The following is a 132925-nucleotide window of genomic DNA, read 5'->3' as shown; positions in this document are numbered from 1 at the left end:
GTGACTCCAGAATGGTAGCCAGACTCCACCCCCAACAGATACTGGGCAATCTCTTTTGTCACCTTGATAGCTATTGGAAACAGGCAGAGCAGTAGCTATAGGTGTAGGATTTGATTAGATTTAGCAATGGGCTATAGTTTGTATTTAAAGATGTTTTTCTCTCTCCTTTCTCACTAAGCACAGCTGAAACATTTACAAATTACATCTGTTCCTTTTTTTTAAGTACCATATGGCACTGTGCTCTTTTTTCTTCTGTGGGAGCTATAAAAGATATCAGGGTGGGGATGGGGTTGCTCAAGTCACCTTACACTCAGCCAGATTACTAGTTCCCAATCACTTGTAGAGATAGCCATCACCCACCCATTCACTCAGTCAGTCAGTTAGTGCTTAAGCCAACCTAAAACCATCTGTGGGGTTGGAGCTGCTTCCCTTACTTCCCTTACTTCTTTCTAGCCACTCTTTTTCTAACCCACATTTCCCTCTGGCCTGAAGAACACCCCACAGTAAAGCGGTGACTCCAGAATGGTAGCCAGACTCCACCCCCAACAGATACTGGGCAATCTCTTTTGTCACCTTGATAGCTATTGGAAACAGGCAGAGCAGTAGCTATAGGTGTAGGATTTGATTAGATTTAGCAATGGGCTATAGTTTGTATTTAAAGATGTTTTTCTCTCTCCTTTCTCACTAAGCACAGCTGAAACATTTACAAATTACATCTGTTCCTTTTTTTTAAGTACCATATGGCACTGTGCTCTTTTTTCTTCTGTGGGAGCTATAAAAGATATCAGGGTGGGGATGGGGTTGCTCAAGTCACCTTACACTCAGCCAGATTACTAGTTCCCAATCACTTGTAGAGATAGCCATCACCCACCCATTCACTCAGTCAGTCAGTTAGTTAGTCAATCAGTGCTTAAGCCAACCTAAAACCATCTGTGGGGTTGGAGTTGCTTCCCTTACTTCCCTTACCTCTTTCTAGCCACTCTTTTGCTAACCCACATTTCCCTCTGGCCTGAAGAACACCCCACAGTAAAGCGGTGACTCCAGAATGGTAGCCAGACTCCACCCCCAACAGATACTGGGCAATCTCTTTTGTCACCTTGATAGCTATTGGAAACAGTCAGAGCAGTAGCTATAGGTGTAGGATTTGATTAGATTTAGCAATGGGCTATAGTTTGTATTTAAAGATGTTTTTCTCTCTCCTTTCTCACTAAGCACAGCTGAAACATTTACAAATTACATCTGTTCCTTTTTTTTAAGTACCATATAGCACTGTGCTCTTTTTTCTTCTGTGGGAGCTATAAAAGATATCAGGGTGGGGATGGGGTTGCTCAAGTCACCTTACACTCAGCCAGATTACTAGTTCCCAATCACTTGTAGAGATAGCCATCACCCACCCATTCACTCAGTTAGTTAGTCAGTCAGTGCTTAAGCCAACCTAAAACCATCTGTGGGGTTGGAGTTGCTTCCCTTACTTCCCTTACTTCTTTCTAATAGGGTTGTGGGGTTCCCTAGCCCTAGCCCTAGCCCTAACCTATAAGGCTGGGGGCTGGGGGCTGGTGGTGTGGCTGGTGGTGTGGCTGGTGGTGGGGCTGCTCAAGTCACCTTAGTCTGAGCCAGATTACTAGTTCCCAATCACTTATAGAAATAGCCATCATCCACCCATTCACTCAGTCAGTCAGTTAGTCAGTCAGTGCTTAAGCCATCCTAAAACCGTCTGTGGGGTTGGAGTTGCTTCCCTTACTCAGCTGAAGCACTCAGTCAGTCAGTGTTTACGCAATGGGCTATAGTTTGTATTTAAGGATGTTTTTCTCTCTCCTTTCTCACTAAGCACAGCTGAAACATTTACAAATTACATCTGTTCCTTTGTTTTTAAGTACCATACGGCACTGTGCTCTTTTTTCTTCTGTGGGAGCTATAAAAGATATCAGGGTGGGTATGGGGTTGCTCAAGTCACCTTACACTCAGCCAGATTACTAGTTCCCAAGCACTTGTAGAGATAGCCATCACCCACCCATTCACTCAGTCAGTCAGTCAGTGTTTAAGCCATCCTAAAACCGTCTGTGGGGTTGGGGTTGCTTCCCTTACTTCCCTTACTTCTTTCTAGCCACTCGTTTGCTAACCCACATTTCCCTCTGGCCTGAAGAACACCCCACACTAAAGCGGTGACTCCAGAATGGTAGCCAGACTCCACCCCCAACAGATACTGGGCAATCTCTTTTGTCACCTTGATAGCTATTGGAAACAGGCAGAGCAGTAGCTATAGGTGTAGGATTTTATTAGATTTAGCAATGGGCTATAGTTTGTATTTAAAGATGTTTTTCTCTCTCCTTTCTCACTAAGCACAGCTGAAACATTTACAAATCACATCTGTTCCTTTTTTTTAAGTACCATATGGCACTGTGCTCTTTTTTCTTCTGTGGGAGCTATAAAAGATATCAGGGTGGGGATGGGGTTGCTCAAGTCACCTTACACTCAGCCAGATTACTAGTTCCCAATCACTTGTAGAGATAGCCATCACCCACCCATTCACTCAGTCAGTCAGTCAGCGTTTAAGCCATCCTAAAACCGTTTGTGGGGTGGGAGTTGCTTCCCTTACTTCCCTTACTTCTTTCCAGCCACTCTTTTTCTAACCCACATTTCCCTCTGGCCTGAAGAACACCCCACAGTAAAGCGGTGACTCCAGAATGGTAGCCAGACTCCACCCCCAACAGATACTGGGCAATCTCTTTTGTCACCTTGATAGCTATTGGAAACAGGCAGAGCAGTAGCTATAGGTGTAGGATTTGATTAGATTTAGCAATGGGCTATAGTTTGTATTTAAAGATGTTTTTCTCTCTCCTTTCTCACTAAGCACAGCTGAAACATTTACAAATTACATCTGTTCCTTTTTTTTAAGTACCATATAGCACTGTGCTCTTTTTTCTTCTGTGGGAGCTATAAAAGATATCAGGGTGGGGATGGGGTTGCTCAAGTCACCTTACACTCAGCCAGATTACTAGTTCCCAATCACTTGTAGAGATAGCCATCACCCACCCATTCACTCAGTCAGTCAGTGTTTAAGCCATCCTAAAAGCGTCTGTGGGGTTGCTTCCCTTACTTCCCTTACTTCTTTCTAACCACTCTTTTGCTAAACCACATTTCCCTCTGGCCTGAAGAACACCCCACAGTAAAGCGGTGACTCCAGAATGGTAGCCAGACTCCACCCCCAACAGATACTGGGCAATCTCTTTTGTCACCTTGATAGCTATTGGAAACAGGCAGAGCAGTAGCTATAGGTGTAGGATTTTATTAGATTTAGCAATGGGCTATAGTTTCTATTAAAAGCTGTTATTCTCCCTCCTTTCTCACTAAGCACATCTGAAATATTTACAAATTATATCTGTTCCTTTTTTTTTTTTTTTAAGTACAATATGGCACTCTGCTCTTTTTCTTCTGTGGGACCTATAAAATATATCAGGGTGTGGGTGGGGTTGTCCCTAGCCCTAGCCCTAGTCCTAGCCCTAACCTACCTAACCTATAAGGCTGGGGGCTGGGGGCTGGTGGTGGGGCTGCTCAAGTCACCTTAGTCTGAGCCAGATTACTAGTTCCCAATCACTTATAGAAATAGCCATCATCCACCCATTCACTCACTCAGTCAGTTAGTCAGTCAGTGCTTAAGCCATCCTAAAACCGTCTGTGGGGTTGGAGTTGCTTCCCTTACTCAGCTGAAGCACTCAGTCAGTCAGTGTTTACGCAATGGGCTATAGTTTGTATTTAAAGATGTTTTTCTCTCTCCTTTCTCACTAAGCACAGCTGAAACATTTACAAATTACATCTGTTCCTTTGTTTTTAAGTACCATACGGCACTGTGCTCTTTTTTCTTCTGTGGGAGCTATAAAAGACATCAGGGTGGGGATGGGGTTGCTCAAGTCACCTTATACTCAGCCAGATTACTAGTTCCCAATCACTTGTAGAGATAGCCATCACCCACCCATTCACTCAGTCAGTCAGTGTTTAAGCCATCCTAAAACCGTCTGTGGGGTTGGAGTTGCTTCCCTTACTTCCCTTACTTCTTTCTAGCCACTCGTTTGCTAACCCACATTTCCCTCTGGCCTGAAGAACACCCCACAGTAAAGCGGTGACTCCAGAATGGTAGCCAGACTCCACCCCCAACAGATACTGGGCAATCTCTTTTGTCACCTTGATAGCTATTGGAAACAGGCAGAGCAGTAGCTATAGGTGTAGGATTTGATTAGATTTAGCAATGGGCTATAGTTTGTATTTAAAGATGTTTTTCTCTCTCCTTTCTCACTAAGCACAGCTGAAACATTTACAAATTACATCTGTTCCTTTTTTTTAAGTACCATATGGCACTGTGCTCTTTTTTCTTCTGTGGGAGCTATAAATGATATCAGCGTGGGGATGGGGTTGCTCAAGTCACCTTACACTCAGCCAGATTACTAGTTCCCAATCACTTGTAGAGATAGCCATCACCCACCCATTCACTCAGTTAGTTAGTCAGTCAGTGCTTAAGCCAACCTAAAACCATCTGTGGGGTTGGAGTTGCTTCTCTTACTTCCCTTACTTCTTTCTAATAGGGTTGTGGGGTTGTCCCTAGCCCTAGCCCTAGCCCTAACCTATAAGGCTGGGGGCTGGGGGCTGGTGGTGTGGCTGGTGGTGGGGCTGCTCAAGTCACCTTAGTCTGAGCCAGATTACTAGTTCCCAATCACTTATAGAAATAGCCATCATCCACCCATTCACTCAGTCAGTCAGTTAGTCAGTCAGTGCTTAAGCCATCCTAAAACCGTCTGTGGGGTTGGAGTTGCTTCCCTTACTCAGCTGAAGCACTCAGTCAGTCAGTGTTTACGCAATGGGCTATAGTTTGTATTTAAGGATGTTTTTCTCTCTCCTTTCTCACTAAGCACAGCTGAAACATTTACAAATTACATCTGTTCCTTTTTTTTAAGTACCATATGGCACTGTGCTCTTTTTTCTTCTGTGGGAGCTATAAAAGATATCAGGGTGGGTATGGGGTTGCTCAAGTCACCTTACACTCAGCCAGATTACTAGTTCCCAATCACTTGTAGAGATAGCCATCACCCACCCATTCACTCAGTCAGTCAGTTAGTTAGTCAATCAGTGCTTAAGCCAACCTAAAACCATCTGTGGGGTTGGAGTTGCTTCCCTTACTTCCCTTACTTCTTTCTAGCCACTCTTTTTCTAACCCACATTTCCCTCTGGCCTGAAGAACACCCCACAGTAAAGCGGTGACTCCAGAATGGTAGCCAGACTCCACCCCCAACAGATACTGGGCAATCTCTTTTGTCACCTTGATAGCTATTGGAAACAGGCAGGGCAGTAGCTATAGGTGTAGGATTTGATTAGATTTAGCAATGGGCTATAGTTTGTATTTAAAGATGTTTTTCTCTCTCCTTTCTCACTAAGCACAGCTGAAACATTTACAAATTACATCTGTTCCTTTTTTTTAAGTACCATATGGCACTGTGCTCTTTTTTCTTCTGTGGGAGCTATAAAAGATATCAGGGTGGGGATGGGGTTGCTCAAGTCACCTTACACTCAGCCAGATTACTAGTTCCCAATCACTTGTAGAGATAGCCATCACCCACCCATTCACTCAGTCAGTCAGTTAGTCAATCAGCGCTTAAGCCATCCTAAAACCGTCTGTGGGGTTGGGGTTGCTTCCCTTACTTCCCTTACTTTGTTCAAGCCACTCTTTTGCTAACCCACATTTCCCTCTGGCCTGAAGAACACCCCACAGTAAAGCGGTGACTCCAGAATGGTAGCCAGACTCCACCCCCAACAGATACTGGGCAATCTCTTTTGTCACCTTGATAGCTATTGGAAACAGGCAGAGCAGTAGCTATAGGTGTAGGATTTGATTAGATTTAGCAATGGGCTATAGTTTGTATTTAAAGATGTTTTTCTCTCTCCTTTCTCGCTAAGCACAGCTGAAACATTTACAAATTACATCTGTTCCTTTTTTTTTTAAGTACCATATAGCAATGTGCTCTTTTTTCTTCTGTGGGAGCTATAAAAGATATCAGGGTGTGGATGGGGTTGCTCAAGTCACCTTACACTCAGCCAGATTACTAGTTCCCAAGCACTTGTAGAGATAGCCATCACCCACCCATTCACTCAGTCAGTCAGTCAGCATTTAAGCCATCCTAAAACCATTTGTGGGGTTGGAGTTGCTTCCTTTACTTCCCTTACTTCTTTCCAGCCACTCTTTTTCTAACCCACATTTCCCTCTGGCCTGAAGAACACCCCACAGTACAGCGGTGACTCCAGAATGGTAGCCAGACTCCACCCCCAACAGATACTGGGCAATCTCTTTTGTCACCTTGATAGCTATTGGAAACAGGCAGAGCAGTAGCTATAGGTGTAGGATTTGATTAGATTTAGCAATGGGCTATAGTTTGTATTTAAAGATGTTTTTCTCTCTCCTTTCTCACTAAGCACAGCTGAAACATTTACACATTACATCTGTTCCTTTTTTTTAAGTACCATATAGCACTGTGCTCTTTTTTCTTCTGTGGGAGCTATAAAAGATATCAGGGTGGGGATGGGGTTGCTCAAGTCACCTTACACTCAGCCAGATTACTAGTTCCCAATCACTTGTAGAGATAGCCATCACCCACCCATTCACTCAGTTAGATAGACAGTCAGTGCTTAAGCCAACCTAAAACCATCTGTGGGGTTGGAGTTGCTTCCCTTACTTCCCTTACTTCTTTCTAACCACTCTTTTTTTAACCCACATTTCCCTCTGGCCTGAAGAACACCCCACAGTAAAGCGGTGACTCCAGAATGGTAGCCAGACTCCACCCCCAACAGATACTGGGCAATCTCTTTTGTCACCTTGATAGCTATTGGAAACAGGCAGAGCAGTAGCTATAGGTGTAGGATTTGATTAGATTTAGCAATGGGCTATAGCTTGTATTTAAAGATGTTTTTCTCTCTCCTTTCTCACTAAGCACAGCTGAAACATTTACAAATTACATCTGTTCCTTTTTTTTAAGTACCATATGGCACTGTGCTCTTTTTTCTTCTGTGGGAGCTATAAAAGATATCAGGGTGGGGATGGGGTTGCTCAAGTCACCTTACACTCAGCCAGATTACTAGTTCCCAATCACTTGTAGAGATAGCCATCACCCACCCATTCACTCAGTCAGTCAGTTAGTTAGTCAATCAGTGCTTAAGCCAACCTAAAACCATCTGTGGGGTTGGAGTTGCTTCCCTTACTTCCCTTACTTCTTTCTAGCCACTCGTTTGCTAACCCACATTTCCCTCTGGCCTGAAGAACACCCCACAGTAAAGCGGTGACTCCAGAATGGTAGCCAGACTCCACCCCCAACAGATACTGGGCAATCTCTTTTGTCACCTTGATAGCTATTGGAAACAGGCAGAGCAGTAGCTATAGGTGTAGGATTTTATTAGATTTAGCAATGGGCTATAGTTTGTATTTAAAGATGTTTTTCTCTCTCCTTTCTCACTAAGCACAGCTGAAACATTTACAAATTACATCTGTTCCTTTTTTTTAAGTACCATATGGCACTGTGCTCTTTTTTTTTCTGTGGGAGCTATAAATGATATCAGCGTGGGGATCGGGTTGCTCAAGTCACCTTACACTCAGCCAATCAGTGCTTAAGCCAACCTAAAACCGTCTGTGGGGTTGGGGTTGGAGTTGCTTCGCTTACTTCCCTTCCTTCTTTCTAGCCACTCTTTTTCTAACCCACATTTCCCTCTTGCCTGAAGAACACCCCACAGTAAAGCGGTGACTCCAGAATGGTAGCCAGACTCCACCCCCAACAGATACTGGGCAATCTCTTTTGTCACCTTGATAGCTATTGGAAACAGGCAGAGCAGTAGCTATAGGTGTAGGATTTGATTAGATTTAGCAATGGGCTATAGTTTGTATTTAAAGATGTTTTTCTCTCTCCTTTCTCACTAAGCACAGCTGAAACATTTACAAATTACATCTGTTCCTTTTTTTTAAGTACCATATGGCACTGTGCTCTTTTTTCTTCTGTGGGAGCTATAAAAGATATCAGGGTGGGGATGGGGTTGCTCAAGTCACCTTACACTCAGCCAGATTACTAGTTCCCAATCACTTGTAGAGATAGCCATCACCCACCCATTCACTCAGTCAGTCAGTTAGTGCTTAAGCCAACCTAAAACCATCTGTGGGGTTGGAGCTGCTTCCCTTACTTCCCTTACTTCTTTCTAGCCACTCTTTTTCTAACCCACATTTCCCTCTGGCCTGAAGAACACCCCACAGTAAAGCGGTGACTCCAGAATGGTAGCCAGACTCCACCCCCAACAGATACTGGGCAATCTCTTTTGTCACCTTGATAGCTATTGGAAACAGGCAGAGCAGTAGCTATAGGTGTAGGATTTGATTAGATTTAGCAATGGGCTATAGTTTCTATTAAAAGCTGTTTTTCTCTCTCCTTTCTCACTAAGCACAGCTGAAACATTTACAAATTACATCTGTTCCTTTTTTTTAAGTACCATATGGCACTGTGCTCTTTTTTCTTCTGTGGGAGCTATAAAAGATATCAGGGTGGGGATGGGGTTGCTCAAGTCACCTTACACTCAGCCAGATTACTAGTTCCCAATCACTTGTAGAGATAGCCATCACCCACCCATTCACTCAGTCAGTCAGTTAGTTAGTCAATCAGTGCTTAAGCCAACCTAAAACCATCTGTGGGGTTGGAGTTGCTTCCCTTACTTCCCTTACCTCTTTCTAGCCACTCTTTTGCTAACCCACATTTCCCTCTGGCCTGAAGAACACCCCACAGTAAAGCGGTGACTCCAGAATGGTAGCCAGACTCCACCCCCAACAGATACTGGGCAATCTCTTTTGTCACCTTGATAGCTATTGGAAACAGTCAGAGCAGTAGCTATAGGTGTAGGATTTGATTAGATTTAGCAATGGGCTATAGTTTGTATTTAAAGATGTTTTTCTCTCTCCTTTCTCACTAAGCACAGCTGAAACATTTACAAATTACATCTGTTCCTTTTTTTTAAGTACCATATAGCACTGTGCTCTTTTTTCTTCTGTGGGAGCTATAAAAGATATCAGGGTGGGGATGGGGTTGCTCAAGTCACCTTACACTCAGCCAGATTACTAGTTCCCAATCACTTGTAGAGATAGCCATCACCCACCCATTCACTCAGTTAGTTAGTCAGTCAGTGCTTAAGCCAACCTAAAACCATCTGTGGGGTTGGAGTTGCTTCCCTTACTTCCCTTACTTCTTTCTAATAGGGTTGTGGGGTTCCCTAGCCCTAGCCCTAGCCCTAACCTATAAGGCTGGGGGCTGGGGGCTGGTGGTGTGGCTGGTGGTGTGGCTGGTGGTGGGGCTGCTCAAGTCACCTTAGTCTGAGCCAGATTACTAGTTCCCAATCACTTATAGAAATAGCCATCATCCACCCATTCACTCAGTCAGTCAGTTAGTCAGTCAGTGCTTAAGCCATCCTAAAACCGTCTGTGGGGTTGGAGTTGCTTCCCTTACTCAGCTGAAGCACTCAGTCAGTCAGTGTTTACGCAATGGGCTATAGTTTGTATTTAAGGATGTTTTTCTCTCTCCTTTCTCACTAAGCACAGCTGAAACATTTACAAATTACATCTGTTCCTTTTTTTTAACTACCATATGGCAATGTGCTCTTTTTTCTTCTGTGGGAGCTATAAAAGATATCAGGGTGGGTATGGGGTTGCTCAAGTCACCTTACACTCAGCCAGATTACTAGTTCCCAAGCACTTGTAGAGATAGCCATCACCCACCCATTCACTCAGTCAGTCAGTCAGTGTTTAAGCCATCCTAAAACCGTCTGTGGGGTTGGGGTTGCTTCCCTTACTTCCCTTACTTCTTTCTAGCCACTCGTTTGCTAACCCACATTTCCCTCTGGCCTGAAGAACACCCCACACTAAAGCGGTGACTCCAGAATGGTAGCCAGACTCCACCCCCAACAGATACTGGGCAATCTCTTTTGTCACCTTGATAGCTATTGGAAACAGGCAGAGCAGTAGCTATAGGTGTAGGATTTTATTAGATTTAGCAATGGGCTATAGTTTGTATTTAAAGATGTTTTTCTCTCTCCTTTCTCACTAAGCACAGCTGAAACATTTACAAATCACATCTGTTCCTTTTTTTTAAGTACCATATGGCACTGTGCTCTTTTTTCTTCTGTGGGAGCTATAAAAGATATCAGGGTGGGGATGGGGTTGCTCAAGTCACCTTACACTCAGCCAGATTACTAGTTCCCAATCACTTGTAGAGATAGCCATCACCCACCCATTCACTCAGTCAGTCAGTGTTTAAGCCATCCTAAAAGCGTCTGTGGGGTTGCTTCCCTTACTTCCCTTACTTCTTTCTAACCACTCTTTTGCTAAACCACATTTCCCTCTGGCCTGAAGAACACCCCACAGTAAAGCGGTGACTCCAGAATGGTAGCCAGACTCCACCCCCAACAGATACTGGGCAATCTCTTTTGTCACCTTGATAGCTATTGGAAACAGGCAGAGCAGTAGCTATAGGTGTAGGATTTTATTAGATTTAGCAATGGGCTATAGTTTCTATTAAAAGCTGTTATTCTCCCTCCTTTCTCACTAAGCACATCTGAAATATTTACAAATTATATCTGTTCCTTTTTTTTTTTTTTTTTAAGTACAATATGGCACTCTGCTCTTTTTCTTCTGTGGGACCTATAAAATATATCAGGGTGTGGGTGGGGTTGTCCCTAGCCCTAGCCCTAGTCCTAGCCCTAACCTACCTAACCTATAAGGCTGGGGGCTGGGGGCTGGTGGTGGGGCTGCTCAAGTCACCTTAGTCTGAGCCAGATTACTAGTTCCCAATCACTTATAGAAATAGCCATCATCCACCCATTCACTCACTCAGTCAGTTAGTCAGTCAGTGCTTAAGCCATCCTAAAACCGTCTGTGGGGTTGGAGTTGCTTCCCTTACTCAGCTGAAGCACTCAGTCAGTCAGTGTTTACGCAATGGGCTATAGTTTGTATTTAAAGATGTTTTTCTCTCTCCTTTCTCACTAAGCACAGCTGAAACATTTACAAATTACATCTGTTCCTTTGTTTTTAAGTACCATACGGCACTGTGCTCTTTTTTCTTCTGTGGGAGCTATAAAAGACATCAGGGTGGGGATGGGGTTGCTCAAGTCACCTTATACTCAGCCAGATTACTAGTTCCCAATCACTTGTAGAGATAGCCATCACCCACCCATTCACTCAGTCAGTCAGTCAGTCAGTGTTTAAGCCATCCTAAAACCGTCTGTGGGGTTGGAGTTGCTTCCCTTACTTCCCTTACTTCTTTCTAGCCACTCGTTTGCTAACCCACATTTCCCTCTGGCCTGAAGAACACCCCACAGTAAAGCGGTGACTCCAGAATGGTAGCCAGACTCCACCCCCAACAGATACTGGGCAATCTCTTTTGTCACCTTGATAGCTATTGGAAACAGGCAGAGCAGTAGCTATAGGTGTAGGATTTGATTAGATTTAGCAATGGGCTATAGTTTGTATTTAAAGATGTTTTTCTCTCTCCTTTCTCACTAAGCACAGCTGAAACATTTACAAATTACATCTGTTCCTTTTTTTTAAGTACCATATGGCACTGTGCTCTTTTTTCTTCTGTGGGAGCTATAAATGATATCAGCGTGGGGATGGGGTTGCTCAAGTCACCTTACACTCAGCCAGATTACTAGTTCCCAATCACTTGTAGAGATAGCCATCACCCACCCATTCACTCAGTTAGTTAGTCAGTCAGTGCTTAAGCCAACCTAAAACCATCTGTGGGGTTGGAGTTGCTTCTCTTACTTCCCTTACTTCTTTCTAATAGGGTTGTGGGGTTGTCCCTAGCCCTAGCCCTAGCCCTAACCTATAAGGCTGGGGGCTGGGGGCTGGTGGTGTGGCTGGTGGTGGGGCTGCTCAAGTCACCTTAGTCTGAGCCAGATTACTAGTTCCCAATCACTTATAGAAATAGCCATCATCCACCCATTCACTCAGTCAGTCAGTTAGTCAGTCAGTGCTTAAGCCATCCTAAAACCGTCTGTGGGGTTGGAGTTGCTTCCCTTACTCAGCTGAAGCACTCAGTCAGTCAGTGTTTACGCAATGGGCTATAGTTTGTATTTAAGGATGTTTTTCTCTCTCCTTTCTCACTAAGCACAGCTGAAACATTTACAAATTACATCTGTTCCTTTTTTTTAAGTACCATATGGCACTGTGCTCTTTTTTCTTCTGTGGGAGCTATAAAAGATATCAGGGTGGGGATGGGGTTGCTCAAGTCACCTTACACTCAGCCAGATTACTAGTTCCCAATCACTTGTAGAGATAGCCATCACCCACCCATTCACTCAGTCAGTCAGTTAGTTAGTCAATCAGTGCTTAAGCCAACCTAAAACCATCTGTGGGGTTGGAGTTGCTTCCCTTACTTCCCTTACTTCTTTCTAGCCACTCTTTTTCTAACCCACATTTCCCTCTGGCCTGAAGAACACCCCACAGTAAAGCGGTGACTCCAGAATGGTAGCCAGACTCCACCCCCAACAGATACTGGGCAATCTCTTTTGTCACCTTGATAGCTATTGGAAACAGGCAGGGCAGTAGCTATAGGTGTAGGATTTGATTAGATTTAGCAATGGGCTATAGTTTGTATTTAAAGATGTTTTTCTCTCTCCTTTCTCACTAAGCACAGCTGAAACATTTACAAATTACATCTGTTCCTTTTTTTTAAGTACCATATGGCACTGTGCTCTTTTTTCTTCTGTGGGAGCTATAAAAGATATCAGGGTGGGGATGGGGTTGCTCAAGTCACCTTACACTCAGCCAGATTACTAGTTCCCAATCACTTGTAGAGATAGCCATCACCCACCCATTCACTCAGTCAGTCAGTTAGTCAATCAGCGCTTAAGCCATCCTAAAACCGTCTGTGGGGTTGGGGTTGCTTCCCTTACTTCCCTTACTTCGTTCAAGCCACTCTTTTGCTAACCCACATTTCCCTCTGGCCTGAAGAACACCCCACAGTAAAGCGGTGACTCCAGAATGGTAGCCAGACTCCACCCCCAACAGATACTGGGCAATCTCTTTTGTCACCTTGATAGCTATTGGAAACAGGCAGAGCAGTAGCTATAGGTGTAGGATTTGATTAGATTTAGCAATGGGCTATAGTTTGTATTTAAAGATGTTTTTCTCTCTCCTTTCTCGCTAAGCACAGCTGAAACATTTACAAATTACATCTGTTCCTTTTTTTTTTAAGTACCATATAGCAATGTGCTCTTTTTTCTTCTGTGGGAGCTATAAAAGATATCAGGGTGTGGATGGGGTTGCTCAAGTCACCTTACACTCAGCCAGATTACTAGTTCCCAAGCACTTGTAGAGATAGCCATCACCCACCCATTCACTCAGTCAGTCAGTCAGCATTTAAGCCATCCTAAAACCATTTGTGGGGTTGGAGTTGCTTCCTTTACTTCCCTTACTTCTTTCCAGCCACTCTTTTTCTAACCCACATTTCCCTCTGGCCTGAAGAACACCCCACAGTACAGCGGTGACTCCAGAATGGTAGCCAGACTCCACCCCCAACAGATACTGGGCAATCTCTTTTGTCACCTTGATAGCTATTGGAAACAGGCAGAGCAGTAGCTATAGGTGTAGGATTTGATTAGATTTAGCAATGGGCTATAGTTTGTATTTAAAGATGTTTTTCTCTCTCCTTTCTCACTAAGCACAGCTGAAACATTTACACATTACATCTGTTCCTTTTTTTTAAGTACCATATAGCACTGTGCTCTTTTTTCTTCTGTGGGAGCTATAAAAGATATCAGGGTGGGGATGGGGTTGCTCAAGTCACCTTACACTCAGCCAGATTACTAGTTCCCAATCACTTGTAGAGATAGCCATCACCCACCCATTCACTCAGTTAGATAGACAGTCAGTGCTTAAGCCAACCTAAAACCATCTGTGGGGTTGGAGTTGCTTCCCTTACTTCCCTTACTTCTTTCTAACCACTCTTTTTTTAACCCACATTTACCTCTGGCCTGAAGAACACCCCACAGTAAAGCGGTGACTCCAGAATGGTAGCCAGACTCCACCCCCAACAGATACTGGGCAATCTCTTTTGTCACCTTGATAGCTATTGGAAACAGGCAGAGCAGTAGCTATAGGTGTAGGATTTGATTAGATTTAGCAATGGGCTATAGCTTGTATTTAAAGATGTTTTTCTCTCTCCTTTCTCACTAAGCACAGCTGAAACATTTACAAATTACATCTGTTCCTTTTTTTTAAGTACCATATGGCACTGTGCTCTTTTTTCTTCTGTGGGAGCTATAAAAGATATCAGGGTGGGGATGGGGTTGCTCAAGTCACCTTACACTCAGCCAGATTACTAGTTCCCAATCACTTGTAGAGATAGCCATCACCCACCCATTCACTCAGTCAGTCAGTTAGTCAGTCAGTGCTTAAGCCAACCTAAAACCATCTGTGGGGTTGGAGTTGCTTCCCTTACTTCCCTTACTTCTTTCTAGCCACTCTTTTGCTAACCCACATTTCCCTCTGGCCTGAAGAACACCCCACAGTAAAGCGGTGACTCCAGAATGGTAGCCAGACTCCACCCCCAACAGATACTGGGCAATCTCTTTTGTCACCTTGATAGCTATTGGAAACAGGCAGAGCAGTAGCTATAGGTGTAGGATTTTATTAGATTTAGCAATGGGCTATAGTTTGTATTTAAAGATGTTTTTCTCTCTCCTTTCTCACTAAGCACAGCTGAAACATTTACAAATTACATCTGTTCCTTTTTTTTTAACTACCATATGGCAATGTGCTCTTTTTTCTTCTGTGGGAGCTATAAGAGATATCAGGGTGGGGATGGGTTTGCTCAAGTCACCTTACACTCAGCCAGATTACTAGTTCCCAATCACTTGTAGAGATAGCCATCACCCACCCATTCACTCAGTCAGTCAGTCAGCGTTCAAGCCATCCTAAAACCGTTTGTGGGGTTGGAGTTGCTTCCCTTACTTCCCTTACTTCTTTCCAGCCACTCTTTTTCTAACCCACATTTCCCTCTGGCCTGAAGAACACCCCACAGTAAAGCGGTGACTCCAGAATGGTAGCCAGACTCCACCCACAACAGATACTGGGCAATCTCTTTTGTCACCTTGATAGCTATTGGAAACAGGCAGAGCAGTAGCTATAGGTGTAGGATTTGATTAGATTTAGCAATGGGCTATAGTTTGTATTTAAAGATGTTTTTCTCTCTCCTTTCTCACTAAGCACAGCTGAAACATTTACAAATTACATCTGTTCCTTTTTTTTAAGTACCATATAGCACTGTGCTCTTTTTTCTTCTGTGGGAGCTATAAAAGATATCAGCGTGGGGATGGGGTTGCTCAAGTCACCTTACACTCAGCCAGATTACTAGTTCCCAAGCACTTGTAGAGATAGCCATCACCCACCCATTCACTCAGTCAGTCAGTCAGTGCTTAAGCCATCCTAAAACTGTCTGTGGGGTTGGAGTTGCTTCCCTTACTCAGCTGAAGCACTCAGTCAGTCAGTGTTTACGCAATGGGCTATAGTTTGTATTTAAAGATGATTTTCTCTCTCCTTTCTCACTAAGCACAGCTGAAACATTTACAAATTACATCTGTTCCTTTGTTTTTAAGTACCATATGGCACTCTGCTCTTTTTCTTCTGTGGGACCTATAAAAGATATCGGGGTGTGGGTGGGGATGCTTCTAATCCTAATCCTAATCCTTGCCCTAACCCTAACCCACCTAACCTATAAGGGTAATGGTAAGGGTGAGGCTGGGGCACTCAAGGCACCTTACTCTTTGCCAGATTACTAGTTCACAATCACTTACAGAGATAGCCATTCTTTCCCAATTACTTGACTTACTGACTGACTCACTGACTGTTTAAGCCCTGTTGGCAATCTCTTTGGGTCTGGAATTCTATTCCTTACTTTCCTCTCATTCCTATTGCTCTCGGCTTGGTGGTGTTCTTAGACAAAGGACCAATGTAGACAATGGGATGTAGCAGTTGAATTGTTAGCCAGATATGTGAAAAAAAAGCAACGCTCTTAGCTGTTTATTTATTGTTTAGAGTCAGATATGGGTTACAGATTGCATTAAGACTTATTTTGCCCCCTCCTTTTTCCACTGAGCAGAGCTGAAACAATTATAATTTACATCTGTTTTTTTTTGCCCTTTTTCTTGGGCAGTAGCTATAAAAGATATCAGAGTGGAGGCGGGGCACTCAAGGGACCTTACTCTAAGCCAGATTACTAGTTCCCAATCACTTATAGAGACATCCGTTCTTTCCCGTTCGCTCACTAAGTCACTGACTGTTTAAGCCCTGTTGGAACTGTCTGTGGGTCTGGATTTCTGTCCCTTCCTTCACTCTAGCCATTCCTATTGTTCTGGTCTTGGTGGTGTTCCCAGAGAAAGGACTAGTGTAGACAACAGTTCAAGGTTCAAGGTTCTTTATTTGTCATTGCCACCATATGTGCATACATACATAGGAATCAAAATACTGTTTCTTTTCTCTCTTATCAAGTGTTTACAGTCAATGCAGTCAGTGCAATATAGAATAGATTTTGTGTGAAGGTCACAGCAGTGTACTTGTAATAAATAGATATACATAAACAGAGTGAAAAATATATTGTAAACATGTGAATGAATATATATCTGAGTAAATGTAAACAGTGAATTCTGTTGAATATACAAATATACTTCCAAAGGTGCAAATATACATGCAGATAAATGTAAATGTTCAATACACCTCTGAGAAAATGTCAACAGTGAATTCTGTTTATATACAATATACTCCCAAAGGTGCAAATGTACATGAAATAAATGTAATGTTCAGTAGTTCTGGGTATAGAGTCCTATTGTAAGATGCAAGACAGAATAGCAGCAGTATGACAGTAGTGCAAAAAGACTGTAAAGTGTAAAAGTGCAAACATTGTCAGATTTAAATAGTTTATACATGTAACCTTTTGAATGGGTGTTTGTAAACAGGTCCATGTTTGCAGAGTTCTGCAGAAGTAAAAAGTGTCTTTTGTGCAATGAAAGAAGTGTGCGGTGAGCTGTAGATTTTAGAGTTCAGGAGTAGGTGGGAGAGGGGGGAGATAATGGACAGAGTTCAGCATCCTGACAGCCTGATGGATGAAGCTGTTAGAAAGCCTTGTGGAACGCGCCTGGAGGCTCCAGGACCTCCTCCCTGAAGACAGTAGGCTGAAGTGGAGGTTTGACGGGTGTGAACCATCTGCTGCGATGCTGATGGCTCTGCTACTGAGGCGGGTGTGGAAGATATCCACAAGGGAGGGCAGAGAGACTCCGATGATCTTGCTGGCTGCATTCACTATGTGTTGCAGAGTCTTTCAACAGGAGGCAGTGCAGCCTCCATACCACACAGTGATGCAGCTGATGAGAATGCTGATGTGAGAAGGAGCACATGATAGGAGGTGGGACTAGTGCTTTCCTCAGTTTGCAAAGGAAGTAGAGGCGTGACTGAGCTTTCTTGGCCAGCAATGTTGTGTTCGTCATCCAGGAGAGGTCCTCAGAGATATGCACCCCTAGGAACTTGGTGCTGTTCACCCTCATGACTGTGGCACCATTGATGGTTAGTGGGGGTGCAGTGGAGGTCCTCTTCTGAAGTCAATGACAATTTCTTTGGTCTTCCCCACGTTGAGGAAGAGATTGGTGTCGTTACACCACTGGACCAGTCGGCTCACCTCACTCCTGTAGTGGGCCTCGTTGTTGTTTGTGATGAGGCCCACTACAGTCGTGTCGTCTACAAACTTGACGATGTGGTTGGTACTGTAACTGGGTACACAATCATGGGTCAACAGGGTGAAGGGCAGCGGGCTGAGCACGCACCCTTATGGCGACCCTGGGCTCAGTGTAACGGTCTTAGATGTTTTTCCGCCGACCCGTACATTTTGTGGTCTTTCTGACAAGAAGTCCAGCACCCAGTTACAGAGAGGGAAGTTCAGTCCCAGGTGTTTATTAGCTGCTGGGGGATTATTGTGTTAAAGGCTGAGCTAAAATCCAGGAATAGCATATGCACACAGGAGTCTTTGGAGTCCAGATGTGTAAGGGCTGGATGGAGAGCAGCTAAGATGGCGTCTTTCGTGGACCTGTTGGTTCTGTATGCAAACTGGAACGGGTTGTGGGAGGGAGGAAGAATGGATTTTATGTGCTGCATGACCAGTCGCTTGAAGCAATTCATAATGATGGGGGTCAGTGCAACGGGTCGGTAGTCGTTGTGACTGGATGGGTGTGGCTTCTTTGGGACTGGGATTATTGTGGTGGCCTTGAAACACTTGGGGACGACTGCTTGACTCAGCAAGATGTTAAGGATGTCAGTTAGTACATCCTTGAGTTCTTCAGCACAATTCTTTAGAACACGACCAGGTATGTTGTCTGGTCCAGCTGCCTTGCATGGGTTGATCCTCAGGAGGGTCTTTTTCACGCTGACTGGGGTCAGACACACAGCCTGCTCGTGAAAGGTGGGATCTTCTCTGCCTGTGTGTTGTTATAGGTCTCAAACCGACCAAAGAATTTGTTGAGGCTGTTAAGCAGAGATATGTCACTGTCACAGGTCCGTGGTATGGGTTTATAGTCTGTTAGAGTTTGGATGCCTCGCCAGAAACTCTGTGTGTCTCTGGTGCTGCTGAAATGTCCAGATATTTTATTGCTGTATTGTTGTTTTGCTTCCCTGATTCCCCGGGACAAGTTGGCTCTTGCTCTTGCTAGGCCTGCAGTGTCACCGGGTCTAAAGGCTGCATCCCGTGCCCTCAGAAGCTTGTGCACTTCTCCTGTCAACCATGGTTTCTGGTTAGCCCGAATAGTGACGGTTTTTCTGTGTGTGACATCGTCGGTGCACTTTAAGATGTAAGCAGTAACAGCCTCAGTATATTCCTCTATGTCAGTGTGGTTGTTGTAAGTTGCTGCTTCTTTGAAGATGTTCTAGTCTGTTGTGTCAAAGCAGTCTTTAAGGGCAGACTGGACCCCCTCTGGCCACACACGTACCTCCTTCTTGGTTGGTCTGGTGACTCTCACCTTCGGTCTGTACGCAGGTCTGAGATGGTGATGTGGTCAGAGAGTCTAAGGTGGGGGAGGGGGAGGCTTTGTATGCTCCTTTGCTATTTGGTGGTAGCAGTTGAATTGCTAGCCAGAGATGTGAAAAAAAAGCAAGGCTCTTAGCTGTTTATTTATTGTTTAGAGTCAGATATGGGCTACAGATTCCATTAAGACTTATTTTGCCCCCTCCTTTTTCCACTGAGCAGAGCTGAAACAATTACAATTTACATCTGTTTTTTTTTTTGTTTGTTTTTGTGCCATGGAAAGCATCTTTCTTTCATTTCCAACTGTGAAAAGTACAACTTCTTGTATTTATTTTATGTCATAAATAAGTGATCACATTTCCAGGGTTCAACAGATGGTGGGCTAATCTCCAAGACTGTAAAACAGGGGCGTGCAAACTTTTTTCAAAGGGGGCCCACATTAAACCTTATCTAAAAACCCGAGGTCCAGTCATATATATGAAATTAAATAATGAATGTCGTCTCGAAGTGCAGGCTTTCACCTTTAATTTGAGGGTATTTACATAAGAGGAATTACAGCACTTTTTATATGTGGCACTAACAATCATAAATTAAATTGTAATTTTTAATACTTGGTTGCAAATCCATTTTCATTAAGGACTCTTTCAAGAATTCAGGAAAGGTTTTCCATGATTAGTGGTTTCCAGCTCTTTTGAAATTGCCTCTTCTCACTGTTAACTTTGCGCTTTTTGTCTGCAGCCATGTCTAAATATCATTCTGTCGATTAATTTGCAGATGTGGTCAGAGAAAAAAAGGCTCTTGCATTTTAGCTAACTGTGTTATCACATTCTACTGCCACCATCAGCCGAAAGGGAAAATTGCAATATGCTGGGCAGTGGACCACCTTTCATACACTCTATGAGAGAATCCATGGGCCAGTTAACATCTATCTGGGAGCCACATTTGGCCCAAACTTTGGACACCCCTGCTGTACACAGTTGTTCACAATTGTTTTTTAAAACAGACAATCCTGCCAGTGCTTTTTTGTTTATTCAAGACTGAATTCAAATTTTACTTCACTGGTGGAATTCTCACAGAAGTATGATGCCACCAAGAGTCAAAGCATAATACTGCATGTATACTGCAGATTATTTCTTTCTTTGTAGTGTGTCAATCTTTATATAGCTACTCATGTAAGATTATACTATTGTACTATATATTGTATTTCATATAATGTGTTATATTTCCTATAAAATTATATGGTATCAGAAATGTTTTGTGAAATTTCTCATTTGTATTTGCAGTGATGCTCAGAAGAGAGTTTAAATTACATAAAAGATCAGATTTGTAAAACTAAACAAATATTTCCTTACCTATATTACATTTTTTATAGTCAGGACAGGATTATTAGACAGGATACAGACAAAATTTTGAAATTTTGTTTCATTTTTAATACTTAAAATCATTTCATTAAACACATATGGAATGCAAAGCTTTCTGAGTGAGGAAGAAAACTTTTGCAGATCCCAGAAGCCTATAAAACATACACAGTCAACAATTTTTTTACCTTCAACAATGCATGACAAAGGGCAACAAGTCATAAAAATTAAAATAAGAAAGACACTAAAATGTTCTTTCTCCTCTGCAATCCACACATCACAACTAGTGTAAATTTAGATGCTTCAAGGGCAAATCATAGAAGCATTGTACTTGTATGGTACTGGCACCCAACTTGCTCATCTTTCACCACAGTTCTACATTCCCATCACTATAAGAGTTGTAATGCTGCACAAAAGTGTTAGTGTAGGGATATTAAGTACTGATGTAGGTCTGTTTAGACTTCTATGAGCTTTTAATGCTACTGCAGATAAAGGACTCTGCTCGGTACCATTAGTGGATTAGTTAGCCTTTAACCAGTAACATTTCCTACAATGGATGGAATGAAGCAGAGAGATAAACTCTGTACAATTTTTTTTCATGAGAAATTCTTAGGTCTTTATAACAATACTCACAGACAGTCAAGAACCATCTAATATACAAGCAGGCAAGTGAATGTGACATTAAAGAAAACAGCAGAATTAAAAGTAAAAACATTTTTACTGGGTAAACTGAACCAACACCATATCTCCACAGGATCAATTCTACACATGCCAGATGATATGCAATCACTATGGTCACTAAGAAACCACAAAATGACCATACAGTGAAGATCAGAAGGATAAAGGGATGTAAAGGAGAGAGGAAGCTTGGTGACTACTGGTGGATAAGTGTTACAGGCTCTGTCATAGCTGGACAAGCAGACTGGCCCGTTCCACATCAGCAATGCCAATTAAATAGCACCATAACATGCCTGTCGAAACCAATAAACCGTTATTTCAAGGGTTAAAGACTGTTGCCAGGATACCTTACTCATGGACAACTAGAGATGGGGGACTGGGGAAATTTAAAAGGGGAAAAAGTGATACAAAGGGATCTGGATTCTTTTCTTTTATTCAGCCAAGCATAGTTCTTTTCTGTATGTGTGTAGTATTCAGAGGACATAAATAGTCTAACCCTAAATCTGATATAATGAACTTGAAGACCAAAAATATAAATGTCATTACTGTTTTTAAAATAATACCAAAGTAAATTATGTTGGCAGCACAAAAAAACCCACCAATTTGAAATGAAAGACACCAGAACAACACACCTAACTACCCAAGTTCCTTAAAAATATCCCAAACACTAGACCAATGTGTTAACAATATTTGCTGAATAAATGAAAGTGACTGAAGGATAATTCTGAACAGGATGAATTTTTCTCTGTCATTTACATGATTTACGTGTAACAATAAAATAATACAGGTTTAGCTTAGATTCACATTACTCTTCCTACAAGGAAAAAAACAAATAGTAGTTTAAAGATAATGTTGGAAAATACACAATAACGCCTTGACCGTGTTTCTTTTTGAGTAAATTACTGATGATAAATTTGAGGATGTTGTCATATTGTACTGTAGGGGCCTGGTAGAGGTCTCATTGGTAGGAGTGATAACCAAAGCAAGGGCCCTTGGGTCCCTGCCGGCCCCATTCTTTCAGGACTGGGGAAGTGTGTTCTTTAACCCAGGCTGGTGATGTTTGCCCTGCCACCAGGGGGCGCTACGATGCGCTGAGTGGTGCGGCGAGGAACATTGTCATCAATTTGAGCTCCTGTGAGATACAAGATTTAAGATTAAGATTAAGATTAAGATTTCCTGTGGGAGAATAAGCAAGAAAGGTCAGCACTTAGAAGACAATAAGGTAGCGTTATTCAACTTTAGCCACAATTTGGCTGGGTGGGAAAATCGTGGTAAATGTTTAAAGGCAATCATGTTGAACTTTTTCTTAACTAAGGCAGCTGGATAAAAAAATTTGTTGACAACATGACAAACTGACAGTTGAGATGTTTCTAGGGCAGTGGGAAGAATAGTATTGCATGATCTAAACATTTATTTTCACCATAAACAAAAAGGAGTGTGGGAGATTTTTGTTTTGACCAGAAGTCTCCCACATCTACAGATTAGTTGTAGTACAGTACAGTACATGTACTATTTTTGCTACTTAACTGCTGTCCCTCAGCTGAATTGTGAAACTCCACAGTTATAATCACAAGTCCAGTCCATGACTTAATGTTAGTAGGTCTTTTAAACAACCTGCATACCTGAAACCTTAACTGACTTTCAGTACCATCATACTATATCCCTAGAACAAAAATCATACAGAGTCTGTTACTAACCAGACAGACTGAATCCAGACTGATGCAGATTGCGAATGGGTTGAGGGGCGGGTTTGGTTGGAGAAGTCTTGTTAGAGGTCGCAGGGGTCATTACTTTAGGTGCCACAGTGACCTCACACACTGGACCATCGTAAAGGCCACGTGGGACACCACGCAGCTCAGCAAGCTAAGGACAGAGAATAGAATGTGAAACCATTCAACATGATATAAGAAATATTATCGCTGTACAACAGTGGATGGGTTATTCTTTAATTGACCTTAATAAAAATCTTTGTACTAGAACTGCACAATATGGTTAAGCATCATGTTTCAAAAATGGGCTGCATTATTTCAACCAATATAATTTATGATAAATTTATTAAATCTAATCTATGTTTTGATTAATCAAAACACCTAAACATTTAGAATAAAGCCTTTATAGGATAACATATTAAATAGAATAAAACATCGAAGCATTACAGAATAGCATGAATTTTAAAACGTAAAGAAGTGAAACTTGTGTTCTTATCAGTAATTAGCAATGGATAGAGCTTCAATCCTGATCTTACAGCAGTTGATAAGTAAAATGTATTTCAAAATAACCAACATAAATATTTTAATAATTAGAAATGTCCTCCTGGTGTGTGTAAATAAAAGATGTAGGTTACAGTTACAGCTCCAATTATTGGCACCCTTGTAAAAACATTTAGCACTTTGTGTACCCTCCCTTTGCCTAAATAACAGCTCTGAGTTTTTCCTGTGCCTAATGAGATTGGAGTATGCAGAGTAAAGAATCTGACTGCTCTTCAATACAGAATCCCTCCAGATCCTCAAGGGTTCCGCCATCTTAACCAAGGGTCCCAAAATTCATGGAGCTGTCTGTATGCGACATTGTATTTTGTTTCAGATTTATGAAAACCCAGCAGCTGCCTCACAGCTCCAAAGTCCCTGGGTTGATCCTGAGCATGGGTTACTGTCTGTATGGAGATTTGCATGGTCTCCCTATGTCTGTATGGATTTCCTCCAGGTTCTCCAGTTTCTTCCCATCTCCCAAAAACATGAAATTTGAGTTTGTGTGTCTGTGTGCGCGCGTATATGATGCCATGAGATGGACTGGCATCCCATCCAGGATGTAAAGTGGGTTCACAAACCCGGTTTAATGTTGACTGATGAGGAGAGGGAACTCTAGGGAGAATGAGAGAAACATCCAAAATCCAGGTCTGCAAAAATTGTAGAGACTTACCCAAGAAGACTCAAAGCTGTAACTGCTGCCAAAGATGCTTCCTCAAAGTACTAAATAAATGGCCTAAATACTTATCTAAATGAGAGATTTGATTTTTTGATTTTTAATAAATTTGCAAAAATTTGCTTTGTCATTTTTTATTGTGCATAGACTGATGGCCAAAAATGTAAATGTAATTAATTTTAAATTAAATCTATAGCACAATAAAGTGTGAAAAAACAAAAGAGGTCTGAATACTTTCCAAACCCTCTGTATTCCTGCTTTTACCCAGTGTTCCCAGGATAGACTCTGGCTCCACTGGACCATGACCATGATAAAGAGGTTACTGAAGATGAATGAATGACGAATGAATATCTGAATTATATTTATGAAAAAGAAAAATCATAGTAATTAGAGAAATGAGTCAGGTATTAAAAGTTACTTTTTAAAATTTGTTTTAGGTTTTTTACTAATTTTTTAATGAGTAATATATTGAAAAGACATATAGTAGGAACATAATGCTGTTTGATAAACTGTATGTTGCAGCACAAAGCCTGGAATGGACACTCACCCTACTGCGAGCCTTTATCCTCTTGTAAACATAGTCAGGGAAGGTTTTGCGGTTTATGTAACGTCCTGATCCCTCAGTAGTGTGGAGGTTTCCATCCTCCAGAACAATCTTACCCTGACTGATCACCACTAAGGGAGCACCACGCACCTCCACACCCTCGAAGATATTATATTCAACTGCCTGTAGAGGGAGGAAGAAAGTTTATGCTGCTAATGGTTTTACAGTCACATGCAGCATTTGTAATGAGTTTGCAAAGATGTCTGGATGTATTGTCTAAGTGTGTTCATTCTGTTGTTTAGTGTATTGTGTGAACTGTGTCATTATCTGCACTGCCCTGTTTATTGTATTTATTTACTGTGCTGGACCATTCTACTGAAACTGTAATTCTGTATGTTGTCCAGGTCTGCTTTCACTTTCATCCTGTGTACATTAGTATGTATTTTGTGTAGCAACACGTTCCTGGAAGCAGCATATTTCACCCCACTGTATGTGCATGTGGATAAGACAACAAAAAGATTTCTTAAGAAACAATGGCTAATGTGAAATAATTTTGTTTTCCCACCACAAGCCAGCAGAACAGCTTCAATTTGTTGTTTTGGTGGTTTGATGATGGTGGTGAGCACTGTCTCACACGTCACTCCAAAATGTCCCATAGGTGCTAAACTGGGTTGACATCTGGTGACTGCGAAGGCCATAGCATATCATTTACATCATTTTTTTACATCAACATACTTGTGAAACCATTCAGTGAGCCCTCATGCCATGTGGATTGGGCACTGGCATCCTGGGAGAGACCACTCTATGATCTTACTGGTGCATCACAGTGTATGTGTGTGCATATGCATGCTCTCACCAGGTTGTGGCTCTTGGCAGAGATGATCTTAGTGACATCAGGGTCCCATAGCACCAAGTCAGCATCAGAGCCCACAGCGATACGGCCCTTACGTGGGTACAGGTTAAAAATCTTGGCCGCATTGGTGCTGGTCACAGCCACAAACTGATTCTCATCCATCTTACCAGTCACCTGTGGAGAGGAGTGTTAGTCTTCTACAATGGTAAACCGACTAGGATCTATCACTACCTTTTACAATAATTAAGCTACTTTTATGCTTTGTCACATTCAATATGATTCATATCAATATGAATTTGAAGAGCAGCTCTATGTTTCCAGAACTGAAACTTTTCCAGGTTGCGATTTGTTTAAAAAAAAAAAAAATAAATAAAATAAGGGAGACATTTTAATTAAAATTTCTACATTGGAATTTTAATGACACTCTTATTCATATCAATTGCATAACAAACACACAGTCAACAATTCCCAAGCTGTAGGCTACAGAAAAATTACAGAAAATAATAATTTTAACTGTTATGAATGAATTCAACAATTAACAGACCCAGGAGGCATTACATTTTCAAACATATCACCACAGCCATCTATCCCAAAAAAATCCATAACATATCTGGATCTATCTTGGTCCAGGATGGCTTGCACACTGCTTTCACCAGCCTAGGCTGCAAGGCTGAAATGAAAATGTGGTACGCAAGATAGAAAATAAAAATCGGTATTGTTGTGGTGAAAGAGAGGTGGCAGCGACAATGTGCTACTCTGACTTGATAAATGTTGCCTAATATTGAGGATGAGAATAACAACAAAAAATATGCCTGCTGATGACTGGCAACATATCAACAACAATAATTGTATTATAATAAAATATTCAACCAGTTACTTACCTTTCCTTAGCTAGCCAACATTAATGTTTGGTAGTTACTGTATGCCTCCTTGGCTGTTAAAAATGGATGACGATAACAGCAACATACTATGGAACTGGATTAATCTTGTCATTCAAAGTGTGAGTTGCTGCCATTAAACTGTTACTGTAACATACATGCATAGGTCCACTGATTTATTCCACTCAAGAAAAGCTCCATAGCCAGGAATTAATTTCATGAGGAAATATACTAAATAAAAATCACTGCAAGATCTGTACAATTAAATTGATAAATGTGATGCACTTCTGCAGTTTGGGTGGATTCCAGACAGTAATAGGAGTGGTGATGGCATAGACTTGTTACTTACTCACTTAAGGCACAAAATACCATCAACCAGCCTTGCCATATTAATAATATTGATATAAAATACCTTTATGACAGTTCCACTAAAAATGATTACAATAACTTGCTAGTATCCTTTTTTCCCTCCTTGCAGTAAAGCTCCATTATTTTACAGGCTGTTATCTCGATATTCCTCAGGTAAATTGGCATTCCAAAGGAAATGGAAAATGCCCAATCCCAATTAACAGGTTAATCCTGTTTGCTACCATAGTTATGAACATCACATTATCGTAGTTAATGTTACCTGACACTAACTAACATTCTGTACAGTAATTGTGCTATTATAATCATAAACTGTATATGTAATCAGTTATGCCGTGTGTGTGTATGCATGTGTGTGTGTGTGTGTGTGTCAAAATCCACCCCCTAGCTATGAAACTGCTCAGGAGGATGCGTACCATCTTATTTGAAATACTAGAAGCTAGTCTTACTAAATTGCATCATCTACTGTTGGGTATGGGAAATGCATTTATTTAATTCAGCCTGATGAAGCAGGGATAAAACGTATCCACCAGAAACAAAAATAAATGACTAGAGTGGGGGATATTAAAAGCAGAGGCTGTTTGTACCCAGCAGTTTGTACCCAGTTTATAAATATTAATGTCTGTGTGTTTTACCAGAACACACCTTGTTTTTTAGCATAGTTGCTTTACAAACTTTGCTAACTAATGATGATCATATAATTGAGTCAAAATAACACTTGTGTAATGTTAAACATAACAGATTTGTGTAATGTTAAACATAACAGTAACATTTAACAGTGCATGATTAGAGCATACCAGCGAACTATCTAAAGAGATTGTACTGGCAGTATTAAACTGCATAAAGTTCAGAATAAGCACAATTTGTCAATTGTTGAAATACATCTATAAGTGCTCACCACACACTTGTCCCAGATGATGGACATCCTCTCCTCAGTGCCATTGGTGCCCTCTGGGATGAGGGTGAAGTTGTCTTTGCCCACAGCTCGCTGAGAGGTGTTAAATGTACAGTGAGCACTGCCAGTTACCTGCAGATCACCACTGTACACCGCACAGCATCCAACACAGAAGAGTCATTTTAAAGAGCAAACAAAAATGTAGACATGAAACAAAATTTTATTGAAAAAGTGGAAACAGAATTCCAATGTTCTAATATATGCTCATCAGCATTAGCTAAATGTGTAAGGAAACACAGAAATAAATGTAGTGTCATTTTTCACCTTAATCTCAGGAAACATATTGAGGGCAGGTTGTCATTTACATTGATGGTGAGTTGCAAAAAAAAAAATGTATATACATATAAAATTTGTATATATGTATATATATATATATATATATATATATATATATATATATATATATATATATATACACACACACACACACACACACATACATACACTATATTGCCAAAAGTTTTGGGTCGTCTGCCTTTACATGCACATGAACTTTAATGACATCCCATTCTTAATCCGTAGGGTTTAATATGGAATTGGCCCACCCTTTGCAGCTATAACAGCTTCAACTCTTCTGGGAAGGCTTTCCACAAGGTTTAGGAGTGTGTTTATGGGAATTTTTGACCATTCTTCTAGAAGCGCATTTGTGAGGTCACACACTGATGTTGGACGAGGTCAGGCACTGTTGTCTCCACTCTAATTCATCCCAAAGGTATTCTGTCGGATTGAGGTCAGGACTCTGTGCAGGCCAGTCCAGTTCCTCCAAACCAAACTCGCTCATCCATGACTTTATGGACCTTGCTTGTGCACTGGTGCGCAGTCATGTTGGAACAGGAAGGGGCCATCCCCAAACTGGTCCCACAAAGTTGGGAGCATGAAATTGTCCAAAACGTCTTGGTATGCTGAAGCATTAAGAGTTCCTTTCACTGGAACTAAGGGGCCAAGCCCAACCCCTGAAAAACAACCCCACACCATAGTCCCCCCTCCACCAAACATTACACTTGGCACAATGCAGTCAGGCAAGTACCATTCTACTGGCAACCGCCAAACCCAGACTCGACCATCGGACTGCCAGACAGAGAAGCGTGATTCGTCACTCCAGAGAACACGTCTCCACTGCTCTAGAGTCCAGTGGCGGCGTGCTTTACACCACTGCATCCGACGCTTTGCATTGCACTTGGTGACGTAAGGCTTGGATGCAGCTGCTCGGCCCTGGAAACCCATGAAGCTCTCTACGCACTGTTCTTGAGCTAATCTGAAGACCACACGAAGTTTGGAGGTCTGTAGCTATTGACTCTGCAGAAAGTTGGCGACTTCTGCGCACTGTGCGCCTCAGCATGCGCTGACCCCGCTCTGTGATTTTACATGGCCTACCACTTCGTGGCTGAGTTGCTGTTGTTCCCAATTGCTTCCACTTTGTTATAATACAAATAACAGTTGACCGTGGAATATTTAGTAGTGAGGAAATTTCACGAATGGACTTATTGCACAGGTGGCATCCTGAGCTCCTGAGAGCGACCCATTCTTTCACAAATGTTTGTAGAAGCAATCTGCATGCCTAGGTGCTTGATTTTATACACCTGTGGCCACGGAAGTGATTGGAACACCTCAATTCAATGATTTGGAGGGGTGTCCCAAAACATTTGGCAATATAGTGTAGGTATGTATGCATGTATAATATAATATAATATACTGTACTATAATATACTATACTATAATATAATATAATATAATATAATATAATATAATGTTTTTCTTCTGAACATTGGAGCATTTAATGGCTCCATACAGTTAATAAAACGTCTCTATGTTTATATATTTATGCCTATATGTGTGAGGTCAGAGAAACAGGGTATGTGTAAGATGACATACCAGGAGAGCAGAGAGTTGAGATAGTCGGGGGTGGTGGGATCCGGGCTCAAAGGTGGAGATGTCACGTAGGCAGCAGCCTTGGCCCAGTTCTTGCTCCAGTAGTGAGTGCCATCAGTGCCCAGACTAGCAGAGATAGGTTCCCCATACACTACTGTACCTAAAGTATAAAGAAAAGAAAAGGGAGGAAGCTTTAGCATTGACTCAATAAAGGACTGACTCAACATTCTTCTTAGAAAACTGTAAAAACACACTGTGAGAAAGGCACTATTTAATTAAAATAGTGTCATACTGTCATGAATCAGCACACACAGTGTCACAGAATAAAATTCTTTCAACAAGCTACATATCAAAATAGCCAAGTGCAATTCACTAGAATGAGAGCAATCATGTGGTTTCCATTTTTTTGCCTTGACTGAACAGCTCACCTTTTTTTCTGGCCTGAGCAATGACATCAGCAGCACTCTTGCTCATCACCTTGGTGATGTACAGAGGGCAATTGGTTTGATTGGCCACTGTTACTGCACGACTGACCGCCTCAGCTTCCACCTATAAAACAGCACACACTTTCTGCCTGTCCTTCATGCTGAAGTACAATTCAACCCTTAAACTTCTAAATTATGACTGTGCTTTGCATGGGCCAAGAGCCTAATCTAAAAGCACATCAAAGTGTCTCAGTCTAGTGATCAATGGCTCTGAAGACAAAAAGGGCTGAAAGGTAAAAAGGAATGTTGGACCCTATCTTATCTAAAGCATTAATAATTGAAAGAGTAGTTTAGGAATATATTTTAAAACCAAAAGAAGGTTGAAAAATTTGTTAACATTTGGTTTCCAAGCATTTTTATTTATCAATTATTTTATTGTTCCTGATTTTATATTTTAATACTCCATATATATTTATGTGTTTTACATTTTATTTTGTATATTACATTTTGTTTATTATATTCTAACAGTTTAAAGAAAAAAGACCTCTCTGGGGTTCCTTCTTGTTCAGATCCCAGTTGCAATATGATTAAACGTGCACTTGTTTTATTATTATAAAAACCATTACCTCTTCTGGACGACTGAGAACATGACCCTCTGGGCCAGTGATGCCTAACTGAAGGATTCTTTTCTGCTCCTGAAATTATTTACACCAAGTCCATTAATGCAAAGTTCAGCAGAAGAAAACAAGATGGCTAATGCATGTAGCTAAAGAAGAAGAGGAACTTTATGTAATGTTACCTCAGCAATGATATCCCCGTTCTCAGCATGCACTTGGGCGATGGCTCCCAGGTCTCTGATTACACTGAACACCTCATACATCTGCACAGAAAACAGAAAATATCATCTGAAAATTTTCTATACTGATATACTGATAACTTGAATTCAATACATATAACAAAATGACACTTTTCTCGATACCTTTGTTCTAACTGTGACAATACACAAAGCATAAGTTATTGTAATATTGTAATGTTAATTATATAGCCTATATTGCTGATATATCATATAACTAGCTGTGTGTATGTATATTCCTAAAGTTTCAACAGGTGAAAAGGGCTGTGATCCTTTAACAATAAATTTGGTTACTGCTCTGTGACATTACTCCCTCCACTCAACTGACATCCTTGCCTTTTCTGCTAGGTGTGGTTTCCCCATAGATGACCAGATTAGCTTGAGGAAAAATTGGCCCTAGCACTATCAGAACTCCCATTTACATCACAAAAACATCACAGTTAATAGCACTCATTTATGAAACTTGCAAAGAATAAATTAGTATGTATATATATGGTTCGTTATGGTGACTAAATGCTAGCCAACTAGATAGCTAATCCAAACAAGTTCACACAATGACGCACAAATTACTAGCTAACTTTGTCTGCAAAATTCAGAAAGCTGATCTGTAAATAATATATTGCTAGGTGGTTGATTCGCAAATATGGAGTTAAAGCATTTATTGCACAGGGAACTGTTCTCATATACTTTTACAAAGTACAGCCAGACTCCTCTGTGCCATATTTATGCACTCCACATTGTTTAAACTATTTGGTACTCCATAGTACCAAATGTTTAGTTTGGTGCCTTTCGGGTACCTAGATTCAGGTACCCAGCCATAAGTGCAACACTAGGTTTTTACCGGTAAACCAGAAACAAGTATTAGATAGTTGTAGGAAGAACTGAGAGAACCACAATTCAAACACAAGTGTTGGAGCAACTGCTGGCATTCAGGACTCAACAAACACTAGTCAGTAAAGACCATATGTACAATGGCAATTTTGATTTTTTTCTGAATGACATAGTGTGTTTTATAACCATTTATAGTCACATTTAATGTTGTAGAACATCTGCAAATTAGTGCATGTTTTCACTTACGTTATAGCAGCTATAAACGGTTGTTCCCTCACCAGCCTCTTATGTTTTCTCTCTTTTGAAGTTAATAAAACAAAAAACACAGCTTGTCATGCTACTGAGAAACCAGAGTCCTCTGTCGTGTAGAGTCTCCCATGGCATAAAACGTACGACTGTTACAACACACAATACTCCTTCCATAAATATTAAATAAATGTTTTCTAAAAGAAAACTTCATGATGTCATTTTCTTTGTTAAATAAGTTTTCTTCTGTCTATTATTAGCCTTAGACTCTGTGGAGCATCTTCTATACAAGTCCCTGTGAATGAGTTACTGTGGTTACTACAGAAATTAATCAATGTCATCAGATTTGTGAATTTAACAGAGCTGTGGTATAACGCATTTTATTGCATGCTGTACATTTCCCCAGGGACTAAATACATTCAACTTTTTCTGCTGCATTAAGAGTCTGTTAAAGTGCTTTCAAAATGTCAGATCCCATTACGATGATTTCACGAGAAGCCCTCAACTTACTGAAACGATAAGCTCCCTTGATAATATTAATATTACTTAGTAGTAGGTGTTTCTATATATGGACTCTTAACAATTGTAAGTGTTTTTTCAAAGCAATACAATTATACCTGGGAATCATTAATCTGGAAAAGATCCTTATATGCCAAATACACCAGGAAAGAGTTGACACCTACACAAAGAAAACACAAGATACATGAACAACAGATTTTAACAAAATTACAGAGATAAATATGCTACTTCTAAAATGCACAAGAGATCTTGGAAAACAATAGTAATACAATAGATACAGTACATCAGTTAAATGAGTCACACTATTTAAGGGGATTATTTGAATGTGAAATTGACATCTGTAATTATAATGCACTACCTTATAGTCATATTGCATTATAATATTGTGCTTTGTTAGTTAACCTATATTAACTTTATGCAGTGTGATTTCTGTAAATCATTATATTACCTCACTTTACAGCAGGGTTGGTGGATTTATTATGCAGGTGGGTTATTTTGGCTTCTGTTTTTGTCTGTTATGCATACATTAATTATATCTTTGCCAAATTAGTGTGCTGAAAAAAAAAACAACAAATAGTAATTGTATAGTATATTATGTACATGTACATATGTGCCGGTTCTGTAAAATCCTTCACATGATGTAAATGCAGCTCTGGAGCTGAATTCATTTTTTTTTCCCTCTATACAATGGATCTCTCGTTCTCTTTGGTTTGGATATCCCCCATTTCTTTTTCTATATGAAGAGAGCCAGGATCATGCATCATTCAAACAGTGAATACCTTAGAAACTGAAGACAGGGGCCAGCTACACTATATGGACAAACGTATGTGGACACCTGACCATCACACAAATATGAGCTTGTTGAACATCTAAGCTGCCACTGCTGGGTCTTGATCCTCAACTGCTCAGTGGTATAAATGAGATAAATGTAAGTAGCTCTGCATAAGGTCATCTGCTTATGTAAATGTTTATGGGCTCTGTGCAGGCCACTGGAGCTCCTCCACACCAAATTCATCAAACCATGTCTTTATGGACCCTATGGCATGAAGCATTCTGGTACATAGCATTCTCCTGGCATCTGCCAAACCCAGATTCGTGCATCAGGCTGCCAGATAGTGAAGCGTGATTCATTACTCCAGAAAACATGTTTTCACTGCTCCAGAGTTCAGAGGTGGCATGCTTTACACCACTCCAGCCAACACTTGGCATTGCACATAATGATCTTAGGCTTGAGTGCTGCTGCTCAGCCATTTCATGAAGCTCCCAACGCACAGTTCTTGTGCTGATGTTGCTTCCAGAAGCCATTTGGAACTCTGTAGTGAGCGATGCAACAGAAGACAGGAGCTTTTAGCTCTTCAGTATGGCCCATTCAACTGCCATTATTTTTCTATGTTTATTGTCTATTTGGCAAAGTCTGAAAATGGGTCTGCTAGCTTGCAGGCACTTCTAAACTCTAAACTAGCTGTGGCAGGCACTCTTACATTGGTGGCGGCCTGAGTAGGATTGGGTGGTGCTAAGCACTGACTGTATTTTTTTGCATTATGCCAGTCAGAAACTATACTGCAAGGAATTACTGGAAGTTTTAAAGGCCAATCTGGACAGACAGTTAACCCACATCTAAAATCCATGGCACATTCTAACCAATATAATGAATAATGAGCAGGTTGGACTGGTCCAAATGCTGGCCGTAGATACATGTATTGCATCATGGATGGTCTTACCAGATGAAGCATTATGGCCAGATGTGCTGCTCAAGTAGTGAATGCAGATGCACTGATTATGCTCTAACGAGAACTTACAATAGTGCATTGCATGTGTCACACAGTGGCAATGCATTTGTTGTTTTGTTGATAGCATCAATTTCAATGTACATAATTCAGTCCCTCTGTAAGGTTCCTATGGTAGCACACTGGGTGGTGAACATCTTCACACCCAGTCCCTACTATGACATGGGCATTATTTAGAGGCATGTCACTCCAGAAAATCTGTGCTGGTGCTATCTTGGTGTGACTGTGCCTTTTCTTCAAGTTTTGTGTAGATAACATTGCTCCTTCCAATAAGAACTCAATGAGAAGGTTCCAGGGAAAGATGTCTTGCATGACAGCAGAACTTGTTGCAAATGCTGCCTCATACATCATTATGTGACTCTGTTGAATGGTCTTGGCATTGGTATACACACAAAAAGGTGATACTGATTGACCCTTTCGGTTGTCCAGGGCTCAAAGAACCAGTTACTGTACATACACCGATCAGCCATAACATTAAAACCACCTGCCTGATATTGTGTAGGTCCCCCTTGTGCCACCAGAACAGCTCTGACCTGTCAAGGCATGGACTCCACAAGACCTCTGAAGGTGTGCTATGATATCTGGCACCAAGACATTAGCAGCAGGTCCTTCAAGTTGCGAAGTTGATTTTTGTCCAGCACATCCCGCCATCTCTTTCCCAGGTAAGCGATGCACATGCACTCGGCTGTCCATATGATGTAAAAGAAAATGTGATTCATCAGACCAGGCCACCTTCTTCCATTGCTCCATGGTGAAGTAGTGAGAGTGGGCCAGTTTACCTCCAAGAACATCACCCTGAACACTGGAGCTCCACAAAGTTGTGTCCTGAGCCCCCTGCTCTCTATCTATGCACATGACTATGTGTCCTCTGACAGCTCCACTACTATCATCAAGTTTGCTGATGACAAAGTGGTTTTGGGCCTCATCTTCAACAACAACGAGGCCGCCTACCTTGATGAGGTGGTGAAACTAATAGCTTGGTGCCAGGCTAACTGTCTCTCTCTGAACATCAGAAAAAACAATGAGTTGGTTGTGGACTTCAGGAAGAGGCAGCAGCGGAACTACACCCCACTCAAGATTGGCAAGGCCCCTGTGGAGAGAGTGAGCAAAATTTACTGACTCAGTGTGGTACAGAAACTGTTCAACCCAGAACCACAAAGTCCTGCAGAGAGTAGTGCGCTTAGTTGAGTGCATCTCCAGGTCTGCTCTCCCCTCACAACATCACACCAGGCGACGCGGTACCAGAGCTGCTGAAATCTTCAGAGACTCCACCCACCCCATTAACTGTTTGTTCAGCCTGCTGCAATCAGGCAAGCACTTCCATAGTCTGAAAGCTAAAACTGAGAGGCTCAGGAGGAGCTTCTTCCCTCAGGCCATCAGACACCTCAACACAGATATGTCCACCACGCAGATCCCTTAGGACTCCATAAAGACTCTCTTGTCACTCTGCACTCCATTGAAACTCTGCACACTGCACTTTGGGCACTCTGATCGGTCTGTGGCTATGCAGCCCCATATGCAGCAAGCTGTGATGCACTGTTTGTTCTGACACCTTTATATCATAGCCAGTATTAACTTTTTTCAGCAATTTTTGCTACATTAGCTGTTCTGTGGGATCGGACCAGACGGGCTAGCCTTCGCTCCCCACGTGCATTCAGTGAGCCATGGGCACCCATGACCCTGTCACCTGTTCACCGGTTGTCCTTCCTTGGACCACTTTTGGTAGGTACTAAACAACTTCATACTGGCAACACCCCACGAGACCTGCCGTTTTGGACCCAGTCTGACCCACACCAATACATTTGTCCAATACAAATGTCAATGGTAGTCACAAATGCGTGTAATACAGTGTTTAGAAGGCTCAGAATTTGAATTTTGGTTTTGGGCTGACTCTACTGACCACTGGCAAACCTACTATACTGGTAACAGAATTTCAGTAGTATAAAGATTTTCAGCAGAATAGCAGGTAATTGAGTGTGAAATGTATACTGGTGTATGTAAATAGTACCATGCTCCTTCACCAGGGTCTCCAACTCCTCCTGCATGCCCTTGTGCCACTCAGTGAGGTCCACATGGAGCGAGTAATCACAGCATGACTTGCTGTCTGCCCATTCCCTCCACTGGTTAAATGCAGCAATAAGGCTAACGCCTGGCTCTGGCACCACATGGTCAACTGCAAAACAAACACACACACACACACAAATACACACGAACAGTTTAAATTATGCTCTTATTCATCATTAATTCAGTTAACAATGTATTGGCCTTGAGGATGACTTGAAGCAAAAGTGAAGACAAACAGCAATACTATACAACATTAAGTGGGGGTGAAACAGTACAAAAACTCATACATACAATAACATAACATATAATGACTCCTTTGTGATAATGTCCATTGTTAAAAGTGTTATACAATTAAAAATAAATATAACTCTACACCCAAATACTTAATACTGTTTGCCTTTTCTATATACCACTTTATACCGTATTGATAAAATCCCACAATCTAAATCTGGATTTCTGTAAAGCTGCTTTGTGATGATTTCTCTTGAATTAAATATCACTGTGAATATTTCACAGTATTTCAAAGACAATGACATTAGCTGACATATAATCAGAATTTAATTATTTGCTTAAAATAATATTAATTAAAATACACCTGCTAAAATTATTTTATTATCATGAATAGCACACCTGCTATTCATCTTTCTCAGGGAAAGTAGCAAGAACTGGTTAATTACAGTTCTGTTCAAATCCCGTACATTTGCTCTAGCTGAGAGTTTGGTGATATGTTCTGAACATGCCTGACATGACAGTCCCAGGCCTAACACACACACACACAGGGTCTGGGTCAGTTGGCCGACTGTTCTACTGCTGCCCAAATCATTCAACAAATCCAAAGCAACATGACATCTGCTGCAGGCTCACACATGCTAGGCAATTCTACAATATACACATTCTTGGAATTAAAGAGGGAATATGAACTAATCAGTCTAATCCTTTTTTGGTACTATATAGCCCTATTTGGAAGTTTTACCATTTAATTTACATTTAATATTTAAAATGTTTTAAATGCTAAGTACTGAAACAGGCAGTAGTTTTTTAGGCAGTCCATTTTTGCACATACTGATCATAGTGGTGCCCCCAGCAAGAGCAGCACGAGTGCCCTGGTAGAAATCGTCTGCAGCTGTCATGCCCCGGTCGGGCATCTGGAAGCGGGTGTGCACATCAATGCCACCAGGGATCAGCATCCTGCCATGGGCTTCAATGGTCTTCACCCCACCGGGAACAATGAGATTCTCCCCAATTTGCCTAAAGAGACATGAAAAAGGAAGGTAGAAAGAGGGTGTAGGAAAGAAAGGGAGACCAGGAAGAAAAAAAACAGGGAGCAAAGGGGTAAACAAAAATATGTAAGGGATAAAATGGTCTAATTCTTCATTAGGTTCCTAGGTGTTGATACACTAATAATCATTGATAAGCACACATGGCATTGTTTTATGGATCATTGTTATTGTGCTGTCCATGTATCATGCAAGTGACCAAAATGTTTACGTAATTTCTTTTCAAAGAATATCAATATTCAGCACTCTCCTTCTGAAAGTGTGTATGCACTCAATGAGCACTTTATTAGGAACACTATACTAATACTCTGATTGCATCAAGCAATTCCTGCAGATTTTTTCAGGTGCACTTTCATGCTGCGAATCTCCCTTTCTACCACATCCCAAAGGTGGTCTACTGGATTCAGATCCGGTGACTGGGAAGGTCACTGAAGAACACTGAACTCATTGTCATGTTCATGAAACAAGTTTGAGATGACTTTTGCTTTGTGACATGGTTAATTATCATGCTGGAAGTAGCTATTAGAAGAATTGCGGCCATAAAGGGATGCACATGGTCAGCAACAATACTCAAATAGGCTGTGGCATTCAAGTGATGATTGATTGGTATTAACAGGCCCAAAGGCCCCGAGAAAACATTCCCCATGCCATTACACCACCTCCACCAACCTAGACTGTTGACACATGGTTCCATGGATTCATGCTATTGGCACCAAATTCTGACCCTACCATCTGTGTGCCTCAGCAGAAATCGAGATTCATCAGACCAGGCTAAGTTTTTTTTCAGTCTTCATCTGTCCAGTTTTGGTGAGCCTGTGCCCACTGCGGCCTCAGCTTCTGTTCTTGGCTGACAGAAGTGGAACCCTACCTGGGCTTCTGCTGTTGTAGTCCGTCCACCTCAAGATTCAACGTGTTGTGCATTCTGAGATGTTTTTCTGCTCACCCCAATTGTACAGAGTGGTTATCCAAGTTACTGTAGCCTTTCTGTCAGCTCGAACCAGTCTGACCATTCTTTGCTGACCTCTCTCATAAACAAGGCATTACATCCGTAGAACTGACACTCACTGGATGTTTTTTCTTTCTGAGTAAACATTAGAGACTGTTTTGCTGAAATTGCATGAAATAATTGCATGAATGAGTAAGTGTACAGGAGTTTCTAATAAAGTGCTCATTAAGTGTATACAACTTGTCACCATTAACTCATCATTTAAAAGTGATTTCTTAGTCTGAAACATTTTATTTTAGTTCTTCCTTAGAATGACCATGAGAAGTGACAGAACAGATAGACAGATAACATACTTAATAACGCCATCCTCCATATAGATGTCAGAATGGAAGGACTGATCATCGTTCACAATCTTCGCCCCTTTAATAAGGAGACGATCACTCTGTAAGGAGAGAAAGACGAAGAGGGTCATGAAACATTTCAGCTCATAATGATTCACAACAACTGTGTGCTGTGTGGTCAGCATGAGCATAAAGGCCCTGACATCTTGCATCACATGCAAAACTTAATTTGGAACCTAAATACCACTAAACTGAACAAAGAAACAGTTCTTTAAGTTGCTTGACTTGTTTCTAAACATTTGTCTAAAATCTGTGTGATCAAAATTGTTTTTTGTCATCAGTTTACAAGTGTAAAAATATATTTGAGCACATATTGCTTCATTAATGCTTCTATCACTGAATATATAACTGTCAAGGTGATCATAGAAACGGAAATCTCAAAATTACATTTCCCACACTGTTGCCACAAAGTTGGAAGCACACATTTGTCTTGGATGTCTTTGTATGTTGTAGCATTACAATTTCCCTTCACTAAGAGGAACTAAGAGACCTAGCTCAAACATGTTCAAGCATGACAATGCCCCTGTGCACAAAGTGAGGTCCATGAAGATATGGTTGACACACTTATGGAATATGGTATGCCAAGGCTGGAGCGGAAGAACTCAAGTGGCCTGCACAAAGCCAAATTCACCCCAGACCTTCCTGCCTCAGTGCCTGACCTCACTAATGCTCTTGTGGCTAAATGGACAAATTCCCACAGCATCATTCCAAAATCGTGTGGAAAGCCTTCCCAGAAGAGTGGGAAAGGGGAAACTAAATCTGGAATGAGATGTTCAAAAAGCACATATGGGTGTGATGGTAAGGCATCCACTATCTCTTGTCCATATAGTGTACTTTAAACCCTTGCCTTATGTACCTGTCATTTTCTATTAAAAAAAGAGCAACTTCCCAGAAAAAAAAGGAAAACCAATACCATAGCGGTATATCTCGATCACATTCTAGGCTGTTTACTGTCTATTATATGTACAAAAAACAAGCTTAGTCATTATTTATTTTAGTAATATCATTCATTATATGATGATAATGGTTTGAGAGGTTGTATTGGCTATGCTACCTAGCTGTAGACAAATGATAAATGGTAATAGTAATCCTTTACAGCTAATTTGTCCATCATAATTGTTTAAAAATTCACTGTTGACCCTTTCAGTTTATGAGCCCCAAAGTGATGCTATCCACAACACTGTGACATGCTTACAGGGCATACAAGGCACATGTACTAGGGGCTCTTCAGGAGTGTTTCCTGCACTGCTAGCTCATGGTCCTCAGTTCGTGCTTCATTCCAAGGGGCCAAGCCCGAAGGCACAGGCAAGAAACACAATCGGCAATGAGTCGACCTTGGAATCAGCAGTGTCTACCTGCACCTTGCCAAACCTTTCCCAGACCTTGAACACTACCTGGTTACAGACATTTGGTGTCGTGTGTAAACCAGGCTTACAGAGATTCACCCCAGGTCCTAGCATATGTGTTCCACTGCTAGGAGCGAGGTGCCAATCAGCTCCACCACAGAGGGATCAACATATGCAGACTGGAGCGACTGTTACAATGCTAGTATATCCCTATCCAATCCTACTCAAGCCCCCCATATTTTCATGATATCTGTCACAGCTAGTTTAGACTAGTGCATGCAAGCTGGCAGAACCTGATCCAGACTTTGAACACGGCCATTCAACTGCCGAACTATTTTCCGCCTGGGAAAATCTCCTAGACGTGGCTGTAGACACCTTTGCGCTCCTTAGAAGTTCATAACATGAAGGAAGACCGGTTATTGAGGTATAACAAGGACTCTGAAGGACACAAGCTTCCATTCTGCATAGTCTCAGTTCCAGAATCAATGACTTCAGATGAGCTACGTCTGCTGCCAGGTCATCCATACACCTAGAAAGTGACTTGGACTGTTTTCTCAGCTTCTTACTATGCAAATCATTCATTACCAGACATAAATGCTTACAACTAACAAGTTGTTTAGGCTGCTGCATTTGGGTCAGATTTGAAACAGGGCATCGGCATTACCAGCACATGGGATGTCTGAACACTGCATCTTTAAAACGGTTAATTCTGAGGCAGCAAGCACATAGTTGATGCCCATCACTGGCTTACAGGGGATTCAGACACTGGCTGCATGAATGCAATTATTGCAGAATGGGTCATTTAATCACTCACGAGGGAACAAGTGGTTTGTTATATAGAGGGAAACCCAACTCAGTTGGAAGGTTTGAGATGTGGAAACTCTGAGCATAAAAAAGTCAACCCAATACAGAGGGAAGAATATGTGGTAAATGGAAGGAAAGCCGATTCCAGCCCCAGTGTTGTGTGTTAGCAATGTGGCTAATGTAGCAGGCTTAGCAGAGAACAGCACAGGAAGAACTCCTCAATCAAGTTAGCAATGCTAAAGAGTTAAAACCAACTCAAAGACAGAGCGCACCACAGAGTTCCATAGCATTCCCCACAAAACAGTAGAAATGCATGAAGAGTACACTCATCATAGAAGAAGAGATTAACAAACCATAGTCACAAGCTGTAAGGCTGATAGCTCATATACACATGTGTACAAGGCAAGAAGAACAAAGTCTACATCACAGCCCATAATTAAACACCATCATGATGAGATAATTACTCATTAAGTGCTAACCTATGGCTGGTTGGCTGCTAATAAGTAGCTATCATTGCACCATGTACTCCCACTGAAAGGAACTGAAGGCCACACAAGAGCCTTTTCTCTGAAGGAAGTTAGAGTATATAAAGTGAAAGGTAGAATTTTTTTGTATGAGAAACATAGAATATAACCAAAACATTTACAGTATGCTCTAAATATTGTAACAGGCATCAAACAAACAAGATATTGAATATAATTTTTTAAACTAATTGACTGTTAGCTTCATGATGGACAGGCTATAACCAGCCAATTGCAGCAATATGAGGATAAACTCCAAACCCCTTAACTTTGTTAGTCATGTCTAGTGCTGAGCACTATCATCTGAGCGTATGTGTTTTTTTTTTTTTTTTCTTGAGGAATGTATGCAGGGGCACACTGAGAACAAAAATTAGCCCAGGAATTTGCATTAAAGAACAGAACAATTCAATCACATGGTATTAAAACATAGGGGTACATTAAGTTCAACAAGTAATGCAACATACATAAGAAATATCTACAACATAATGTTGTAGATAACATAACATTTTGCTGTGTGAAAGTGTCCTAAATGTGAAACAAATTGATTCAGCTCATCTATTCATCAATGACTTAATAAAGTACTGACCTGATTGATTGGTAAGCAATTTTTCGGCTTATTGAATGATTATTAGCACAGGTGTTCCCATTTCAGAAAGCTAGGTGCTCCAGCAAATATTCTGAAGCATCCACCATAGTACTGCTGTCTCCAATATGTGTGCTGCAGAGTGAAGCCATGGAGGTGAAGTCTTACAAATGTAGCCTAGCTAGTTAATATTACACTTGGTTGTTATCTGTGGCAAAGGAATGTCAAACCAGAACTAGTTTCACTAGATAGTCATTTCACACCAGCCAACATTTCCCATTAAATAGCTGGGTAAACTACCTGAGAGGTAAACAACAATAAAACAACAGGATTCTAAAACTAAAACACAAAATATTTTAAATATTTTCAAAGTTTTAAATATATTATAAATATATAAATAACAAATAAAGTTTTGATATCATTCCTTAGTCTTATTTTGTTAGCTAGACTATGCCACTGAGTACCTAGTTTCTAAACAATGCTCTCCTCATTATTAGACTTACCAGCAGCCAATTTGAAACTGAAAACTTTATTTTCTAACACTGACAATTGTCTTTTCTTGTGCTGTCATTCCATCTTTGTCTGGTCTACAATGTGTCCACAAACATAGGAAACAAAGTTGCATGTGGGTGACATGTTACTGTAGGTGGCTAGTAAATCTTTGAAAATAAAATATGCAATTTTTCTTTTGCTCCCAGTCTCCAGAACTCGTCTCTTTGCAACCCATCACCATAGGGAAAACGAAGAGCTTTCAACAGATGACTATTGACCTGCACAAGTCCATTAATGCATAGGAAAAATACAAGTAGTTAAAATACCATAAAGCAAAATCAATGCAATAATAATAATAATAATAATAATAATAATTCAGCAAAGTTCAGAAAAGAATTTGCCAGGAAGAGGACGCATGGGTATACTGCACCCACACACAGAGTTGTAAGTGAAGAATTGTGAGTAAAATCTCCATAAATAACAAGTTGTTTGGATGAGTTGCACAAAAGAAGCAGCTCCTGAGAGCTAAAAAAATGCAGTGCCTGAACTTTGACAAGCGGCATCAGAACTACAGTCAGAATTGTGTGTTGCTGTCATATGAGACCAGAATGTAACTTTTTGAAATGACACCTTCGGCATTTTTGGTGAAAAATAGAAACTGGAAAATCCCTCATACTGAAAAAGCAGTTTGGGTTATTGATGCTGTGGGGCTGTTTTGTATCAGGATATTTTAGCCCTAAACCAGGTTGCCCCTGCCAGGCAGTTAAAACCTGTCCATAGATGGATCTGTTGACAAGATACTGACCCCAATCATACATCTAAATAAACACATAAATGGTTAAAGGAACACAGTGGCCATCTCTCTTATTTAAAAATCTGTGGTCTTAATTGTTAGACATTACAAGAAGTGTCTCAGTGTTGTTACTGTCTCCAGGAAAGACTATCTAAATTCACATACAAGGACTTCACCACATCTTACTGAGTTAATGCATAACATATAACTGAGACAAAACCATGCACCCTGCTTTCCAGTATCTTGTCTTATCATACACAACACATCATGGTCACTGTTGCACATCAGATAAATCTAGGCCACAATTAGAAAAACATGGCTCCTTGACATAGCTGTAGTTAAAACAACCACAGAGGAATGCAAAACGTAACAGTCTAAAAACCTTCCCTAAGAAACAACAACTGCAAAATATTTCTGTTTTTTTTTCCCCACAAACTGAAATAATTCTGTTCAGTCCAAAGCTAGTAAGTGTGTCATTTGGTGTTGCCCATCTGTGCTGACCTGACAGAGGTGTGTGTTGAAATGACAGAGTGACACTGAGCTGGCTCTTCTATGTGTCAGATGGCACACCTTTTAATTCTGTTAGAGGTAAAAGTAATTATTTTAGCTCTAATACTCTCTTTGACGAAACTAATTTATGAACTGAGATGACTCAGCCCTGCTGAGTCAAATACATAGGATGCAACCTTCATAGCTACTACCTGAGAAATACAAGTAAGCTGGTATGTATGTTAAATGTACATGTGTAGAAATGTATGTTAACTGTATATCTAAACATTCCTGTAAATGTGTTCTCTTTGTTTAGCGAAGCTATAGAAGTCTCCAATGCACCTTTGCCCTGAGTTAATAAATCACATACTATTTGGATACTGTGGTAAGTTTCACCATTTGGTGAGTCATTCTGAAGATATTTTTATCCTGGTTGGATGATGTCAGTGTTCACTCTACCTAGCTAAGCCACTATTATTTAGTATCTTGTATGTATTTTCAAGAATATAAACAGTATATATAAACCAATCAGAGAGACAATATAACAGTTTCTGTAACGGTTTCTGTAATCAGCCAAAATTATTCGACATAACAACCCCAATTAGGCCCTCACACATTTGTAATTGTCTCTTGGAGACCTGTTAAAAGGACTCTGGTGGTAGAGAGTGGTGGTAAGTGGAAGCCAAAGATAAAGCCCTAGGACAATAGTTTATGCTTTCTCCATCTTCAACTGAATTTACTGTAGATCACTATACCATGGCTGGCCTACTTCACATCCCATCTTTCATAGGCAAGCCCCCTCGGGGATCATGGGGGTTGCTAATGGCAGCCTGCAGTGAGTCCACTCATTCTAGACTGAACTCTTCTGTGTCCTACTAAACAGAAATCTGTGCTAAAACTCTGAAACCATGCCATTTAACATTTACCAACATGGTAACACCTATGGAGCAAACTATGTCCTGTTTTGCAAGGATGTCAACCTACCAACCTATTATTTTTCCTAAATAATGTCAAATAATATCAAAAGATCTCTACACGCAAACATATAACGCATAAATTATCATTGCTGTCAGACATATTTTTAATTCCACTATTTCAAAAAAGCAGCAACATGAATGAGTGAAACTGGAATTAAATAACAGCAATGCATGGTTTGAAATGAGTTCTGAAACCCATCATTAAAATTTTCATTTTTTTCTGAGTCTCTAATTATATTTGGCTGTTTCATTAGCCTAACTGAGGGCTCTTAACCACTGAAACAGCAAGACTCACAGTATAGTCTGGGCACTACATTGGACTAACCAATGAATTTAACTGTCTGTCTCAAAACAGAGCTGGCTCTTGCTACAAACAACCCAGAGAAGTATCAAGCAGTGTCTGTGGTGCACAGTCACAGCAGTCAAAAAAACTCAACTCAAGTGCGTACGTGTGTGTTGTGACGAGTGAAGGGCAATGTTCATGCTGCATTTGTTGCAGTATGACAGGGTGACACTGTCAGACACAACTGAGGCAGCTGAGGCCAGGGACAGTGAAAAAAGAGAGAGGTAGACAGAGAGAGATGAAGATGAAGATGAAGAGAGAAAGATAGTCAGAGAGAGAGAATCAGAGAGACACCATGTGGGATGAGGAAGACAAAGGAAAGAGAGCTCAGAAAGAACTCATTCTGCATCAAAGAGAGTGAAGGACAGACCAGTACATGAATGAGACTAATAGACAGACATACAGACAGACCAAATATTGATTTAAATAGGGTGGAAATAGAGTTCCATCAAAGCAGTACTGTCTAGCTGTGATGCCAGTGCCTGAATCCACCAGAAACTCAACTTCCCAGAATACACTGTGGCCTACAAACATGGCCGCCACAGACTACCCTAGTACCCCCCTAGCATGTTCACACTCACCTGAGTACTAATCATGTGCACCTATTTCCAATCACCCTCACAGCCTTTATAAACAGACTTTGAACAAAGTCTCATTGTGAAGTAACGCTCAGTGTACACTTACCTGAACTTACCAAGCCTTTTGGTTCAGTGACTGATATTCTGGTTTTTGATCTTGTCTTGTTTTTTGGTTTTTGCATTTTCAGATTTTGTCTTTGAATTGTTGTTTGCTGAACGCCTGACCTCTTATCTGTTCCTGTTTATGATTTGACATTGCTGTCAGACATATTTGCAACAATAACATCTGTTTGAGCTAGACGCCAAGTTAAACATGCAATCTCCATTGCCTTCGTCTTCCCGCGAACCCCGGCTGCAAACCCTAGCTCGCTTATCTCCCGTCCCAACAAGTATGTGGGAGAAACTTCCCAGTGCAAAGGCATTCTGCTACAATGCTCAGTGTACTTCATTGGCCAAGACGGTGTCTCAGATCAACAAAAGATTGCCCAATTCAATCAATATACTTCTAAATTATCATTGCTGTCAGACATATTTTTAATTCCACTATTTCAAAAAAGCAGCAACATGAATGAGTGAAACTGGAATTAAATAACAGCAATGCATGGTTTGAAATGAGTTCTGAAACCCATCATTAAAATTTTTATTCTTTTCTGAGTCTCTTATTATATTTGGCTGTTTCATTAGCCTAACTGAGGGCTCTTAACCACTGAAACAGCAAGACTCACAGTATAGTCTGGGCACTACATTGGACTAACCAATGAATTTAACTTCCTAACAATTCCTCAGTTTACTCATGGGAAAAGCCCTCAATGTTTGCTACTGCAATCTCGTATCAAGGAGGGGAATTGCTGTCGTCTTACGATCTTACGCTTCATGGAACTGTTCCAGCAAGTTCGATCACACCTCACATGCTGAAGGAAGGAGCCAGTACCCAAGGCCACTTTTCACCAAGGTCTCAATCAGGAAGTGCTCATAGAACTGGCCTGTCATGATGACAAAATGCCTCTTGATTCCCTGATCAATCTAGCCATTTGTCTGGTCCATCTCATCCACAACCGTCAGGGGCATAAGACGGTGAGACCCACACTGGACATCGACCACTCAGAATCCATGAAGCTAGGGCAGACCAGATGAATCCCGGCTGAACTTGATAACCAAAGAAGAGAAGGGCTGTGTTTCTACTGCAGTCACTGCAATCACTTTGTGGCATAGTACCCTGTTTGTGAAAAAACCCCAGGCCAAACCAGTCCCGCTGAGAGGACCTCCACCTCCTCATTTACTCCCTCGGTGAGTCCATCTCAATTTTTGTCTCACCAATCATTCGCACTAAATGTACAGATAAAACACTCAGACCATGTTTCTGTCCTCTCAGCGCTGATCTACTCCAGAGCGGCAGGGAATATCATGGACCATGATACTGTCATGAAGCCCAACATACCCACACAACTACTACAGCATCTCCTAAATATTCTACAGCATCCTCTAAAGATAGGAGATGGAACTGTCACAATATGCACCAAACCCCTTCTGCTGTCAGCGCACACCATCAGGAACACATCTCTTTCCTCATTACCATCACTGCCAAACACCCCATCATCCTTGGATTCCCCTGTATCCCCTCATGGACCTCAAATATTGTGGTATCACAAAGAAATTATGAAGTCGTCCTCCCATTGCCATAAGCACTGTCTGCAGCTCCCTTGCCTCATTCTTGACTCAACCACTCTGGAGAGTCCCAAAGCCCAGTCCCCCACAGACATGAGTTCCAAGAGGTCTTTAGCAAGGCTAAACCTAGTGGCCTACCCCCTCACAGAATCTGTGTCTGTGCCATAGAACTGCTACCGGATACTGCAACAAGGTTACATATGCCTCTTCACCTGTCCGGCATCCACTGGATTCTTCTTTGTGGAAAAGAAACAAGGGGGACTTTGTCCATGTATCAATTAATGATGGCTCAACTAGATCACAGTCAAAAACCGATATCCCCTTCCGCTGGTCCCCTCAGCCCTGGAGCAGCTCTGTTCTGCTAACGTATTCACGAAACTTGATCTACGCAGTGCTTATAACCTCATCTGGATCAGGGAGGGCCATGAATGGAAAACGGAATTTAGCACCACCTCTCGTGACTTTGAGTATAACGTCATGCTGTATGGGCTCTCTTGTGCCCCCTCAGTCTTCCAATGTCTCATCAAAGTCGTTTTAAGGGACATGCTAGCAAAATTTGTGATTGCTTACACTGACATTTTGATCTACTCCCCATCTCTGGAAATCATGCTCAGCATGTCAAGCAAGTCCTGTCCTGTCTGTTTAACTCTGTCTGTGAGAAATGAGAGTTCCATGTGTCCACCATGTTGTTCTCTTTCATTGGCCCTGAGGGGGTGGCCATGGACCAGGAAAAAGTGGCAGCAGTCACAGAATCGCCCACTCCCACAATGGTCAAAGAGCTTCAAGGATTCCTAGGGTTTGCAAACTTCTATCAAAGGTTCATCATGGGCTTTAGTTCCATTGCTACTCCCCTAACATCCATACTGAAGAAGGGACCCAAGTGTTTGGCGTGGAACACAGCAGCAGATGAGGACTTCAAGAAGCTCAAAACCACATTTACCACCGCTCCCATCTTGAAACACCCAGACCCATCCAAGCCTTCATTGTAGAAGTGGACGCCTGACACGCCAGCGCCAGAATCCACCAGAAACACCACTTCCCGGAATACACTGCAGCCTACAAACATGGCCGCCACAGACTACAATCCCCAGCACCTCACGCCACCAGCATGTTCACACTCACCTGAGTGCTAATCATGTGCACCTGTTTCCAATCACCCTCACAGCCTTTATAAACAGACTTTGAACACAGCCTCACTGCAAAGTAACGCTCAGTGTACACTTACCATGACTGATATTCTGATTTTTGATCTCATCTTGTTTCTTGGTTTTTGCATTTTTGGATTTTGTCTTTGAACTGTTGTTTTCTGATAGCCTGACCTCTTGTCTGTACCTGTGTATGATTCTGCCTCACGTTTCAGATTTGTTTTCCATTTTTACGATAAATTCTAAACTGCATTTGCATCCGTTTCCAAATCCGTTGCATGACACAACCTATAATGATCAGCCTTTAAATTACTATGCCTCAATGTAAGCTCTCTTTTGTATTTCTTTTTCTTTTCCATAGATAAGACTGCAATTTAAGCAATATCTCACCAACAAGTGTCCTGTTGTGATGAATATCAGCACGGCTGTGATTCGTGCCACAGGCAATCTGTAAACATGAAATTAATAACGGGTAACTGACATTTCAGACTCAAAATGGCTAAATATTTTGTTTATTTTTGCTCCATCAATGAAAAATAGCACCCAAAAAAGCCAGAGCTGAATAGAGAGTTGCATGTTGCCATGCCACACACAGACTGACTGACAGCCTATAGTAAGTGTAGTAACGGTTTTAATATTATCTATTGATAGAAGTGGAATTTTATGAGGCATACACAGACAAGCAGAGTGATACAAACAGTGGAATGTACCAGTGCTTTTATAATAACCATCAGCAATCTTGGAACTTACTGTTGTATAATGATATGTATAATCTATTAGGTTTAGTGCAAAGAATCAGGATTAAACTTTCGCCATATCACATGCACTACATCTTACTTGTAATGCCATAAGCAGTGATTTACAGTATCACTGGCAGGACACTGTGAACTCTAGGCCTTAGATCTTGCCTTCAGTCACAGGATGCTCAGCTAAGCTTCTGTCATCTTTCACCAAAAAGCCTATAATTCCTTCCACTCTCTCCTTTATCATTCCTTCTCCTTTCTTTTCCAGATCTGACTGTCATTTTAAAATACAGTCTTTAACTACTGTACTTCTATTAAGTTGCAACAAGAGAAGATGCAGCCTAGGCTCCCTAAGATACTGCTTGAATCCACTGACCTACTTTCCGAAACAGGATTTTCATTCAGTTTTCTCTATTTAACAGTTATCAAAAGCAGCACACTCCATGGTTTTCCACAGGGGCAGGTAGGGAAGCCATTCTGCATGAGAGCAGCTGAAATGCCTGGATACATGAAGAAAGGTGGACGTTTCAAGCACTTGGTTTCAAGAGCCATTGTTTTCCAGGATTCCAAGGCAATTCAATTTTACAATACTAGTCAAGGACTGATGCTTTTCTTTAACATTAGGTTATACAACCTACGAGAGCATCGGTGATGAAATGAATGAAGGTAGTGTATCAAATGAGATTTTAAATAGCCATGATGTGTACACCAGTGGTTTTGTTTTTATGTAGGTTTTAGTCTAAATAAGAATTTAAATGATTTTAATGCTAGTAATCATTTACACTATGATTTTAAAAAGTCTGACGATAAGAAAAAGCGCTTATATATGCGGAATAAACCATTGCTATTAGACATAAGTGGGCCAAAGTGAAACCAAGGGAGGCGGCAGTGTCACTGCTGCAACCAGATGACAGAAATTCAAAATCACTATACCTTGACGTTTTGTTAAATAATAACGGTTCATTTTAAAGTCCAGGTTTGGTTACTGCGCTGCCATTTCTATAAATCACCTGCTGCGGGCGAGATTTACAGATTTTTCTACGTGCTAGGGATTGAGGATTTTTAAAGGGTTTGTTCGAAATTGAATCCATACTCACAGTGATGCGAGGGATGTTCTTTTTGCCCTGGTATCCGGACATGTCGACGGTGATTGCGGACTGTGTATTGTTCGCCGCTCCTCAACCACAAACCTCTAGACTGATGCTCAAGTCGACGCCCTGCGATTGGACGACCCCCGCTGTCTGGTGGCTAGCAAAATGAAGAATGCGCTAAAAATGTTATAACAGCTGTGATTCACAGGTGGCGAAACTGGTAACAGAGAAATATTCCCTCCGTTTTAAATGACAGCTTTTTCCCTGACGTTCCGGCGTTACGCCAAGACACTTCTGGCTATCGCCGATAAGGGGAGATTTGCGCTGCGAATGCCACTGCGCATGCGCACTGCCTCGCCCTACTGTCCCACTTAATGGCGCACAAATTGCTGAAATGCGACCGAATAGATAATAATAGATAATAGGTAAGACTGAACAGATAATACTAACACAGTAAAACCATGGGTAATTTTCCTAAAGGTATTTAGAAGCAAAGTCGCACACACACACACACACACACACACACACACACGTTATCCTTACTATTTTTGTGAGGACTTTCCATTTACATAATTATTAATGCAACTAATCAATGCTATGCTATGCCTACACATAAATCTAACTCTTGCTGTAACCTCCTTAACCAAAAGAAAGTATTTTAGCTTGTTGTTTAAAAATAAATACAGTTAAAAAGCAGCTTTCCTCGTGGGGACCAGCCAAATGTCCCCACAAGCTTAAACTATCAGATATTCCTATCGCTGTGGGGACATTTTGGTCCTAATCAAGATATAAGCACACACACACACACACACACACACACACACACACACACACACGAATAAAAAAAAAAAAAAAAAAAAAAAAACACCAGCTATCACCCAATCAGAGGGCTGCAAGACAACTGCCTCCTCCCACCGGGCTTCAGTGGTTGCTATGGGTTACATGGCATGCTGCTAGTAACTTCTACATCAGGCTCACATAAAATCAACACAGCACACATTTACTTTAATCGAAACATGGAATAAAATCGAATTGTTCTAATACACTTGAATTCTAGAAACATGAGAGCAGGCAAGAAGTGGATTTATATTTTACATACAAATGAAACCTTCCTGAGCCCGTGTATGCTGAATTACATGAACACAGTGGAACTATATGCTTAGCAACTTGTGACCCTGTTTGGAGCTACAATGAATTACAAGCAGGTTGGTTTTTGTGCCATGTTGCTGATGGTCACACTAAGAAGTATGTCCAGATGTGCACTGCCCCAGTACTGAGTGCAGACACACTGATGACTCCCTGGTGAAATCTTATAATATTGCATCACATGTGACACATAATGGCAACACAATGTTGTGGCAACACTATTCTGTTGCTAGTACTGAAGGAGTCCCACCAATCTTCTTATGCTAACCTCTCTGTAAGGGGGTTGATTAACACCTCACTCCTGGCAGTGGGACCTCACAATTCAAAATGAGTTATATTCAACTTATTTTCTTTTTCAAAAAGGGTGGCAGTTTCTGAGAGTTGAACAGGTTCCTAAAGACTGTCCCTTTTCATATGATCAATACGCAATAGATTTAATTCAAGCTGTGCAGCCACAGAACTGGTTTATGTTTGCAGACATGCGCAGCGCTTATTTTCATGTTCCCATTGCCAACAACTCAGATGATTCTTAAGATTTGCAATCCAAGGGCAGACATTCCTGTTCAAATTCCTTTCTTTGGCCTCTCCCTAGCACCACAAGTGTTTCCAAGATGTAAACAGGTGGCCTTGTCTCATCTGATGGCCACTGGCATCAGGATACTGCCATATTTGGATGACTAGCTCTGACAAGGACTCGTTCAGAGTAAAATACAGAGAAAAGTTCCCCTTCGCCAAAGCAGGTCACATAGTTCATTGGCATGAAATGTGTGGCACTCCAGTGAGATTCATCCATGGCAGGATATCCTCAACAGACGTGGATATACAGGGTAACCGCAACAGACATAGACACCGCCATGTGTGTGTGGTATCCACATCTGTTTTTGAATCAGAAACAAGTTATTGCCAGGTACAGTAAAGGACACTCTACAGTACTAGGAATTTGTCTTGATGTCAGGTGCAAACACAGAATCAAAGATATAAAGTCAAGGGGGATACAGAAATGAGGATTTTCCCCATTTTATCCCCCAGTTTGGTCATCTGCCAATTTCCACCCGCCAGGTAGCGCTCCACCTATCATATAACAGCTACCAACCAGGAAGGGTGAAGGCTAACACATACTTCCTTTGAGATTTATGGATTTCAAATTAAACTGCTACTCATACTGTGTCGCAGAGCAACTCACGTGGAGGAAAGCACAATCTGCCCTCTTCTGCATACATGCGCTCACAGATGCCCGCAATTGGCTAGTATCACTGTGATTGACTGGGGAGATACTATGCCATCCCTCCCACCCAGAGAGAACAGCCATTTTTTGGTATCATTGGGATTCGAACTCACATCTCCTGACGATAGGGCAACATTGTTGTTTTTTTATCAGTATTCTCCCTAGGCTTGCTAGAACTGTAGGTAGTGGAAGTGGGTTGTCAGCCTGCAACTGGATCCCAAATGCCACAGACTGAAATGTGAGCAGTGTCCAACCAGATAGAGGTAATCCCTTTGGACACTTCCCATACAGGAGTGCCACAGGGGTACTAGGGGTGTGTGGTCCTCCTGTGTAAAGTCAAAACAAATCAACTAGCTGAAGTTGAAGGACATCCATCTGGCCCTGATGTTCTTGCCACTTTCAGACTTTGCCACATGCTAGTCCACTCAGACAACATTGTGATGGTCAGGTATATCAACCATCAGATGTCACGAGGTCAAACAGCTCTCTCCGCCTTGCACAGTATTTCCTCAGCTGGGACAACCGATGACTGGCTTCACTGAGAGCGACTCATCTGGTCCGTGTGCAATGGTACATGGACATGCTGTTGAGACAGTGCCAATGTCTGCACCCAGAGGTGGGTGGTAGTCACATCTGGGAGATGTTAGTGAGATGCAGGTGGATCCCTTCATTAGTGCCATGTGAACACATTGCTGGCTGTAGCTCTCAATGGCAGAGCTGTACAGCTTGCAGGATGTCCTGGCCCACAACTGGCCTCATGTGGTACTATGTGAGAAGTTGACTTAATTTGGGTGTCTTTGAAAACCTCTTACTAGTAATCATTTCGTCTAAAATCAGATGACTCGGAGTGAAACTTTGTGAATCATTTTATCGGCATACTGACCTTGCAGACCTCAAAGAGAGTTTTTTGTGCCCAGTACATGCTCTTCAGTTTTATTTGGACTGGGTAGCTCCCATAAAACATGGATCCCTTGTCTAAGCACAGAATAGCCCACTCACTGGTGGACTTCACCATAACCTATAGATGGACACCCAGCCCCTACTGTGACCTGCCACTCTACAAGAATCTACAACTTATTTTCTTGGTCTTATTTAGAAGTCTGTGCTGCTGCTACCTGGGCATCACTACACACTTTATTCAGATTCAACAAAATAGTTATCAACCCTCCTAGTGATGTAAGCATGCTGATAATCCATCTTGGCTTACACTACGTTGCACTCAGTTGCCTGCGTAAGCAATCTTTAAAATATAATGGAAACTTTATGGAGACTTCCACTGCTGGACCATTTATTTGCACAAGCAGTCAGAGTTTAATTGGGTTTTGTATGGATCTCTTCCACGGTACATTTAAACATTTTACTCCCATAAATAAAATTTAATAGTTTTTCTACTACAGCAGTGTTGTCATTTACGGTCATCTTCTTAAAAATGGGAAGCTTCAAGCAGATATCATAATTTACAAAAATGTTATATTGGGTTGTAAAGTTATCATACTGTAAGTATTTCAAATTTCACACACTAATAATATGTCTGTTTCCAAACAACACATGCGGAGTCATTTAGAAATTTATTATATTACCTTTAATGCAAACAAAACAAAAAGGTGAGACTAAATAGATCATAAGAGCATCATTCTTGGTATGTCCTCCAAATGATGGGATTAAAATTCTTTAGCTAAAGCAAGTTCAGAAGCATCTAGGGATTTTTTCACAGAAAAAGAAAGTCGAGAAACAAACGTTAAAACCTAAAAAAAATTGTGACTTCTGCAACATTTAGCATAGAACTGAGCAAACAAATCTTGCTTTTCTAGTACCAGCCTAACATTTTTATGTGCAAATGTTCTCTAATAATTAATACAATTAAGCACTTCTGTAAGTTTCTCTGGATAAGGGCATCTGCCAAATGCCATAAATGTAAATGTAACACACCATGTAAAATAATAACATGTTGCTAAAACACAATATAAAGGATTCTCAGCTTATGAACAAAATTGTATTTTGCAAGCTGATGAAACAAGACATAGGTGCTGGCAGTAAAGGAAAAGAGTAAATATTACTCGATCCGTGTTAAATGTATAAAACCAATGAAGAATTTAATAATGGCTCATCTGGAACTTGGTAGAAGACCAGACACACAAATACAAACAATAAATGAAGTCAGAATTCTAATCAAATCATTTTCAATGCTGTAGTATCTTTGTCTATTCTGTAATAAAATGGCGTGTGATAGCATAAACTGCATTTAAACACTGATCTGGTTTAAGCTCTGTAAAAAAAGTCACTGATGCACAATAATGTTCGCAATCTCATGATTGGTAGATTTCCAGTTAAAATTTGTACATAAAAGGACTTTCTTAGCCATGCCACGTTCTTCTTACCTTTTCCATGCATAAGGACAGATGGGAGCAACACTACACTTCAGAATTCATGCTTGCCTGTTTGTACCAAAAGCACAATCCAATGTCACACTCCATCACCAAAGTCATGCATTCATACTTAATGGAATATTATCACATATTCTACACACACATTCATGCATGCATAAGTTGGGCATTACCTTACAGTTCCTAACTGGATATTTTGCACTCATCACTATAAAACCTTCAGGATTCTATTTCCCATTAATTAAACATGCAATGACATGTTGGTGAATGTGACAGGATATAGGATGGGATGGCCTTTTTCAGCTGCCATTCTGATATTTATTCTGGTATTCATATTTAAGTACATTTTATATAGTGAACTAAATTCTGCTCCTGGAATTTGATTCATAAGCTTATAAAATAGTTGAACCATTTAGCAATTTAGCAGTATGTGCTTGCTTGTTTGTTTGAGCATAAGTCAATATCATACAGTTAACAAAGTGTCTGGATTGCTTTAGTAGAAATGTTTTTACATTGTAATACAGCTTAAAAAAAGTAAAATCATCTTAACATTTGCTGAACCCATCCTACAAAAAATACAACATTCATATAAATAGTATTAATAATAATAATAATAATAATAATAATAATGTTCTAGAGAATGTTGGGGTGTATTTGGGATTTTTAATGTCAGTTTTCTTGACTTCCAATATGTGAACGTTAAACAAACTAAATGTTTCTGCTTCATCACTTCCAACACTCAAAAGAAAAACAGCCACAAGAGGCTAGCCATGAGGGCCCTGCCCTACACAACAAATTTCAGTCATTCTCTCATGATCAAAGCAAAAACAAGCAAACAAAAATTGAAAAACAATCAAAACGAACAAAAACCCAAAAGAATGTGAGTAAAATGTACATTATAGAAAATCCATCCTTTACAGACAGGGTGGGCTTAGTTTATCTTGCTGTAACATGCTACTTTTTCATTCACAGTTCTTTGTCCCACTCATGAAATAGCTCATCTTCCAAAGCAAATGCTAAATAAAAAAAGTATTCATGCAATATGGGACATAATAGGTTCACACTAAACCTTTATGCATTATATAAAAACAAACAGCTACCTATTGTATTACCTGCTCCCCAGAGTACCACACTCTAATCACAAACTGTTCAATGTTTGATAAGCTCAGGCTAAGGGGAAAATGTCTGGCCAAATTTTATGTGATGAGAGTCAATAAAGTTTCAAGCATCTTCTCAATAAACCTTGGTTATGTTAAAGTTTTAAGAACCATCAAGCAGATCATTCCACTGACACTACGGTAACTAAAGGGGGAAAATATCACAGACTGTACCTTTGAACACTGAAATAAGAGAAAGGAAAAAAAGATGTTCCTACTTCACATTATTACACGACAGATGACAACAGAAATGTTTCACACTGCACAAATCTAAATTACATGAACGCAGTTACAATAAAATGTCTGGCGTGGCATTTTGTAATGCCAAAATGAGACTTTACAAGACTTTAGATAGAGCTACATCTACTTTTAGATCTAGATTTACTATAGAATGAGTCAGTGTTGGGTCTTACAGATGTAAACATCACAGTGGAGACCCTTTGGCACTCAGAAGCATAGTATGTTGTTTCTTTAAGCCTGGTCCAGAACAGAATGATATGCATCATGGCAAATGAGTGTGCATGTAATAATCACTGCAGTGTCACCTCTCTTCAAATTAAGAAGCATGCACATGTTCCACTGAGTGCTACCATATTTAGTCCATCAGACCTTTACCTGAGACCTCTGTTTATATCTGAAACAGGCTAACTGTATTCACTGCCTATTTTTGTGAGGTCTGGAAGGATAACTTCTCTACCATAATGGAAAGTTGTATATAATAAGAGGAAATACATTTTTCTTCCAGTGTGTACTCCCACATCCTCGGGGTCTCTCCTTGTTTATCTATTATTCCAAAACCATCTACCAAAAGCAGATTTTAAAAAATGGTTTTAGATTAGAAAATAAGGGAGTGGTCCCTACCAAACAAGGGTCACTTCCTGATAACCAACTAAAAAAACCACAAGGCTATATAAGGCAGATAGCTTTCTGTGAAACCAAAATGTTCAAGTGTGTGCTATTAACAGTCTGTTTAAAACCTTTCTGCCATATTTCAATCTTTAAGGTACCTTAGAGGTGTCGTGGGAAATCACAATGGTAACAAATACAAGTGTCTTTTCATCTTTCCTTCAAGAAACAGCATTGTTTGGATGATTAAATAAAAAAAAATTATTTAAGACCACAATACTAGAACTGGAATAATACAAAATGCTGGAAGTGGATTTCAAAGATGGCACAAGTTAATTGGTTGGCTTCACAAAACAGAATCTCTCTGTCTAAATGTGTAACTGGAAGCTACAGGGGAGCAGAAAACTAAATATTCTACTTTCAAATGCACATCAGCCATTTACTATCATTTTTTATAAAGCTAACCATAACAACACTATTGCACCTGTATCATAGATACCTAACACAGTAAGAAGTGATAGCTTGGTAATGTGCTGGTGGTTGTAGTAGTTGTACGAGTTTGGGGCATCACAAATGTAACTTCTGTTTGCCTTCGTAACAGCATAAAAGGGCAAAAGCTTTGTTTTTAATTAATAACAACTTAAAATATGAAAGGGAGATGAAACACCTAAAACCAATCCATTCAACACAGTGTTAGAGGGCAAGCAAAATATTAACTCGAAATGAAGGCAGCAAATAAACTGCCCAGCATTTTCTGGTAATAGGTCATGATGAATTTCAGCATGACAGCTAAGAACATGGGAAAATGAGTAGGACAGAGAACGTCTAACATACAATCAAAGTTAGAGATATTTGGACACAACTTTGCCACCACTGTGTCTTATGGAAATTTCAGGCACTGGTATTTGTTTGGGTTTAAAATGAGCTGGTGGAGGGTGTGCTCAGCCTCTTCCCAATATAGACCCTACGGAAAAAAAAAAAAAAAACAGATCATCATTAATTATATAAAACATATGATTAGGTTATAATATTGAAGAGCATCAAATCTATAAATGTGCTTATCTCATAGGTCTCAGTAGTCCATCACTGCTCTCTTACAAGTGATTTCACATAAAATAGGCAGCTTTCTAAAATGTCATGAGACTTACCCCAATCCCAGGGCGAGGATGTGAGAGAGCAGAAGAGAGGGAATGAACACTTTGAGAAATTCGGCTGAGAACACTCCACCTTTCTTCATAGCACCTGTCTTTCTCATACTCAGAGAAACCGGACCTGAGCGTTTGGGGTGCCGAAACTGGAACTCCCTGAGCAAAGCAGGTCATTTCATACTTATTTATGTTGCATACATTTAAAAGAATGAACATAGAACATACTTTATAGTAAAGGTTAAAAATGTAATGGATATTTGGTTGCTTATCCCACATGTGTAGTTCAAATATGCATAAAAATTCCTTTTGGCATATTACAAAGCAGGGTTGTGATGATACTAGTAAGACAGTATATACTGTTATACTGTAATAAATCTAAACTAGTGGTATACACTATAAATAAATTGCAACACTGAGAAATAAATACAGTCAGGTCCATTTAGTTATTTTGCCTCTGTACACCACCACAATGGATTTAAAATGAAGCAAGTGAGTGAAGTATGAGTGAAGTGTAGAATTTCAGCTTTTATTCAAGGGGTTTAACAAAAATACTGCATTAACCATTTAGGAATTACAGCCATTTTTACATAGTCCCAGGCTCAAACGTAACTGGACAAACTAACATAATTATAAATATAAGGATTATTTTTAATACTTGGATGTAAATCCTTTGCAGCTAATGACTGCCTGAAATCTGGAACTCATGGACATCAAATGCTGAGTTTCCTTCCTTGAGATGCTTTTCCAGGCCTTTACTGCAGCTGCCTTCAGTTGCTGCTTGTTTGTGGGTCCTACTGCCTTCAGTTTTGTCCTCAGTAAGTGAAAAGCATGCTCAGTTGGGTTGATGTCAGATGACTGACTCAGCCAATTAAGAACATTCCATTTTTTTGCCTTAAGAAGTTCTTGCGCTGCTTTCGCAATATGTTTTGGGTCACTGGCCATCTGTACTGTGAAGCACCAAACTATCAGTTTTGCAGCATTTGACTGAATCTGAGCAGAAAGTATAGCTCTATACACTTCAGAATTCATCATGCTACTTCTATCAGCAGTCACATCATCAATAAACACCAGTGACTCAGTTCCATTGCCAGCCATACATGCCCATGCCATAACACTGCCTCCACATGTTTGACAGATGATGTGGTATGCTTTGGGTCATAATCCCTTCCTTTACTTATTCGCATACAAGTTGATCTTGGTTTCATCTGTCCAAAGAATCTTGATCCAGGACTGTTCAGGCTTTTTTAGATGTTTTCTAGCAAAGTCGAATCTGGCCTTTCTGTTCTTAAGTGTTACCAGTGGTTTGCATCTTGAGGTAAACTGTCTGTACTTACATTCATGAAGGTGTCTCTTGATTGTAGACTCTGACAATATGACTACCTCCTACAGAGTGTTCTTGACTTACCTAGATGGTTAGTGGTTTTTCTTCACCAAGGAAAGAATTCTACAATCATCCACTTTAGTTGTCTTCCATGGTCTTCCAGGCCTTTTGGTGATGCTGAGCTCGTTAGTGCATTCCTTCTTTTTAAGAATGTACCAAATTGTTGATTTAGCCACTCCTAAATTTTCTGCTATCTCTCTGATAGGTTAGTTTTTTTTCAGCCTAATGATGACCTCCTTCACTTGCGCTGACACCTCTTTGGACCGCATATTGAGAGTTCCCATAAACAGCTACCAAATGCAAATTCAAAAATTGAAATAAACTCCAGACCTTTTATCTCCTTAATTAGTCATTAAATAATGATATTTACAGATATAAACAGGCCACACCTGGCCATGAAACCGCTTATCAGTCAGTTGTCCAATTACTTTTGAGCCTGTGAAAATGGAGGGACTATGTAAAAAAATGGCTGCAATTCCTTTTTTTTTTAATCCCTTCAATTAAAGCTCAAAGTCTACACTTCAATCACATCTTGATTGCTTCATTTCAAATCCACTGTGGTGATGTACAGAGGCAAAATTACTAAAATTGTGTCACTGTCAAATATATGTGGAACACTGGTCAAGTCCAAGTACAACGTATGCCTGGTGACAGTGCTAAATGGTTTAAATTGTCCACTCACTTGGGAGGAATATTTTCAGGTCGACTGGACCAGTCTGCCACCCAGCTCTCCCCTTTAACCATGAGGATGTCGTCATCTTTGTCCTTCTCCAGACTGTCATCCTCTGACTGCAAGGGCACAGGAGGAAAAAAAAACCTTGCCTAAAATTGTACACAATCTCAAACTAAAAGTAAATGGTGTGGTCTGAAAATAATTCAAATTCATTTACTGTAAGTCACTGACAGCATACAGGAAATAATAATATAAAATAATGGAAATAATAATAAAAAAAATGTAAATGTCTTACCTGACAATCTTTCTCACTTGGCATCTCTACGTCGAAGGTAATCAGGCCTTCGTCATGCTCAGGACTGTGGGGTCTTGGAGGACTTTAGGGCAAGCATACCAAACACAAGGACAATGCAAATAGTATGAATTCAAGGAAATTACAAAAGTGAAACCTAACAATAAGAAAACGCCAAGGCCCAGGGCTTACAGAAGGCTACACTAATTAGTTATACTCTGTTTACTAATGTTACTATCACCTCAGCCAGTCTCCTCAACTTGAGTGTTTTGCTTTCAGTGTCCAATAAAAATGTACCTAACAAGCTAGAAAATATTTGATTCTGCAGTCACACGGAGTCATTTTGTCCATGGCATCCATAATATACCATACAAAGATGTCTGTAATACTTGCCACATATTTAGCAGAATGTTAAAAAAATGGTCAGTAGCTTAGTCAGCTTAATCTTTAGAAATTAGCCACGGAGACAAATGCTAAAAATTAATTAATGCCAATGAATGTTTATGCTTTAAATAACATCTTAAACAAACCCTTTAAATAGATTGGTTTTTTTTATTAAATTTGGGTTAGTACTAATTAATATTACTTTAATTAGAAGTGAGAAGCTAGAAGGTGTAATTAGCTTTATGTCTCCTGGAAATTTTCAGTAACAGCAGTGGGGATGTCCAAAGTACTGACATTGAGTTTTATGCTTCCATTAGCAGGGTTTAATTTCAAATTTAAATTTAAATGCCCAGACATACAATTTGCCCTGCCAGCATCTTAACTGGAACTGGAAAACTAGTATAGCTGCAAAACATTGCTATCTATCAGTCTGGGTTCCCTCATATGTCTCTCTTATTGCTCTTCCCCTAATATCTCCACTTTACAATTTATTAGGTCTTCTGACCACATTTACATTTACTACACTTGGCAGATGCCCAGAGTGACTTACAGAAGTGCTCTGTATTATCCATCAAAACATATCCTCATCCTAGTACAAATACATCAGGGTCTAAGAATACTATCTATCCTAAAACCCTGTTAGAGAGGAGTTAGGTAGGTACAACAATTAAGTATAATAACAAAAATAGTACATGTCAAGAAAACATTTTCTAAACATGAAACAAAAAGGTAGAATTATTTAGATAGAGCTTAATCCATGGGTTCCCTTACCTATGCAAAGCGTGACAAAACACTACTGTTACCTATCTCTTCTTGTCTTACCTATTACAGGAGGACCCACTGGGGCTGGATTCATGCTGGGCATCCAGCAGGATCTTTTCCATGTCTCCATTATGGATTGAGGAGGATGAGGGGACATGCTCAAGTCCTCCGGCCAGGTTCTCCTCCTCTACTTCCTGCACAGCCTGCAGGGGTTGTGGAGGCTCAGTCTCACCCTGGTTCCTATTGGCCACAGAGGCAGCCAGGGTTGGGATCAGCTGCTGCCTCCCAGACGCCATGTTCCCATTCAATTCCAACTCCACCCAGGACCCTGAGGAACCAACCAAGCTATCAAATGTAATGGAACTGCTATAACTGAAATTCACAGGATATCTAGCAGTATTAAACCTAGGTGAGTGGGATTGTGTTATACTCTTGAAGACATTTCACTATTCTACAGGCTTCATAGTTCTGATGAACTTAGACTGGTTCATTAGGTCATCATCGGGGAATGGTTAAGGTCCTTGGATAAGTGGTAAAATGTTATATCAGAAGTCCAGTCACCTAGAGTCACTACTACACAGCATTTAAACATGGCAGTCTTTTGGTCCATATATAAAACAAGATATTACTTTAAAACGTTGTATGTATTTTACCATTCATTGGAATTTGTCAATTATGACCTGACATTTTTTATCTTCCATTAATTTTTAAATACTACATGTAAAAACACTTTGAGAAAATACTTTTTTTTTTCTTAAAAATGGGTCTATATACCATTTCCCAATCTAACAGACAATGGCTCCTACTCATCCATAAGTTCTCTCTCAATTTTAATTAAAAAAAATTGCTGGTACACAGTTTTTTGGCACTGCTTTTCCTTGTGGCATTAATTAACACATGATAAACAGATCAGCAACAGATCACAATTAGAGCTTGAACTTTGCAAACTTCCACTGTCACTATGGGCTAACATCCTCTTCTGAACATTTGGATGTGATCTGTAGATAACAGTGTCCTTCATCTATCTCATTCCTCCATCCTACCCATTTTTTCCTACATCTCCATCAACAATGCTGTAGGGCCTTTTTGTGTTTGACCACAGCCACAGGCCAGTTGCCATAGAAGTGTGCGAGTCTAGCATTCCACTGGCTTTTCATCTGAGAGGCATCAGTTGTCACCTTACATTAAAACAATAAAACGCTCTGGGATACACTCACCCCAGTTACCTAACAAAAACCTAGTGAGCCAAACCCCACTGTGCTATTCTGCTCTTTTACTGACCTAGGACTCCCACAGTCCACTTTATTCTTACTATGCTGTACCCTGCAGAGTTGCACTATAATAACAATATACTGTATTCCAATAACCTTGTTACAAATCATGCAATCCACCATCACATTCCCCTCCTTATTAAGTACTGTGTTGCACTGGATATATGTGAACTAAAATATAGCAAAAAAAAAAAAAAAAAAAAAGTATAAACTCTGATTTGCTTGAAAGAAGCTCAAGCAGCTTTGCAGTAAGATATTTCAAACCTTATGAACTAAATCACTAGCAGTACTGTAGAAAAATTCACCATACGATAAACATTTATGTCAATATCACAGTTTTTCAGGGGATATCAAGGTGACTATATACAATTTACATACTTTAAAATGTTTCCATTTTTTGAAATTAATAAAGTGATCTAATGAGAATGATATTAGTGAGCTGTTGGATTGTTCTGAGCCTTCAGCAATTTAGGAAAACACCTTGGGAAATATAGGATATAGGAACATTTTCAGGTGCAGTGCCATGAAATATAGGAAAACACCTATATTTCATGGCCCTGCACCTGAAAATGTTTTTGTAATAACATAATGTATACCAGTATAGCATAAATACTAACTGTCTCTTTCTGCCTTTCTTGTCATGATATAGTGTCATACCAGCGTATCATCACACCATATGCAGATATTAACTGCAGAATGGCAAATGGAATCATATCTTTGCACACGTGACTTAGATGAATTTAGATTGCCATTCTTCAGTCATTCAATTTTTACATCAAAACTATTACAAAGACGGCACTGTTTTATTTCAAGTCGACATTGTCATTCCTCCATTCCCCACTCTGAAGCTACAATCCTTATATATAATCATCACATCTAGACTTATCTAGATTATTATAATAGTGTTCTTTATGGACTTGATGCCTGGGGGCTGAATGAGTTGAGTATGACTGGAATTCAGCCTCTAGGTTCTTACTCACAGCAGACTCTGGGAACAGTTACACCCTGCTCAATTCCACATACATTATAATCAATGCATACATTTGTAGAGTCCTCTTTCTATAGTCACCTGCATACACACTACATTCCTCTTTCAGTGGTGCAGGCACAAAATTCTCAAAAACTCTCAACTCACAATACAAAAGCACTAGTCCTCTCCAGCTCTTACTGCTCTCCTCATTTAAAATACCACCGAATCCCATCTCTTCCAGTACACTCTCCTTCTGACCTAAATACCTGAATTTAGTGACTCTATTGCCATAAACACCTACCTAATTGTAATTAATTTTATTATATGTAATATGTGATTATATATATATTGTTAAGCCATGTGGGTGAAGCTACAGACAAGCCAAACCAGCATTAATGGAATATCGGCTCAGCGAGAGAGGGAAGGAGGGTTATGTAATCTTTGGCATGCTGTGGTGAGGTAAATCAAGCCTTGTTAAGCCTTCCAAAGTGTGTGTTAGTCAACCAGTTCAGTCAGTAACAATGTCATGTAGGGCTGGACAATATTGCAGGAAGAAAAAAAAAAAAAAAAAAATCAATTTTTTCAACTTTATGAACAATTCACGGTTGTGATTTCAAATGTTTTTGTTCTTACATAATGTACATAATAATTACATTATTTATAATTACATTATGTAATTATAAATAAATTGCATAATTTTTCAAAGTTTAGTAGAATGGACTTATAAAATGTAGATATGCAAAAATAGTAACAGCACCATCTATAAAAAACAGAGAAAACAATAGTTCAATGGTGCAAAAAAACCAAAAAAAAAAAAACATTGTTCGCATTACTTGCTGTTACTACTTTTGCACAACTTGGTGAACCCTTCGCTCTCGACAGAGTAAATGGAGACCATGTCTTTCATAACATGAAATGCCACCACAACTAAGTCAACTTGGGGTACTCTTCTCAAATCCGAGTTCCTTCTCTGTTTACGGAGTGACGTCAAATCAACGTGACTGCACACAGCATCAGAAATAAACAAAGCAAAACCTACCTTTAAATGAGTTATACTGTACATACAAGTATTAGCTTTAGATTAATCAATGTACAGACATATTCGTTTGTTAAATCGAAAACACTGACCAAACAGTTCTCTGTTTGAAAAAAAATATATCACTCCAAGTTAGCTGCCTAGCCTGTTCCTAATAAAATTCATGTGTCGAATGTGCCAAGGTAAAAAATGACATAATTCCAACAGGCAAATTACCGCTTAGAATGTAATGCAGTGAAGGCTGCAGGTGGCGTTTATCAGGTTAAGAAGGTAGTGTTTTTCCTTCATAAATTTTCCATCTCAGTTAGAACTTTTGAAAATTGCGTTAAAACATTAATTCAAATTAATCGTGAAAATCACCCAGCACTAATGTCATGTCTATAATGTCATCTCACTTTCAGATGTTCGACCCCAAATTCAGGAGCGTAAAACCCTCTTGTGGGCATGGCTAACTTTTCTACTTTCTCTAAATTCTACCTTGTACACCATATGTGAAATACTGCATCCAGCTAATGAATTTAGCTTGGATATATCCAACTCCTGTAATAAATACTGGATACTAACTCAAAATACGATAAAATCAGTAAAGACACCAATAAAAGATGACATTATATAGAGTATATTTTGTGTCATCTAAGCTACAAACTCTGCACTAAAGGCAGATATAGATGGAAATACTATAATTACTTATTTGGGTCAGATTTTTATATTCAAACTTAGCTTATGTAAATGGATACCGCGGGGCAATGGAAGGCTCATTTCAAGTCATCATTTCCAAAGTTGGACTGAATATCCTTAATAGTAATAAATGTCCATGCTTTATAGACCCTTTCTAAGTTTGGAAACAAACATCACGTCCAGAAGATGCACACACATCCATTGTCAATAGATGTGGATTATTTTGTTATTGACCTGTAGTGAGGTGTTAGTCACTGATCTTGCACAATAAATGATTGTAAACAGTAGTAAGTGAAGGCTGAGGCTGCAAACTAAAAAATTATTTACTACAAGAGAGAGAACATCATAAAAATTAATAATATAGAAAATAGTTTTAAGGGTGTGTGATTGTTTGTGCCTCACACGGAACGATAACCTGTTTGTCTGAAAAAAATTATAAAGCAGTTACTAGCCAAACAAAAAAAAGCTTTAAAATGCTCTTATAGATGTAGCTAGCAATTCTTGCCTGTGTAAACATTAAAAGTTCATTGTGTAGAAACTAGGCATTTGCAATATTGATTTTTACCCAATTGCGATTTTCCATTTTAAGATATCATCATAATTGTTTTAATCATCCAGAACCGTTAACCTAAAATAACAAGAAAATGAGCATTTCCACCATTCCACCATTTCAGGTTTATCATCACAATTAGCATTAAGCTATTTGTAAAGTGTTAAATGTGACACTTGGTTGCAGGAATTTGGGTCAAAATCTTTGTCTGAGAGCTGTTTTGACCATTTTCTGGCTAAATATTTTGGTGGCATCTCTAATATTGATTGATTTTAAATATATACTTGTTGAATGTTAGCTAAGTTGAACATACACTGATTTCACATTAATAAAATCAAAATATTCTCCATTTACCTTGACAGAAAGCAAGGGAGCCTGTGTGAGCAGAGAGCAAGGGCGCATGGCTTTCAGAAAGTGTCTGTTATGTTGGAGAGTTCAAAATACCTGCACAAATCATTCCAGTTTCACGGGTCAGCTTGCTCTTCTCCCGTTTTATTGCTGAGAAAAAGACTACACTTTTGGTGTATTTTGAGTGATAACGTGTGCTAGTTTTCTCCAATATTGTGGGGCTCCTAAACAAAATTTATAATGTATGGTCTGGAAATACAATATTGTGGCAATGTAATATCATGTAGGGACGATAATATTTTTATATTGTGCAAGCCTACTAGACATTGTTGCTATCTTCAGTCAAATATTGTGAAAACATCACCAAAAACATCTGTCAGAGTACTTGTAGGATGCTCGTGTCTGTTTTTTTAATCATTTGATGCTACAAGACTCTTCTAGGCGATGACTATTTAGCCAGCTAGCTTGAGCATCCTATTGACTGAAAGTTATTATTACTGCTTTCTACTTGGATTAGAGATTCTCTGAAAGATGATTTAGATTATTTTCTCTATGAAATTTTGTGACATTTATACACATAATAGGATTTTCATATATATCAACATCACGTGCATCATCACTGTAAACAGACTAATGTTCCTGCATAAATCAGTTGCAAATAACCCTGCTGAAAAATCCAGTTTGTTCCAACGAGCTACCAGCTGCCAAAACACAGCCTTAGCTGGTCAAGAGAGTAGATGGAGAAAGTTTCTAAAATACAGCTACTAATGCAACATCATAGATGCTTTACCGACAATAACACAACTGGGAGGTCACCAGGTAAGCTGGTCAGACCAAACTGGATTTCTTTTCTTTTTTCTATTGAGGAAGTATCTCTGAACACTATGTAGTTAGGTGTCTGTAAAAATGCAGCATGTTTTTACAGGTCTAACCACGGATAATAATGTAGGTCTATGTGGTAAAAATGAACAGTGATAATCTGAGGCCATTCAGCCTGGTTCTGGACTTGTCTTTACACAGACTCAAAACAAAAGACACAAAATCAAATTCAACATTCATTGCCGAGAAAAACAAACTTTCTGTTACAGTACAAAGACACTTCAAACTCAATTATGTACCAACTCTTTTAACAGTTTATCTGTATACATTTCTAGCAGGAAGTAAAAACGTTTGGTGTCATTTTTAGCATTGAAAAAGCCTTTGTCGGTGTTTAACGTCGGCAAAATCTCTAACCGAATTCCGTATCTACACTATGGTGAGGATGACTAGGAGTGGATGGGCCATACAGCAACAAAATAAACAGAAAGCTCAGTTTCAAAGCTTGAATTTTTACAGTTGCCTAGTCATTTACATGACTCCCGCCTCCATTTTTCTTACACCCCCACTCTTGCCTTGTTTTGTTTCAACCTAGCGCCGCCTTTCACAACATGCTAATATACTATCTCACACGGGATAGGTCTACACTCTGTCAATCATCAGCCGTTACTGAGCAAAGCGACATGTTTACACGTTCACGCCTATTTCTATTGGTTATTCCTACATGACGCAATCCGTGTTCCCGCCTCCAACCCGCCCTGCCTGAAAGAGGAGGAAATTCCAGCCTATGTGAAACAATAGATGTTGCATAATACAGTTTAAAACCGATTGCAAGCAACCAAGAAACAAAACAGCATCAAAACGTACACCAAACCGAGTTTAGCTAAAACAACGTTTACTAAAAAAGTTTACCGTTCAGGCCTGGCTCTTCATTGTTGTTCTGCTGCACAGCGGCTGTGGCAGACATGTTGCCTCTCCTGCACACTGTCGTGTCCGTCAACACAGCAGCTCGTGCGCACTCTCGTGAACGCGCAAACGCCGTGCGAGCCCTCGCGGCCCCACCTGAATTGCAACGTCATCACGGGGTCGCTGCACCGACATTCATCAAAACACTTCAATGAGCTGCGAGTGGCAGTCTGCACGATTAGAGAAAGAACTAAACAAAAAATCTGCTTTTTTTTTTTTTTTTGCAGTCTTGTGCTGCACCAGTCATGTAAGACTATGGATTAAACTATTTTATAAACGTCCATCACCTCCTTCCCAAAAATATATGATTATGAAAATATAAGAATATCGAAACATTTTTCTAACATACTGTATGTTACTAGATCCAGTACACAGAAATTCCCAGGATATGGACATTCATCAAAGAAAAAAGCCAGCATTTTACACACTATTCCACTTAGGGATTCTAAGCTCTGTTCTTCAAGAGAAATGCAAAAACAACAAACAAACAAACAAAAACATGCAATTTGTTACCATTGCATGTTCGGTTTGTAAATATTATTGCCGTGGAAACTTTCAATACAAATGATGCCAGTCTTTTAATAAGGATTTCTTTCCTGTGCATTGTTTTAAAGTACCACTTAATTAACTAATGGCATTCCAGGGCTGCAAATACTCATATGCTTTCTGAGTTGTTCTTTGAGGGACAAACATTTTTCCTCCTAGAACTGCAGAATGTAATAAACATGCAAACATTAATCCGTAGTAGTCAAATCCCACACATGACATATGACTGTGCAAATACAGATGGAATTATAGAATTGCTGATCTGTAAATGTAGATGTGCTCAATACAGAGTATATGAGAAATTGGTCGTACCAGATGTACTATAGTGCTGTTCTTGAATTATGATTACATTATGAAGCTGTAGTTCTGGGCCTAAGCAGAACTTAAAGTAACATTGTGCTGACCTGAAGTTACTTTAGGATCAAAACTACCTTAAAATTGTGGCTATGGGGAAACCCTCAGAGATACACATATAACGCCTTTCTTGTTAATTCATGATATTAGTTTGGGATTTGACAGACTCATGTGTATTATAAAACAGTGAGTTGACAGCAGAATGTGACAACCACTTTTAGTTACTGGAGCCAGAATTGGCAATGAATCCATAAACTCCCATTTCAGTTAAACCTGGAATATGTGAAGGTTATTATTGATTGCCACTGTGATTTTTGTTACCAGCTACTGGAAGATTTTCCTGCTCAAGACCAGGCAGTTCTCAACTGATCTTTCCTGTGTTCTGTGCATACACTATCCAGACCATCCACATGGTGCTGCTATGTGCAGCCAAACTTGCAGAAGAAATTTTTATGACCTCACTAGGTGATCAGAAAAGCCATTTAAAACAACAAAAATCTAAAAGCGTTTTGTGTCTCCTGTGCAATCCAGTCTGGTAGCTACAATAAGCCCTGTTAGCTATGGTTGTTCTCACTCAATGTTTGAATATTTTAAGCAATCCAAGCATTTAGAGTGGGGTATTATACAGCAGACTAGCATGAAACTCAGCATCCAGTGTCTAATGTTCTTTACACATTCCTTAATTTTATTAAGCTGGTGTCTCTCATCTGGCTTTGCTGAAACATATAACTTGGTGTCATCAGCAGAACGTTGTGGAACACCAAACTTTACCTTAGTATGCATAGAGAAATCACCATTTACATCTATAAACTGATAACAATCAAATAAGTAAATAGGTAAATAATCAAATAAGACCTGGGCCATTAGAGAGCCATTTCTTTAACTCCAACTACATTTTATGTATCAAGGAAAATTATATGATCAGTGTTATCAAAAGCTGCACTAAGGTCAAGCAACACAAGCAAGGAGACACAACCCTGATTGGAGGCCAGTAATAGGTCAGGTACCACTTTATAAGTGCTGTTATGAGGCCTAAATCCTGACTGATAGAGTTCCTAAATGTTATTCCTTATGTAGGTATGAGCATAACTGCTGTGCTACAACCTTTTCTAGGATCTTGGAAATGAAGGGGAAGTTTCATATTGGCCTGTAGTTGGACAGCTGACAGGGGTTGAGGTCAGGTTTTTTAATCAGGGGTTAGATAACTGCTAGTTTAAAAGATTTAGGTACATAGCCAGTGCTAAGGGTAGAACTGATTATTTGTTACAGAAGTTCAATTGCTTCTTCTACTATCTGTTTGAAGAAATGTGTGCTTAAGAGGAACTAGTACACAAGTTGATGATTTTGATGAGGAAATTAGTGAAATTAGTTCAGTCTCTCAAACGTGAGTAAAGCATTCTAATTAACTTTGCCATCATTTGCATTCTAACTTTCAAGTGGCCTGTTTCATGGTGCATGTTCTCAGAGGGTTTTGGATTATCAAAATGAATATTAAAGTTCTCCAACAATTAATGTTTTGTCTACAGAAACAACCAGGTTTGAGATGAAATCTGCAAATTCATAAAGAAATTCGGAATATGGCCCTGGGTGTCTGCAAATAATAATGCTAGTGGAATCAACTGAGTCGACTTATTTTTTTGTGGCTACATAGTTATGTTAGTATAAAGAATTTCAAATGAGTCAAATTATCTTAAAACTTCTTCAGTTATCAATAAAGTCCATATTGTTTTCAGAGCAGTTTAATTTATTTCCTCTTGTACTAGTAGAGCAGGATTGGATTCTTTAAATTATGTTATTGTTCCATTATTGGGAAATTGGGAAAGAGGACTGGTAAAGCTGGAAAATAAATATCTTATTCACTATCCATTCTATTTGAGATATGAACTTAAATAAATACTATGATGTATCAGATGTGCTAATAGGTCTAGGTATGACTGTGCACATAAAGTACTGCGCAGTAGTCTTAGGAACATGCAAAGAAATGCTGTAAAGCAAATATGCCTTCAATTATAATGAAATAACAAAAAGGGAAAAAAATACCATGAAGAGCAGTAAACAGTAATAAACTGAACAAATTCAATATTTGGTGTGACAACTGTTTGCTTTTTTTAAAAAAAATTGTAGTCTCACAGTTTTATTAGGAAATTAGCTGGTAAGTTTTACTGAGCATCTTGGAGAATCTTGCCACAGTTTTTGGGAGACTTTGACTGACTGTCGCACTTGCTTCTTTTTTCAAATCCCAACAGGCTTCATTATGCTTTTTTTGTCTGAAAAGTGTTTTTATTTATTTATTTATTGACATCCAAACATATATATATATATATATATATATATATATATATATATATATATATATATATTGGAAAAGTAATATTCGGGGAAAAAAGCATTACATTTTTGTACTGACTCAATAATGCAGAAGTCATAAAATAAAAATCTATAACAAAATTTGTACTAAAAAATAGGGTGCCTAAGACTTTTGCACCGTACTGTATGTTTCCTTGTATATGGCAGTGAGAGATAAAGGCTGCTTTCTGATAGGGTGATTCTGCACATGCTCTGATATGTAACAGGGAGACAACACACTAGATTGTACCACAGTACCTCCCCACTTCTAAGGTCTACAACTTATTACAATATTAATACAGTGTACCGAGAAAGACCATGGTGAACAGGGCTAATTACACCTTGTAGTGTGTATTACACATAAGACAGAACACTTTTAGCTAGTAAAATGTTTTAAATGGCTTTTTTTTTTTTTTATCACTATTGATTTCTTATGCAAGTTTGGTCTGGTGATAGTCTGGATGGTACACAATAAAGAGTTGAGAACTGTCTGTTCTTGCGTAGGAAAATCACAGTGTACCTGGTTTTTGCTAGTACCTGGTAGCAAAATCACAGTGGCTGTCATTAATAACCTTTACATATTCCAGGTTTAATGGAAATAGGAGTTTATAGATTCATTGCCAGTTCTTGTTCAAAGAACTCAAAGTGGTTGTCATCAAATATCCTGCGTATTCTGCAGTCGACTCTTTTTTTTTTTTTTAAATCACACACTTAAGTGAGTCTGTCAAATGTATATGAATCTTTGGGGTTTCCCCATAGCCACAGTCTTGAGGTAGTTTTAAGCCTAAAGTAACTTCAGTTCTTTGTAATGTTGTTGTGGGAGACATGCAAGTAAGAATTTAATTGCATATTGTACACTGTACCTATGCACATGGCAATACAAATTGAATTTAAACGATTTAACATTCCACAGCAAGTTTGTCCATCATCAATTCAGCTAGCTTATTACTAAAAAAAAATTGAATAAAGATGAGATGAAAAAATGAGATGTTTGTCACCACAATCTTTTTCATCTAATACACCATTTCTTTCCAAAACGTCTCAGGCATTTGTGAGCCTGACTATATTAGTCAAAGGTTGGTCAGCAAAATTACAAATATTAATATACACACACCAGGGGAAGCATATAAAAATTGTTAATACAAATTACTAATAGAAAATAAATGGATAAATAAAACTATGACCAAAACGCCAGAATGAAGTAATCGTAAATTAATAGAGTATCACTAAAGAGAACACTAGCACCCCCTTGTGGTAAGAAAAAAATGCATCAGACCGCATCCATAACATTTATGCATAATATAAATCTCATCATACATTGTCATATATTTTACTTTGTTTCAAGATTCTGTCTGACTTATCTCAGTAGCAGTACATTTTTCATATGGACTGGAACAGCATAAACACTCTGAAAGCATGAAAAAGTAGAATCAACACCAGTCTAAGGTGGCCTAGATATGTAAACATAGCATTAGCTAAGAAAGCCTTCTGTAATCCCTGATATGAGGTCCACAATCTGACAGTCACGCTGAGGGACCTGATCCATATGTAGACTCTCTGGCCTCTTCAATTTAAATCTAAGCATATGAGCATATAAACTTTCCATAATTGGTGTCATTATTTATTAATTTCATTTTTGAAACAATTTTGAAACAATTCACATTCAATCTCATGTTCAAAAGTAATTATCATACAGCTGTCATCAATGAAATTATTCTGATTAACCCCAAATAAAGACCAGCTGTTTCTGTAGGATTTTTTTGACATCTTCTTAGTTTCGTCTGACTGCTGAAGCCTTGGACCTCAAAATGGTTTACAACGCATACATGGTATCTCACTTGTCAAAAGGTATCGATCAGGAGAGGGGTATAAAAGAATTTCCAAAACATTAGATGTACCATGGAACACTATGAAGGCCATCATCAACAAGTGGAGAAAATAGAGCACCACAGTGACATTACCAAGAACAGGAGATCTCTCCAAAATTTACGAAAGAACAAGAAAAAACCTACCAGGCTGCCAAGAGACCTACGCCAACATTAAAGGAGCTGCAGGAATATCTGACAAGTACTGATTACTCTCTGCATGTGACAAAAATCTCTCATATTCTTCACATGTCTGGGCTATGGGGTAGGGTGGCTAGACAGAAGCCCTTTCTCACAAAAAACATCCAAGCTCAACTAAATCACCCATAACCCATGGGGCAAAATGTGTTATGGTCTGATGAGAACAATTCCAAAAGGTATAATAATTCCATAATTCCAAAAGATATGTTTGCCACAAAAAAAGCACATCACCAAAAGAACACCATAACTATGGTGAAGCATGGTGGTGGCAGCATCATGCTTTGCGGCTGCTTTTATTCAGCCAGAACTGGGGCTTTTATCAAGGTGGAGGGAATCATGAATAGCTACAAATACCAGTCGATTTTAATGCAAAACATTCAGGCATCTGCTAGTAATCTGAAGATCAAAAGGAATTTCACCTTTCAGCACAACAGTGACATACATTTAAGTCAACAAAGGAATGTCAATACCAAAAGAAGATCAATGAATGTTAATGGCCTAGCCAGAACCCTGACCTGAATCCAACTAAAAATCTGTGGGGTGACCTGAAGTGAGCTGTGCACAGGAGATGGCCTCACAATTTGTCGGCTCTAGAATGTTTTTGAAAGAAACAGTGGGAAAATATTGCTAAGTCAAGATAGACTGATAGAGTCTTTTAGACTCTAGATAGATAGAGTTTTTCTTTTTCTTTTTTTTTCCATAAAAAAGTTTCTGATTATTTTTCACTTTATTTGTATACTTTGAAAGTATTAATTAAATTAATTTGTCATTGAATGAAAACACAAATGAGAGAGACCCACAGGGAATTTTTTTTATTTAGAAAATATTGCTGGTGCAGGTAATAGTTCTCCTGATCTCTCCACTGATCCTGTGTTCTGTGCATGATCTCCTTGTGATCCTTGTGATTCTCAGTTTCCTCTCACCTCCCAAAAAACCTATGCTAGTAGGTGGATTGGCTACTCTAAATTGCCCCTAGGTGTGAATGAGTATGTGAATTTGTGGCTGCATGGGGCCCTGCAGCTCCTCATAACAGCCAGGGGCACTGTTTAAACATCTGGATACCTTCTTGTGTGTATATGCACAGGGGTTGAAAAGTCATGTAGTAACCGTATGACGTAGTATTTTAACCCTAACCCTATAAAATACCACTGTCAATAGCTATCTGTCCCTTTTATTCTTCTTGCCTTGTGCACATGTAGGACCTTTTTGAATGGTTTGGCGCTATCTGCATAACAGGTTGTGAATACGGTCAGAGCTACAGATGCCCTGCCTACCTGCCCTCCAAAATTGGTGATAGATTCCTATCAACTTGTTTGTGTGAATATTTAACCAATCTGATTCAATAACTGGAAGAAGACTGAGATTGGAGCCAAGTTCTCTTCACGTCCTATATTTTCTCTGATGAGCTGTTTTTTAAATTTTATTTTATTTTACTTTTTTGCTTTCACTCATCAAACCATTCAGTATCCACATCCTCTGCTACCTGGAGAAGTAGCAGACTTGTGTATTCACTCACGATCATTTCTGGGTGGGTTTCGTGGGTCATATGTAGAATGCACAGTGATGCTAATGCCAACATTGCATGTTTTTTGGCAGATTTAGATGCAAATTTTTGGTCAAATCTGACCCAAACTCCACAGCATAAAAGGTCTGCCATAAGCGTTTATGGACAATGATGGATGATAAGCCAAATAAGAAGCTGAGAAAGAGCCCTTGGTGTCTCTTTGAAGAGCATGTACAGGCAACTTTTGTGGCTTGCAATAGATCGGTTGCTTGGTTGATCAGTCAGCAGCAATTGAACCTTCTGTGGTGGAACTGATTGAAACTGCACTTCTGGCAGTGTGACACTTAGGCCAGGATGCAGAGAGGCTTTCTGCTAATCCAGTTTTGGTCTGGTGCCAGATATACTATGTGGCTAAAAGTATGTTGACACCTGACTATCATACCCACATGTGGACCTTCCCCAAAATGTTGCTGCAATGTTAGAAGCACACAACTCTCTAGAATATCTATGTATGCTGTAGCATTAAGATTTTCCTTCACTGGAACTACAGGGCCTAGCCCAAAACTGTTTCAGCATGACAATGCCTCTGTGCACAATACAAGGTACATAAAGCCATTGTCGAGCCCTGATCTCATCCCCACTGTACACTTTTGGGTTGAACTAGAACACTGACTGTGCCCCAGGTGTTCTCACCTGACATCAGTGCCTGACCTCATGAATGCTTTTGTGACTGAATGGGCAAATCCCCACAGCCATGTTCCAAAATCTAGTGGAAAGCCTTCCCAAATGACTGGAGAGTGTTACAAGAGTAAAGAGAGAACTAAATCTTTAATGGGATGCTCAAAAGCACACGGATGTGATTGGTAAAGTGTCAACATATTTTTGACCATATAGTGTATATTTAGCACAGTCTGTGCTGCCAGATGTGTGCAGTAAATGATCAGACCTCTAGAACTCAGACCTCCAGCACTGCTAAAGAATCTCGTGGAGCCCATCCATGATGGACAGGGGCTGCTGGGATGTTTTACAATTGAAAACTTTGCTCACTGGGTAGCAACTACATTGGCCCAGTGGGTCCTGACAACATCACAGTGATACAAACTTCATTTCCACTAGGGGCCCCTAGCCTTTTCAGGTCTCAGGGTCTCGTTGATTTCAGATCCAATCAAAGTTTCTGCTCTCTTCTAAGAGGTTCTTTTACCTGTTGGACAAAAACTATATCAAGATGGTAGACCCCACTGTCCAGAACAAGGGGTTCTACACATCTTAATTCAGAAAAACAACAGAGGATTTGGTCAGATTCTAGATTTGACAGAATTTAACTATTTTCTAAAGATCCTGCCATTCCATATGTTGACACTATTGAATGTTGTTTCTGCCATGCAGCCTCAGGATTGGTTCACAACAGTGGACCTGCACCATGATTATTTTCCCCATGTCCCCATTGCTCCTTCCAAGGACAGGCATTCCAATTCAAAGTTCCACCCTTCGGCTTCTCTCTAGCACCAAGGATATTCACAAGAGGCATGTAGGCAGCCTTATCTCCTCTGATGGCGTGATGCATAAGGATAATGCCATACCTGGAAAATTAGCTTGTTTATGCCCCCACCAACAAGTAGGCTACCCAAGACATGTTCACTCTCACACACACATTGCTGCTTGTGGGGAACTGGACGAAAAGCTCATTATTACTGAAAAAGACCACACAATTCATCGGTGTGAAGCTAGATTAATCTAGAATGAAGATTGTCACTGTCACACTGTCATCCCAATGTGTGACGGACATTATTTTGCTTGAAAAGCATGTACATACATGCAGTTCTGGCTCCTGCTAAGGATGCTTGGGTTGTTAACCGTAGCTGTAACAGTAGTCCCATTAGGGCTGCTGGAGGTAAGGAACTTTCAGAAAGTTCAGCCTACAGCACACATATCAAACCCAAGGCCCGCTACCTTGTTTTATGTTCTGGCCTGCATGAACTTGCAAATAATATTGAAATGGCTCATAGTATAACTACTACTCAAAACCAGAGCTGTAGCCTAGCTGCCACTTGCATTCCAAACAAGCAACTGTGAAATGAGGACTCATGTCTCACAAAGACCTGCTGTGTTTGATGCAAATCTGACTTAAGTAGCCTCAGGCAGGGTACCTGCAGCTATTTGTATGGCCTCTCAGAGGGAAGCACAGGGAGGGATCCCCCAGTACATGGGCCTTGTACCTTTCAAATGGAAATGAATGGTGTGAATGAGTGTTTAGTGGATGGTGTGCACTCCATCATATGAATGCAGTGCACTGTCTAGTACCTAAAGTACTAACCTTTCTGCAGGAACTGCTAGACAACGGAAAATCTCCAGCTACATTGAAAGTATATGTAGCAGCTATTGCTGCATATTGCAGCACTATGGATGGTGTCTCACTAGGTTCTCATAAACTTGTCACAAGAGTCCAGCCTTGGACCTCACCCAGCAATAAGACTGGGAGTGATCAAGCCACTGTAAGTACTTCCACATGGGCAGTACTCAGAGACATGCCACTCCAGGATCTCCTTTTCTAGATTCTATAAGACCAACATCGCCCCTCCCAGTGGCGTGAGTGTGTCAGTCATATGCGAGCACCCTGCCAGTCAGTCTTATGCTGAGTTGGCTCCTCATGACATCTTGGTACCACCCCTGGAGGTTAGGAGGGATGAAATATAATGCTAGTTACATATGTAACTGTGGCTCTATGAACACCCAATAATGCCAAGGTTGCCTGTCACATGGAACCAGTGTCAAACCAGTGTGAACTTGGCAAGAAGTTTCCAGAGAGAGATAGCTGTTGACAATAGTATTTTAGAATAAAATAAAAGTACATCATGTAGTCACCATGTAACTTGTATGTGGTGTGGTCAAGATGAATGAAGCAATGACTTGTAATCCCAACAGCTTGGAGGTGCATATGCACCAATTGCACCCCCTATAAAACCACATATTCACACAGCAGAAAAGCATTTCAGAAGACATAACATGTCGAACTTGGGGGTGCATGGGCTACAACAGCAGAAGACTGCATCGGGTTCCACTCCTGTAAGCCAAGAACAAGAATCTGAGGCTACAGTGGGCACAGGCTTACCAAAACAGTTGGACAGTTGAAGACTGGAAAAGACATTGCCTGATCTAAATTCTGCAACAATGCAGATAGGAGGGACAAAATTTGGCATCAACAGCAACCTGTCTTATAGCTGAACGGTTATATATATATATATATATATATATATATATATATATATATATATATATATATATATATATATATATACACACATACAGTCAGGTCCATAAATATTGGGACAGTGACACAGTTTTGGTAATTTTGCCTCCGTACACCACCACAGTGGATTTGAAATGAAGCTGTCAAGATGTGACTGAAGCGTAGACTTTCAGCTTTAATTCAAGGGGTTTAACAAAAATATTGCATTAACCATTTAGGAATTACAGCCATTTTTTACAGAGTTCCTCCATTTTCACAGGCTCAAAAGTAATGGGACAATTGACTGATAAGCAGTTTCATGGCCAGCTGTGGCCTGTTTCCTCCTTATATCATGATAAATTAAGGAGATAAAAGGTCTGGAGCTGATTCCAAGTGTTGAATTTGCATTTGGTAGCTGTTCATGGGAACTCTCAATATGCCGTCCAAAGAGGTGTTGATGCAAGTGAAGGAGGCCATCATTAGGCTGAAAAACCAAAACAGACCTATCAGAGAGATAGCAGAAACTTTAGGAGGGCCAAATCAACAATTTGGTACATTCTTAAAAAGAAGGAATGCACTGGCGAGCTCAGCAACACCAAAAGGCATGGGAGACCACAGAAAACAACTAAAGTGGATGATTGCAGAATTCTTTTCTTATTGAAGAACAACCCCTTCACAACATCTAGCCAAGTCAGGAACACTCTGGAGGAGGTAGGCCTATCATTGTCAAAGTCTACAATCAAGAGCCACCTTCATGAATGTAAATACAGACGGTTTACCTCAAGATGCAAACCGCTGGTATCACTCAAGAACACAAAGGCCAGATTAGACTTTGCTAAAAAACCTCTTAAAAAAGCCTGACCAGTTCTGATGCAAGATTAACTTGTACAAGAATGATGGGAAGAGAAAAGTATGAAGAAGGAAAGGAAGGGCTCATGATCCAAAGCATACCACATCATCCGTCAAACATGTGGAGGCAGTGTTATGGCATGGGCATGTTTGGCTGCCAATGGAACTGGGTCACTGGGGTTTATTGATAATGTGACTGTTGATAGAAGTAGCAGGATGAATTCTGAAGTGTACAGAGCTATACTTTCTGCTCAGATTCAGTCAAATGCTGCAAAACTGATAGGACAGCGCTTCACAGTACAGATGGATAACAACCCAAAACATACTGTAAAAGCAGCCCAAGAGCTTGGAAATTAAATGTTCTTAAATGGCCGAGTCAGTCACCTGACCTCAACCCAACTGAGCTGCTTTTCACTTACTGAAGACAAATCTGAAGGCAGAATGACCCACAAACAAGCAGCAACTGAAGATGGCTGCAGAAGACTTGGCAAATCATCTCAAGGGAGGAAACTCAGCATTTGGTGATGTCCATGGGGTCCAGACTTCAGGTAGTCATTGACTGCAAAGGATTTACCTCCAAGTAATAAAAATAATCCTAATATTTATGATTATATTAGTTTGTCCCATTACTTTTGAGCCTGTGAAAATGGAGGAACTCTGTAAAAAATGGCTGTAATTCCTAAACGGTTAATGCAATATTTTTGTTAAACCCCTTGAATTAAAGCTGAAAGTCTACGCTTCAGTCACTTCTTTTCAAATCCACTGTGGTGGTGTACAGAGGCAAAATTACCAAAACTGTGTCACTGTCCCAATATTTATGGACCTGACTGTATATATATATATATATATATATATACATATATATATATATATATATATATATATATAACCGATCAGCCATGACATTAAAACCACCTGCCTAATATTGTGCCACTAAAACAGCTCTGACCCATTGAGGCATGGACTCCACAAGACCTCTGAAGGTTTGCCGTGATATCTGGCACCAAGACGTTAGCAGCAGATCCTTTAAGTCCTGTAAGTTGTGAGGTGGGGCCTCCATGGTTCAGACTTGTTTGTCCAGCACATCCCACAGATGCTCAGTTAGACTGCAACAATGTCTAGGATGGTGGTATGTGTCAAAGTAACATCCACATGAATGCCAGGACCCAAGGTTTCCCAGCAGAACATTGCCCAGAGCATCACACTGCCTCCACCGGCTTGCCTTCTTCCCACAGTGCACCCTGGTGCCATCTAACCACTGCATACCAGGAACACCCCACACTGACCCAGTCGTCTAGCCATCACAATTTGGCCCTTGTTAAAGTCGCTCAGATCCTTATGCTTGCCCATTTTTCCTGCTTCCAGCACATCAACCCCTTGATAGGTGCCATTGTAATGAGATAATCAATGTTATTCACTTCACCTCTCAGAGGTTTTAATGTTATGGCCGATTGGTGTATATTGCCTAATTCCAACATGATAATGCTCCATGTCACCAGCACAAGTTGCAATTAACTTGGTTCTATGAACATGACAACAAAAATATGTAAGTGTACTTCAATGACCTCCCCAGTCACCAGCTCTGAATCACAGTTAGCACTTTCTGGATGTGGTAGAATGCGAGCTTTGCAACATGTGCAGCTGACAAATCTGCAGCAATTATGTGATGCTTTCATGTTAACATGGACCAAAATCTCAAAGGAATGTGTCCAACACCTTGTGGAATCCATGCTACGAACAGTTTATCTCGTCCTCTTGACAATTTTTACATAATATTTTAACAATAAGCAGAATAGTGATGCATGCGGTGCTGAGCGTAGACGTGTTTTTTTTTCTGCTCAGTGGCGCCATCTGGCGGTGACATACAGCAACACCCTGTTCATGTCCAGCTTTGTGTTGATCATACAGCAGCAGTCCGCTGCTCTCCGTCTTTGTCCTCAAGGCAACTGCGCGCTCTGCCTTGAATGTAACGCTAGCTACTTTTTATTTCTACTCGAGTATTTTGAGCCATCTATTTAAAGACTGTTAAACGATCAGAAGAATTCAAAGATGGTGTTAGTACACGTTGGATACCTGGTTCTACCCGTTTTCGGCTCAGTAAGAAATAGAGGTATTTATTACATTTACTTGTCTTAAGCCATTAACATTAGCTGTGTACGAAATCTTCCAAAAATACCACTTGCTTGCTAACATAGCTAGCTACGACCACTTCCCTAGATAAATCATACGTCGACCTTGGTGGTAATTCCGCTCAGGATGTAAGCTAGCGATAAACAAATTCGTCGTGGCTGTTTGCCCTCCTTGCTGGCTAGTAAGCAAGCGAAGCGACAAGGGAGGATTTCAAATGATCGTTGCATGACCGATTTCTGTTTTAGGGCAAGCTAATCTGTTAGCTAGCCAGCTAGCAGCTGAATGTTTTGGAAAACATATTTGCTCGTCTAGCGAGGCAGATATCGTAAATTGGGGGTATTGTTTTGTTTTTAGTAACTGTATGTTTTGTGTGTATTTCAGTGGTCTCCAATTTCCCCCAGGCGTTAATAGCCGTGCGCGGCTAGCGAGTTAGCTAGAGCCGCTAATAGACAATAAAGGCCTGAAACAGTAGCCAAGGCATTTGATTAATGTGCGGCAATTTGGTGTAGCTGATCATGTCTCTTATTTTACACGGCAATCCATTTGTGCAAACATACAAATATTAACTGTATTTTATGAGATCCTTTACCATAAGCGGCTAGTTAAAATGTGAACCTTGTGTTTGGGGGATCAGCATTCAAGCTGCAATTCTTTGTGATGGCCGCTAATTCAGCTAGCGAGTAACTAGCTGATCAGTTATTTATTTGCAGCAAATACTACAGACGTTATCTTCCACGAAGTGTACAAAGAACAGTGGCACTTGGTTATTGGCCGCTAATTCCATATTTATTCCTATGCTTGCATTTGAGCACGGGTCTCACAGGGTGAGACATCCGCTAATTAGCTGTCTAGCTAACTATGCTTAGCTTGCTCACATCGTCTACTAGCTGCCCGACTGACTAGCTAGCTGAGCGAATGTAGCTAGCTGGTTAACTAAGCTAGCGTGGCACTGATTTTTTTTTTTCTCCATGGAGTGGCATCAACGATTTCATTGTGCTTTTATTTCTGTTTCTTATTTCCTGTCTCATAGTATCGAGGCTGGCTCTACATTCTGCATTATCCGATCTTTGTCGTCCCCCCTCCATTGTGTAGCTAATGATCATCTGCTGCTGTGTGGTGTGGCCTCTGCCTGTTCTCTGCATTTAGCTGTTTTGTGATCCCCCTTCTTCATTTCCTCTTTCCATCCGAAGACGACATTGGTATTTGAACACCCAAGAACAGTGCTCCCTTATGTTAAAGACTAAAAAAAAATAACATTGAGCTAAAATGTGTTTCTCTATGTTAAGTTGACATAGTTAACCCGTATACAGTAGCATTAGAGAAGTTGACTCATGTACATCCCTTCCAGCCTTGGTAGTCAACATGTGTAAATTCCTGTAAAGTGGATGCATTTTGCAGTTCATATTTCTTAAACGAAGAAAGCATCATGCCTTCGTACAAGCAAAGGTGCATTGTACCCATCCAATGTGTTGGCTTTATTTATTTATTTATTGGATTCGGGCATATTTATAATTATTTTACTCCCTGTATCACAGGTTCCTAACCTTGGTCCTGGAGTACCTCCTGTCCTGCACATTTTAGTGTTTTCTCTGCTCCCAACATACCTGATTCAACTAATCTGGTAAACAAGAACCCTTCCTGAGTTGAAGTGGGTGTGTTCGAGCAGGGAAAACACACAAATGTGCAGGACACGGGTACTCCAGGACCAGGGCTGGGAACCTGAAGAAGAGATATGGCATTAAATAAGTCTCTAATGAGCAAGAAATAAAGCATGCTATGTAATATAAAGGCCGCACAAATATGTTACACTGCACCTGTGTTGATCACCCAGACATGTGCCACATGGCTTTAACAACTGCCTAAATAAGGCTTATCAATACACACAGCGTAAAAAAATTATGCTAATTAATTAAGCACTTGACTTGATCTCTGCACTAACAAATTCCAAAATGCTATCCATTTCACAGGGATGTTTAATTTCCTGCACTGCTACAAATATCCTCTATTAGAGTGAAAATGTCTATTGTTTGGTTGTGGTTTCTCTACCTTTTGTTCTGGTAATAGACTTCAATGCATGAATCACATTATTCATATTATTTTTATTCAACATTGATTAGACTCCAATGTAATCTTTCTGTAGAAAAGATGTACCCTGCTGTACTGTAATGTGCTATAGCCAACACATCTGCTCATTGGATGCCGCTTTTGTTCTGTTTAACCCTGTACGGAGCATGGTGGGCCTTGCCTTTGGTCAATGTTGTTTTATTTGTTGCATGGTATTATTATTATTATTATGACACAAATCCACCTATACTAATATTTTTCAATAAAGAATATAGTATTTTTCCTAACCTCCAGTGTGCTTCTTGCTGATTTCCATTTATTGCCCCCTCCTCACCTCCTCCCTCCTGCTGTGACAAAGATAGATTACTTGCTTTCTTCATCATGAGAGCTCAATGAGTTTATATGTGGCCATTTATGTTGATTATTTAGGTACTTGAAGGTGCAGTGGGAACCCAGTCCTTTAGACTGGACATTGTTACAGTGTTTCAAAGATATTAGGAAATTAATTCACTAGTGCTTTGCATTGTATTGTGCATAGATTTTTTTTGGAAACTGCAAACCTTAGAACTTTAAAATGGTATTGGTTATGAACATTTAAAACTGCACCTTTAAGTCTTTTTTTTTAGTCAGTGATCCTGACACAATGTACATGTTCCTATGCTGTGGTGTGTGGAGGTATCTAAACATCCCATCATTGTGATTAATTATTCTTTCTTCCACTAACACCTGGAAGACATTTTGGCAGTGGGGGGGATTTCTTCGCACTTGTAATAAATATAAAACAAACTCGGGTCTCGGATTTTTAAATAAAGAATTTATTTCGTTTACTAAGGACCTAATTTTATTTAGCGCTTTTATTGAACATAGGATAAAATCTTTATAATACAACCAGGTTTCAGTTATTCAGGTTGTGAATAGATTTTTTTTAACCACCTCATATATTGGCTTTGACCCAACAGAAGCAAAAGCAATAAACCCATGGTGTTTCAGACTTAAAGTACCTAATTTGGAGTCAAAATCTCATTACTTGGAATGAGCAGTTTGATTAAAATTTTAACCAAACTGCTCATCCTAAGTTTATATGCTTAGGTTACCTAATCCAGGTGTGTTCACAGATGGTACAAAGCAGAAATAATGACTGGTTGTAAAATCCCAACGAGCCAGTGAAGAACCAAGGGAGGGCATTTTCAGTGAACAAAAAACATGGCATATAGTGCTGAAAAGACCTAGATTTTCACAAATATGCAGGGAATTGAAAATCCTTTTGAGTGCACAGGAAGCTCGTTATTAAGCTGGGGGAAAACAGATGTTCCATAGCTTGCCAATTGCTGTTTTACTTTTTGAGGTTCTCATGCTTTTGTACTTAAGTGTAGACATATTTTTCATATGACATTCATCCTCTTTACATCATTATGGAAGATGCCTAGAAATGTTCAGCCACATGTTTTGTCTAGGTCCATGATTGTTACTTTTTAATTTCATGTCCGTTCATTTAAGAATTTTTTTTTTCCCCCACATGCACTTAGAACAAATCATTAAATCATGCTCACTGTTTTATTTCTTGTGTACATATGTAATGAGACCATTTTTTTGCTGTGGTATTTTCCTGCATGCTTTGCCAGGACAACTATACAAGTCACTTAGTGAATCCTTCATTTGAGCCAAAGCTCATAGATTTTCCAGGGTCTTTGAGACAGCAGGTGTGGCCAAGGAACTCCCTCTGAGAGGCTCAGCTAGCTGCTTGGAATAGTCAGTGAATAAAAGTAGACTTGCTCGCATCTGTCGTTGAAGTGTCAGCTGCTGAGAGGTGAGAAGTGACCATGAGAACCAAAATGAAACTACACACTGCTGCTGACTACCACCGAGATGCCCTGGTAGTATGACAAGCCAGTAAATCTGTACAAAACACTCAAACTTCACTCTGCATTCTTCAGAAGTGCAGAGAAGTTTGGGGAGCTTAGGAGAGGTGATCAACAAGAGTTGTACATTAATTAAAAAACCAGTGTATATTTGCCCAACATTAGTTGATGTGGTGTCATTGTTCTTGCAGGATCTCAGTTTAACAGGCATCAGCATAGCCATGCTACCTCTTGCCGGCATTTCCAAGTAGGGCCCCAAGCCCAGATCCCTGTTGACTTCCCAATGCCCCATCCAGGACAATCTCAGGCGGGCATGAACCCGCACCTTGGCCCAACGCACCAGCCAGCTGCCCCGTTGCATCCTCCCCTCGGCCACATACCAGCACCACAGTTCCAGGACATCCAAGGCCCCCCCTTCCTACCTCAGGCTTTACACCAGCAATACCTCATTCAGCAGCAGATCCTGGAGGCACAGCACAGGAGGTTCCTTCCACAGCCCAGGTCAGACAATGGCAAATCCATACTCTGACACATATTATGTATTATTTGAATGTCATAAAATACTGACAGAAAACACCCTAAGATGACAAAACCAGGTATGTCTTGATTAGCTTATATCAAACCTTCGTTCTTTCAAGCAGACATGCCCAAGAGAGAACAGCACACCATCCCCAGACGATCCGTGCCCCCTATGAATACACCCCCTCCATACATGTTCCTCCCCCTCCACCTGTGCCGCAGCAGCCGCGCTATCTTGCTGAAGGAACAGACTGGTAATGTTAACAATGCTCATTTTTAAAACAAGCTTTGGCTGCTTCAAAGAGTCAGAGTTTATTGTAATTGCTGTCCTTAGTAAGTTATTGTAGCTCATGAGTATTAATAGCTATGTTACGTACAACAGCACACCAACAGTAAGCAGAGATGTTTCAACACAGAGTTGTTTCTCTAGTAATTATTTATTTCAATATTTATTTTATTGAATTGTAAAGTACATCTAGACTAAACAGCAAACTTCAAGTAAATCTCAATGGAAACTTACATTAGAGTTAACAAGACGTTCGTGCAAAAGGTGAATATCTGTGAACCCATGCTTGCACGGTCTTCTTTCTCAGGGACTTGAGTGTGGACCCTGGTCTACCTCATTCGCATTACCATGTTCCTCAGCTCCCGCAGCACTATCAGCACTACCTGGCCTCTCCAAGGCTGCACCACTTTCCCAGAAATGCATCCTCAGCACAAGTGGTATGTCTTCGACATGTATTCTTTACAGTAAAATAACATCAGTTTATGGATAGATTATGGAAGTTGCCTGTTGTTAGTTGCCAACCCATTGTCACTGAAGTTTATACTTTAGGTTATGTGTTATTCCATACTGAGAAGAACATACACTCACCACCATCCACTTTATTAGGAACACTGGCACATTCATGCAGTTATCTAATCAGCCAATCATGTGGCAGCAACGCAGCGTAAAAAATGATGCAGATACAGGTCAAGAGCTTCAGTTCATTTTCACATCAAACATCAGAATGAAGAAAAAGTGTGATCTCTGTGACTTTGTGACATGGATGTTAGTACCAGAAGGGCTGGTTTGACTATTTCATGAACTGCTGATCTCCTGGGAATTTCACACACAACAGTCTCTAGAGTTTACACAGAATGGTACAAAAAATATCCTGTGAGCGGGGGGTCTGCAGGCTGAAACACCTTGTTGATGAGAGAGATCAGAGGAGAATGACCAGTCTGGTTTGAGCTGACAGGAAGTCTATAGTAACTCAAATAAGGACTCTTTACAACCGTGATGAGAAGAAAAGCATCTCAGAAAGCACGACATCAGATTTTCACAATTAATTTGGTTCATTCGAATTAATGTTTTAACATGATTTTCAAAATGTTCTGAGATTATACATGTTTATACATGTACATATACATTGTACATAAAAGGTTCAAATGTCACTTCAGAGATGTGGAGATATGGAATTGGTACAGGATTGAGAAGTCAGATGAACAAGTTTATGTAAAATATAATGCTGCATTACATCCTAGGTGGTAATTTGCCGGTTGGAATTATGTCTTTTTTGACCATGTTCGTATTTTGGAAGCAACAAGCTAGGCAGCTAACTCGGAGTGATGTATATTTTATTTCTCAAACAGAGAACTATTTGGTCAGTGTTTTAGATTAAACAAATGAATGCATGTACATTGATTAATCTAAAGCTAATACTTGTATGTACAGTATAACTCATTTAAAGGTAAGAGGTTTTGCTTTCTTTATTTTTGATGCTGTGTGCAGCCACATTGATTTGACGTCACTCCGTAAACAGAGAAGGAACTCGGATTTGAGAAGAGTACCCCAAGTTGACTTAGTTGTGGTGGCATTTCATGTCATGAAAGACATGGTCTCCATTTACTCTGTCAAGAGCGAAGGGTTCACCAAGTTGTGCAAAAGTAGTAACAGCGCCATCTATAGCAAATAATGCAAACAATATATATATTTTTAATATCCTTTCTTTAAATATTCTTTATTTAAAAGAACCATTGTTTACACTATTTGCTATAGATGGTGCTGTTATTATTTTTGCACACCTACATTTTCCAGAGTCCATTCTAATTCTAACTTAAAAATTGAAACCGTAATTAAGAGTTTAAGAATTAAGAATCGTTCATAAAGTTGAAAAAAAATTGAGATTTTTTTTTTTTTTTTTGGTCAATATCGCCTAGCCCTAGCTACAACAGCAGAAGACCACATCAGGTTCCACTCCTGTTAGCCAAGAACAAGAATCTGAGGCTATCATGGGCACAGACTCACCCAAACTGGACAGTTGAAGATTAGTAAAAAATCACGTTGTTTTTCGCACGATTCTGTGTAAACTCTAGAGACTACTGTGTGTGAAATTCCCAGGAGGTTATGAAATACTCAAACAAGCCCATCTGGTTCCAACATCCATGCCACGATCAAAGTGATCTCATAGAGAATCCACTTTTTCTTATGTTTGATACTGTATGTATGTATTTGATACTGAAGCTAATAAAGTTATGTTATGTTATCTGCATGATTTTTTTGCATTACACTGCTGCCACATGATTGGCTGATTAGATTACTACATGAATGTGCAGGTGTACAGGTGTTCCTAATAAAGTGGGCGATGAGTGTATGTTACTGATGTCATATTGGCACCGTAACATCTAAATTTGGTAGACTATTATGGCTCATAGGAACATTGATCTTAATCCCACAGCAAGCAACATACATTGGAAATGATCTTGATTCAGATCAGCTAATCGCCTGATGTTTTTCACAGGTTGTCCATGAGATCAGAAACTACCCCTACCCACAGTTACATCTATTGACCCTGCAGGGCCTCAATCCCTCCCGCCATGCCACCGCTGTGAGGGAAAGCTATGAGGTAGTGTCTAATCCTGTTCTGACCAGGAGAAGTAATTATTAATGAATTAGCTCGTTTACAAATTGCTAAGTTAAGTAAAAGGCCTCACTTGTTAAAAGTTGTTGACAAAATAGGACTAGTGAATTAATACTTAATTAATATTTAATACTTAATTAATACTTCTATCTCTTGTGTAGATGGTAAAAAGCACAGCTTCACAAATGCATATGTTTTTAATTACAGGAACTCTTACAGCTGGAAGACAGGCTTGGTAATGTGAATCGAGGGGCTGTGCAGACCACCATTGAGAGGTTTACATTTCCTCATAAATACAAAAAGGTGAGCTCAACTGAGTCATATCTTCATATCCTAATAAGCAAACCAGGAACAATAGTTTACAAATAATGATATGTGATACTGTGAAAAAGTCACACAAAATGTTCCAGGTACAATGCATCTCTCCAAACACATAGATAATCAGGGTAATTATAATTTTTAAGCTTCAAAAATACCCACTGAACATTCCTGCTTTCTACATTGATTATCTACTGGCAAAGAGTAAACCTCATAGCTGGGCATACTTTCCTTCCTGTAGCCTTGTATTTATCAGTAATATGTTCAACCCAGGAACTGATTCTCCATAGAGTTGGGTATATCCTGCCACAAAACAGACCTGTTGTTGATTGTGTATCTCAAGCTGAAAGAAACCATGGGGTTTTGCTTTAGAATAAGCACTCAAAATGCAGGGAATGTAGAAAAGCTGTCATGGATCATGGTTCACCAATTTTACCTACATGTAGGTGGTATTTTTTATTTGGACCTCCCAGAGACTAGGGAGTATGAGGGTATGGTAAAGTATGTTAGCTGCTCCTTGGATTACCATCTTCTGGACTTCTGAATCAATGATGCCATATCTTTGAGCCACTTTGAACCATCATGGAGAAACTCTTGCTCCACTGATAAGGGCTTCTATCACCAGTAGGACTACTTGTACCTGTTTGTGACCTGATCCAACATTCTGATTCACTTTGAAAATGAAAAACATTTTGAGCTTTACACATTACATTAAATTATACATTACATTTATACATTACATTTATACATGCAGGCAGCACCGTGTCACAGCAGGGGTTCTCCCTGGGTTCTCCCTGGTTTCCTCCCACATCCCAACAAATATACAGTGAATAGAAAAAGTCTGCATATCTCTGTTTAAATTGCAGGTGTGCACATCCATTTATAAAGGGGCATGTGACTGTTCTCAGAATGAACCAATCACATTCAAACTCAAGTTCAAAAGTAGTTATCATACACCTGCTATCAATGAAGTGATTCTGATTAACCCCAAATAAAGATCAGCATTTTCTTGGTTTTGTCCGACTGCTGAAGCCATAGTCTGCAAAGAGCTTACAAAGCATTTACAGTATCTCATTGTCTAAAGGTATCGATCAGGAGAGGGGTATAAAATTTTTTTCAAAACATTAGACATACCATGGCATGCCATGAAGGCCGTCATCCACTAGTGGAGAAAACTGAGCACCACGGTGACATTACCAAGAACAGGATGTATGTCCAAAATTGACAAAAGGACAAAAAGAATCTCATTAGAGAGGATGCCAAGAGACCTACAACAACATTAAAGGAGCTGCAGGAATATCTGGCAAGTACTGATCACTCCCTCCACATGTGGCTATGTGGTAGGTTGGCTAGGTAGAAGCCCTTTCTCACGAAAAAAAAAACAAATCTAAGCCCAAACCTAAATCACCCCGAACCACGTGGCAAAATGTGTTATGGTCTGATGAGCCCAAGGTGGTCATAATTATAAACGATATGTTTGGTGCAAAAACATCACAGCTTATGAAAGATAAGAACCCCACCCCAAAGAACACCATCTCCACAGTGAAGCATGGTGGTGGCAGCAACATGCAGTGAGACTGCTTTTCTTCAGCTGGGACTGGGGCTCTAGTCAAGATAGAGGGAATCATGGATAGCTCCAAATACCAGTCTATTTTGGCACAAAACCTGCAGGCCTCTGTTAGACAGCTGAAGATGAAGGAAAATTTCACCTTCCAGCGCAATAATGACCCAAAGCACAAATCTAATTTGGATTAGAGGTGGCAGTGGAGGGAAAACAGAAGGAAAGAGACAGTCTTAATATACATATATTTATGATGTATATCATAAATATACGGGGCAGGCCGACGGTGGCCGTTAAAAATAGTGCATCTTCTAGAATTATAGCACACCTGATCGTCACATTGGCACTGATACCTTGATGAAGGTTCTTAACATCTTGTTAAGTCTGTATAATGATGGTCTTTCAAATATTAATTTATTCAGCACTTTGTAGTAATTGATCCTGGTCTTGGAGTCTTGGTGAATGCCTCCCCAAACAGTAACTGGTGCTCTGATCCTCTGGTGTTGTTTTCAGTTCTTGCCAAGGCTGTATTTATGTACTTAAACACATATTCAATTAAGCATGCTATGATTCCTGACAGGAGTGTCTATGCCCTGGATTGTCATAGTGATATGCCTATGTCTCATGCCTCAGTGTTGTTGTTGTTTTTTTTTTTTTCTTTTCATTGTTGACATCCTCATGTATATTTTTGTATTCCTGTAACAGAGAAGACCACTGGAGCTGAAAATAGGGATGGATGAAGATGAACTGGACACAGATGAAAAGTGTACAATCTGCCTGTCGATGCTTGAGGATGGAGAAGATGTGAGGTAGAATGCAATTTCAAATGTTTTATTAATCAACTTGGGTATATTTTCTGCCTACACTTTGATGTATAAATGATCCTGTTGCTTCTTCAGTTTTAGCTGACATATGTATATATATTTATTTTCCATTAGGAGATTACCCTGCATGCACCTCTTCCATCAGGCTTGTGTTGACCAGTGGCTTGCAACCAATAAGAAGTGTCCAATTTGCAGGGTGGACATTGAGACCCAGCTGACTCCAGACAGCTGATGTCTTCTGTAGCATTGGTGAAAGGTCTGCCATTTTTCCTGTCCCTTTTTGGGTACTTTGCCAAATGTCTGTCTCTCCATCACCTCTCACCTTTGACCTTGCCTTCTGAGCCAACTCGAAACATGATTCTTTAATCCATGTAGGATTAAAGGTGAATAGCAAAGTGAGAAAAATGGAAAGGAGTCTGAGGATTCATGGAGAAGAATGTTCAGATCTGTGCGAGTGTCCAGGGCAGGTTTCAGTGTAACTTTTTGCAAAGTCTGTCATTAAGATGGTTCCTATCAAAGTCCCCTGCATGGACATTCAGTGTGTTTAGGACAGTAAGTGCATCCCCTGGATGATCTCAACTGCAGATAACCTAAAGCTTTTCCTCTGTCACAATGTTTCATAATGCATTATAACACTTTATGAAGCTTTCAAATTTCCAAATGGTAGTAGTAGTCAGTCATGTATTTCAGATGTTCTGCATTCTTCTATAGTGCAGTTAAATAACTCAAAAATATTCAAAATGAGTACTATGTGGGAACAATATGTGAATGGAGATAGTAAATTAGTATGAAATGTAATGAGTAGATTTAAAAAGTTAAATGGATTTAAAACAAAATCCTAATAAGGAACGTGTAAGGAAAACTTTATTCTCACAAGTCAAGTAATCCAACGGTATGAAATGACACTAACAATTATTAACTGTAATTATCAGAAGTGATATATAATATACTTTCTGTAACCATGGTGACAGCAAGACCAGGCTTGATTTAAGCTGTGACAGTATGTATTTGTGCTTGTGAAATCTCCATGCTTAGAAAAGTATCCTCAAAATGCATGTTCTATGAGAGGCTGAGGCTTGTTTTCAGGAACATAATGGAAAGATGGGCAGTTTGTGCATGACAGATATCTTACTAATTCTGAAGACACTGTGTTCTCAACATGTCACTGAAGAAACCAGGAGTGAGATGTATACCTTAATGCCTGTAGGACAAGCACACATTCTAATAACAACAGCCTACTTCTCAGTGTTTCCATTAGCAATGTAAGTGTGTGGTATCGCTTGAAAGTACAGCATATGTAGAGTATGAAGCTAACTAAGAAAGCAGTCATATTGTGCATGAAAACTGTTGCTGCCATTTCTGGGGGAGATGAAAAGGGAGAAAAGCCATTGTTTTATAGATACCAAACATAACTTTTCTAAACTGAATTTTGAGTTAATTTCATTCTTTCCATTCTGTTCTTCATGTTTTTTTTCCCTAATATTGATGATTATGCCAACCTAGTTGTGGGGCTGTTTCAGCTTCTCACCATTTTAAATAAGTAGCTGCAATGCTGGAATAATATTTATTGTTGTCTTAATGTAGCTAGCTGTTATTTTTGTAAATGCACTATATTATGAGGTTGCCTGACTTCGATGTGATTGTGAATGTTTCTCTTGTCCCTGCTTATGCATTTGCACTCAGTGACCTGTCTCTTTGAACGTGTACACTGCGGTTGCTCCTGACAGTATACTCCATCCAAAAAATAGTAGCGTGGCCTAACATTAGTCATTAGCTCCACTTGTATTGCTTAAATTATTTGAACCCTCGCTTAAATGTATGTGACTTCATGGCTTAGTAGCATTTCTGACACTAAATTTTACAAAAAAAAAAAAATGCATTGCAATGCAGTAATGCATTGATTACTACAACTTGCTTGTTTTTGTTTGCCTTTCCCAGGATTAGAGTCAATTTAAAACATCGTGGTAAATTGTACTTGAGAAACAAAGAACTGGAGAAGTTTCAGTTTCCGTTACATCTTAAATTGGCTTTATTATTATCATGACTGTCTCAGTGAGAGTTTAGTGTAGCTAACCCTTGCTGGCCTTTCTGTGTGTGAGCAGTGTTAATGTCTGTTGAGCTTCCTTCTGTGACTTCAATGAAAATTTTCCTTCAGAAGGTACAGAGCAGTCTTTTCTCATTTCCTGTGTGCAGCATTCAATAGTTTACACAGGATTTTGTGCAGTAAAAATGCCTTAAGTATTTAACAATCATAATTTATTACTAACTTTAGCTACTATGGGTGCATATTTAAGTTTAATTTAGTTTAGCGATTGAATCAGTTTATTTATTTACATAGGCATAACGTGTATAAATACCTCATCGTGCATACTTTAATGGGAGTGCTTTGCATGCATTTGTTATTTAAAGGAGAAAAAGAGAAACAAAACAAGAAAAAAATTCTAAAGGGTCTGCTGAAACGTGTCAGTGTGTGGTGCTGTGGATTTGGTTACATTCCATTAATGCGATTTCAAAGAATTCTTTAGCTGTGATTTAGTAGACAAACTGCTATAGACTGGAAATGTTTTGCATGTATCTCCTATTTTGCACTCTCAGCTTGGCTACCCTCTCACTGGCATTTGGAAAATGTGCACCATACTCTTTTTATTTTAATTCTAACTTGGTTAGTATCTAACATTTTTTTTTTTTAAGTATTACAACACAGCTTAGTGCAGAGTGAGATGTACTGTGATTAGCCACTTGTCCAAAATGCTTTACATTAGCTGGATTTCTATTACATAGAGACCGGTCTTTTTTACCCTTCTGTTTGCATATTTTTTCCTTACTTCTTAATCTTTTTTATACTTAGTAACAGGGTCTGAAGCTAAATGTCTGTCTGAAGATGTATCTATCACTAAATGTAATGTGGCCATTATTTATTCTTTTGATATTTTTAGATGAAGAAATGGACAAAATTGCAAATATCAAAAAAACCTCCTATAAAATATATTTAGCTGTCAGCTAGACCAGGCACTGATATTTTTAAAGGTGCAACTTTGAAACAACATGGCATGGTACATTAATTTAGAATAGATTCAGCCAAAAAAGGGCAGAAGTCCCTCCTGCTTGATCATGATTGTGTCAAACAGGCTTTTGACACACCCTACTGGGAAAATAGTTTCTTGGTTTAATTGACAAACACATTGGAATTCCCTATTTATTTGCAGACGCCTGATATGATTGACAAATGATATAAAACATGCCTTGTCATGATTTGTCCCACCAGCCTTAAGGTCTTTTTCCTTGCTCCACCACACTAGAAGATTTTGGACATACAGCAATAGTATTATGTTTCGCAAACAGAAAGAACAGTAGATCCTAAAGCACAAGCTCTATAATGCATGTCTTTCTCAGGTTTTAATATACGTATGAGAATGGATAGATATGTTAAAAATATTTTACCATAAATCTTTCTGATGTTTTTTCTGCTGCTGATGTTAAAAAATATTGAATAACCTGCCAGTGAAAGGGAAGTGGCTATCTTTGTATAAGACACTGCTGTTGCTGTTACTGCGCAATGTTTTCTGACATTAATATTTTATAGTCGAGTAGAAAAAATATGTATTGACAATATTTAAGCAATAGCTCGATGATCATCATGTACGATAACTAGATTAAGTGTATATTGCGTAAAAAAAGAAAAAAATTAGATTCACTTTTGGTGGATTTTGTACTGTATTTATTACTAATGATGCAAAAAGTTGCATAGCTTAACCCAAACTGTTCTTTCTTTTTTAATTTCTTGTCTTGTATATGACCTTTTTGTATGTGTTTTTCAAATAAAATTTAAAAAATGCTTTAAGATGGCTCTTTTACATCGAATCCATTATTTCATTTAGATAAAATGTTGGCTCAAATTGCTATTCAAAAAGTACTAAATAGTTTTAAAATTTTAAAAATTCATTTCTAAAAATTAATAAACTAATGAAAAATGTAAATTAAAATGGAAAACCAGTTCATAAAAAAGGTACGAGTGTCAGTATCTGGGGAACAAAACTCTTTCGATTTCTCCATCTGCTTTTGTTTTATCCATCCACTTTCCACAAACGAAGATTGTGGTAACCCAGTTGGCAGTGTTTGTAATCTCTACACACTCCAGGTACCAGCCTGGTGCTTGGCCAGTGTTGTCATGCTCCACTTTTACTCTCAGGAGATCACCCAAGTCCAGCATCTCCAACATGAAGCGGTCAGTACGGCCCCTCTCAAACAGGTTCCTAAATTTCTGCTTCAGTGGATGCTTCCCTGAGTCGCCGTTCACACCATAGATGGTAATGAAGACATTGGCATCAGTCCCAGCTCCCTTCACATCACCTGTGATGACAATAATCTCATATTTGACGGGAACCAAGCTGCGCACTTTGCTGGCGAAGCTCTCAACGCACTTAATGCACTCAAATGTCACAAACTCGCCTTTCTTCGTACTGAGAAGGATCTGGGCATCACAATGGAAAAAGTACCTGGAGAGGTGTGAGGGATGGACACAAAAGTACATAAAAATGCTATTAAAAATAAATGCTATTTCTGGACAAGTAAATGATATATAAATTACAATAAAATATATTGCACTTGTACAAAGTAAGCTCACTTGTTCCCCAGCTCTTGTTCTGTCACCACCACCTCCTCAACATGCCAGTAAGCCTCATTCTTCACTTTTTTATCTTTTGTTATATGGCCCAAAGAGATGCTAACAATATCTCCCAGATGTTTGGAGGAAAACTCAAATGAGTCAGTTGTACCCCTAAATTATCAAGAAAAAAAACTACATTATTTATAAATATGATAAATTTATAGCATGCTAAACTATGTACCACATGAAGGCATGAAGATGACGTGAAGATGGAACTCAGAATACAGAAAATAGATAGATAGCTAGATAGATAGATAGATAGATAGATAGATAGATGGTCAGTGGCACAATGTGTGGGTTCTCTAGGTTACGGGTTATCAAACTTTTAGTAGCCAGGGACCCCTTAAACTGTACAATAAATTCCAAGAGATTTATTTCATGAACAGTATTTAAACATGTGAATAATGTAGGTAATATTTTATCTATTTATTCGAGCCATAGAATTTTCTATTCCTGTACACCTCCAGGTAACATTAGGACTAAGGTGACATGATTTATAGGTTGACTTGTTTTGATTTATAGGCTGAGTTAATCTTTGGGTTAAACCCATTCAATTCAAATAACCCACTGGTTAGAGACCCCAGATCCCCCTTTGAGAACCACTCTTCTAGGTTATGCTAGCTATGCAAGTTCATACCACACAAATCTCCTTTTCTTTGAAGAATTTTCCATCATAAACTCCTTCGAACGTGCTCTTTTCCCCTCAAGCACTATGCACACATTCTCCTTTGTCCCTGCACCTTCATAGTTGGCTGTAGTAATGTCAATATCATATTCTAGAATGAACATAAAAATTTAAATATATTTAGTGTTTTCCATTAAGCACAATTGCTTGCACTTATCACATGAATACAAAATCACATCAATATATGAAACTAAAGTTTAAAAATGTAAAGCCTGTGTCATACTGGTCTTGTCACTGAGGTCCAGGATATCATTGTTGGCACAGGCCAGTTCCCGAATAATCTGGCCATCATCCTCACTTTTGGCCAGCCAGCGGTCACAAGGGAATCGAAAGGTTTGGCTCATGAACTCATCTTTTACATCAATGTTTTCTAAGTGCCAACCAGGAGCAACACCTTAAGGCAAGAAGAGAAAAATGAACCAGACTTTTGACAACATTAGCCCAAGGGCATAGATACTGGAATGGTGTTATGTTAGAGGTTGTAATCAGTCTGAAGTGACTTAGCCTGAGTGAAAATTTTATTTTATTTATTTATTTATTTATTTTTACCCTTATTATCATGCCATACTCGGATCTTGGAAAGCTCTCCCAGGCTGAGGATGTCTGAAAAGCGGAACACATCCACCTGATTGCGCTCAAATTTGTTCCTGTTGCTGCATTCTTTCAGTGCTAGAGTGCCTGTGTCCCCATTCTCCCCAAACACAATCATGAACACGTTAGCATCTGTGCCTGCACCTGGAAAACAATATGTGTATAATGTTATCTTTTATTCATTTGTGTATTTTTCCTTGTGACAAGTGAGTTCACATTTCTATTTGCATACATTAATTGCATGTTATTATCTAATAAGACCTTAGAAAATTATATATGTATATAATTCTGTCTTATTACAATATGCTTAAATTGTAGATTCATCTCATTTCATTCTTACATAGCCATTAAAAAAGGTGACAGCATGCATGACTCCTGTAACAACTCTAGTTGGATAACCTGAAGAGAGAGTGTAGTCACATAAAATTTATGATTTTAGTTGATTAAAGTTGATTTAAATGCCACTATATCACTGCCCAGAAAAGATCAATATCTTTTATGCAATAATGCAAACAACATGCATTTTGCATACAAAAAAATAAATAAATAGCCAAACATGCATGTGTGACCTACCAGCAATGTCACTGGTTTTAACCTGAATGATATAGGTGGTTTTCTCCACCATCTCCTCATCGTCAACCACTGCAGGGAGCTCACAGACCTTTGTCCTCTTTGGCCCTTTCGTTTTGGATAGCCAGTCCTCATAGGTGAAAACCGACACTTCCTCAGTGATTGGGTTTCGCATGATAATCTAGGTCATGTAACATGACAAGAAGACAATGACAACAATGCAACATAAACCCCAAACACTGTTTATCATCTGCTCTCTCCAACCAGATTACCGTATCCAACAGGTGACTCATTGTACTGTCAAACAATAAAACACAATTGGCTTCTGTGTAATTGTAACCAGTAATACCAATGAAGACTCACTCAACTCATTAATGACAGTCTGATATTTAAACTGACCTTGTCAAGGAACCAATCAGGTCGGCATCCTGTCCCATCGATGCGAACCCTCAGCTTTTTAAGTGGAGCAATGTCATCTATCTCCAAATTAAAAGTGTCCTTCTGATCTCTCTCAAACCTAGGATAAGTGAATAGCAGTAGAATGCCATCTTAAAAGTTTTGTAATATTGTGATTAGCTCATCTGAGGCTATTTGAGGGAATGAGAGCTCAAATAATAAATATCTGTCACCTGTCCTCATTCTTTGGTAACAAAATCTCTTCTGTGCTCCCATTGGCCCCAAATACAGTTATAAATATGTTGGTGTCTGTCCCTGCATACTGGACGTCTCCTGTAACAACTGTAATCTCATAGATAACCTGAAGAAAGAAGTTTAAGGATTTGGGTGCCTAGATATCAGTGGTCAAGTAAGATCAAAAGTCAAACAAAGTTATATTAATTTATTTATTTATAGACCCATCCAGGGTGTATTCCAGTCTGGAGCCCATTGAAAGACCCTGAATTCACCACCACCCTGACCAGTATAAAGTGCTTACTGAAGATGAATGAATGAATAATTTATGTATATTTATATCACAGACTATCATGCTGTGTTCACACAATGCTAGAACACTAGAAAAATTTGTGTATCATTAAAAAACAGAATTTCCAGCTAATCACCACAGATGTGAATACATCATTATGCAGCATTAGTGATTATTGTATAAACAACAAGAAAGCAAAGTATCACAATAATGTACTTATTTATAATTATGTAATAATAATAATAATAATAATAATAATAATAATAATATGACCTTTTGAATTATATTAATAGTGATGGCATCAAGTATATTGAACATTCTTGATGTGAGACCATCCCCTCTATCCTTGGCAAGCCAGCAGTTACACTGGAATATATACTTGATGCCTTTGGTAGGCACTGCCACGGCCAGCTCCTCCACCAGCCAGCAGCTTTCTGGAGTAGCACCATTATGGCCTAACTGCAGAAAGAAAAAAACATGTAGTAAAGAAGATAAATAATGCCTTTCAATCGCAATACAATTTCTGACTGAAGCTCTTGGCACTGTTTAAAAAAAAAACAAACAAACATATGATTGCATTTGATATCACTGAATTTAAAGTACAATCTGCATCAGTGGTGCATTTGTCTTGCCTCGACTCTTTTGATTTCTCCTACATCCAACCCATAACATTCAAAGTGTTCCATAGTTTCAGCAGCAAAGCATTTCTTTCCTTCAGGAAGGTCGAGCCAGAGTCTGTCTGTTTCAAGATCATTTGCTCCTATGATGATCACAAAGACCCGACTGGTAGTACTAGCATCACGGTCCGATCCTGTCGACACCGTAAAGTGATATGGGATCACTGTGGTTTAGAAAATAACAAATAATTATGCAGATGACACAGTGGAACTACTCTTGCCTAATAGCATACAGTCATAATGCAAGTGTTTAGAGTCAACACAATATAGATTCATTTAACAACTATTTTAAGTTTTACTACACAATTACCGCAAATTAATATATAAATTAAACCTTACCAGCACCCTCCTCTACAGCTGCTGATTTTTTCTTCTTTTTCTTCTTGTTCATGTTGCTGTCTAGGCTTGGCTTAGAATTCTGGGGATTCCTTTCACCTTCATATCCCTGGTAGAATGGCAAGTACCTCAGGTAGATAATTCAGTATCGAAAAACAATAATTACTTTAGTTTATTATACTTAAAAATCATAAAACTGCATGCCAGAACTACTTGAAGGAAGTCATTTAAACTTTCTCACCTTGACATAAAATGTTCTCTCAATCCTTTTATCTTCTTTCTTTTTTGAGAGCCACCTTTCACATAAGAACATGGAGGTTTCCTCTGTGTCTGTATCCACAATTTCCACCTGTTCTAGGTACCAGTCCGCTCCTATCATAGAATTGTCATGCCGTATTTTGATCTTAAAAACTTGCCCGAGGTCCACAGCCTCAATGCTGAATTTATCAACCTAGAATGAAGAATCAGCAAACAACTGATGTGTAAAAGTGAATATAGTATATATGAGTTATAATAAACACTGAAAACATCTTTTGTATTTGATGTGGTTAAACACAAAACAGATGCAGAATTCTCAGGGACCAGGCATGAGAAATATTGCTTTTGAAATATTGTTCAAGTAAAGACATACTGCTCCTCTCTTAAACTTATTTTTGTTGGTCTCTGATTTGCTGAGTTTGCGTTCTCCTGTGTCTCCAAGTTCTCCATAGATGGTCAGGAACACATTGGCATCTGTACCTGCTCCATACATATCACCTGTTCTTACAGACACTTCATATGTGTGAGCTGAAGAATATGAGGGAAAAAAACAGGAAACTTATCAGAAATGACCTTTTGACACATAACTGATTTCTTATTTAAAGTAGACATAGTAATTTTACTAAAAGCTAATTCAGCACTCAGCTCTATATGGTGACAAATATTCTGTCACCATATAACATTGTATACATATATACATGTATATATATATATATATATATATATATAGTTATATATAGTTATATATAGTATTACATAGTACTGTGCAAAAGCCTTAGGCACCCTATTTTTAAAATTTTTTTTAGTACAAACTTTGTTATAGATTTTTATTTTATGACTTCTACATTATTGATTCAGTACAAAAACTTTTTACATTTCCAAACATTAGCTTTCCAGCACAAAATTAAATGTTACAGAAAAATGTTTGTGAAATGTTACAGAAAAATGTCAGTAAAGAAAGCAGCATATTACATAAAAGACCACTTTTCAGACCAAAAAACATAATGAAGGCTGCTGGGTTTTGCTGCAAAAATAAGAAGCGAGTGCAACAGACAAAGTCTCCAGAAGAACTGTGGCTGGTTCTGCAAGATGCTGAACAAACTGAACAAAGCAAAGGATCGTCACACCAAATATTGACTTTATTTCATTTATTACTGTTTACTGCTCTTTGTAGTATTTTTTTATGCAGAAACATTTAGTTTCATTATTTTTGAAGGCATCTTTGCTCTACAGCATTTCTTTATACACACATATATATATATATATATATATATGTGTGTGTGTGTGTGTGTGTGTGTGTGTGTGTGTGTATATATACATATACATATATTGTATGTGGACACCTGACCAATCATACCCATATGTGCTTGTGGGATTTGTACCCATTTAGCCACAAGAGCATTAGTGAGGTCGGGTACTGATGTCAGACAAATAGGCCTGGCACACAGTTCGTCCCAAACATTCAAACATGTTCAGTGGGGTTGAGGTCAGGGCTCTACGCAGGCCACTCAAGTTCTTCCACACCAACCAGAGCAAACAATCTCTTCATGGCCCAGGGCACTGCACAGTGGCATTGCCATGCTGGAACATGTTTGGGCTCCTTAGCTCCCTTAGGGGAATTCTTAATGCAACAGCATACAAAGATATTCTAGACAACTCTGTGCTTCAAACTTTGTGGCAAAAGTTTGGGGCCCACATATGGGTGTGATGGTCAGGTGACCACATACTTTTGGCCATATAGTGTACTACATAGTATGTAACATTTAGTTAGTCAGAAATAAGTGCTCAATGGGGAACGTACTTTCCAATGCATCTTCCACTTCAGTCTCAGTGCATTTCAGAGTGCCATCTCTTAGAAGCCTCTCTATGATGATGTCTGAGGGCACCAGCTCTCTCACTGTCTCGCCATCATCTTCAGACTTTGCCAACCATCTCTCACATGGGAATATGGTAGTCTCAGATCCCTTAAGAGGGATACAAACTAAATTGCAAATATTTCTGGAAATTACTGTCCAGAAAGAAAATGGCATAGAAATCTACTACCTTTCCTTTCCTTAAAAGCCTTCTAATCTCCACTCGGTCAAGATGCCACCCAGGGTTTATGCCTCTGTTGTCATGTCCAATGCGAATCTTCTCAATTACATCGCCTACATCTTCCAGCTGCACATTAACAAAATATAAATTTATTATGCGCACCAAAGCTGAGGAAAGGTAAATAAAGGCCATTTTTTAAATTAGCAGTAGTATTGAATGTACTGTGCTCACTTCCACAATGAACATGTTCTCTGCTCCCCTCTCAAAGTACATGCGCCTTTCTCTCTTATTCACACAGAGATACTTTTGGTGAGTGCAGACTCCATTTTCACCATAGAGAACAATGAAGACATCTGCATCCGTTCCTGCTCCAAAGATATCACTAGTAAAGGTTTTAATCTCATAGGGCACAACTGTAGATAGAACAGACAAAACGATCATTGCCTCAACATTGTAGAACATCTGATATAAAAAAAAATCACTTATACATCTTTATACACTTTTTTTTACATTATATTGTCAGACCCTGCTGACCTGCTTTCCTAGAGAGTTGAACAGATTAAGTTTCTTATTAATTAACTGTGATTTACACTTAGGTTTGAACTGAGCTTTGCACGAGAGTAAATATCCAGAAGAATATGGGATATAAAAACTTGAGGAAGGCGAATATACAATGTAAAATTGACGATCCCTTACATGGAGTGTACACCTCAGTCTGTAGTTCAGCTGGGTACAAATCTCTTGCTAATGCCCCATCATCTTCTCCCTTATCCAGCCAGCGGCCACATGGGAAACAGAGTTTCAGACCCTGAGAAGGTGCATTAATCTCCACCCAATCCAAAAACCAACCTGAACCCCCTGAATGAGAGGCAATGGAATGTGTTAACATCATGTTTACTAATGTGTTGGCATTGATATGTAGACTTATATTACCACCTATCTTATTTAACAAATCTTATTCATACAACAAGCCATTCTCTCCCCAAGATCAGGATCATGTTGGACTTGACTGCTATGATACACACTGCTGAACAAGGGTAGTCTTTAGGAGCACCACTGGCCACTATTCATACATGAATGGTAGGACGCAGACAGCTAGTCTTTGCTAACAGCTTTTTAGAAGCAGTCGATTACATCCAGGAGGCACAAAGCTGGAAGGCTTTGTAACTCTGCCTTAGTTTAGCATTCATTTGACATTTACTTTCAACAAAATTCTGTTGAAATTAAGCAGGTTCCTTCAGCGAACATTTTAGATAGAAACACTATCCAAAATCTTACCAGCATTGTCATGGCCAATTCTGATCCTTTTAAGCTCTCCAAGATTAACAGCTTCCACAATGAACTCATCGATGAATCCTTGTTCAAACTTATTCTTGTGAGTTTTGCTGGCCTTCAGGTTAATAATTCCTGTAGAATGAATGAAGCATCAAATCCATAAAAGTAAGAGCAGAGAATGTCATCTCAAAGCTCCCAAGACAGTGGCAAGCTTTTAAAAACAGTTTTGTTTTGAAGGTTTTGCTAATTCTATTGCTTTATGGTGTTTAACCTGTATCATCATACTCTCCATAAAGAACTGCAAACACATTGGCATCTGTTCCGGCATATTTCTTCTCCCCAGTCTTAATCTTCAGTGTGTATGTTGTTGACATGGCTGTGAAAAATAATAATGAGCCTTTGTGTCTTTGGATCTTTTTGTGCACAGTTTATAAAACACAACATTCCTCTAAGTGCAGAAAGCAGATATTTGTTAAAATAGCCATCCATGATCATACAAAGTGTCATGAAACTTTTCTTTACCTTTCTGCTCCAGCCCTAAGGTGGCTCCTAACCCTTCCTCATCCTCATTCTTCTTCATGAAAGCCTCATCCACAGGCACCAGCTCTCTGACAATCTGGCCATCATCCTCATCAACAGCCAACCAGCGGTTACAGGGGAAGTAGTACCTGCATTAGTATCCAATTTGAACATCTTTGCTTTGAAATGTTTAACAGTATATGCTTTTCATGAAGGTTAATATATCAAAGTTAGCAGTACGGATAGAATTTTATTATTTTTTTTCTTAAAATAGCAAAATAGCTTAGAATTAGCCCATGTCTTCAAAATTTCTTATCAAAGGCACACTCACGTGGTGTCATCTTTTGTATCTATAATCTCAACTCGGTCCAGGTACCAGGCTGAGTTGGCATGGCTGTTATCATGATGGATCCTTAGCTTCTTCAAAGGCCCCAGTTCAACTGCTTTTATTGTGAAAATGTCTTCCTGTAACACATACAGATGCAACTGACTTGCAAATGGCCATCATTATCATCAAAATAAATTAAAATTAGCAGAATGAGTTAATTGCCTACGTAACGAAATGAACATTTTTTGCCTTCAACACTTCAAAAGATATAAGACCATGGTGTGGTGTGTTACATCAGACATAACAATGAAGGTATGCCTTAAATTATATATGATCAGCTAACATTAAGAGCTACCGTACACCAGCGCATCTATTCTGAATAACAGGTGGGACTATATCAGGTTTCTTAGAGTTACAGGACAGTCTCAGAGTGATAATAGAGTCTTACTCACATGACCACGCTCAAATTTGTTAAGGTTGTTAGATTTCTTCAGGGGACGCTCCCCAGTGTCACCATTCTCACCATAGATATTGATGTAAACGTTGGCATCGGTTCCCGCACCCCACATGTTCCCCGTAAAGACACTGACTTCATATGTGTTTTCTATGAGCAGATATGATCAAATGGTTATTTATGGTGATTGGTGTTTTGATAGTCATTAATACACTGTAAAGCTGATTTACGGTACAACAAAGTAAGCAGCCTGTGAGTATAGATGAACAAATAAAGAGATACTATTTGAGATGATGATAAAAGGTTTTGATGCATTTCTTTACCTTCTAGCTCCTCATTGTCCTCAGGTAGAAGCTCCACTATCAATTCCCCATCCTCCTCATCCTCAGCCAGCCAACGATCACAGGGAAAGGTAAGTGTCTTCACTACTTCCTGCATCACTTCCTCACCCTCCTCATCCTCTTCTTCCTCCTTCTTTTTCTTCTTTTTGTTTTTCTTCTTGTCTTCTTTCTTCTCTTTCCTCACCATGGCCATGACCAAGTACTTCAAGTCCACCTTTTCTAAGTACCATCCAGAGCCAATTCCTGTTCCATCATGGCCAATGCGGATTTTGAAGATATTTCCCACGTCTTTAGCTTCAATCTGTTCCAAACAAAAACCAAAAAGTCTCTCAGTGTTGATGTTCTAATAAATTGAAAATGTCATTAACTGTGTAGAAATTCTCCTGTGATGTCAGTGTTTGTGTAAGATGTGTTATAGTACTGAAATAATTAGTACTGGATAAATAGAGTTATCTATAGGTTTCCAGTACATAATCTTTCTTTGGTGTTCCTTGAAAAAAATAGTAGGTGCACTACTTATGGATGTTAAGCAGACCAATGCCACCTTAAGAGTCTTCAAGTAATCCGTATAAACCTTTTTATAGGAAATCAGAGGCTGTCAAACAGAAATGGTATGAAACATTTCATGTCAAATTAGACAAAAGGCAGAAGTAAATGCATGACTAAAGTATGTAAAACACCATAAATGTGTCATGACCTTGAATATTTCAGTGGTTCCTCTTTCAAAGTTGTTTGACCTGCTTTTCAAGGTGATAAGGTCTGTTTTTCCTTCCTCTCCATATATTTGGATGAAAACACTGGCATTGGTTCCTCCAGCCCAAACATCACCCGTTACCACAGTAACCTCATAGTTTATTACTGTGTGGAAAAAGAGAGATAGAGCTGAAATTCTAATTAAGAATTCTAGAGAATTCTATAGACAATTTTAATTAAGAACAAACAAATATATAAAAAATATACATATAATGAATTGTCTTCACATATTATACAGTGTGAAATGAGTACATTTTTCAATATCAAGTATTTCACTTGGGTAGAGCTCCACTTCAGTCTTGCCATCAGCCTCATCTTCAGAGAGCCAACGATGGCTGGGGAACATGTAGTGTTTACCCTGGTTGGGCACCTTGATCTGTACGCTGTCCAGAAACCAGCCTGCCCTCATGCCTTCGTTGGTGTGGCCAATCAGCAGACGGTTAATCTGGATACAGTTCAGCAACATCAGTTTACAGTTTAAAGTAGTCATTTCTCATATAAGAAATCAGAGAGGAAAGTTACAGCCATTAAGCCATACGCACTTGTCCAATGTCAAAAGTCTCAATGGTGAAGATATCAACCCGGCCGGTTTCAAAGTAGTTCTGCAGGTCATTAGATGAAACAACCAGCATCATTTTACTAGTGTCACCTTTCTCACCATAAAGCTTCACAAAGACCTTGGAGTCTGAGCTGGCACCGTTGATGTCGCCTGTCTTTACTTCAATATGAAAGCTGGTGTCTAAAAATCAAAAGCTTTCAAAGTTGATAAGCAAATTTCATGCACTGAACAGACAAAATCAGTATGATTGATCAAATGTCTGATCAGAAAGTTTTGCTTGATGCATGTCTGGTACTGAGTGTAGCACCCTAACTGCATGCAGTACCATCAGTATCAGATGCCTCCTCCTATGGCCATTAGCCCCTTCTCACTGCCACTTACTACATAAGTGAGATTCTGCTACACAAACTTGTAGATTCTCCCTGAAATTTACTTAGCAGAAGGAAGGGCAGGGACCCTGGCAACCTCTTCATGAGAAGACTACAATTTGAGACCTTGGAATTAAGGTTCTACCTGTTAATTCTGTTATTATATTTGAACCATAACCATGATCATCAATAAGGTCAAAGCAGATTCAAATTTTCAACTTTTTAATACTTTTAACTAATACTTTTATGTATAACTTATTAAATATTTTCAAAGGCATGTATATAACCATTCTAGCCTCAAAGGTCTCAAATTGCTTCCAGTGGTATTATTGAGGACACCCAATTCTTTCATTCTAATAAGATTCATTTAAATCTGAACTCTGTTATTCTAGTTATGTAATCTAATAGACTCTTTTAAGTACACTCACAATATACAGAAGTAAGAGAAACTTACTAAAGAGTTTTTGTCCATCAGCAAATGGAACTAACTCTTGAACAATCTGGCCATCATCCTCATTACGGTCAAGCCATCTGAATTGGTAAAGAGATACTGTACTACGAGCAACTGAGACATTATCATTTCAAGTAACAAAAATAAAAATAAATAAAAACATCACTTACCTATTACATGGGAACTCTACAGCCTCAGACTCAGCCTGTCCTTCTTCTCTGACCACCACTTTGTCTAGGAACCAGCCACAGCCTCCACCTCGCCCATCATGGCCAATCCGTACCCTGCGTACCTGCCCTATCGACACAGCCTCAATTATGAACTCATCACCCTGTGAATGAACACAAATGCAAAGTCTAAAGTGCAAGGGCACAAACCAAGCCAAAAGCTATATTATGTCTGCATTCCACAGAGGATTGGATTGACAATTCTACTTACATTTCCTTTCTCAAACTTGTTGACATTATTCTTGCAGTTCACTAAGATGCGGTCACCTGTGTCTCCTAAATCTCCTATTAGGCATAAGAAGACTGTGGCATCTGTCCCACTTCCACCGACAGTTCCAGTGTAGACTGTGACTCTGTATTTTATAACTGCAAATGAATTAAGAGCTTTGTTGTAGAGCAGCAATACATAGAACACATTAATATCAAATAATATGCTGAAGACAATCTAGTGGTAGTACAAATGCTTTGAAACCAATTTTGTCATTACAGCATTTACACTAAAGATCTGTAAAGGCACTCTTGAAAATGACTTGGCCTCTTGCCTGCCAGTGGCTCCTGGATAAGATCTCCGGTTGCAGGGAGCTCCCTCACCACTTCGTTGTCATCTTCACTTGTATCCAGCCAGCGATTACAGGGAAATGTGTATTTCTCTTTTGTTAATGTTTTCATAAGTGTCACCTTTGGAGGCATAAATAAATAATTACACACAGGCCAGAAGCCTAATTCTTGGAATAGTTAAAACATACACATAAACATTGCATTTTTTTTTTACCTGGTTTAAATGCCATCCTGCAAATGGATTTCTCTTCTCATGAAATATTCTCAATTTTTTCAACCTTCCAAGATCAGGTAGTTCAATCTAATAGAAATTCAACCCATCAAATGAGACTTGTGGGTTTCTGTTACTTAGGAAATAAAACAAAACAAAGTATTTTGACTCTAAAAAATACTAATTACCATAAATTTATCAAGCTGACCCTGCTCAAAATTGTCTGTCTTGTTGTCCAACTTCATCTCATCAGACTTGCCCATCTCTCCATAGATCTGTAGTATAATAGAAGCATCTGTGCCTGCGCCAGGAAGATCAGACGTCCAAATCCACAGAGACCATGGATACTCTGATGAACGGGAGAACAAGGAAAACAACAGACATCAATCATCTCGGCCACAGCATTGTAAGGACAGTCTGGTTAACACATGAATTAGTCTCTCTGAGGCTCTGAGGCTCAGAGAGACTTTCTGGTTAGATTATTTCATGACTCTTTTTTGACTTAAAAGCTTGCCTCAGAGCTAAAAGATTGCTCACTCTTTTGTCTTTTTTGTCGCAGTGAGACCATTTCATAGATCTCTCTCTCAATTAGGCCATCACCCTCATCCTCATCCAGCCACTTAGAACAGGGGAATGTCTGCTCGATCCCAGCGAAAGGGCAGTAGATTATTACCTGAAAGAAATAGACATCAATAGAGTTTCAAGGAGTCAATACTGCATCAAAAAGCCCATAGTGCTTTAAAGAGTGAGGAACGCAGTGAGCAAATATAGGGCAAATATAAATGGTCCCTAATCCGTTATGGCAGAAATGTAAGATGAATTAGCAATACTTCACTTGGAAAAAAGAAGTAGGCACCAATAACCTGGATTAGAAACATTCCTTCAGTCTCTTTTTTCATGAAAGCCTAATGCAGAATGATTGTTTCAGTAATTATTTGTCACATGATATCAATCTGGAACTCACCTTATCACAGTACCAGCCTGCACTGACACCCTCATTATCATGGCCAATAGTTATGCGACCAAGAGGGCTTAGCAAAGCTGCAATTTCTACGTTAAAGATATCAGTGAGTCCACGTTCAAATTTGCCACCCTCCAGAAAGATCTTTCCACTGTTCTTTGTGCCCTTGGAGCCATGCATGACTATGTGGATTTTGGAGTTTGTGCCTGCTCCCCTGATGTTTCCTGTAACCACCTGTACGTTGTAAACAATGCCTGCAAGATAGGATTACATGCAATGGAGTTAGATTCTCTTGAGGCTGCTCTTACTCTCCAGAAAACCCAAAAAGTGTGGCCTAAAACAGAGAATGACTGGTTGAACGTCTATAGTTGGAGACTGAAAATTTTTTTCCAGACCTTGTTTCTAAGATGACATGAAACATTAAAACAGTAATGTTAAGGTTGTCAATAAACTCTTTTTTTAAAAATAAGATTTTTTTTGCTAAAAATAAAAACTTTAAGCACATTCAGTGATTACATAAAAGGTTGTACCTAATATGGTTGCATCTGGAGCATTTTCTTTTAACTAGGTACTTCACAGTGCTTAGTCTGCATAAATATAATCAAAATCAAAAAATCACTTTCCTACCTGTGGGCTGGCTTCCTCCTACCAAAATATCCCTTTGGATCTTTCCATCATCCTCATCTATGGCAAACCAGCGGCCAACAGGGAACTCATACACTGCCTTGTTTCCCAGGTCATCCACTACCACCTAAACACAAGCACAATCAAATCACATAAAATTTTATTGAAATAAAAAATATTCATTTCCTTTTATTCGAGTTCAAATATGTAATGCGTGTCAAAATTGCAGTAATCTACTAACACAGACATGTTTTAAATAAATGAAATAAATGGATTTAATGTGTATAATCTATGTGCTCAGTAGTGTGCCTCTTCACTAGGAAAAACAATCCGTTAAGTAGAGTGGTGTTTCCTTTCAACACAGATAAGGTGACTACAGTCCTGGAGAATGACCTCATCTCAAAGTGTGTGAGTGACACAGAAGCAGAGGAAGGTACAGAGCCAAACTTCAAGGTCTGAGGTGCATTACCAAGGAAAAAACATGGTAAAACAACCTATAGCTAGATTTTTCACCAGCAGTTTCCTACACATTCCTTTATATTCACGCTCATTTTAGATATGGATTGTGAGTACCTATTAAGCAACTGTTAAGTTCTCATGTAGGAGTCTAGGAATGCAGTGTTATGAAACAGATAACTGTATAACTGTACAACAATATTTACTTTACAACCTAGTTGAGCAAACAAGTCAATGAAAACCAAAGAGCAGGAATACAAGTAACAAACAAATGTGATATTGTTATAGTCAAAATAGTTTGACATCATTTCATCATAATAATTTTCAGTAGTTGAATAGCAAATCAGTTTAAATGGTCATTACACTGTTATAGATATTGAAGTACTAAGAGACAGAAGCTAAACTTGTACCTTGTCCACAAACCATCCAGCAGAGGACCCTTTGTTGTTGTGGCCAATGGTGACCTTCCTTATTTTCCCCAGGTTTGGTGCGTCAATAGTAAACTTGTCCTCTACTCCTCTCTCAAAGTTGTTTTTATCACTATTGAGTCGCCTTTCCCCTTGCAAAACACAATGGGATAGGACAGCCGAATAATGACATGACATTATAAATTAGAAGTTTTACAATATAAAGCAGCATACCATTATGGTTATGATATGTTGTAAAGAACATGCTGGTTACCGGTATCTCCATTTTCCCCAAAAATATTAATGAATACATCCGCGTCTGTTCCGCTACCTTTGACATCTGCAGTGAAGACACTCACCACATACTTATTATCTACAAAACAAGAAAAATGTGACCACAGAGCAAATGCAGTCAAATTAAGAATTGGTCAAACTGAGAAATGCCTCTGTGTATGTCCATCTCTATTATCAAATGTCCGACATATGAAATAACCCACATTTTGGCATGTCAGAGGGATCTATAGTTCCGAGTAGATCTCGCACAATGAGTCCATCGCCCTCCTTCCTGCTGAGCCAGTTGTTGCAGGCAAAGTAATATCGTTGATGGGGTCTGTTCATGTCAGTCAGCATCACACGGTCCAAGAACCAGCTAGCGCTTAGGCCTGTATTATCATGCTCAATCCTTAAAAACCCAAAAGAAACGCTTCTGTTGAATAATTATACTCCCAGTGATGATACATATGGAGTTTATTAAGGAACTGTTTGTTATTTTAGAATACCTAATCTTTCTTAAAGTACCAACATTGTGAGTTTTTATCCGGAAAACATCGGTTTTGCCTTTCTCAAAAGCAGTTCGATTTCTGTAAGGAAAATAAAGATAATACAAGCTTAGTTCACGGAAAGTAATAGGATTAGGTGGGTGTAAAGACTAAAAAGTTTTTCTTAGTCAATTAAGCTAGCTAATTATAAGATCATTATAATTATAATTATAAGTAGCATTAAACAAATATGTAATTATTGTAGGTAATGACCAGCCTTGCATCTACTGAAAGAGCTACTCAACTGTACATAAGGCCTTGTGAATTAATTCTAATTGTATAGCACAATGTGGACAGAAATGTAATTTAGTTACACCACTTCATTACATTTCATTAAGTATCTTTTCCACAAATAGAAATATTCAGAATAAATGATAGCTTTAAAATTGGTCTTCACATTGTGCTACATAATTATTCTTAAAATTCTCAAAGATGTTCACTAATTAAAATCCAACAGATCCATAACTGATATCTTCTACCTTGTTCAAATCATGCATGCTTAACACAAATATTCTGAATCCTCTTCTTAGTAAAAAAAAAAAAAAAAGCTCATCTGGAAGTAAAATAATATCTTTCATTTCCTATTAAACTGAAAAAAGAAGGCACAGTACCAAACAATAAATTCAAGCAGGTCCTTTATATTTTACAACACATGGATATTCTATCCTTTATCCTGTGAACCAAGTCCATTTGCCTCTCAAATTTACAAAAACTTGCACATGCTTTAGATTTATTAATCACACCTCCACCTTTCCATCATTTGGCAACATTTAAAGTGCTGACAGCTCGACACTCTTAGAAAAAAAAATAAATGTAGAATCCTAAAGGGTTTTTTGGATTGTCTCTCTGGGGGAATCCTTAAAGGTTTTATGTAGAACAACAAAGTGTATCCCGATCAGAGAGGCTTCTAAGTAGAACCGCTTCAGAAAGTGAAGAACCCTCAACTATCCAACAAAACCCTTGAGGAACCCTTTTTCTAAGAGTATTCATTAGAAGAACATGATGTAAATAGCCCATTGGTCCTTGATAGAAAAAGGCTATAGAATATCATGTGTATACAAACACCCCAACACAACTTTAAGCAGTGTTCAACTGGCTTTTTCTGTCATTTTAATCAGTGAGAAAATGCCAGTCAGATACCTCTTTTCAGTGCTGTGGATTTGGGGAAAAATGAAAAGCACAAATTGCTGTCAATATCATCAATATATATACATTTTTTACAAATCAGTTAATCAGCTATACGGAAACTCTCAGTCTAAACAATCAAAATTGAGTCTGATTTTCCAAAATTACCCGTGATGCATAAATACATATTTATATACTCACTTGCTGGCAAGATGCACCTTTGGAGTTATGCCATAATCACCAAAAAGAGTAACAAATATGTTGGCATCCGTCCCAGCCCCAGCTACTTCCCCAGTGACGGTGACCACCTCATAAACTGCAGGTGTAGGTAGGTATTCATAAGAAATCAGATGATTCAAACAGACATTCTACAAAGAGCACTTATTGCCAAAGTTTATCGAGAGATATATCTTGATGGACAATATAAACTATAAAAACTACTACTACTAAAAAGGAATGAGAATACTCTATAGCAGTGCACTAATACACCAAAGCCACAACAGAATCCATACCTTTCTTTTTATGGTATTCATCCTCATAGTTTTCCACTTTTTCTGGTTCATAGTTCCTTAACTCATTCTCATAGATCTCAGCATAGTCAACAGTTTTTTTCTTTTTCTTGCCTTTACCTTTTTTACCCTCATCATCACTGTCTGTGGAACCTTTCTTGGCCTTCTTCTTCTTTTTCTTCTTTTGAGAGTCGTCATCTTCTTCTTCATCTTCTTCTTCTTGCTCTTCCTTCTCAGCTTTCTTCTTTTTTTTACCTTCCTCTTTGGACTTCTTATCTTTTGACCCCATTATTCCCCCCCTGCTTACTCCTTATGTTGGCTTTGCTGCACCTCACCGTCTCATCCTCTGCTTCATCTTCCAATTAGATTTTCTTATCCTTATCCTTCTTGTCCTTCTTATGCTTTTTAGGCAGTTTCACCCTTTTGTTGCTCTTCCTCACGTCAATGGTTGTTCAGTCTCTGTTCTCAGGTTCTCCTGCTTCATTCTACATTTATCGAAATCTGTACCGTTGCTCTTTCATTTCCTTCTTAACTTTGACTGCTGCTTCTCTTCTTTGGTTTCTTGCTCCTGCTGAGTTCCACCCCCCTTCGAGGGCATCTTTAATTTATTTACTGCCTTGTAACTTTAACTGTCGTATTTGCGTTCACGTAAAGGACACCCCGGCTGACCTGTGATGCTAGGGAGACCTGCCAACAGGAAGGGTCATGGGGAGAGCGCAAGGGCTCTTGGGTACAAGTAAGCTGTCACATCAGGGCCTTCCTCATCACAAACAACAACAGTTACTGGCCTCATTAAAATTTACCATGTCTTAGTCATGTGGACACTCACTAGACAGGGCTACTGTTAAAGGGCATGTTCCTTGTCAAACCGACTGGCAGGGAAAGTCCTGTGTTTTTAGCATTAAGAGGCACCTTTATAAACCATCACATTAGTAATAATATTAATTATTATTATTATTGGTATAATCTTTCCCATTTTCATTAAAATAGTTATAGAACTATAAATTATTAAAAGATCAATTTAAATTCAAAACCATAATAAATAGGCGACTAATAATTTTGTGTGTAATAATTCTTCATTAAAATGCAGACAAATAAATTTACTTGGGGGAAAAATATTTCATAGTCCAGACAAGGGCTGTGATTTTATTATGGCAGTTATACCCACAACCAGCTGGTGGAGACATTCACCCATTATCAAGTTTGTGGAACAAGCTAATAAACCCATTATTGCTGCGTGTCAACCACTAATAAAAAGATTACAGAGGTAAGATTACCTTTCTACCTACTGACTTTTTCCACCATTCACCTACGTAACTGTAACGTATAACTATAATCCACTTCAGACAGTTCATACATTAAAAAGTCAGATCTCTTGGATAAGTTGACCATACTTCAAGCTAACTCAAATGTTTCTGATCAAAATTATGATAATATTTTACTATGAGTATAGGTATATGATTCTGATGTTATGTTACTGCATCTACTACGCAAGGGATAGCCTATTGACCCAGGCAATTTATTTTGATTTAATAGGATACAGTGGAAAATAATATGATATTAAAAATGTTTAATAAAGTGAGCCACACGTAAGTTTCATGTTGGAAAAATAATCCAGTATTGTTCTCATAGCACACACTTAGGTGAAAAAAGTTATCAAGAGGTCTTTGGAAAGGTTCTAAAAAAGAGTTCTACTTGGAATCCTTTCTAACAGGTAAACACTGTTGCAGGGTACTACACAGAACCTTTAACAGTTTCTCCAGAGGGACAACCAAAGAACCTTTAAGAGTTCAATATTTTCTAGACATGTACTAGCAAGTCTAGTTTGTTAATAGACACAAACTGACATTATGGGTAACACATTACTAGAAGGTCCACCAATACCTAATATATAGTATTAATACTTAACTAGTGCTTTCATAATGATAAATTAATGCATGCACTAATTTGTTATATGTCCAGGCTGCCCATTCTGCATGTGCTAGATGTGTGGGCTTGTTACATCTGCTTGTCCATTGTTCTCTGTGCTTATTTTCTACACAAATCCAAGAGGATATTAATCTAAACAACTATGTCCTTTCTCACATTAAAAATAAGGGAAAAATGCAAATAAACAGAGCAGAAGGAAATCAATTATGAATACAGAAAAAAAAATCCACAGCAGAAAAGGAAGAGGCTTCAGCTGTTATCCTGAAATTCACTAACCACCTTGGCTGAGCTTGTGCTCTGACCTCAGCTTCCTTTCAAACTGGGATATGTGAGGACAAATATTTGCTGTAAGGTACAAATGTGTAATTTTATAATAATATTAGAAGCTGTCTTTCTATATTATACCATGATTTGTGTTATTTGAAGTACAGCAGAATTACAGTAATCATATCTGTTGCTTTTATTCAAATGCATTGCAACCACAAGATGTAAACTTTTTTTATTCTATCATTTTATTTTCCCAAAACATTGTATCATTTTCCTGTATAAAAAAGTCCACAGTAATGTACCAATCAGAGTTTAAGAGCTGGTGTTGAGTCACTACATGTACTATGGAACATATCGGGAGCTGTGGGGGTGTATTACTTGTTCTGCATGCTTTGAAAATAAAACCTTTATTAAAAAAATAAAATATCAAAAAAAGAATCATACATCTTGTGTCGCTCAAGATTAATGATGATAATTTTAAAGAAGCATTAATTTGGAAATCCAATCCTTGCTATACAATGCTATAACACAGGTTGCCAGGCCAGTTCTAATGCCTAAGTGTCTTAATCCATTTCACTGATACCATTTGAAGGGATAACAAGGATGTTTTTAAATGTGTAACCTGAAGACAACATTTTCCTGAAGGGCAAAGTCAAAGGCGATTATATTTGAATATTCAAGACCTAAACAGCATTACATTGGTGACACACGAAAACACATCATACACATTTCTTCAGTTTTCAGGGGCTTCTTTCAAATTTATTTTTCCACACCTCATTGTACTACACATTCACTGTTGATTTGCGTGACTCATTCACTGTTGATTTGCGTGACTCATTCACTGTTGATTTGAATTAGGCATGTTGACACAAACACATTTAGTATATCTGTGATAAAGAATAAGATCATGCAGCAAGTGAGCATTTATTCAAAACACTGGCCAAAGAACATTCATTTTTTTTTTTTTTTTTTTTTTTTTTTTACAAAATCACAGTGATGATCTACCAAAGAAGCTCTGTTTTAAGCACATTGCACAAATATAATTTCTTACATTTTATTTTCACAAATTAGCATTTCACCCTATCAAAAAACATATTAAAATTAGAGTAGAATAAATAAAATCAGCATGTATCTTAATAACAGGCATGGGACATTTGGGGTCTCATGAGCTTGCCTTATTAAACCTGGCATTTGTCTTCAAAATCAGCTTTTATTAACTGTATTAGCTCTGTCGATGTTCCACACTCACACTTTACTGGTAAACATGTTAGTATTTTGATTGGGAGCAAGCCAGTTTTTTGTGTTTGACTTGGCAGAGCTGAGCAAAAGGCGGTGTGACATTCAGAATTTTCTAACCCGTTTTGGTCCAAATAAGCCTCCTGAGACCCCAGTTATCTCAGACACAGGGATATCATAGCATTTTCCTATAACCTCAAGTGCCACAATAAATGTAATAATAAATTCCTCCCTCTTGTGCATTTCTCTGCTCCTCTTGGGTAATGAAAAATCATACCAAAGACTCCTTCCCACATGGAAGCCTATCACTTGAGTGCCTTGCATCCCCCAGGTCAGTGTAAAGGACCATACAACATGGTACGGTCCTTTACAGTGAGTGAGTGAGTGGGAGCTAGGGCTGCATTGACATTAAGGAAAATATTGATACAGTAGCAAATAGCAGCCATTATATACAATGAGGGGAAATAAGTATTCTGACACTGTTATTTTTGTTATTTAATATACTTCCAGTGCATTTATATATACAGTACATCAAATCACATACATAATGTCTTTTGACTTTATACCAATGACTATATACATATATGGGTGGACAACATGGTGCCATTGACTCCCATTATGAGGTTTGAAGCCTAAATTTGGTCAAATCGAATGTCACCATCTTGACCGAATTTGTACAGTAGGTCAAAATTGGAATAATAGATACTGCTGGACTTCCAAAAAAATTGCCATGATGTTCATCTAGCTCTGACACCCGCAGTAAGTTGAGAGAAGTGCTCTTTTATGCGCCGCTTGTTCTGTAGGTGGAGCTTATTTAAAAAGGAGACACTGGCTAAACTATCCTGGGAACACTGGGCATGTGGCAGAAATACACCCTGGATTGGATGCTAGTCCATCAAAGTAAGCATTCAGTTGAATTGATAAAAAAGATTTTGGTGTTAACATGTTTTGGAAAAATAAAAGTTATATAGGTATAATTACATGTATAGATAGCACAATTTAGCATGATTATTGTTTTTTATTGTTTATAGCAGGAACTCATGTTGATGGGAAAAATGTGCTCTTTGCACCATGTGACCACAGAGATTAGTTGATGAACTCTGTCATTCTGTCTATATTTGATCTTCTGCATGTTTTTTCTTCAACATCTTTTGAACTCTGCGCTACCCTGAATATATCTGTATATTTAAACCCTGGCCTGTTTTCAAATGATTGTGGATTTTGGACTGTTAACGTTCAAAATAAAAACACTTACACTTGTATTAAGTCACCACTTCTATTACAACCACTAAAATAGCAACACTAACAATATAGTGATAGAGAAAACAAAAAATACAGTGTATATACATTTGCTGTAAGTTCAGTCAGCTGGGTGGTTATGACTATCACTAAAACTGTATATAAACTCTGTAGGTGACATCATTGTACTGCACTCTGTGTTCTTAAAAGGAACGCTAGGAGCTGATTGGATATTGTAGCAGCAGGCTTAACCACACCTCTTAGTAATGTGTTCATACAAACCCTACCCATTTTTACATTTGTGCCACTCTGTGACACATTACCACCTGTGCTGGTGGTCACAAAGACACCAAAATTTGCAATTCAAAATCTTATTCCTTGCTTATACCTTATTTTTGTGTGTGTGCTTTGGCTATAGAAATAGATCCCTAGACCTTTCTGTCCGCACATGGCAAAATTATTGTTAAAACAATAGTAGAAATTTAGCCTGTGAACTTGTGCTGTAAACAGTACATATAATATCAAAAAGTGAGTAATGAAATGTTACATTTGTGGATAGAAAAAATAATGAAAAGATTCAGGAGATTAGTATGCTTCGGTACAATGTTTTAAAGTCCACTGTATGGCCAAAAGTATCTGGTATTTGTGTACATAAATATCCACCCATTCTCTGTACTGCTTATCCTACACAGGGCCGTGGGGTAGCCTGGAGCCTATCCCAGGGGACTCGAGGCACAAGGCGGGGGGTACCCGGGACGGGGTTTCACACACACTCACACACTACAGACAATTTTGAAATGCCAATCAGTCTACAACAGATGTCTTTGGACTTGGGGAGGAAACCAGAGTACCCGGAGGAAGCCCCCGAAGCACAGGGAGAACACGCAAGCTCCGTGCACACGGGGGCGGAGGTGGGATTCAAGCCCCCACCCCTGGGGGATGCAAGGCAACAGTGCTATCCACTAAGCCACTGTGCCCCCTATTATTTTATGCACTATTTCATGATGCTTTAGGATTAGCGCACATATTAACTCATCATTACGAAAGCACTAGTTATTAAGTAGTAATACACTGTATGGCCAAAAGTATGTGAACACTTGACCATCACAACTATATGAGCTTGTTGGACATTCCATTCCAAAACCATGCACAGGGGCACAGTCATGCTAGAACAGGAAAGGGCCTTCTCCAAACTGTTGTCTAAAATGTCTTATATGCTGTAGCATTAATGTTAACATAACCCTTCAGTTTAACTAAGGGTCCTAGACCAAACCCTTAAAAACAGCCCCAGACCATTATCCCTCCTCTATGAATCCACTATGCATTCTGGTAGGTAGTGTTCTTCTGGCATTCACCAAACCCAGGCCAGATTTGCAACTCTAGAGAACATGTTTCCACTGTTCCAGAGTCCAGTGACATTGTAATTTACACCACTCCAACTGACATTTGGCATTGCGCATAGTGAGGCAATACTTAGGCTTGTGCGTAGCTACTTGGTCACAACACTGTATGACCAAAACTGGGCCATAAAAAGCTCAGCCCCTTAGTTCCAGTGAAAGGAAATTTTAATGCTACAGCATACAAAGACATTCTAGACAACTTTGTGGTTCAAACTTTGTGGCAACAGTTTGGGAAAGGCCCACATATGGCTGTGAGGATGAGGTCCAAATACTTTTGGCCAAATAGTGTATATTTACTCTGAAATAAAACTTGTAAATAGTGATATCTTTAGCATGGGAATGTGGCCATGGCTTGAAAACTGTCTGCATCCTGAACCTTAAGAATGTTTGTTTTTAGGATTAATATCATCATGCATCTTCACATGCGTAGTTAGCCTTACTGGAGTACAGTCTGCTTATTCTCAAAGTCAGTCACAAATGTGCTGTGTGCCAGTCTTCCTCCTAAGAAAATATGATTCGTTAATTCATTTTCAGTAGCCCCTTTATCTTGGTCAGAGCGAAAGGTGGCACCTTTCCACACTTACATTTAAACACTTATTCATATCTACAGGAAATGTAGCATTGCAAAACACTTCAGAATTGAGGGTTATTTTGTGTAGATTCATGGTGTATAATCATAGTTAAATCAGTTTCTCTTCCAGGTTGTAACACTAGTTCAAGGGGGTGAACACCTGTTAAAGGGATTGTGTCATTTATATTGCACCCAAAGAATTTAAGTTTGTGTATTCACTCATTTTTTGTTGAGTAATTGAGCAGCTGAAAAGACCAAATTGCAGATTCCTGTCAGAAAGAAGGACAATACATGTCTACATGCATGGCACCCATACTGCTACCACTAATGCAAGCCATATTGAAATTTTAAAGAAAAAAGTGCAATGATTAAAAAGCATTACATAAACTTTATATCAACTCTTAAAGGTTCAGACATTGGGCCTGTATTGTATATTTGGAAAAAAGACAAGTCATAGGTCAAGTCACAAATCATAGGTCATCTAAACAGCTTTAAAAAATGTATGAACTCTATTTACTCCTTTTTCCCTTTTTACTCCCCACACTTATTCAGGCCAAATCTCATGAGTCTGAACACTTCAATTTAGCAAACTCAGCAGGAGTGGGAGTAAGGAAAGTTGCATAGCTTCAAGAAACAAATGTTTTACTTCCTTATACATGCAGTGTGACTAGTCCAAGCAGTGCAAAGATTGTTAGGCAACTTTAACCTTGTAAGTACAGTGCACATTCCTGTGAAGGAGATCAGTATGGACTAGGGAGTGGTGACCACTGAGGAGTGGAAGCAAGTAGTACGATTATGGGTTAGATTATTGGGATAGTTGATTCCTTCTGTTAGCCTTCTTCTGGTATGATATACATAAAATGGATTGAAAATACAAATAAATCATGAAAAAGTTTTTCTATTTTTATTATTGAAAATTTACAATATATAGGATGATTAAGAACAAGGAAGAAAATCATAAATTTTATTTACATATATTCTACTAATATGAGCTTCTCATTCTCATGACATCCTTACACATTCTTTTGCAGAGGATGTTTTGAGTTTATCACCATGCTTACTGGGGCTTAAATTATAGTTACATTGCACCTCACATACATTTATGCAAGAAAATAACATTTCTTTGGGAAGTGGAACGCTCAAAAACTACCACCCTGATTTTTAAGACAAACGTTTTTGGTAGGTTTGTTTGTGCACAATTTATTTCTGATCATGCTGTGACCAGTTTGAACCCTGCTGGAAAAATAAATGTATCATTATTGTATGTAGCTAGTATGTAGTTGTAGCTAGGGATTTTCAGAGTATTTGAGAGTTTTATTTGTAGTGTAGGACATGACTGGTTCTAAATATCCTTTGTTAAAAACTCATGTTACAGCTGCCATTAAAATGCTACAAATGCAATTAAACAAAAATACTTATAAATGCAAACAGGCTCACAGATGCCACCGGACCTGGCTTTTTAGCACTAAATACTTTTCACCTGGAAATTCACAAAGTTAATGTCATTTGTGGATCTGGTTCTTTTAAGCATGAAGGATGACTTGTGTGGTTAACAGGGCATGTTTCTGCCTCACTCTCTGAATGGTTCCTGTTGGTAAACACTGAGCCAAGGTGTTTGGAAGAATATGGAGAGGACCTAATGCAGCTTGAACTGCAGGTGTCTTTGTAAGGCTCATTTATTGCAGAGAAATAAAGAAAAGTCTGTGAAGTGCTTCTGACCTCCCTCATATTCTGAGACACAAGTGATAGCGAGTCTCTGGAGATAATGGAGGACATTCGCTGTCGCTCCAGCCAGTGGAAATTGGCCTGTTTCTGCTGCCCACGAGCAATGATCTTGCAGAACAGATAATTGATGTTTTTTGTGAGTTTGATGAGGACCGCTTTCTGGAGTAGTATGTAGATCCATGGATCTAAAATGGGGTTGGTTGAAGCAAATCGTATAGCCAAAAGATCTGGGTTTTTGTCCAACCTTTTCTCCACTGGAATCTTATATATTTGGTTGATGAACACCTGCACCTATAGACAAGATGTTTCAGAATTATATGGGATTATAGGGGAAAGGAAGCATGAGCATAAAACAATGAAAATGTAATTAGCATCACTATTTGCACTTTCCTACATATAGACACCAAAAACTGCTGGAGTCTGAATTTTTCTGGCCACTACTCACCAAAAACATGAATTAAGAGCAAAATGTTTAGGGGTTCTTTAACTTCGGTCCTGGAGATTGTCTGGCTAGCACAGTTTTCCAAGTGATCGGCTCATCACTAATCCCTTAATGAGTTGGATCATGTGTGTCGCAGCAGGGCAACTGCACAGGGTGGGGGACCACAGAACTGGAATTGAGAACCCCTGTCTTAGAGGGAACATTTTGGGTTTTAAAATTGCCAGTTCTTCCTGTGGAGACTGTTGAGGCTAAATTACATGAAGGACTGTGGTTCTTTGTCTTTGCTGTTTACTGTAAAATATTAAAGTTTAATTTTAGTCATTACTACTTTATAGGGGTACTAGATAATAAAATACACATATAGTGCATAGTATGGAATTTGGGAAATAGCTCTTGCTCTGAAGAACTTCCTGTTTGCATTACGTCTTGCCTCTATCTCTAACACATCCATGTTTGTCATATGATTTTGATCACATGGTGTCACTACCAGGGACGGGGAGTTCTAATATATGCATTTAAAAAACATATTTGACTGACATGTTTTGTCATTTATATTTGACTTCCAAAATGATTTGTTATGTACTTTCAAAATACAGAAAATACTTTGCATAGTGACAACACGTGAGGGATTTTAGATGCCTTGATTTTGATTATTTGATTTTCATTTTTAAAAAATGTTATTTGTATCAGTGTGTTCTCTATTTTCAAAATACAGAAAATATTTTTGTGATGATTTCATCTAAGTGATTTTAGACCTGGCAACTGCCCCAGTGCTGCTCTACAGCTATCGATGGCCCACAGACTTGTGAAAGGCTGCACCTTGGATTTGTGAACAGTTTACGAACAGTGCATCAACTTCCCGACACCTAGACTTGACAGTGATGGAAATGGAGATGTAGCAATGTGTTGCCTGGCTCATTTCTATACAGCTTGTTACTGGATATATAATAGGTGTTTCATGTGATCTAAAACCCAAAATGTCTTTTATCATTTGTATTATTATTTTACTATAGTATTATCATTTATCTTATTTATCTAGAATCATAAAAGTAACTCACAAACTCACTTACAAAATATTTCAAATTGTGACATTATGACTGTGCTTGGATGAAGATAAAATGATAGCTAATTTTATTAATAGGTGTTTCATGTGATCTGTAATGTCTTTTATTATCTATCTTCCTCTGGCTAGAGAGACAGATGCTAGCTAGAGTGCATAGCTGCTATAATATTGTTGCTATATTACAGTCTCATCAACACACTGGAGAAAATAGGTCAAGTATATTCAGTAATACTTTAGAAACCGATGTGACAATATAATTGCTTGATCCTTTCTAATTTACTGCATAGCACCAGTTGATTAGTGGGGGATACCTATTGTTAGCCGTCATCCACCAGAATTACCCTTAACACCTTAAGTGTAACTATTGATTTCATGCCTCATTACAACATGTATTTAACATCAAAATTACAAAATACTGTATTGTATTTTAATACATTTTTCAGCTGCACTCTTTACATGTGGATTATTCTGTATTATGTTGATTTTATTGGTTGATTTATTTGACCAGATCTGGGCACTGCTGTCTTAGTAACAGCAATGTTAACTTTCTCTTGCAAAATACGAACACGAGAAAAAGTTACGTGTTCTGAGATTACCCTTGTCTATAAATTTAAATGTGCATTTTGTGATAGTTGATCTGTCTACAGATGTCTTCAGAAAGTGATAATCTTACACTACTAACTGATTTCAAAAGGTAGGTAGACTCTTAGAAAAGGGTGTTCTTCCAGAGACTCATCAAGTGTTACTTGAATAGTTAATAGTTCTGAGTTTCAAAAAAAAGGTTCTGCTTACAACCCTTTCTGATAAGGTAATGGTTCTACATAAAACTTTTCACGGTTCCCCCCAGAGAGACAAGTGAAGAAATGTTTAAGAGTTCTAGATTTAAGATCTAGATTTTTATTTATGGACTGTTTGGTCACTAATAAATCAGAATATAAAAGGTCATAAATAGTTAAATTTCACTTCCTGTGGCACAGTTACATCTGCCACTGACATGAAGACGTTTGTTACTAATGATCAGCTTGTCTTTACATACTATACTGTGGAGAATATGGAATAGGTATTTATGTTTTAACCCAATTGGTTGGTAGACTGATAAACACTGAGTAGAAAAGTAAAGTTTATTTAGTTTTTGTGTTGATGCAGAAAGCAAAATTTGCTGCAAGTATATTGCGCCACACTCTTAAAAAAGATTTTAAAAAAAACTAAAAAAAAAAAAAAAATATCGAAATGTTTCATCAGCTTTTCTCTCTGGGGGAATTCTTAACGGTTCAATGAGGATTCATACAACAAAGGGTTTTCCAGTTAGAACCCCTTTAGGAAACAAAGAACACTTAACTATCCAAAGAATCCTTGAGGGGGTCACTGTTTTCCAAGGTGTGCCATGAAGTTGTGCAATGATAGGCGGATGGATGAAAAACTCACGACGAGAGGAATGGAGCACACGAGCACTACGGCAGATGTGGCGATGAGCAGCACGACCATGTGGATCTCGGCTCCTGCCAGGCGCCTACAGCTGCGCTTCCTGCCGATCTCCGTGGCTCTCCCCTGATCGCTGCCCAGAGACATCCTCCGCACAAACCTGCGGTGCATCCGCATCAGCGCGCCGCACACCGCCACATTGCAGATGACTGTGGCCAGGATGAGGACGACGCTGACACCGGCGTACATGTACGAGAAGGCGGCATGTATATTCTCCTCGGTCCTCCAATCTAGGAAGCACCATGTCTTCGGATACTGCATGGTGACCCGGCCGAAGCCCACGCTCGGGAGGGCGCAGAAAACACCGTTGGAGACGTAGATGGCGACCAGCGTGGCGCCCGCCAGCCTCTGGTTAACATACTGGTTGTAGAAGTATGCGTGGTTTATGGCCACATACCTCTCCACAGACATGGCACAGATGATGCTCAGGCCGGCCAAAGAGAAGAAGAGCAGGACGAATCCGAAATACTGGCACAGAGGCTCTCCCGCAGGCCACGAGCCCTTCACGTACGTGACAATAGTGACAGGACTCGCGAGCACCGTGCCCAAAAGATCCGTGACCGCGAGGCCGCACACCAGCGTGTAAAATATCGTCTCCTTCTGCTCTTTCCTGGATTTACACAGCACGACGATGGCGATCAGGTTGCTTATCACACCGAAGATGAACATGACCACCGGGACAGTGGGTTCCATCCTTAACAGAGAACCAGTGCCGTTGTACATTCTGGACGCGCCTCTTCTGCTTTCCCGGTGCGCTGTGGTGGCGCTTTCTTTCACAAGCACACAGATATTGCGCGCGACGAAACTTGCCTTTGCGTAACCGGAATACTGAGTTGATCAACTGTGTGAAAAAAAAGTAGAAAACTCACGAAAGAAGACAGTAAAAATTTCTTACTTTCTTTTCTTTTCTGCGACGCACGGGGACTTAATTTGGCGCAGGCGCGTTGGAGGAGTGTATATGAGTCTTAAGTTTTACAGGTTTGCCCCGCCTCTGTTTTTCTTACTCTAATACAGGAAAAAGGATATCAATAATTACAGGCTATATATAGTTTCAATAGAAACTAAATTAAATCGAACTACGTTTAGCGTTGGTGAAGTTACCCACTAACTCACGACTTCAGACTGTGACCTTAGTATTATGGCTTGAATGGAGCTAGAATAACAAATGGTACCTTAGGTCAGGAGGGCATGTATGAGTGATTCTGTTATCCTAAGTGAATTACCTTTTTCCACTGATACCAATAACGACAAGCGTCTTTTCTAGAGTGAATTTCACTGATGTAGTTTGTAGCTATTTTTTACACTTTTTAAGAAGTTATCAAAAAGCAGGTCTGACTGGTCCAAGGAGATGTTGTGTTAGGCCTAAAGGCGGATAATAAAGTGCGTGACAGGACAATAAGTGGAAAAATAAAACAGTTAATAATTAAAAAATAATTAATTAAATTTAAATGTAACATTTGGGATAGCCAAAGTAATACGTTTCCTGTCTCGTTCTTTTATATGCTCAGAAAAAACCCTCAAAACAGATTAGACACTACTGTACGTCTTTAGTCATCTTAGAAAATAGAGTCTCAGCCAGGTTTTCTTGCTAGTGTTCAACTGTCTTTATAACGTAATGCATATTTTAGGGTTTAGAGTTTATAATGGTCATTGATTGGCTGGTTGTTAATTCTGATGTGAACTTCCTGAGCATTACCTATGCACAGCTTGCAGCATGGGTAACCTGCCATTAAGAGATACGTCCTCACTGCTCAACAGTAGTGGGATCCTATCTGAAAATGTAGGCTGAGTTATGACTAGCGAATCTGTTTGTGAATAGAGAAGGGAAAAAAAGCCCTGGGGTGTTCCTGTTATGAGTAGCAGGGTGTGAGAGCTTGTACTAGTATCCTTGGCAAGCTTTATATTACTCGCAGTAGAAAGAATCAGGTAGCAAACTGCCAGGTTTACCTTTACGTTCTGAAGTCTAATAAGATATATAATGGTGTTAACTGTGTAAAATGTTGAAATGATGTTTATAAAAAGCATGCAGATAGGCATAATCTGTTCATATTCAGACTTGACTGAGTTCAAAGATTCGAAATAGGATACTTAATTGACACAGCAAGATGATATTCATATTTGATTAATCTATGCATACATACCAACTAAAACTACATAAAGTGTAATATATGGAAAATAAGGAGAGAATAAAACAGTTGGACAATATTTGATGAGCAGTAAAAATGGCCTTAATAATGTTGAATTGAAGTCTATGATGAGTAAGTAGGCATTGAGTAGTAGAGAGACTGTTCAGATACTGACGAATGGGGTAAAGTCCTAGAATGACTGTATCATCAACAGGCCTGTTAGTTTGTTATATGCACTGCAGTGGTTCCATATGTGCATACTTCCAAATGAGCAAGAATTAGGTGCTCAAAATCCTTTATAGCCATGCATGTGCGAGCACTGGATCGAGTTGTTCAGGCATGTTGTCTTTGCTTACTCTGGAACAGGCATTGTAACATGGTTCTTAAAACACTGTGCAGTTGAATATTATTTAAAAGAGGTGTCAAAGAGAAGCCTGATCTCCAAGATAAACACAGTGCTAGTAGCAACAGACCAGACAAACCATGAAATGAGTGCCACTGACACAATTAGCTCCATTGCCAAAAACACAATCCTCTCATGCCTGAAAATATATCCCTGAAAAAAATCATGCATCGAGTTGATATAAAGAAATTCAAAGAAAGTACTACTGTGCTATGACATGGCGCAGCATGCATACTGCCTGAATTCACTCCCAGTAAAGTGTTTAATTACTGAGGTATGCTAGTCAAATTGAATGCTGAGTGTTTGGCTTCACATATTCTTGTTCTGTCAACCCTCAATTATGTAAGAAAGGTAGCAAGGGGATAAGTCCTCCATAAACCTGCCTATACAGAACATGCATGCATGTGAAACCTCTAGCTCACAGACTCTTGTCAGACAGCCAGATATGGATTTACTAATAATTTGTTCCACATTATTTAGATAGTGTATGGTGTAAATGTCAGGGGAATGTGTAGGAAAATACAAAAAAACATCTGAAAACCACAATTATGCAGCCTTTTGAATGTTTATTGCTGTGGATATTATTACCTTAACAGTGAGCCAAGCTTTATTTTAAAAGGTAAGAGGTTTCAGTTTATCATTTGAGGCTTCTTGCGTTTTGCCAAAGGCTATTCTATTTATAAGCATAACAACTATACCAACAACAGGGAACAATTATTCCTTTGTAGTAGTCAACATGTGGAGACACATTTGTTGGCTGGTTGGCAAAGTGCATAATAATAGTTCCCATTCCCATTTTCAACCAGTGGTCTTTGAGATTATCATCTATTTTTATGCTTTTATGCATTAGTATATATTTATGATGCACTTTAAAGATAAGCTTTCATGTAACTTTGTATATATATATATATATATGTGTGTGTGTGTGTATATATATATATATTTTCTTAGTTTTTAATCTATCTTGTTCTTGTGTGCATACTCTTTCTGTACTGTACCCCTGCTGTTGCTAAATGCAATTTCCCCACTGCGGGACAAATAAAGGAATATCTTACTTACTCTTACTTACTTATATACACTATATTGCCAAAAGTTTTGGGACGTCTGCCTTTACATGCACATGAACTTTAATGACATCCCATTCTTAATCCATAGGGTTTAATATGGAATTGGCCCACCCTTTGCAGCTATAACAGCTTCAACTCTTCTGGGAAGGCTTTCCACAAGGTTTAGGAGTGTGTTTATGGGAATTTTTGACCATTCTTCTAGAAGCGCATTTGTGAGGTCAGGCACTGATGTTGGTCGAGAAGGCCTGGCTCGCAGTCTCCACTCTAATTCATCCCAAAGGTATTCTATCGGACTGAGGTCAGGACTCTGTGCAGGCCAGTCCAGTTCCTCCAAACCAAACTCGCTCATCCATGACTTTATGGACCTTGCTTGTGCACTGGTGCGCAGTCATGAACAGGAAGGGGCCATCCCCAAACTGGTCCCACAAAGTTGGGAGCATGAAATTGTCCAAAACGTCTTGGTATGCTGAAGCATTAAGAGTTCCTTTCACTGGAACTAAGGGGCCAAGCCCAACCCCTGAAAAACAACCCCACACCATAGTCCCCCCTCCACCAAACATTACACTTGGCACAATGCAGTCAGGCAAGTACCATTCTACTGGCAACCGCCAAACCCAGACTCGACCATCGGACTGCCAGACAGAGAAGCGTGATTCGTCACTCCAGAGAACACGTCTCCACTGCTCTAGAGTCCAGTGGCGGAGTGCTTTACACCACTGCATCCGACGCTTTGCATTGCACTTGGTTACGTAAGGCTTGGATGCAGCTGCTCGGCCCTGGAAACCCATGAAGCTCTCTACGCACTGTTCTTGAGCTAATCTGAAGACCACACGAAGTTTGGAGGTCTGTAGCTATTGACTAAGCAGAAAGTTGGCGACTTCTGCGCACTGTGCGCCTCAGCATGCGCTGACCCCGCTCTGTGATTTTACATGGCCTACCACTTCGTGGCTGAGTTGCTGTTGTTCCCAATTGCTTCCACTTTGTTATAATACAAATAACAGTTGACTGTGGAATATTTAGTAGTGAGGAAATTTCAAAAATGGACTTATTGCACAGGTGGCAACCTATCACGGTACCACGCTTGAATTCACTGAGCTCCTGAGAGCGACCCATTCTTTCACAAATGTTTGTAGAAGCAATCTGCATGCCTAGGTGCTTGATTTTATACACCTGTGGCCACAGAAGTGATTGGAACCCCTGAATTCAATGATTTGGAGGGGTGTCCCAATACTTTTGGCAGTACAGTGTATATATATATATATATATATATATATATATATATATATATATTCAGCAACTGGTTCTTTAAAACTCACAAAACTGGTTTCCTGAGTACAGATTAAGTGGTCCACTTCTTGGGAATAATAAATTGGAACAATATGTTTAAAAATAATATCTAGACTTAATATTGCCTATTAGGACAGTATGATCCAGAGCTTTATCATCGTCAAGGCTGGAGGTAAGAAACAGCACAACAATTCATCATTGTGATTTACACACCTTTACTGCGAGTGCATATGGCAAATGTATACGGCTTTTTTTTGCATATGGCAGAAAAAAATCACAGTAGTTATATTCCTGACAGCCCGTCATAGTTGTGAAATACAAAGCCTTTTGTATTTCAACATGCATGATGAATCATTTCCGTTCTTAAAAAGGCACACTGTAAAAAAATTACTTATAAATAACAGTAACTTACTGGCAGCCAAGTTGATGTGGCAAAACAGGGACAGGCAATTTAAACTGGAAATTAAAAGTGATGTATTTCATTGTAAACAGGGTGGTAGCAGATGATGATAGCCCCTAAATCATACTACTACGTAATGATAAAAAAATTATAACCATTAAAAAAGCACTGGTCATTCCAACCAATCATTTTCAAGTATTTGGCATATGAGGGCCTAATTAGCAGGTTTGTATTTGCCACAATGACAAAACATTGTTTGTTTTCAAAGGAAGGCTACAGAAATTAAAGCATAAGCAACATTTTAAAAAGCAGTAGAAACAGCACGGTTTAACCAGGAAGTAAACACAAACATCTTTAAATTAGTAGGTGATTTTTTTGGTGAAGATGGTGGTGACATTGCAGTTGTCCATGCTGGGTTGCATTTTCTAGCCTACAGTTTTTTTCTGGCATTGTGTAGCACAAACAAAGCCATGAGAAAGCAACCTGTTGTTTATTCACAGTGTCTTCTGCAGGAGAACAGATTTTAGTTTAACTCTTTTATTACCAATAAAGATCTTAAATACATTAAATCTGAAAGAGTCAAAAAATATATAAGAGCAAACTACACAAAGAACTTGTTAAAATTAAGAAAGAAAGAAAGAAAAAAAGAAAGAAAGAAAGAAATAATCAGCTAAAATGAACAGTGAGAACAGTAACAGAAATGGTAGAGCACAAGTTAAAAAGGTAATAATAGTGTATGTTTTACTGTGTTATTACAGTAGCTGTACAGAACATTGTTCTGATACAGTATAATCTGCCTGTATGGTAAATATTTTCCCAGTATACCAGACAGCTGCAGCAACTGTAAAATGTCTAAAGTATTATACTGGTTTAAACACAGTATCTTATTATAGAAATTACAGAAATTCTTCACAGACCAAATATAACTCTGTTATTTGGTACAAGGCCAAATAAGGTACAAGGGGGCTACATCATTTTCAAAGCCATTATTGCCAATATCAGGAAGGATACAGAAGGCTATGTGTGCTTTGTCATCCAGAAATCACACCATTTTAAATCAGTGACAGTATGTGGTGTCACTGGTGCAGTGGCTTCATCATGAAGGATGACGTACTATTTTCAGTGGCACCAAATAGTGTCACTGATTCCACTGGTTCCACACTGGTTTTGCATCATAGTGTGATATCTGAATGGAAAGGCCCATATTGCATAAAATTAATTTAGAATCTGTCAGTTAGGGAAAGGATGAATCCACTTCATGCAGCATATGTGGAACATCACATTTAATAGCCCATAAATGTGGAAATGCTCTTACATATTCCTTTAATTGACCTAAATGGCTCCTCCTGACCCATCCCTGTTACTAAATGTGAGTCTCCACTGACAGTTCATAATAAGCCTGGCATAAATATACAGAAAAGAGGCCTTATGACTTACAATTAACTCCAGAACTGTTGTCACCATTCAGGAAATCAAAAAATGGCTGTATATAATAAACATTAGAGAAGATGATGGTGAGGTTGGAGTTGTCAAGTTTTAGAATTAATTTTCAGATGCCACCCCCATACAAACAAGCTGTTTGGAAGGTTGCAAAAAAGAAGGGCTTCCCTTCCTCATAAAAACACATCTCAACTTCACCAAACATCACTGGAACTACAATTGGAATCATCTGTTGTGGTCAAATGAGACCAAAACATTTCTGGCCGTATGAACACCATCAGCATGTTTGCTGGAAAAAAGGGTCTGAATACATGGAAAAGCCCCCATGCTCAATGTAAAATATGTGTGGCCAATCACTGTTACTTTAGGACCGTTTGTTGGGGATATTTTAGCCCTTCTGGTTGTTCCTGGTAGGTGTTTAAGACATGTCAGTAGATGGATTAAGAAAAAAGATAATGAAACCAAAATCACTTCCAAGTCAATAATGAAATGGTAGTAGGAACACAAAAGCAACAGCCATCTCAGTCCCTGTATTTGAACAGTATTTAAATCATGTGGTGTGAATCCACATGCACCAACCTAAGAATGTAAATTTGCTTTAAATGTTCTGCAAGGAGGAGTGGCCCAAGATGCCTCTACAAATTTCTCCCACTTCCTTATACTACAGAGGAAGAGACGCAGTGATGTTATTCTCTCAAGGGAAGGCTTCTCCAAATATTAGTTGTGAGGGTTAATATGTTCATGTTGCTCAATTTCATGCAGTGTTCCAAGAATAATGACTGTTTGATGACTGTTAATATAATAGACCATAATCTGAAAAAGGGATGTAAAGATGAAGCAATATGAAATTGCAATATGACAGGCAAGCCTGTAGCGTGGATCAGCTGATGGCCAGATACTTTCTTTGATTAGGAATTTTAACATACACACGTTATGAGCTTAGCTGTGTTACAGCTTGTTGTAAGGGATCCACTTTGAGGTTTGTCTTTTCTAATTAGGATGTAAAATGTATTATAATCAAACATCTGGGAAGGAGCTAAATCTCAGCTGCCCTCAGTGGAGGAATTTGTCCCATACATTCAGCTTTAAATGAGTCAGATGTCCCTGAACAGTGGAAAAACTTGGTACAAGGAGAGATTACACCCTACATACACCATGGCCAAAAGTATGTGGACACCTGACCATGACACCCATATTTGCTTGTTGAAAATCCTGTTCCAAAGACATGGCATTAGTATGGAGTTGCCCCCTCCCCCCCCCCCCCCCCCCCCCTCCCCCCCCCCTTTGCTGCTACAGTATACTGTATAACAGCCTCCACTCTTCTGGGAAAGCTTTCCACTAGAATTTTGGAATGCTGCTGTGGGGATTTGTGCCCACAAGAGCATTAGCAAGGTCAGGCACTGATGTCAGGTGAGGAGGCCTGGGGTGCAGGTGTTCCAGTTCATCCCAAAGGTGTTCAGTGGGGTTGAGGTCAGGGCTCTGTGAAGGCTAACTGAGTGCTTCCACACCAACTTTGGCAAACCATGTCTTTATGGAGCTCGCTTTGTGCTCAGGGGCATTGTTATGCTGGAACAAGTTTGGGCTAGGCTTCTTATTACAGAGACATTCTAGACATTCATGTGCCTCCAACTTTGTGGCAAAAGTTGTGGGAAGG

The 132925-nt window shown here is 39.3% G+C and overlaps 5 protein-coding genes across 6 annotated transcripts; 1 reads left to right on the top strand and 4 right to left on the bottom strand.

Moving 5' to 3' along the window:
- Positions 1-20471: 20471 nt before the first annotated feature.
- Positions 20472-50759, bottom strand: dpysl2a (dihydropyrimidinase like 2a). The gene is made up of 14 exons (XM_026921706.3): positions 50416-50759; positions 38792-38880; positions 37279-37463; positions 36160-36324; positions 32463-32524; positions 30715-30795; positions 30542-30610; positions 29919-30039; positions 29494-29650; positions 27565-27706; positions 25426-25596; positions 24573-24752; positions 22801-22966; positions 20472-22235 (listed from the first exon to the last, which is right to left on the bottom strand). Exons 1-14 carry the CDS (start codon positions 50455-50457, stop codon positions 22144-22146), a joined length of 1722 nt encoding a protein of 573 aa, XP_026777507.2. The 5' UTR covers positions 50458-50759; the 3' UTR covers positions 20472-22143.
- Positions 50760-55807: 5048 nt separating this feature from the next.
- bnip3la (BCL2 interacting protein 3 like a) lies at positions 55808-68542 on the bottom strand. Its single transcript, XM_026918883.3, has 6 exons — positions 68389-68542; positions 61868-62135; positions 60665-60746; positions 60379-60485; positions 58316-58471; positions 55808-58131 (listed from the first exon to the last, which is right to left on the bottom strand). Exons 1-6 carry the CDS (start codon positions 68441-68443, stop codon positions 58083-58085), a joined length of 717 nt encoding a protein of 238 aa, XP_026774684.1. The 5' UTR covers positions 68444-68542; the 3' UTR covers positions 55808-58082.
- A 12637-nt stretch (positions 68543-81179) lies between these two features.
- Positions 81180-95352, top strand: rnf165b (ring finger protein 165b). Of its 2 annotated transcripts, XM_026916327.3 has the most exons (8): positions 81197-81443; positions 85578-85887; positions 86028-86159; positions 86499-86628; positions 88689-88793; positions 89016-89111; positions 91393-91496; positions 91626-95352. In XM_026916327.3, the coding sequence occupies exons 1-8, from the start codon at positions 81383-81385 to the stop codon at positions 91741-91743; spliced, it is 1056 nt and encodes a 351-aa protein (XP_026772128.1). In that variant the 5' UTR covers positions 81197-81382; the 3' UTR covers positions 91744-95352. The 2 variants fall into 2 exon arrangements, 1 of the variants encoding a protein (XP_026772128.1); XR_004578582.2 differs by lacking the exons at positions 85578-85887; positions 86028-86159; positions 86499-86628; ... (2 more) ...; positions 91393-91496; positions 91626-95352 and adding an exon at positions 82494-83814 and having other exon boundaries at positions 81180-81443.
- Positions 95353-95361: 9 nt separating this feature from the next.
- Positions 95362-113514, bottom strand: loxhd1b (lipoxygenase homology PLAT domains 1b). The gene is made up of 41 exons (XM_053236236.1): positions 113198-113514; positions 112887-113001; positions 111522-111602; positions 111240-111424; positions 111017-111115; positions 110746-110894; positions 109883-110006; positions 109259-109509; positions 108832-108967; positions 108483-108643; positions 108298-108384; positions 108068-108203; positions 107737-107891; positions 107469-107629; positions 107302-107378; positions 106463-106659; positions 106173-106365; positions 105865-106025; positions 105150-105468; positions 104825-104976; positions 104376-104509; positions 104048-104193; positions 103797-103901; positions 103529-103657; positions 102947-103108; positions 102482-102663; positions 102260-102376; positions 102018-102180; positions 100590-100744; positions 100200-100409; positions 99962-100067; positions 99578-99786; positions 99219-99404; positions 98653-98780; positions 98423-98540; positions 98027-98204; positions 97412-97597; positions 97086-97256; positions 96815-96953; positions 96136-96288; positions 95362-96007 (listed from the first exon to the last, which is right to left on the bottom strand). Exons 1-41 carry the CDS (start codon positions 113481-113483, stop codon positions 95527-95529), a joined length of 6783 nt encoding a protein of 2260 aa, XP_053092211.1. The 5' UTR covers positions 113484-113514; the 3' UTR covers positions 95362-95526.
- A 4616-nt stretch (positions 113515-118130) lies between these two features.
- On the bottom strand, positions 118131-125472 carry ptger4a (prostaglandin E receptor 4 (subtype EP4) a). The gene is made up of 2 exons (XM_026930126.3): positions 124492-125472; positions 118131-121852 (listed from the first exon to the last, which is right to left on the bottom strand). Exons 1-2 carry the CDS (start codon positions 125269-125271, stop codon positions 121325-121327), a joined length of 1308 nt encoding a protein of 435 aa, XP_026785927.1. The 5' UTR covers positions 125272-125472; the 3' UTR covers positions 118131-121324.
- Positions 125473-132925: the final 7453 nt, after the last annotated feature.

Source organism: Pangasianodon hypophthalmus, chromosome 8, assembly GCF_027358585.1.
Source record: "Pangasianodon hypophthalmus isolate fPanHyp1 chromosome 8, fPanHyp1.pri, whole genome shotgun sequence".
In the NCBI taxonomy this organism is placed as follows: Eukaryota; Metazoa; Chordata; class Actinopteri; order Siluriformes; family Pangasiidae; genus Pangasianodon; species Pangasianodon hypophthalmus.
Note: the sequence above shows the minus strand (reverse complement) of the source record. Positions and strands in the feature narration are given on the sequence as shown.

What these genes read in the sequence shown, in the direction of transcription:
- dpysl2a (XM_026921706.3), bottom strand. Translation starts at nt 50,457, where the DNA reads ATGTCCGGATACCAGGGCAAAAAGAACATCCCTCGCATCACT. An exon ending in AGAACATCCCTCGCATCACT is followed by an intron (nt 38,881 to 50,415) that starts GTGAGTATGGAT and finishes CTCTCCTTACAG; the next exon opens with AGTGATCGTCTCCTTATTAA. An exon ending in ATGGAGGATGGCGTTATTAA is followed by an intron (nt 37,464 to 38,791) that starts GTATGTTATCTG and finishes ATGTCTCTTTAG; the next exon opens with GCAAATTGGGGAGAATCTCA.
- bnip3la (XM_026918883.3), bottom strand. Translation starts at nt 68,443, where the DNA reads ATGTCTGCCACAGCCGCTGTGCAGCAGAACAACAATGAAGAGCCAGGC. An exon ending in TGAAGAGCCAGGCCTGAACG is followed by an intron (nt 62,136 to 68,388) that starts GTAAACTTTTTT and finishes TTGGTTCCTCAG; the next exon opens with GGTCCTGGGTGGAGTTGGAA. An exon ending in AGTGGGTCCTCCTGTAATAG is followed by an intron (nt 60,747 to 61,867) that starts GTAAGACAAGAA and finishes CTTGCCCTAAAG; the next exon opens with TCCTCCAAGACCCCACAGTC.
- rnf165b (XM_026916327.3), top strand. Translation starts at nt 81,383, where the DNA reads ATGGTGTTAGTACACGTTGGATACCTGGTTCTACCCGTTTTCGGCTCA. An exon ending in CTGTGAGGGAAAGCTATGAG is followed by an intron (nt 88,794 to 89,015) that starts GTAGTGTCTAAT and finishes TTTTAATTACAG; the next exon opens with GAACTCTTACAGCTGGAAGA. An exon ending in TTCCTCATAAATACAAAAAG is followed by an intron (nt 89,112 to 91,392) that starts GTGAGCTCAACT and finishes TTCCTGTAACAG; the next exon opens with AGAAGACCACTGGAGCTGAA.
- loxhd1b (XM_053236236.1), bottom strand. Translation starts at nt 113,483, where the DNA reads ATGGGGTCAAAAGATAAGAAGTCCAAAGAGGAAGGTAAAAAAAAGAAG. An exon ending in GTAGAGTTCCCATGTAATAG is followed by an intron (nt 107,379 to 107,468) that starts GTAAGTGATGTT and finishes TTACCAATTCAG; the next exon opens with ATGGCTTGACCGTAATGAGG. An exon ending in AGTATGGCATGATAATAAGG is followed by an intron (nt 97,257 to 97,411) that starts GTAAAAATAAAT and finishes TCTTGCCTTAAG; the next exon opens with GTGTTGCTCCTGGTTGGCAC.
- ptger4a (XM_026930126.3), bottom strand. Translation starts at nt 125,271, where the DNA reads ATGTACAACGGCACTGGTTCTCTGTTAAGGATGGAACCCACTGTCCCG. An exon ending in TGTGCTCCATTCCTCTCGTC is followed by an intron (nt 121,853 to 124,491) that starts GTGAGTTTTTCA and finishes TCTTGTCTATAG; the next exon opens with GTGCAGGTGTTCATCAACCA.